The 144179-nt window shown below is 44.1% G+C and overlaps 1 protein-coding gene across 1 annotated transcript; it reads left to right on the top strand.

Annotated features, from left to right (window-relative positions):
• Positions 1–1936: 1936 nt before the first annotated feature.
• DCLK3 (doublecortin like kinase 3) lies at positions 1937–61161 on the top strand. The gene is made up of 5 exons (XM_014602484.3): positions 1937–2034; positions 32399–34284; positions 49096–49228; positions 49691–49858; positions 51314–61161. The coding sequence occupies exons 1-5, from the start codon at positions 1947–1949 to the stop codon at positions 51508–51510; spliced, it is 2472 nt and encodes an 823-aa protein (XP_014457970.2). The 5' UTR covers positions 1937–1946; the 3' UTR covers positions 51511–61161.
• Positions 61162–144179: the final 83018 nt, after the last annotated feature.

Raw genomic sequence — 144179 nt, forward strand, 5'->3', positions numbered from 1 at the left:
TTACATATAAGCTGGTATAAGTGATCAGAAACTCCATCTGCGGACCATAGTTTTTACCAGGACATTGTACTGGAGCTCATGCTAAATTCCTTGTCCACCATGATCCCTAAATCTTTTTCAGTCACAGGCAAAGACTACTGAACAATAGTTCCACATGATTGCATTATCCTCTTTTTTTTTCATTCCACTATTTTTTATCACCCGCAGATTTTATCAGCTGCAATGGTATTTGTTTACTTCTAGATCATGATGAAACTGTAACATCAGACCTGGTGCCAACCTCAATGGCACCCCACTAGAAATGCCTCCATTCAGTGCTGATACTTCACTGACAATGGCTCTATAACGTCTGTCAACCAATTCTAACATGGGCTTCAGTGCTGGTGAATATTGCACTATTTTAATTAGAATCTTATGATATCTTAAGTGACTTACAAAGTTTCTTGCTGTATAGTTTGGTAGTGTAAGAATGATGTTGTGGCTGATAGTCCAGAAAATACGTGAAAGGCAAGGAATTCTTAGGGTGTTATTTTTTATCAGATCAATTATGGAGTTGGGATAAAGTTAAACACGCTTTCAAATGATAGACATCTTGCTTTGGGTCTCTGTGCCTGGCTTCCTGTGATCAGAGACCTAACAAAGAATATCTTATATTTGAAAGCTTGTCTAACTTTATCCCAACTTCATAGTGGGTCTGATAAAAGATACCACCCTAAGAAATCCTAGCCTTTATAGCCTGGTAATGTAAGAGTGATGTTGTAGCTGTTACGGTCCAGCAAATGTGTAAAAGGTGAGGAATTCTTAAGGTGATATCTTTTATTGGACCCACTAAGGAGTTGGGATAAAGTTAGACAAGATTTCAAATGAATACAAGACTTTCTTCTTCAGGTCTCTGTGCCTGGCTTCATGAGATCAGACTTACCTGACAAAGAATGCCTTGCATTTGGAAGCTTGTCTGATTTTATCCCAACTGCATACTGGGTCTGATAAAAGACATATCACCCTAAGAAATCCTCATCTTTATAGTTTTGCACATAAGGCAAAACTTAATGGACTTATACGGAAGAGGTTTGAACTAACTCATCGGTGGACTAGGGTCTTTCATTTTGCTCTAAGGTCCTATGTTTGAGGAATAAAACATTTGCCCAGTAAACAGTAGCGTTAGCACAATACGGTAATGATGGTCCAGAATTATAAAAGAGGCACAGATTTCTCTCGGAGATATCTTTTTTGGGACCCACCGTACAGTTGGGATAGAGTTAGAGAAGCTTTCAAGTGCAAGAACTTCTTCCTCAGGTCTCAGTCAGCCACACAGAGCTATCTATATAGGTACAGTAGATACAGAAGCTCTAGATGAACTGATGTGGAACAGATATAGATATAGAAACTGGAGAAATAAACTCCTGTGGTGTTCAAGGGAACGTTATATATGTAGATCTATATAATACATAACGTATATATGAGATATATACGTCATATTATATAGGGGGGGGGTGTAGAGCAAGAGAGATATGTTTCCTTGAACACCATGAGTTTCTTTTCCCAGTTTTTATTCTCTTTATTGCTTTTTCCAGTTTCTCTATCATCTCTCTTTCTATCATGTCTCTCTCTCCCATCTCTAATTTTTTTATCCTCTTTCTCTCTCTCTCTCCTCCCTCGCTCATCTCTCTCTCCTTTCTACTTTTCTGTTCTCTCTCATCTCTCTATCCTCTCCCTGTCTCCCCATCACCTATCATCTCTCCGTCTCTCCCCACCGGAGTTTCTTTTTCCCAGTGCCCCGCTCTCTCGCTCTTCGGTCCTACGCCAGTCTCCTCCGAGCTCCGCGCCGTACCTTTCCCGCCCCTGTTGCTGTGTCCGGCGGGGCGGTGCCCGGGGGTGGAGCCAGGCCCGGGGGCGGGGCGGGGCGGGGCGGCGCTGCGCAGATCCCGGGCAGCGGCCACCGGACCATGCCCGCTGCCGCCGCCGCCGCGCCCCCTGCCCTGCCTCCCGGCGCGGGGCCGGCGCCCCCGTGCTGCCCCTACCTGCACCACCCGGGTGAGTGAGCGGGGCCAGCCTCCCGCGGGGCTGCCACCGCCCCTTCGGCGCGCGCGCTTTCGCCCTGAGGCACCCTCTGCCCCTGGCCCGGGCCCGGGCGCTCCCGGGGGAGGCGGGATGCTCCTGCGTCGCCAGGCGGGGAGACCCGGGCACCGGGAGCCAGCTCGGGGCTGGGGCTGAGCAGGGCAGGGCTCCCGGCTCTGGAGCAGGTGGCGGGATGTCGGGCTGGAGGGCGGCGGGAGTCCGCGCCGTCCTGGCCGGGGGCAGCGCAGCGCCTGGGTGCGGGGCAGAGGGGGCAGGGCCTGGGCACCCCCCTGTCAGCGCTCCCAACAGCCCGCTCCCGCGGCGGTGGGCTTTCTCCTCCCCGCCCGCCGAAGTGGCTTTGTCCGCACGGTCTTTTTCCTCTGGGGAGACGGGGGTAAAAAGTCTTTCCCGGACGGATTCCGGATTTGGCCCCCCGGAGCCGGGGTAAGTTGCCCGGCCCGCAGTGCAAGCGGAGGCGGAGGGTGCTGCAGGGTGAGCAGGTCGGTAGCGGTGCGGTGCCAGCACGGCGGAGAGCCGCGTTTCCCCTGGGCAAGCGGAGCGGGAGCCCAATCTCCCCTGCTGCTGCCTGGAAAGAGAAAGAAGGGGACTTTTGCCACGTTTCCCACTTGACGTGGGTAAGGGCACACGATAGGGAGCACGGGAAAACTCAGCTGGCAGAGGGAGGATCAGGACCTTTTAAAAGTGATTTATGAATTTGAAATGGCTGGGCAGGTGATTTGCAGCGGGTTGCTTGAGTCATCTCGGACAGTGCTTCTCAGCCCTTTTGTAGCAGGACCCATTTGTCACCACTGGCCATCAGTGTTTATGTGTAGGGGGTGCATGCATGTGCACCCCCTGAGAGCACTGGTGCACCCCCTGACAGCAGCGCTCCCAGCCTGGGCAATGGGCAGGGGCAGCTGGCAAGAGCGCTGGTGCCCCTTCTGAGAGCGCTGGCGGGGCAGTGGGGGCACCAGGAGAAGCGATCTCTGCAGTCCTACCCTCCTGGTCACTAGCTGGCCGTGGGGGCCCCCCCTGCTTGCTTGCTGGCTGGCTGCTGACTCGGGAGGCACCAGTCACCCATGCCAATGACCAGTGCCAACCCAGTGAATAGTTTAAGTAGAAAACAGCCCCTTGGCCCTGCAGGTGCCCCTCACCCTTGACCCACTCCTCCCAGGCCCCAGCCCCCCAGTGTGTGGGGCAGAGGGTGGGTGTGTGGAATGGGGCATGGGGGGGTCCCAAGCTGCCCCTTGCAGGCTGGAACTCTGTCAGCCTGCTAGGGAAAAGCCTTAGTTTCCCTTTTTTTTTTTTTCCTTTAAAAGAAAATCCTTTTTTAAAGTTTGTTTGCACCCCTTTCATATATTCTTGTAACCCAGTCTTGAGTTGCAGCCCACGGGTTGATACACGCCAATCTAGGAATTGATCCTACATGCACCACTGAAATGTATTGTAGCATGGCATTTTGATTCCATTTGTGGGGAGAAGTGCCCTCATTTTATGCAATAAACCATAAAAGCTAATGAGATGAAATAGTTATGAGACCTCTGGGAAGCGCTGAAAAATGCTACTGAACTGTGAATAATTAGCTGCGGTTCCTTGCAGAAGTGTCAGAGATATGAGAAACTTGCCCTTTCTTAGGCTGCAAGACCACTTCAAGTGACCGTATATGACAGGTTGGCAGATTTTGGATTCAAGAGGTTTGCTGCTTAGAAGGACTTGGGGAGGGTCCTTCTGTGATGCAGCAAATGTCAAAGATGAGAAGCTATTTGGGGTGCTGGAAAGGTATGCAAATAACTGGATGGAACTTGTGGATTTCCTGCACACCCACAGTTTGAAGGGTGGGGAAAATTGCCACATGCCTTGCCGGTTAAAAGCAGATTCCTGAGCATTAAGGAGTGGAATGACACAAATGAACATGTGGTCAGAGTTCGAGATTCGTTTGCGTTCCTGACTTCCCCATGCCCTCTGTTTTCCCTGATGATTTCAAAACCAGGAGCAGAGTTAAGGCTGTATCTTATTAAAAAAAGGAGTAAACATTTATTTCATTTCATTTATTAGATGGGCAAAATGATTCCATGACTTATTAAATTATAAATTTTAAAATTCACAAAATCATTCCAAAATTATTTCATAATTTCATTCCATTATGGTGTTTCTTGCACCTTTCTCTGGGAAACATGGCATTAGAGAGAGTATACTGCAACCATTAAAGTCCCCTGGTTCCTCCTTCTCTTCAGCCATTTTTTACTACTGTTTCTTATTGTAGGGATTTCCATGTGTGATTGCTAGGCTAAGGGGCAAATCATTTTGCCAGTTCTGCCTTCATACTGTTTGGCCAGACATATTAGCCCATTGGGCTGACCTGGTAGGACAAATTTATGTTTCTGTGGTTAGATCTGGAAAAACTTTGATACCGTGGTAGTAGCATGTTTGTCACACAACTTACTGAAAATCTTAAAAAAAAAAAAAAAAATCTTAGGAAAATAAGTATTTTTAATCAAATCATTGAAGCCTGTGAGCTATAAACTGTTTTGTGGGTGTGGGGATAATCTGAAATTTGAATCCAAGCTAACTGTTTATTCTACATATTTTTGCCACTAAGATAATGTAAAATGCTACAAAAATATTTGAATGCTTTCCTAAATCATGACTGCTTTGCTGTACTCCTGCTTTTGCTCTGATGTGTTTTCCTAACAGCTGGATTTATTTCTTGCTGGAGTGACTTGATCCCAGCTGACTTCCCGCCTATGGCGGGGGTGGGGCTGGACCCGATAATCTCTTGAGGTCCCTTCCAGCCCCTAATGTTTATGAAGTCTATGTTTGGAGTTATACATTTCATGCATTCTTATTCTATGGAGCCTGGTCTGCAAAAAATATTGGAGGAATTAAATTATTCACAAAATAAGGAAAAACAAAAGAGCTGAGAAACAGGTAAGTCAAAGAAAAAAGTGTGTGTGTCATGAAGAAGCGTTTACAACTAAAAGGGGAAAAAAAAAATCCTTTGCTATGCTGGTTTCCAAGGAAATACTTCCTGGCAGCTAGGAAAGGGGGCAGGAGGGGAAAAAAATAAGAGAAGGTCCAGCTGGAAAAAAATTGAACATGAACACCCAGCATTTCCTAGAATCAAAATATTAGGATAATTTTTCTCTCCTGATGTTAATTAAACGGATTTCAAAGTAGAATCTCTCTCCCCATATCTTGCCTAAACTTCCTTTCTCATCTCCTTGGTTTGTTATTTTATTTATACTTCCTTTCTCTCCCACTCCAAATGCAGTTTAACTCTTTGGGGGCAATAAACTATATTTTGGTTTTTTATGTTTTCATAAGTGTATCTATCTGATGTAAAAATATACAGAACATCTTCTTAGCCTAATTAGTTCCCTGCAGTTGTTACATGTTCAACAGCTGCTTCATCATTACTCTCAAAAGAGATGGCCGCATTTCATAGCAGCTGAAGCTATCTTTTCCTTTTCTTGTCAGGGTTAAGCAGGATATGGACACATTCCTGGCACATCACCTTTGAAGTGCAGTGCATGGGGTGGGCTGCGGTCACGTGTGCATCTGCAAAGGGCATGAGAAAAAAAAACAACTTGTGGAGGTTTCAGACATGCTGGCAGAGGGGAAGCCTGTAGGATGTCTCTTAATTGAAAAAAAACCAAAACAGTTCATTTCTAACTTTGGCTTGTCAACTTAAGCTACTAATCTCTGTTTCAAATAGGAGTGAAGACATGGTAACTTGGGGTTTAACTCGGGTTAGCTGTTTGAGTTCAAGTCTATAGAGGACATTGAGATTCAATTTGTGCTGCTAACCAGAATTAAAACCCAAGTTGCCATGTCTTCACTGCTCTCTCACCTTGAGTTGGCTAACTTGCAGTGTTGACGTACTGGGTCCTAGTTAGTGTTGGAGCCGAGGGGCTGTGGCCAGCAGCCCGGGCACGTGGGCCGGGGAAGTCGGCACGGCGGACTAGAATTAGGCACTGACGCGTGGAGGTTGATTAAAGATTATTTTACTTACACCGTAGATGGTTGCGGTGCAGGCAGGAAAACTTGCTTGGTTACAGTTGTAGATAGAGGAAAAGAAGAAAAAAAGAAAACTCGAACGACGAGAGCTCTCTGAACCGATACGAGAGTCCGAGCTGTGACTCTCCACGAGCGCGCAGGGCATGGATATGTCAGGGATCGTTTGGTGACGGGGAGAGACTCTTGATGGCTGATCAAACCACCATTCGGTCCGAGATTTACGTAGAAATCCACGAGGTAATTGTGGACTCCTTGCTGGAATTCTCTAGGATTTCTCCCGGAATTCTCAGAATCGGGGTTCTCAGGATCCTCCTGAGATTCTCGGAGATCTCCGACTTGGGCGGAAACTGCTCAAGCCTCTTATACGGCTAGCAAGCCAATCGCTAGCCACCACGTGGGAATAATTTAGAATCAGCCAATAATGGGGTACAAATTTGCATGCGAGTGGCGAGAACTCCTTTGCACCGGGGTTTTCTCTCTGCAGCTGAGAATTACACCGTGCAAAGAAGGCTCCATGTGGCGGGAAATAATTCTGCAGTGCCGAAGCGCGCACACAATCATTGGGTCATGACAGTTAGGTTGCCCCTTCAGTATGTAATTCTTGAGCCATGTTTTACCACTGCTTCTCCATTCCGGAGTCCATGAAAATTTGCACATGAGTGCCAGGGGAGACTGAGGCAAATCTTTTTCACCTGTTTGACCGTCACAACATATTAAACCCAAGCCGCAAAGCAGTCTATAGGGACAGCCACAGATTCAGGAGAAGGTGGAAAATGTTACTTCGTTGGCTGGCTTTTCATGGAATCATAGAATCGAAGGACCAGAAGGGACCTGTTAGATCATCAAGTCCGGTCTCCTGCCATGGGCAAGAAGTTATTGGGCTCAGACGAGCTCAACAAAGTGCTTGTTCAGCCTTTTATTCCCTTCCAGCAGTTTTGGAGCCAGTGGTGTGGGATTCTGCTGTTCTTGCTGCCCTTAGGCTTGCCTTTGATGGTAACTAACGTGTACTGAAGTTGTTTTTTTCACCATTTAAAGCGCTTTATCGCCATGACTTAAAAGAAGTGCGCTTTACAGCACTTTAAAAGTGGGTATAGCGCTTTATATAAATCGCTGTTAAATGAAGTATTAAGTTTGAAGCACTGTGTTTTACAGCAGTTTAGCAGCCTACCGTGCTTTAACTACTTTCTGTATGCTGATCAAATTTCTGACCGGTGGAGAAGCCTCAGAAGGCTGTAGAGTGTCTCCTTCTTCCTATCCTGGAAAGTGCAGGGAGATTTAGAGCCCTCCCCCCATCAAACACTGTACTTCTATCATGTTTAAAAGCACTATAACTTTATAGTGCTCTAAAAAGTGCTCTAAATTGCAGCGCTGTAAAATGTGCATGGAGTGCTTAAGTCTTTTATATATTCTTATAAATGTAATTAGCATCAGCGTGTTTGTGTGACTTCTGCAGTTTTGTTTAGGCTTTGATCCAGCTCCCAATGAAGGCAGTTGTGGATCATTTAATTGACTTTTATGTGAATTGGATCTGGCCTGAAAGTGGAGCTATGAAAAGATACTGGGCTGCTACTGGTGCCCTTATTGTGCTACTTCATATTGGCGATGCATAGGGGGTGCACGCAGGTGCACGTGCACCCCTTGAGATTGGCTGTGCACCCCCTGGAAGCGCCAGCCATGAAACTGGAAGTGCACTTCTGGTTTGGCAATAGGCTGCTGGGAGACCCCTGCCTCGGTTGGCGATCTGGTGCCCCCCTAGACTTGGGAGGCACCAGTCGCCCATGCTCCTTCAGAAAACAGGGTAGCTGGACTAGCCTAAAGAAGCATGTCCTGTGGTAAAAAAGGGGAAAATGACTGACTGAATTGATTCTAATATGAATTTGAGGGTTTTGTAACATTTGGAAGTTGTTTATCTTACCTAATAGTGATTTCCCTTCATTGCAGAAAAAATCAGGCACATTTCCCAGCTTCTCTCTGTTTCTAATGTAATTTACTCAGTCTAATTATTATAAGAATGCAAAACAATTACCTGTGTTAAGTACTCTTAGATGAAGCTTTCAGTAATCATTTTCAAAACATGATCTCCCACTCAATCAGTGTTTGCCAGGGTGAAAAAAATACATGAAATTTATAATTTTCATGCCATATCTAAACAAAGTAGTTAATAGAACTGTTTAGAAATTTGTGGCTTAGCTGTGTTGATCTTTAGGCTGTCATTATGTTTCTAGGCATAATTAGTACTGGCTGACGGTTCACCCTGCAGAAAACATATATTTCTGCAACTGTTAACAAAGCAACTTCCTTTGTTCTTTGTAATGTTATTGATGTTCTTAACATATGGATGTATTATTAAAAAAACTGACTCAAGAATTATGGCCTCATGTTTGTGCCTGTGTTACTGGATAGCAGTGGGCTTTATTTACAAGTAATATGGTCATTTATGTATTTGCCAGTTCTGCAAACTAAACTTGGGGTCTAAGACCTCTCTTTCCTTATGTTGTATCTTCATTAGTAATGCAAGTTCTTAAGATCTAATTGTGCCCTCAGTGGTCCCTGCACAAATCCCTTTGCCTTCGCAGGCTTTGCTCAGATGCCATATAGTTGGAAGCAGTCCAAGGTGGATCTGACACCAAAAGCAATGATTTCCATCTCCCATATGTGATGGCTAGGAGGAGTCAAGAGTAGTGAAAACTTAACTTTTGTACTGGAGAATGAATATCCAGTGAATATGAATGACCACGTTTTTCATAGATTTCTAGGGTCAGAAGGGACCTTGTAGATCATCGAGTCCGACCCCCTGCTCTAGGCAAGAAGAGCTCTGGGGTTAAGTAACTCCTTGTCCAGTCTCTTCTTGAACACCTCCAAGGTAGGGGAAAGCACCATCTCCCTTGGAAGTCCATTCCATACTTTGGCAACCCTCACCGTAAAGAATTTCTTCCTGATGTCCAATCTAAATTTACTCTCCTTCAGTTTGTGACCATTATTTCTAGTAATCCTGAGGGGTGCCTGGTAAACAGAGTATCCCCTATTCCCTGCTGACCCCCCCATGATGAGTTCATAGACGGCCACAAGATCTCTTCTCATCCTTCTCTTGTGGATGCTAAAGAGATTCAGGTCCCTCAGTCTGTCTTCATAAGCGCTTACCTGTAGGCCCTCAACCATACGAGTAGCCCTCCTCTGAACCCTCTCAAGGTTATCCGCATCCCTCTTGAAGTTCAGAGCCCAAAACTGGACGCAGTACTCCAGCTGCGGTCTCACCAATGCTGCATAGAGGGGAAGTATCACCTCCCTAGACCTGCTCATGATGCACCTGCTAATGCAAGAAAGAGTGCGGTTAGCCTTACTTGTTACCTCATCACATTGGCAACTCATGTTCATTTTTGCATCAACTATGACTCCAAGATCCCTTTCCACTGCTGTGGCACTTGGAATGGTAATTCCTAGTCTATAGGTGTATTGGAGATTCTCTCCCCAGGTGCAGCACCTTGCACTTATCCTTGTTAAATTGCATCCTATTCTGATCCGCCCACTTCCCCAGTCTATCCAGATCTGCCTGAATTCACTCCCTGCTCTCCAGTGTGTTTACTGATCCCTGTAGTTCGGTGTCATCTGTGAATTTGAACAGAGTGCTTTCAACACCCTCATCCAAATCACTGATGAAGATATTGAACAGTGCTGGTCCAAGGACAGAGCATTGGGGAACACGACTGCCCACATCTCTCTAGGGAGAAACTGACCCATCCACCACCAGTCTCTGGGTGTGTTCCATAAGCCAGTTTTTCACCCACCTTACTGTGAAAAAATCCACATCATAGCTACTCAGTTTGCTTGTGAGAATTGGGTGCAACACTGTCAAAAGCCTTTTTAAAGTCCAAGTAAATAACTTCTATCTCCACCCCTGCATCTAAGCACTTTGTGACCTGGTCATAAGAAGAGACCAGGTTAGGCAGGATCTGCCTGCTATAAACCCGTGCTGGTTTCCCACAGTTTTAACATTGTATTACCTGCTGGCCTCCCACTAAATGTGATCCTTTATGATTTTTTCTAAGGTCTTGCCAAGAATAGAGGTGAGGCTAATTGGCCTGTAATTACCCTTGTCCTCCTTCCTCCCCTTTTTAAAAATAGGGACCACATTGGCCCTTTTCCAGTCTTCTGGGACCTGCCCTAAGCACCATGAGTGCTCAAACAGTTGCACCAGTGGTTTCGCTATGACACTGGCCAGTTCCTTTAGTACCCTTGGGTGAAGATCATTGGGGGCCTGCTGACTTAAGTCTGTCTAACCCCTCCAAGTGCTCCTTCACTAGGTCAGCGCTAACTGTAGATGGATTGGTATTTCTCTCACGCCAGACTAAAGTCTTATTGGGAAGTGTGTTTGTATCTGTTTCCAGGAACACAAATGCAAAGAAATAATTTAAAAGCTCCGCTTTATCCATCCTATCTGTTATGAGTTGCCCTAGTCCATTCTGTAGAGGTCCTATGTCACCCTGTGCCGCCTTCTTGCTCCCTATGTACTTAAAAAAGGACTTTTTGTTAGTCTTAATCTTTGTTGCCAACTTGAGTTCTGTATCTGCTTTAGTCTTCCTCACTGCTTCCCTGCAAGCGCGAGCCAAGCAGGTATACTCTTCCTTGGTGGTCACCCCCTGCTTCCACAGCCTGTGGAACATGTAAGAGAACAGACTCTTACCTTTTGGAGAGAGATGTAGACTGTCATGTCCCAGCAAGGTCCTATCCTAGAAGTATGGATCATGGTTTAGAAAGCTGAACCCTGTATGGTGGCATCAACTTTGAAGCTGTGAGTTGACTTCCTCAATGCAGTTGCTGTGATGCTGGCCGCAACTGCAACTGCATTGAGGAGGTCAACTTCGCAATGCAATTTAGATTTTTAAATCTATTGTAGTCCAGGAGTCAATGAAACAAAACTGAATATCAACATGGAACTGAATCTGACCATACACAAAGCCTTGAGAAGCCTTGTTGTGGTGTCTCAAAGCAGTTTGAGATGCCACAGGAGGCATGCTAGGAATGAAAAAATGTTCCATGCATTGCATATGTGCAGCACAGATTCTAAGTTTGATACCAGGAAATCCCAGTATCAGTAGGCTGGAAAAAAGTGGTGCAGGGCATGATTCTGGAGCATGCCCCGAAACAGCTGGAGGCTGAGATTTCCACAGAGACAGTCTACCACCCAGCCCAAGTGTCTCTGTCTGCCGTGTGTCCCTGCTACTGTAGAATGCTGCCTCGGCATGCTGGAGCAAATAGAAGTGGGGCAATGCTGGCAGCAGTGTCTCGGAGCTGCCTGAGACCCAGGGTCTGTTCCTGGCAAGCAGGGACGTGGAGGGCGGTGGGGCAGGTATAGGTGTGGGAGGTGTGGGTCCCCTGCCCACTCCTATGGCACAGAGCCCTCACTGCCCCTGGTGGCAGCAGCCAGCAGTGAGTCCTCAGGGTGCTTGTGGCCTGCTGTGGGCAGAGCCACTAGCGATGTGCAGTGCTGCCTGAGACCTGGGGGCTACACATGGTGCATGGACCCGGTCCAGCCTGCTGGACTGTTGCTACCACCTGGGGCTCCTGGCACTGCATTCAGGAGCTGTACAACATCAGAGCAAGCCAGCTCCTACCTCCATCTGCCCACCATGTGGAAGCAGAAGCTGGCCCAGCCCAATGGTGCACAGCCCCAGGTGGTGGCAGGAGGCAGCCTGATCCTGCTTGAAGCTGCACGCCAGTGGGCTGGGCTGGCTTCGTGCACCGTGTGTAGCCCCTGGGTGTCAGGTGGTATGGCTTGCTGCTGGGGGACTGTGCCTGAAGTGGGCCATGGGAGCCCCGAGGGTCTGCTTCTGGCTGCTGCTGCATGCTGTGGGGGGGCAGGTGGATGGGCATGTGGTGACCCCCCCCCCCCAAAACCTCCCCTGCAAATCCCACACACATGAACCCCCTCATGAACCACTCGGGAACCCCATATTCATGAATCCTACACCCATCCACAAACCCCACGCCCCTTCCTTCCCCCCCCCTGAAATTTCACAACCTGCATGCCCAGTTGCCATGTGGGATGAAACCTGCTGGCAGGAGCCGTGGCTGCAGGGGCAACTGCCACACTGTGGCCCTGTCCCATGACCACACCTGTGCTGGGACATGCAGGCAGGAACCACTTGGGGGGGTTTGATGGGCTGGGGGGAAGGTTGGAGGTGGCAGGAGGGGTGTGTGTGGGACAGAGACGGAGATGGAGACATGAGGGTCAGGGAAGGGGGAGTGCTCTGGGTAGGAAAGGCTGCCAGAGCTAGGCTTAGAGCTGCCCTGCTCCCCCGTGCAGGGGGAGGCCAGCCTGGAAGGGAAGGGGCTTGCTCAGCCCAGGCCCTGAGCCCTAGTCAAGGGTTTCCCAAGAATGACAAGGTAATTGCTGGGGCCTGGGCACAGGTGCAGGGAGCAGAACAGTAAGGACTGGCACTGCTCAGAGCTGCAAGGCAGCAGGTGGAACAGCTGCAGCTGGACTCATGTCCTGGTGCTGGGATGGAGCTGCTGCTAGGAGGGACCTAGTGGGGTCAGGCAAGGGCTGCAGATCAGAAGTGAGCGGCACTGGCAAGGCTATGGGTTGGGAATATGGGTTAAGGGCATGGGCGGGGCAGGGCACTGGCATATCAGTGCTGCTCAGAGCCACAAAGCAGCTGTGGGTCCAGTTACAGCTCTCTCCACATCCTAGTGAGCAAAAGGGGCAGGGGCAGCTCTGATTTTTCTGTGATTAAAAAATACCAAAAGCAAACACCAAAGTGTACAGCTATTTAGAATTCATTTTATTATGATGTTAGAGGCACTGGTAGGCTTCAAAATTGCTTTAACATTGTAAATATAGCAATAAAACATTGCCCAACTGATCTCTTTATATAGAGTGGTGTTTCATTTTAATCACAGAAGAACATGGATTTTGGGCATTTTAATGAGAGAATTTGTTTGTTTGTTATTTTTATTGGAGTATTTGCAGTTTTTAAATAGGGAACATCAGGATCCCTGTTGGTGAGGCAAGTGGTGGGACCCAGGAAAAGGAGCCTACCCAAGGCCAGCACTGGGAATCCAGCTGGAGGGCAGACAATGTGGCTGACCTCCTGGCCATTTGGAGCCAGAAGGACACGCTTCAACAGTTCAAAGTGGGCCACCATAACGAGTACATCTTCTGGGTGATAGCTGCTCAGATACTAGAGCAGAGACACCAGAAGACATGACAGCAATGCCATACGAAGGCTAACTGTGCAGCCATGGTTCACTGACAGCTGGCCCAGACATTCAGGAGACTCTGCTGCAGTTCCCCTGCCACCCCAGTCTAAGTCTGGCAGGGATGCAGCCATGGGGCCACAGGTCCAAGGGGGTTGATGCTGTCACAGGTGGCAGCAGGTCACAGTCCAGCAGCAGCCCTCACTGCCAGACTGCTACAGTGGGTAGAGGATGCAGGGACCACTCTAGGTTAGGGCTGCTGCAGCAGTCCAGCTGGCACAAGGGGCTAGTATCTCTAGATACCAACTGGCTGGGCCTCAGAAGCTCCTGACTATTTGTATTACTCAATTATTGTGGGCCCAGAGGCCCACGTGGCTAACTAATAGCACCTAATGTATGGGACTAACAGATGGATGAGACAACAAAATACTTGGGACAACTAATGAAAAAAACCAGGATAGGAGTGTTGTGTAGGTCAAAGGGTCAAAATGTGAAAATAAGTGCACCTGAGGGGGACACTGAGCAGAGTCCCCTGGGCCACACCCACTGGTCCTCAAAGGCATCCAAGAGACCGGTGGATGCTGCCCACTGGTGCTCCTCCTGGAGATGTGCACGGACAAGTGAGAGGAACGCAGCCCCTCAGTCTCCAGGCACCTTCCTGGCCAGAACCTTCCTGGTCAAATACAGGTCCCGCTTGGCCAGGAGGTCCCAGCACTTGGTGGGGCCACGGATGGAGTGACCAAAAACAAAAAGGTGGGGGGTGAAATTCAGCTAGAACCTCAAGAGGAGGCTCTGGAGGTGGAGGTAGAGGGGCTGCAGCCTGGCGCAGTTGAGGATCATGTGTGCCAAGGTCTCCCTCTGCCCGCAGAAGGAGCAGGAGACCGGGGTGTCTGTGAAGCTTGCCACATACATGCCAGTGGCGACAGCTCCGTGGAGGAGCCACCAGCTGAGGTCCCCAGTGGCTTGTGGGATGAGGGTGGAGTACAGACTCAGCCACTGGGGTGCCCCAGCCACGCCCTCCCTGAGCAAGTCCCGCCACTTGATGTCTGGGTGGGATGTGAGGATGGCATGATGGACAGTGCAGCGCATGAGCATGTAAAGGTGGCAGCAATGGATGGTGGAAAAGCGGTCTGGTCTGGTGTTCTCCAGCCAGCTCAGGTGGTGGAGCGGGTAGTGCCATGAAGCTGGGTGAGGCGCCGGCTGCATGACAAATTCTGGTGGGCTGGAGGACTGGGGCGGGGCTGGGACTGCTGCTGCGCAGGACCTGGTCAACAAAGGCAAGGGTGGTGAGACCTCAGGAGCTCCTGAGGGCAAGTAGCCCTGAGCTGCTCACTAAGGCAGCTTTTTATACTGCTGGGTCCAGAACAGGTGCTGGCCCCAGCCTCTAGCTCCCCGAGGCTGAACATCTGGGAGGACCTGTGCAGGGTCAGTTTGCCCCAAGTGGCACAATTTGCCCCACACCAAAGTGCATGTTCAGGCATGTGTGCTGAGGGACAAATCTCTGGCACAAATTTGGGCCACTGTTGTTTGAGCTGCTGCAAGCGCACATGCCTGTATGTGTGGACATGCCCCAGCTGTTTAAAATTTGCTCTCCTTCCCTCCCCCCTGGAAGATGCACATGCTTCAGCAAGTGCTTCAGAAATGTTCCTCTTTTTTTGAGTGTCATTTTTGAAGCACTTTGGCTGTTTCTGAAGTATTTCTTTGGATATGAATATCTATACTCTCACTGTTTGGAGTGCTTTAAAGGCTCTTGGAATGCTTCAAAGAGCCTGTCTTAATGAACAGACTGAAAAAGAGTGAGGATTTCTTTTAATCTCTTTTATTTTTTGTTATATTAGGTACTACTCAAATGGTAGCAGGATGGTCTCTTATTTCTTAAAAGACTAGAAATAATTGGAGAACATTGATATATTTTGGTTTGCTGTTTCATGCAGTCATAACTTATAAGATCTGAATTACACTTACTTCCAAATAACTGTTTTGTTTATTCTGTGTGCAGTGAACCATATTGCATAAGTTGTACAAAATTGCATAAGTGTACAGATTTTTAACAAGACTTCCTAGTACATGGTGCTTGAGCTGCTACATCTCACAATATAAAAAAAATAATGAAAATAAGCTTTAAAAAAATGCAACAATAATGGCACCTCTGACTCATCAGAATACTATCAGACCCTACCCTCATGAACTGCTGGGATATATGTAGCCAGTTCTGTTCGTTGCGACTTTTTTTTTTTTTTTAAACAAGTATTTAGCCTGTAAAGTGGACCTTCAAGAGAAGCAATCTGTAAATTTGGCAAATAATTACAGCCAAAAAAGAGATAAAGAAAAAGATTAGAAAAGAGGTTAGAGGTGCACTGATATATTGGTTCATATTGGATTGGCACCAATTAAAAGGAAAATTGACATTACAGGAGACCCTTTCCATTCGTGGGGGATCTGTTCTGGAGATCCCTGCGAATGCTGAAATCCATGAATACTGACGAGGCTCCCTGTCAGATCTCACAGCTGCCCCCTGCTCCCCGCCCTCCCGCAAAAGGCTGGAAGAGTGGGGTTCCCCCACAGTGCCTGGGGACTGACCATGGCTTCCTCCAGGGGAGAAGATGCCACTACCACTGCCTCCCTCCCCATTCCTGGCGCTTTCTTTCTGTCCACCTGGCTCTGCTCTCCGCTTCGCTTTCCCTGGCTCTGCCCTCCCCTGCCCCACACAGCGCTCCGTGCCTGGCTTAACTGGTACAGCACCAGAGGGAGCCGCGGTGGCACTTGCCCCGACTCACTCAGCTGTTGCGGTGCACTGTGAATATTTGAATCCACAAATAGCAAGGGTTTCCTGTATTGGCAATCAGCTTTTTTTTTGGCCAGTGTAGCTGATAAAGTCACTGATAAATGACATGCATGTGTGCAGCCAGGAATGCAGCCCTGCAGCTTGGAGACCACTGCCCTGCTGGTAATCTGCTGTGGGGGAGGGAAGGGGTTTAAGGGGGATGGATCAAGGCCCCCACGATGAGGGAGGGAGTGAGGCGGGGATAGGGCCAAGTGCTGCCCTGCTGGGGCGAAGCGGGGCATGGGAAACAGCTGTGGGCAGCTTGTCCAGTGGGCACGGCAGGTTGGGCATGGCAGGTGGGAAAAGGGGGACGGCTCTCTACCACTACATGCACCCCCTGGGGGAGGCATGGGGGGCATGTACCCTGCTGGATTTGTGCATGGGGTGAGGATGGGTTGCCTGCTGTGGGCTTGGGGCCAGGAGCTGTGCTGGCCTCTACCCACTGGGGGGGCTGGGCTGAGGCTGCACTCGGGGCAGGTGGTGGTAGTGCTGGGTGGGGGGATTATGGGGTGGGGTACAGCCACCCCAGAATTCCCCATAACCCCTCCTCTGAGCACCACCACCTCCTGCCCTGCCCCCACCTGCCTTGAGCAGAGCCCAAGCCTAGTCCCACCACTGGGAAGATGCCAGCACAGCCACTGGCCCCAAGTGGGCAGCCTGCCTTCACCTACGCACAAATCTGGGGGCACATGCCTCCCATTCCTTCCCTGGGGATGTACACAGTGGCAGGGAGCTGCTCCCCTCCTCATCCCCCCCTCATACTCCCCCAGACAAGCTGTCCGTGGCTCTGTCCTGGACTCTGCCCCACCCCGACTGGACAACACCTGCCCCAGCCCCACTCCCTCCCTCACTGTGGGAGCCTCGATCTTCCCCCCCCATGCCCCTTCCCCTGCACAGACTTACTAGCTGGATGCTGCTCTCCAAGATGCTGGGCTGCATATCGGCTATCAGGTCGGTATTGGCCGATATGGCTGGTTAATAATTGGCCATTGGTACTGGCCAAAAAAATCTTTATTGGTGCACACCTAAAAGAGGTTAAATAACTCAAAAACAAAACAGAATATTTCACCTTGGTCTCAACAAAATGTTTCCGTTTGTCCCAAAACAATTTGTTTTTTGGTTTCAGTGTTTAATGGAAAACACAGAAAAATATGTTGAGCCCAAACCAAATATTTTTCATGATATTTTTGGTTTGGCCACCAATAAAAAAATAGCCAATATTCATCCAGCTCTAGTGAGGGGTCCACTACTGTGAGCTCCCTCACTCTAACCTATAGGAAGCTGCACTAGATTCCTTCCAGCAAACCACCAGTTTAGGGGACCCTTTGTTAAAGTGCCAGGAAAAGCGCACACCAACTGCTGAAACTTCCTTAGCCTGACGAAGGGTTTTTGAACCCAAAAGCTTGCTTAATAACTATTCTCCAACTATTTGGGTTGGTCTAATAAAAGATATCAAATTCACCCAAGGAACCTTGTCTGCCTATGTCCTTAGACCAACACGGTTACAACCTAAACCCCTGCAGCTTACTTTTCAGCACCCCCAGAAAACCCTGCCTTCTAGGAGTGTCCATAAGGCTAGAAACTACCACACCAGAGGATCTAGCCCTCATACCAGCAGCAACATGTCAAGCTATATTATTGGGCACTTAATTACAGCTGCCATATTTTTTTTTGCTGCTCCATGTTTTACCTTACCACTTTATAGACCAGGACTTATTGAGCATAAGCACATGCATAAATCTGTAAAGTTGATCATGAAATAATTTTCTTCAACATAATATTTAGACTGGCAAAAAAATCAGTAACTAAAAAGAGAAATGAAAGGGGAAGATGAAGGGATTAAAGCATGATGCATAAATGAGAGCGGGCTTTTGGGGGAACTGGTAAACTTTGAGGTATATAGTGTTAGCCTGCTCTGAGTTGGGCAGCGAGGCACATGGCACTGCGCCACTTTCAAAGGCAGCAGCAAGGTATGGAACAGGCAGAGAGCAGAGAGCAGCTGTAGCCCACCTGTGCCCCATGCAAAGATCGGGGGGGGCCACGGGCCCCCCTTGGCTACCTGGTGCTGCACCCCTGGAGGAGCTGCTAGGCTCTTCCTGGGGATGATGCGGGGCAGGCATGGGGGGTCCCGTGGGCTCTGTCCCCTCTGGCTTGGCAGTGCAGCTGAAGCTGGCCCTGTACCGGGACCCGCCCCGAGCAATGCGGGGCCGGGGCTGGTGCGGGGCAGTGAATTTACTGGGGCCGCCGGTGCCAGGCAACAACTTTGGGTACAGGGGAAGAGATGGGCACAGTGGGCCCCGGCCCTGATCCTGGCCCTATCTCTGCTCCGATCCCTGCCCTGTCCCAGCCCCCTCCCCCTCCCATGGCCTTCCTCCCTCCCCCCGCAGACTTTCAACTCCCCCTCCAATTTTCTTTTCCTCTCTCTGCCTATGCCATCGACCCAACCTGTCTCTGAGTTCACAGCCATGCTTGGTTTGCTTTGTGTAATTCTGGGAGTTTCTGCTAATGCATTTTTTTCATAAGTCACATACATGTGACTTTCTGGACTTCAGCAAGGCCTTTGACACTGTTGACCACCCCATCCTCATTAAAAAATTAGGCGACTGTGGCATCGATGCCTACACGGTCAGATGGATTGCAAATTGGCTGAAGGGTCGTACTCAGAGGGTGGTGGTGGATGGGTCATAGTCGACCTGGGGAGAAGTGGGCAGCGGAGTCCCCCAGGGCTCAGTCCTTGGACCCGCACTGTTCAATTTCTTTATCAGCGATTTGGACGACAGGGTGAAAAGCAACCTGTTCAAATTTGCTGATGATACCAAAATTTGGGGAGAGGTGGGCATGTTAGCAGGGAGGGAGAGACTGCAGAAAGACCTGGATAGGTTGCAGGGGTGGGCTAACAAAAACAGGATGTGTTTCAATACGGACAAGTGCAGGGTGCTGTACTTGGGCAGTAATAACCAGCAGCACACTTACAAGATGGGAAACTCCCTTCTTGAGAGCATGGAGGCAGAAAGGGATCTTGGAGTCATTGACTCCAAGATGAACATGGGCCGACAATGCGAGGTCACGGTCGGCAGGGCTAACTGGACCTTATCGTGCATCCACAAGTGCATCTCAAGTAGGTCCAAGCAGGTGATCCTCCCCCTCTATGCGACATTGGTCGGGCCACAGCTGGAGTACTGTGTCCAGTTCTGGCACTCCACTTCAAGAGGGATGTGGACAACATTGAGAGGGTCCAGAGGAGGGCCACCTGCATGATCCGGGGACAGCAGGGCAGACCCTACAATGAGAGGTTACAGGACTTGAACCTGTTCAGCCTTCACAAGAGAAGGCTGAGGGGGGACCTGGTGACCGTCTATAAACTCACTAGGGGGGACCAGAAGGGTTTGGAGGAGACCTTGTTTCCCCTAGCGCCCCCCCGGGATAACAAGGAATAACAGCCACAAGTTGTTGGAGAGTAGGTTTAGATTAGACATCCGTAAGAACTACTTCACAGTTAGGGCGGCTAGGATCTGCAACCAACTTCCAAGGGAAGTGGTGCTGGCTCCTACCCTGGGGGTCTTTAAGAAGTGGCTTGATACCTACCTGGCTGGGGTCACTTGAGCCCAGTTTTCTTCCTGCCCAGGCAGGGGGTCGGACCTGAAGATCTGAAAGGTCCCTTCCGACCCTACTTCTATGATTCTATGATACATTTCCTCTTTCTTCTTAAAGCAAAAGATGCAAAGATGTTGGGAATATCTTTCTGCATCCTAGGACCTCTGCAGGGGAGGCAGTGCCTAGGAAGTGTTTCTCCTTTCCCTTCTCCTTGCAGGACAGAAGACATTATCCTTTTTATGCCTAAAATCTGAATAGGTATTCCACAGGACCAGAAATAATTTGCCTGGAGAATCTTTAGTACTTATAATGATGTTTGAAAAGGAAAGAATCTGACCTGACAGATTGCTGAGCTGGTAGGGCTGGCAGGGGAAATAATTGCATATTGCATGTTGCACATAAATTGAATCCATTTGATATGACATCACAGAGAAATAATATACCAGGAATCCCACCTTACTAATATTACTGTACCTTTTATGGGTAAACCTGAATGTTAATAACAGAAGGGTGTTTTGATGCATGTTCTTTAGTTATGCATTTTTTCTTTCTGTTTCATTGTATTTCTGTTTTTCTCTTGGCAGGTGATTTCAATATAACTTCTTCAATATAAGGTAAACTAGTTGCCTTATTTGAGCCACTAAATAACAAGGGTTCTGCACAGAACTTGGTTGGCTTTTGATCTCCATTGCAACGGTGTAAATTCACTGAACTCTGTATACTGTGAAAATGTGTAAATGTGATAAGGAACAGAGCTATTAGGCTAAGTACAGATGGTCAAAAAGCCTGAGGCTGAACCAATTCACTCTTCGCAGGTAGGTCTAAACTGCATAGATTGAACTGATAAGCAAGTGAACAGACGTTCACTTTTGATTCAAGAAATGTAGCCACATGCCTGCAGTGGTTCAGGCCAGAAGGGGGTCACTAGAGTATGCCTCCCTGCTGGACTGGAGCAGACAGCTTGGGCCAAGGCTAGCTTGCCCACTCTGCAAGGGGGTGGGGGGGGAGGGATTAGGTTTGTGGGAGTGATGCAAAGCAACCTGGGATGCTGGAGGACTGTGAGTTAGCTTGAATCTGGAGGGGATCTGGGACAGAAATTCAATAAACTGTTTTAACCTAAATTAGTTAAGTCTGATACTACATCCATCTAGGTTTATCTTAAATTGGTCTCTGCCATTTTGAAAGCAGTTTATTTGCATTGAACTTCTGGGCTAGGGACAGACATTACGCAAGTGATCTTAAGTGATCAGAACTGGTTTAAACCTGTAAAGAGCAGATGTTCAGTGCACATAAACCAGTTTGAAAATGGCTGAAACCGGTTTCAGATAAACCTGATTGAATGTAGTATCAGACTTAACTGATCTGGGTCAAATCGGTTTATGCAATATCTGTCCCAGACCCCTTTCTGGTTTAAGTGAAATTAGACTCACCCAGCATCCCGGCACACTGTCTGGGCTGGGAGGGGCTCTCTGTTTGTTCCACAGCAGGGCCAGCCCTTCCCCTCTGCTCCCTGGCTTCAGCTCCAGCAGAGACTGCAGGCATCTGCCTGGCTTCTGCTCCCCGCTCCCATCTAAGCAGGGATTCCACTGTCCCCTTTGCCTTACACAGACGCATTAGCTAGCACACCGCATGCTGGCTATGGTCTGTGCTGTGGCAGATGGGACAAAAGCAGAATCAACAGGTAGCTGATAATGTCTGTCTGTTTTCTTAATGGGGCAATAAACACTGAAGGGTGATAAACACTGTTATCAATTCCCTGCTGGGCTGTTCAGGAAGGGGGGAAACCCCTCCCTAATCATAGTGTCCTGCTGGGGCCTGGCCAGCCCCCTCCTTAGCTCTGCACTCTGGAAGGGAAGGGAGGGATGCTCTAGTGCCCCTGTCTTCCAGCCTGAGCCACTGCAAGTATGTACCTGCATTTTTTTCAGTCCAGAGGGAATATCTTCATGCTTACAAACTGATTTAGCCTAGGCAGGTTTTAGCCTAACCTGCAAAGATTGAATCAATTCAAGCTTAGGCTTTTTGGTTGTCTGTCCCTAGCCCTGTTGCATTCCAGATTTGAACCAGTTTCCGATCTTCCAATTTTGTACCGGTTTGTGTGTAATTTCTGCCCCTAGCCTTAAAATCCATATTGTTAAAACAGTTTTTCAGTGATTCCAGCTGCTTAGAAGTGTCTTTGATTTGTGTTATTCTAGAATGAAAATAAAAGTAGTAGTAGGTAATGCTGCTAAGATTTTCTACAAATACTGTAACTAAACCCTAATCTGTTACAGCCAAAACATATTTGGTTTTTCTAACAATACATAGATTGGGGATAGTTTATTCAGTTTGGCAAACAAATCTTATGAGTACCATATGGTTTCTTTATAGTTTACTGTACTGTTTTATTGCAGAGCAGAGTTTATGTTTGCATGGCCATCTCTATGCTTCACACATGTCATTGGGCCTAAATATTATGTCACATTCAAAACCAATATTAAGAGACAGTTATTAAGGTTGTAGAGTTAGGCTTGTGCAACCCTCATTTGGCCCCATTGTACATCTGCATTATGATATATTCTTTAATGACATAATTTGTATTATTTTTCCATAAGACCCCTTTTTAATTTAGGCCATAGGATGAACAATGCTCACTTTGTGAGGATCTGTTCAGTATTTGTTTTATCCAGTGTGGGGCCCCAGGCCTTATTTATGGCATACTGCTCAAATCTGGTTCTGCATACGGAATTATTAATGTTTATTCATTATTAATGTTTGCAAGTAGTGGGATCAGTTATTGCTACCTCAGATCCTTTAAATATGATACAGTCCTTAAACACAGTTCATAAAGGGGTGATTCACAGCCTGGGGCCTCTTTCTAGGCCCTGAGAAGGTGACTTCTCCCTGCTGCTCTCTCACCACTGCTGTCTTCCCGCTCTCCCTCTCACGTGAGTTTCGTCTCCTGGTCTTAGGGCTGCTGCCTCCAGCCTTGCAGCCCTGGGTCTTTTGCCAGACCTTGGGAGGATCCTTGGCCTGGTGTTTCAGTTGGCAGCTGCCAGCCAAGCACCTGCATCTCCCTGTCTGATCCCAAGTTCCCTTTCCGAGGGCCCTTAACTTCCCGTGGCCAGCTACTAATCTGTAAACTGGTTGGTCCTCCAAGGCAGCCTGCAGTAAGGCTTTGCTGCCTACAGCTGGGCTGTAGTCCCTGCCAACTTGCAGGCTCCTACAGCAAGGAGTATGCAGGCTGCTGCAAGCTTCTGCCTGCCAGCCTGCTGCAGAGCATTTCACTATAATAACAGAATCTCAGCTGCATCAATTAATTTTTGCAATATCTCTATGATGTGAAGGTGTGGTATTAATCCCATTTCATGGATGGCAAACTGAGGCACAGAGACTAAAGTAAAATATTCCTTAATTTTAGGTTCTTTGTTTGGAATACCTAGGACCTGAATTTTTAGAGTACTTTGCATTACATGGTACTTTGGATATCCAGAGCACAGCAGAATAAGCCCCCTCTGCCAGATGCCGGAGGGAGTGGGGTGGGGGTGGGGGCTTATTCCACTGCCAGCCCCAGGCACAGGGAGTGGTGGGGCTGGGGTGCACAGACCCTGCTGCAGTGCCTCGGGGACAGAGGGAGGGAATGATCCCACTTCCTGCCCTCTGTCTAAGGGGCCTGCTGGCCGGCATCTGACCCAGCCCCTGTCTTGTTGCTGGAGCGGCGAGGGGGAAATGACCATGACAGGGTGGCAGCCCCTGCCATGGTTTCCCCGAGCGTGAACCCCTTCCTGTTGGAGAGGCCACGCTGTGGGGTGAAGAAAGCTGCTGCGACCAGAACGGTGGTGGTGGCAGCAGTGCTGCAGGGGGCTCTGGCCCGCTCTGAGCCCCAGTGCTGCCATGCACAGTCTGCCACAGCTCTGCCTGCCCTGCAGCAGGGCCCCTCTCCTGGGAATGGGCTCACACTCCCCGACACCATGACTGCTGCTGCTGCTGCCCCATCAAGGGCCCTGGTCTCCTGCTGCTGCAGCAGCTGGGCAGGGCCATGGCTACATGCTGGCCAGCATGGTCCCCTTAGGCTGGGAGTAGGGATGGGGGTTATTCCCCCTCCCTCCTGTGTCTGGTGGAGGGAGCTTATTCTGCCACTTGCCCCAAGCAGGGAGCCAGTGATGGGCAGACCCAGCTGTGGTTCCCCTGGGGGCAGTGGGAATAGAGGGGGGAATAACCCCCCTCCCTGCCCCCTCTGCCTCAGGGGCCATGTCGGCCCACTGCTGCAGCAGCTCAGGTCCTTGCCCGTAGGACAGTGAGGGGGAATTAAGCCCCTTTCTGGCTAGTTCAGCCAAGGCTACTGCCCAGGCTGGTCACCCCACTCCCCCCTCCCCCCCCCCCCAACGCCAGCACAGCTTCTCTTCAGCCGAGGGTGCTTCAGACCCCCCCGGCTGTTGGCCTGAGCAACTGCTGGCATGTGCCCGTATTTCCTCAGTGCACAAGGAACGTCTGTAAAGTACAAACTGGTTCTACCTAGGCAGCTTAGACTAACCCTGCAAAGATTGAATCAGTTCAGGCTCTGGCTTTGTGAATGTCAGTCCCTAGCCTTAGACAGCTGATACAAAATCCAAACCAGACCCCTGCTTAAGTCGCATCCCAAACATGGAGAGCTGTTTAAAGGAAAACTCACCAGATTTTAGTTGTTGTAGGCAAAACTATTTACAATTCTATGGGTTCAGTCTTGGAAATAGCTGAATCATTTTAGATGAAATGTTCACAGAAGTTGAAATTGAAGTAGATAGCCTGTATGAAGAATTTTATCCCAACTGGTTAAAGTTTGGTAAAGCTATAAATAACTGGAAAATGATTATGTTCATGGGAAGAGCTGGTCAAACATGACATTAACCAAACCCATATATATGTGGCATTTAAGAATATTCCTTATACCTGACATTCTGTATATTTGAACAGAACTTTTCCAAGCTAGACTGATAATCTAGAGTTTCCAGTTATAGTGATGGTAAAACAATGCCTATGTAAAATTTACTTACTGTAAAAGGATGCCTGTGATCACATTTTGTTTCCACTGGGCTCATTTAATACATTCAGGGGACTTGTTATATTGCTGCTCCTTCTTTCTCTGTCTCATATACACACACAGGGTACACTGGTCTGGCAGGTTACAAGAGTTAATAATTTACAGTAAGGAATGGGAGATCTAGACATTGTAGTTCTTCAAGATTCATATTACGTCCTGCAAATAATTGGCAATACGTACTATGGCCTACGTGAGTTACACGAAGAAACACCGGCATCTAGAGGACCCTTCTGAACTGAATGCAGTTTTCAAGTGTGCATACTTAGAAGACAAATCTCCATTATCAGTTCTTTTAGGCACTTGTGTATACAGTGATTTGTGACATCACTGGAACAGTGAAATCCTTCACAAGCTGTGCTCATTACTGTGGTACTGATCGTACTGTTGGAGCCATTGCTCTTCTGTCTTCAGAAAGGAAATAATTGAAGCTGTTTTTTATAGTCATTCTGAGATGCCCAAGCTGACCACTGATTTCTGGAATAGTAATTTAGCAGATGGCAGAGCTGTTTCTAATTTATCTTTTAGATACAAATTTCATATTTTTTTAAAAAAAAGAAAAGCATTGAATCACAGCAAAGTGTATGAGCATATTTCCCCTTGTTGAGTTTCAGCCTGTCAGAGAAATAGATACTTGCTTTCTTCCCATTGATCCTGGCTGGGAAAGTTTATGCTCTGATGCCTTAGTGGCAGTCATCAGAACTTGAATGGAAAAAAGAATAAGAACTAGTGGGTTTCTCTGTGTTTAAAACTTATAAAAATGAAATTCAATTTTGAATTCAGATTAAGATTTGTTGTATTACACTGGGTTCATTTGTTTCTCTTGCCTTGAAATAGAAATTACAAGTCCTTTGGTGAATGGATAGAAAGATTGTTTAGGTTTAGCTTGCTTCTGTAAGTCCCTCTTATTGCTGTGGTAAAGTGCTATATTTTTATTTCTGAAAGGAACGCTCGTTGTAAGAGAAGCTCTTTCACCCCGTACAGTACAGCTATTGTGTTTGTGCTGTGGGTGAAGGCAAATGGATGTCTCAGAATGCCCCAGTTCTGCAAACACTTAAGCATGTATGCAACTTTTACTTGTGAAAGTAGTCTCATTCACTTTTTACTGGAGCTTTTCACATACACAGATCTTTGGAAGACTGGGGTCTTAAACTGCACTACATCATAACTCTTCTCTCTGTTGGTACTAGGAGGCTCTCTCCTGAAAGTGAAGGTCTAATAAAAATGATATTTACAGATAATACTGCCATAGCTAGGTCTTATGTTTGCGTGTTTCTTGTTGTTTTAAGTCGCTTGGTATTATTGCTTTTAAAATATTCATTCAAATTAAACCTGTGACATGATACTGTTGCTGGCTGCTGGGTAAAGCATTGCAAAGTCAAATACTGAAACTGTGATCTCACAAGGGATTGCCAAGAAGGAACACAAGACAGCGACTGGAAACATATTTAATTAAGGCACAAATGTTTATGGAACAGTCAAGGAGAAGGAAAAGTTTTGAAGGGCAAATGCCAGCAGGAAGGTTTTAAATCTGATAACAACAGTTATAATTAGGTAGCACTTCTAGGGCAGGGAGCTGGGGGGTCAAGAATCTAGGTTTATTCTTAACTCTACCACTGATTTATGACTGCAGGAAGATAGCTTAATTGCTCTATAATTGTAGGGTTTGTCTACCCAGGAGTACTTAGATAAAATAATCCCAGTTAACTAATGGTGTGAATATGAAATGAATTTGTTAAATTTAATTAAGTCACCATATTCAGAATTAGAGAGCTCTGAATTCAGTTTAATTCATTTGCAAAATGGTAGGACTCTTTATGTTCCCTGCCCTGCACCTTGAAGGAAGAAAAGGATAAAAGCCACAGTTAAAGAGGAGAGTGGATTTATTTTTAAGAGATTTTAAATGAGTGATTTTGATCATGATCAGGGATCTGGGTTTTCCATTTGCTGTGGAAAAATGCAGATTTTCTCTGCAGTGGGAGTGGGGGTGGGGGGGCTTGGGGAGAAAGGGGGCCTCCATACTCCAGCTGCAGCAGCTGCCAGATCCTGTAGCCCTGGCAGGATGGGCAGGGGGCTGAGGTTTGGGAGTGAGCGGCTCTGGCAGGGCCAAGGGGGCTGTGGCTTTTGAGTGAGGGCAATGGCATGGGCAGGGGCAGGGCATCAGCATACCAGGGCTGCTCAGAACCACAAAGCAGCAAGGGGGATGGCCACAACTGGACCAGTGTCCTGGTGAGTGAAGGGGACAGGGGGAGCTCTGATTTTTTCCATCATAAAAAGAACAAATCAAATGCCAAAATATATAGGTATTTAGATTTTATTTTATTATGTTTGAGGCAGTGGTAGGCTTTACAATGGCTTTAAAATTGTAAATATATCAATAAAATGTGTTCAACTGATACTAATATATATATAGGCATTTATTTTAATTGTGGAAAAACAGATTTTGACTTTTAATTGGATAACTTTTTTTTTTTTTTTTTAATCATAGAAATTTGGATTTTTAAACAGAGAAAGCCAGGATCCCTGATCATGATTTAAGCCACAGAGCAGGAAACCCTCATCGAGATAATCAGTTTGAATTTTCTTCACCATTTCTCTCTCTCGTGACTTTCCAAGAGAAAGCTTAATTCTTAATGTTTTGTAACCATTGAAACATGTTTATTTGCAACTAAATATAGCCTTTCCACTAAATTTGAGTCCTTTTTTTTCTAAGCACTTTATTGGTATACATATATTTGTTTTTATGCCAGCATCTTGTACATACTCTGAAAGGATATTGCTTCACTGTAGCACTTTGCTCTGCATTGTTTTTGTATGCCAAAGTAGCACTGACAATATTGAGTGCCTCTGTAGACAGGAATCTGGAAAAATAGATGTGCATGAAATTCAGAGATTTATCACTTCCTAGAAACCAGCATGTTCCAGACTTCATTTATAGAAAAGCTTTTTTCTGTTTCTGTTATTATCTCAGAAAACTGAGATGTTATCTGGCTTATTTTCCTTCAGAGTAGGTTTTTATTTTGGGTAAAATATAAATATTTGCATCTGCTGGATCACTAGAGCACATGTACCAATCTTTCAATAACCAGATCTTACGGGTGATAAATAAAATAAAGACAAAAATTACTCTTTCCAGTATCACTGAGCATTGGTAATATATTACTGTTACAATAAGGCTTTACAAATTCAAAAAACATACAGACAGAAGTACTTCTTTACAATACTCCTTTGGAACAGAAGTACCTATCTGATTTTACAGGTAAAGAAAAGAAAACAGAAAGTTATTTGTTGAAGGATACCCAGCAGTCAGGTGGTGAGCCAGGAGGACAGGTCAGGAGCATCCATCTGTCATGGAAGTGTCTGAACACTTTTATATAAAAGTGATAACAAAACTGAAGTTCTTAATGATGGCTCCCAGTCCCATGCTTGTTTCACTTGATCATCACGCTGGCTCTTGGTGGGAGGATGCTAAAATATCAACTTGAGTGGCTCCCCTTTTTATTTGAAGTTTGAGGAAAGGAGTCATGTTTTTCTTAACTACTTTATGGACAAGTTAAGATATGCTGTTTAAAATTATGCTTTTTGAAGGTGTAAAGCAAAACACAAAAGGCTTGAGGTGCAAGGTGCTGTAGAGTTCTGTGGCCATAGTTTATTGAACACATGAGAACTACTGATGTAGTTATATACATGTTTAAATGCCTTGGTGCTTAAGAATGCTCTGCAACTTGAAGGGAGAGAAAAAAAGGAGCTCTTTAGGAGAGGGGTAGGAAAGGATCATAGATTGTTAGGGGCTGGAAGAGACCTCGCAGATCATTGGGTCCAGCCCCCGCTGTTCTAGGCAGGAAGAAACTGGAGTCAAGTGACCCCAGAGAAGAGACTGCCCAGTCTCCTCTTGAAAACATCATAAAATTATAGAAATTAAAGGCTGGAAAGGACCTTGGAATATCAGAGTCCAACCTCCCTGCTCTGGGCAGGAATCCTGCTGAGATTAAATGATCACATCAAGTTGCGTCTATCCAGTCTCCTCTTGAAGATTTCCAAGGTTGGGGACTGTACTGCCTCCTTGGGAACTGTGTTCCAGATTCTGGTGACCCTTACCTTAAAGAAGTTCTTCTTTACATCCAACCTGAAACCATCCTCTAACAGTTTATGGTCATTGCTTCTTGTCTTCCCCTGGGGCACCCTAGTGAACAGTTTAATATTAGGAGCTGAGAGAGAAAGTCTTACATACTTATAGATGCCCACCAAGTCCCACCTCAGTCTTCTCTTCCCCAGGCTGAACAGTCCTAGATCTCTTAGCCTTTCCTCATTGGCTAGGGACAGGCATTACACATAAACTGGTTTAAGTGATTAGAAACTGGTTTAAAACTGTAACAGAACAAATGTTCAGTGCACATGAACCAGTTTGAAAATGGCTGAAACTGGTTTGAGATAAACCTGGTTGAATGTAGTATCAGACTTAACTGATTTGGGTCAAACTGGTTTATGTAATGTCTGTCCTAGACCCCTTGCTGGTTTAAGTGAAATCAGACTCCCACAGCAATCCCAGCATGCTCTCTGAGCTGGGCTGGGCAGGGCTCTCTGCTCCACGGCAGGGCTGGCTCCTCCCCCCTGCTCCCTGGCTGCAGGTCCAGCAGAGACTGCAGGCATCTGCCTGGCTTCTGCTCCCCTCCTGCCTCCCCTCTAAACAGGGATTCCACCATTTCCTCTGCCTTGCACAGACGCACAGCATTAGCTAAAAGACCATGTGCTGGCAGAATCAACAGGTAGTTGCTGGTAATGTCCCTCTATTTTCTTAATGCAGTGATAAACACTGAGTTAGAGGTGATAAACACTGTTACCGATTCCTTGCTGGGCTGCTCAGGAGGGGGAGCGCCTCCCTAATCGTAGCATCTTGCTGAGGCCTGGCCACGCCCCCCCCAACTCAGCATTGTGGAAGTGAAGGGAGGGCTGCTCTAGCATCCCCTGGCTTCTAGCCTGAGCCACTGCAGGCATGTGTCTCCATTTTCTGAGTCCAGAGGCAATGTCTGTGCAGTTACAAACTCGGTTAACCTAGCCAGGTTAGACTTACCTGCAAAAATTGAATCAATTTAGACTCATGCTTTTTGAATGTCTGTCCCTAGCCATAAGGTTTGTCCTCCAGGCCCTTAATCATTCTTGTGGCCTTTCTCTGGTCCCTTTCAAGATTATCTACATCTTTTTTAAAGTCTGTTGCCCAGAACTGGACATAGTACTCCAGCTGGGGTTTCACCAGCACTGAGTAGAGAGGAAGTATCACTTCCTTAGCCCTGCTCATGATGCGTTGGATAATGCATCTCAGTATGCTATTAGCTCTGTTGACTGCAGTGTTACACTGGTGGCTCATGTTCATTCTGTGATCAACCATAACCCCAAGGTTCCTTTCAGCTATCGTGCTGGCGAGGACATCTCCTCCTTACATATTCATGTCACTGGTTACTTCTCTCCAGATGAAGTACTCTGCATTTATCCTTATTGAGCTGTATCCGGTTCCTCTCCGTCCACCTTTCCAGTTTGTCCAGGTCCACTTGGATCCACATCCTATCCCCTAGCATGACCATTTTTCCTCATAACTTAGTACTGTCTGCAGACTTGGCCAGCGTGCTTTTCACATCCTCATCTAAATCCTTGATAAAGATGTTGAACAGCATGGGGCCAAGAAGCAAACTGTATGGAACACCACTGGCCACATCTCTCCAAGACAGTACAGACCCATCCACTAACACTTTCTGGGTTTGACCCCTTAGCCAGTTCCCAACCCACGTAACCATGGACTCTGCCAGTCCACGATCCCCCAGTTACTTTATAAGAGAGTCATGGAAGGCTGTGTCAAAGGCTGTTTTAAAATCCAAGTACAGTCAAATCTCTGTTATCTGGCATCCCCTGAGTAAAGGGATTGCTGGTTATGTATAAAATCTGGTTATCTGAAACCCTCCAGTAGGGGTTTTCAGATAATGGCGGGGGAGGTGGGGGAGGAGGTGGCGGCTGCATGTGGAGTGTGGAGCGGGGTGAGGTGGGTGGTGGTGGCTGCACATAAAACAGCAGCAACACAGGGTGGTGGGTAGTGGGTAGCAGAAAAGAATGGATCTTTTCTGCACTTTGAGGACTGCTCCTTTGAGGAACAACCACCCTTCCACTATTTTCCTAAGCTCGTTGAAGTCAGCCTTCCTGAAGTCAAGTATCTCTGCCCTACTGTCTGACTTCCCTGCCCCATGACGGATAGTGAATTCTATCATCTTATGTTCACTATCTTTCAGATTACCCTCAATCCTCAGATCTCCCAGGATGTTCAGTTATAATGTTGTGTACAAAGGGATGGAATGCTTTGGAACAATGATACATTTGTGTACTGGAATTTCTGTCTGAACTGTCCAGTAATCACTAGAGCTTCCATTTTATGTCTGACTGTTTTTGCTACAAGCAGCTTTAGAAGGTGTTATCTCCAAATGCAACTGTAAAAACTAACCATATTGATATAGGGATAATAATATGACATAACCATTCTTTCTAGACTGTGTAGACAGGATGTTTTAAAAGCATCAAACTAAGGAAGCTCTCACCTATTAAAAGCGTATGCCTCACTGAATGAGTCAGTCTCTAAGGTGTTACCCTGACCCACCTTCTGCTTGGGTTGAAACTAACATGGCTAACTACCTCTCTACATGTTTTAACAGAGAGGCCAAAACATGGTTCTTAATGATGATGATAGTGGTGTTCTTGTGCTGCCATTGTACGTTATAATATGGTTTAGCCATAACCTCTTTTTGTATTTCTGTCTTCAGAAAATCATATATAAAGATGGCAAGTGGTGGTAGAATGTTTCCTATGTTGCTTTGCAGATATGATATGATTATGAAAGTCTTTAGCAGATAAGGAAAGATGTATTCCACGTTAAAATCCTATGTGAAAAATTTTAGGTGTCTCTGAGTTTTTTTCAGTGCTTATGATCTTGTCTGAATTTTAGAGTGAAAAGCTGAAATACCAGAACCTCCAGAAGCACAGAATTAAGGCTGCATTTCTTAAAAAAATACTAAATGAACACTAATGCTTTTATTTTCTATGGAATTTCATGCATCTAATTCCATATTGGGCAGAGAAAGTGAAACATTTCAGAAGATGGTGAGGTTTTAAAGTTATATTTTTAGGAATCCTAGGAATATATTTCATTAATATTTCTCAGAATTATATTATGATAGGGTATACTATTAAAGTATGGTCTAGTGCATTAAAAGTTACAAATTATAATGACTTTAAATAGCATCTGAGTATAAGTTTTTTATTTGGTTTAACTTATATTACTATGTTGTTATAGATGGTTAGTTGTAAAAAATCTGTTTATTAAAGAGAAGAAGGGAAATTCCAAATTGTTTCACTATATAGCAGTGTGAAATATCTAGTTTGGCATGCCAGTTAGACTAAAGTGTGTAAAGACAGTGAAGCCCTCCCTATAAAAATGTGAATATGTCAGCAGTTGGATTTATACAAGGTTTTCCATCAGTGGATCTCAAAGCACCTTAATAATATTTAATAAATGTAAATTTATTTCTAGATATCATATAATTGATATGTAGATAATTATTAATTGGAAGTCCCCTACCAGGGTAAACGAGTAATTTGTTTCTCTTTATTTGCTGCAGGGCACCGAGGCCTGTTTGACCACACTTTACATGGTATAAGTTCCAGAGTAACCGAGAGGAAACTACAAGGAACTTGTCCACCCATCGCTCATGGAAATTTTGGCAAACCATTCTTGGGTGCCAACAGTTATAGTTCTCCATTTTTTAATCCCCGTAATGATTTTCACACAATCCATTCAGAGAACAGCCCGGTGAAGCCCAGGATTGTGACAGTCGTGAAACCATGTGGACACACACTCAGGAAGATCACATTGCTTCTAAACAGGCGATCGGTCCAAACTTTTGAGCAGCTGGTGGCTGACATATCGGAAGCTCTGGGATTTCCACGTTGGAAGAATGATCGTGTGAGAAAACTTTATAATCTGAAAGGAAGAGAAGTAAGAAGTGTCTCTGATTTCTTCAGAGACGGGGATGCATTTATAGCTATGGGAAGGGAACAGCTAACTTTGAAGAACCTGGGAGTGGTAATACAAGAACTTTATCCTGATAGCCCATATGCTGTCAGCATCATTCAGCAAAACTGGGAACAATCCCAAAAGCTTAAGAACAGGCTACTTGACAAGTCTTTTAAAGTGGAAAAAGGCTTTGAGACAGAGATTGCCAAGAACTGCTGTGATGCCATACCTCCCCAAGCAGTTGCCAGACACGAAGGAAAAGCTCAAACTAAGACCAAGCAAGAGGAAAAGGTTAAGGCCAAAAAAAAGTGGTGCAGAAAAAGTTGGGGTGGAGACAAAGATGTGAAGGCTTCTAAAAAAGCCAAAGAAGGAGAAAGGTACTTTAACCAAGAGAAAAGTCCTGAGAACAAAATGGAAAAGATTTCAGATGAAATAGTCAAATGTGAGAAGTGTGAAAGAGAGAGACAGCTCAGGCAAAAACTACAAATGGAAAGGCAGGCTGATGTCTCTTTTGAGAGCAGAGACCTTAACATGGGAACATGTCAGAGATATAATTTAGAAAGGAATGTAAAAATTAGGAATTTCAGGAAGTCTTCAGAAAACTCTATGGAAGATGATGAAGCTGGATGGACAGATAATGGCTGTAGAAGAAGCTGGAAGCCTGTGAATCATAGGAACATTAATGATGAGCTGGAAAAACAAAAGAGGGGTATAGAGAAAGAAAGAGATCTAGAAAGGCATGAAAATCAGGACAAAGAATTAGTAAAAATAAAGAAAATCCCTGTAGAAGCTATTCCGGTGACTCAAGAAGCAAAGAAGGAGAATGGAAGTAGTTCTGCAATTAGTCAAAGTGGTAAGGTAATAAAGGACTGTCAGGGAGACTCAGAGAAACCAATAAAAATGCCTGGGAAGAACAAAGATGTTTGGAAGCCAAAAGAGGAAGGTGCTGGCGTGGAAAACATTATAACACGTGAAGAGGGGGAACTGAAAAGAGCAGAAAAGGTGGGAGAACATAGAGCCAACAAAGAAGAAAAAAAGCCACAAGAATTTGAAAGCAGAGGTCTGAGACATATTGTCAAAGGGAGAGGTGATGTGGAGAGCTACTATGAAATCCGCAGAACTATTGGGGATGGGAACTTTGCTGTTGTGAAGGAGTGTCGACAGTGCAACACAAACCAGATTTATGCCATGAAAATTGTTGACAAGTGCAAGCTGAAGGGGAAGGAGGATATGATGGAAAGTGAAATTTTGATCATTAAGAGCCTTTCTCATCCCAATATCGTGAGCTTGATTGAGGTGTATGAAACCGAGGCTGAGATCTATCTAATCCTGGAGTATGTTCCAGGAGGGGACCTATTTGATGCAATCATAGAGAGCGTAAAGTTCACTGAGCATGATGCGGCCCTCATGATAACAGATCTGTGCGAGGCGCTAGTTTACATTCATGCCAAGAACATTGTTCACAGAGACCTCAAACCTGAAAATCTTCTGGTAAGTGCTGGAACATATGTCACTTCTGTCCAGGTATTAGATCTTTCTTTCTGTTTTTTCATTTTGTTTTGCTGGATATGTAAATATCACACTGTTGTGTTAGCATTTTGGAAGAAAAAAAGTACAAAGGTTGAGAGAGATCAGTCTCGTGGTGCGCCTGGCATAACATAGGAAACCTTTTAAATACAAGTGCTTGAATTTATGTGGCCTCTGACTTACAGGCATGGTAAGCATTTGCATATTATCCCCAAACACCTCTTATTTAGGTATTACTTTTAGGTATTCAAGCTTGATAATTTTTCATGAAGTGTATGCCGAATCATAAAGTATGTCACAAATGGACCAAAATTTATTTACAAGGTCCATTCAGCATTTAAGTGAGGTCTGTTTCTCTGTCTTTTATTTTTCTCTGTCCTGTGTATCAGTCCTACATGCTTAGGTTCTTAAATCTCCGGTGAAGATGAGGGTTTGCAAAGTATCTTGGAATATATATATGGTTCAAACAACTGGAGTACTTCAGTGGTCCTGTGCAGCTCTATGCTGCATCTGCATACTTTGCAAACTCCTAACTTCACAAGAGAGAGCCAGGGGTGCCACTTCCCTGATCAGTTTCATGGGATACTGATGAGATTTAGCTGACTAGAGAAGTAATACCCTTTGAAGAAAAACAGCTGAGTGGCTTTTTCGTAATTCAGCAACCTGTTGTGAATTAAGCAGGTTGCAAACCACTTGGATATAAATGATCATGATTCTACTGTACTGAAGTTTGCTAAAACACTTAACCTCCTCCTGAAGAACAACATTCTGAATTGGACCCTGAGGCCAGAAAATGGACTTTCTTACCTTTACACCGTTGGCACTAGATTTATAACCCAGATGCCTTGTTTCAGGTGGACCTAAACCCTCAGACTAACCACAACCTTTCCATTTGATAATAGGCAAATTTTATTGGTACACAGTGGTAACAGAAAAGAATAATACAAGCAATTCTATAGCTACCAATCCTTTGGCTGTTGTCAGAGTCAAGGTACATCTGGCCAGGACATGAGCTTCACTCTGAGGTTCTCTGTTGAATGTCATGTCAGCAGCCTGGAAGTTGGAGGCTGATGCGCTGCCCGCCCCCCCCCCCCGCAGTGGGGTGGATGAAACAGGCTGGTGGTATGCCCTCTGTCCACATGCCTAGGGTTCTCCTCTCAGGGACGGGGACAGGGGACCCTTTGTTGCTCTAAAGTCTCTGCATTTGTATTCTTTTTTTCCCCTCCTGATGACTCTTCATCCATGGTTATCATTGATTGGTCTCTCTGTGGTAGTCATACTGTCTACATTCTGTCCTGTCAGCATATTCCTTTATTTCACAAACCCGTCACATGCACACATCCTAATTTGGGCTTTCCAGGCCTTTTAATTTGGTCTCTTCCCTCAAAACTGGAACCTCAGGCCCCCACACTCTTGGGCTTTGTGAGCTGGTGCCAGTTTATCTCATGTTTTGGAACAGTGTGGTCCATGTCCACAATTTCCCAGGCTATATGTATATCCATTGGCCTTGTTGGCTGCCTGGGTTAGATACCGTGTCTGCCTCAAAGGCTGTGAGAACTGTGTGTATGACAACCAGACCTTTAGAAATCAATTAACCCTCGCTGCTGTCCTGAACCATTATTCTAATACATACATATTCACCTACAAGCCAGTTTCCAAAAGCAAACCTCTAAATACCATTTTCTTGCCATCATACACATGTGAGCAGTCTCACTGAAGTCAGTGGGAATATTCACAAGATTAACTGTAAGCACGTACATTATGTAAGTATTTATAGGACTGGCTCCATGGGTTATGCTGTGTACAAGGTGATAAAATTGAGTAATTCCTTTGGGTGCCTATACATTTGCTTGGAGGTGGTGGGGGTGGTGTTTTGATTAGAGTGATTCCTGGAGTTCTGCCCCAATTAAAATGGCTTGCTGTCACGTGTATAATCCCCCGCACATTTCAAAATGGCCATGGGGGCATTTTATCTAAAGCTCATGCCTCTGCAGCCATTTTGAAATGTGTGGGGGCTTATACATGTGATGGTGAGGCTTACTGGAGCATTTTAATTGGAATGTTTCAGCAGACTTATTTAATCAAGTCTGCCAAAGTGTGTAATTAATTGAGTCTGCTCTGATGCGTTCTCATTAGAATACATTGCAGCACATCTATAGGCGCCCTTTGTGTTGACATTGTGTCTTGTACCAAACTCTGATCAGATGGCAAACCACAGATGGCCATATTTGCATGCTTTAAACCAGGGGTTTTCAACCGGGGGTATGTGTACCCCTGGGGGTACTTGGGGTGACTTTAGGGGGTATTCGGCATTGGGTGCTGCTGCCGTGCCACTGACACTTCCGCCGTGCCACTTCTTCTGTGAGAGCCCCCACACACACTTGTCTGTTGGCTGCCAGGGGCCTCCTTCCTTCTCATCTGGCCGCTGGGGGTACACCCTGCTCTGTTAGCAAAAGGACATAGTTAGAAAGAAAGGTTATAGCCAAGCCTATGGTACCTGCAAGCCAAATTACTAAAGGAATGTACAATATGCATCCTCCTCGTGAACCGCTAGGAAAATGTCCAGTGTGAATTACTGGGCAAACGAGACAGCAGCTTGTAGAGCAGATTGAACAAGGATGGATATGGAGGAGTTGCAAAAACCCAGAAGGATGTGTCCACCTACTGAGCATTGTGGGGATTGTGCCTTGTGCATCTTGTTCCATCTTAGGAGCATGGGTGACTGGTGCCTCTTGAGTCGGGGGTGAGGGGGCACGTGCCCCCCTGACACCAGTTAATGACTGAGGAGGGGGAATCCCCCGCAGCCAATCTCACCAAAAGCGGCTGCGTTGTTTCCGGGAGTTCACTGGGGGGCAGGCAGCACTGGTGCTCCTGCCTGCCCCCCTGTCCATTGCTTAAACAGGGAGCACAGCCTGACAGGGGGTGCACCAGTGCTCTCAGGGGGTGCACATGCACCCTTGTGCACCCCCTACACATCACTACTGCTTTAGGAGGATCACCTGGGATTTAGCCTGGATATGAACAGATGAAGAATTCAGTGTGGATCAGTTGGTTTATGGAAAATATTTTAGCTTCTATCTCGAGGAGGACCTGTACACACTACCATTTGGGTAACAATCTCACAATTTGAGTGTTTTGTTTTATTTTCCTGAAGCAACTTAGGAGCCAGGTTGAAAGCTAATTGTGAGCCAGATTTGACCCTTCCCTCTTATCTTTACTTAAAACGATGCTAGTAAAACATCTTGAACATCTAGAACATCTGGGATCAGTGTCTCCATTTCCCTATGCTGTATGTAGTCACTTGTACCAGTGTAAGAGAGGCCTAATGTGTTTGTACTCTGATTTGTGGGCACTTTGTGTGTAATTTGTTTAGCTGCAAATTATCATAAAAGATGTAGACCAATGGAAAAACTGGTTCATGGCAAAGATTTATACCATTAGTATGGTTATAAGTTGTACCAGGAAGGTACAACATATAACCATACTAATGGTAACCAATTGTACCTCTTCCAATTGTACCATACTAATGGTAACCAACTGTACCTCTTCCAATTGTACCATACTAAGAGGTAACCAATTGTACCTCTTCCAATTGTACCATACTAAGAGGTAACCAATTGTACCTCTTCTGTATAGCTATAGCTACAGAAGAGGTACAATTGGGATGCAGAAGATTTTATGAAAGCAAACTTCCATAGAAGCCAGCAGAGAGTTTTTCCTCTTGGAACATAGATATTTAAAGCTATTGAGAAATAGTAGTTTGTTTACATTTTTGAACTTTAATGGGTTTCTTGCTGTTTATTGGATGGATACACATAATATAAGGTGTTTATAGAAAAGCATGCTAGCTGTTAGCTGGGTATCCTGATCATATAGAAAGGTCAAGATATGTAGGATAATAATGTGAATGAGTTTAGAAACCCCTGATATGGTTCGGTGTATTTGCAGATATTGCCACAGAAAGGAAAAATGAAAGGCCATTTGAAATTCTCATATTTATAAAAACCCAGAGAGAGAAAAATAAAACATACATTTGAACAAATAAACAAAAATCCATCATGGCAACAATATTATTTGAAAGCTCTATTTCAAAAGGAGTATTAGAACTTGAGAGTAATTTTAACCCTCTTTGTTATATAATTATTTATCTTTTATACTGACAGTGATGGCTCTTTTTTGACTAAATGAAATAAATTTGTAGTCTACATCTCAAACATTACTATCACAACTAGTACTTGCTTGTCAGTAGGGCTGGGGACAGAAGTTACACATAAAGCGGGTTAAGTGATCAGAAACTGGTTTAAACCTGTAACAGAACAGAAGCTCAGTCCACATAAAGCAGTTTCAAAATGGCTAAAACTGTTTTAAGATGAACTTGGTTGAATGCAGTATCAGACTTAACTGATCTGGGTCAAACTGGTTTATGAAACTTCTGTCCCAGACGCCTTCCTGGTTCAAGTTAAATCAGAGTCCCCCAGCATGCTTTCCAGCCCTGGGCTGGGCTGTGCTGTCAGTTCCAGCAGAGAAAGGGGCGGGGGGAGGGGAGGGAGGCAGGGACTGCCTCTCCCAGGCAAACCCCAGCTGGGGTTCGGTGGGGGGTGGGTTAAATTCCCCTTCCCCCAAGTACAGAGCTGGACTGCCCTGCTAAACTTACTGCTGGCTTAGACTGTGGACTATAAATCCCAGAGGAACCTGGAAGCAGGAAGAGGAAGTGATGAGCAACCTTCAGGTGTCCTGCTGTTGTGATTCTGGACTGCAAATCCCAGAGACCTTGGGGGCAGCAGGAAGAGGAATGGAAAACACAGCCCATGCTGGCTGTGTGCCAGAGAGAGCCGTGGTCTAGTGCCCCTTGGCTTCTGGCCCGAGTCCCTGAAGGTATGTGACTGAAAAAAGTAAATTTCTGTTTACTTGTTAGTCAGTTTAATCTCTGCAGTTTAAACTGATCTGCAAAGACTGAATCAGTTCAGCCTCAGGCTTTTTGACTGTCTGTATTTAGCCCAGATGTGGTAGAAGCCAAAGTCTGAACGAGAATGGGCATTTTCCTGTCGTTTTACCCATAAACATCTCAAGTTATGTTGTTGCTGAATTTATTTGGGGAGTTTAAACTTTGTAAATCATCTTAACAGGTTCTGGAGAATCTAAGCTTTTATGTTATTATTTTTCCTTTAATTTCTTTTCAGTTGTTACTCCATTTTCCTTCCCCATGTTTCATGTTAGCTGGGAACCATGGGTGGATGTCTTCTCTTTGTTATCTCACATTTATCTTTGTGATAAATTCTTTGTGTTTGACTGATGGTCTCGTATCATTCAATACGCATCTCTGTAAAAACAGTCCATTCAAGAAATAGATTAAAGGGTATAGACTGACATAATGAAGTGTAGCAAATTGAGCAAAATCACTCACTGAAGTTACGGCTACTTAGCTAACTGTTATCACTACAGGATTGTGCAGATGTAAACCCTTCCCTCATCCTTTAAAACAACTAAAAATATGTTTGTCCATACCATAACTTTCTGCTCTTTTAAGGTGAATCACTGTAGTGCTGTATCGTTGAGTCTTCAGAGAGACTGAAATAATAGAATCAGACAAGGAGGAGCCACTCTCAATAATCTTAAAGGTCTGTAAACTAAAGGATAACTATGGTGAATGTCAGACAGCAAACCAACATACTTACCTACCGTTGGATGCATTTGGCAGACAGTGTGATGGAGCAGATATTCAGGAGGATAGTCCCATCTCGTGAAACCAAGGCTCTGCTTGTAACTGATCTTTAAACACCTTTCTTACATTGTCTCGTATTGCCTATTCTGGCTCCTTATACCAAGAAATGAAGTGTGGGATAAAAAAACTAGTTTCTTTCCCTTGTAACATCACCTTTTGGTTATAATCTCTTACAAAAGTCTCTAGGTACCCCTTTCTGTTCTTCTTCCCTTTTATTGCACTGTCAGCTTCACTGGTAAATGCAGCAGAACTGGAATTGCAGAAGAGCCATGACTGCACTATTGAAACAAATGGGTTTGACAGCTGGTGTGAAAACAGCTGCTTTGGCTCCCTCCCATCAGGAATGAGTCAGCCAGGCTAGATCTTGATATACCCCAAGGAAATTTTGCTATCCTGCATAGGGAACATGGCTGAATACTGCTTTTACTTGAGCAGCAGAACTTGATACCATGTCTTCTGATGAGGGGGCTAATTAGTGACCATTATAGTGGTAGTTCTTGAGGCAATTCACATTGCATAGACCAACAAACAACCAGCACTGTAATTTTAAAAGATCAATAATTATAAAAAAGTAGCTTTGACCTAGAAGTCAGCTCCTTCTTCTATTCTAGAATAGACCTTCATGGTACTTTTAAAATTGTTCTTTCAAATATTATGGCCTTTACAGTAGTGTTGAAATGATGTTGTTGCTGTGATGGTCCAGGAAACATGCAAAAAATCTGTGGCTCATATAATGACTTTTTGTGTTTGCTCAAATGGGATTTTTCCTTTATGAGACTTTTATTCTTCCATGTCATGTAACTACAAATACACAAAAACAATATCAGAGGTTTCTAAACTCATTTATATTAATGTTTTGTTCACCTGCTACACATCTAGATCCTTCAAACTGACCAGGATACCTAGCTAAAGGCTGGCGTGCTTTTCTGTGAACAGTATGTATCCAGTCAACGAACACCAAAGGGTCTATTAAAACTCATAAATATGAACAGCTATATCTTGTTAGCTTTAAATATCCAGGTTCTAACCTGCTGCTGGCTACAGCCTATTGGCTTTTTTTATCCCAATTTTCATCTCTAATAGCCAGGGTGGCCAAGTTGACTATAGCAGTCCTATAGATCTTCCTGTTAAACATGCCTCAGCGTCATAGTGTAGATATGGACACGAAGGAGGAAGCAGGAAAGGGAAAAGAGGATCTGCATTTACTCAAATCCAAGACAGCCCTGAATTTAAGACAGCCCTCCACCCCCAATAATTAGATTCTATATATGGAAAATGTATAAAATTGTTATAATTTTATGTGTGTAGAATCTAATTATTGGAAGGTCATTTTAAATTTCCCCTCAGGCTGCTGCAGCTGGGAAAGCAGTGGCAGGGGATGGTGGGGGGAGGGGGCAGGCAGTGGGGGAGGCAGTTGGAGTGGAGGCGGATGGAGGAATCAAGCAGCTTAACCTCTGCCTTTCCACACCTTTCTCCCTGTGCATCCACCCCATGCCTGCTTCCCTGCAGCCTTGAGTTCCCCCTTCCCCTGTTTTCCTTTCTCCCACCACTTTTGTTTCCCATCTCCCCTCACTTCCTAACCCTGGGTAGGGGCTGGAGCCAGAGCCACACCTCATTCTTGAATCCAAAATGAGGGGCCTTCCCCCCCATGTTAAATGGGGAAAAAAATCCTTGTTTTGGATTTGAATAAAAATGGTACTCTTGAAACTGCCTTTTCTTTAAGATGGACGGTGGCTTGATAACAGCAATAGGTGTAGTAGAAATGTTATGGGTGCATTAGAAAGCCTTAGTTGTTATCTTCTGAGTACTATCCAACTTATTTTGTTGGCAATGCAGTATTCTGTTCTGTGGCATATATCCTGTAGGGTTGGGAAAGATGACCAGTTTTCTGCTCAGCAGCCTGTGGATCTCTGTCGCATCATTAAGATTAAATACTTGGGTTGCAGAAAGAAAAATAGATTGACAAGCAATTTATTCTAGTGACATGAGCATTCATGCAAGGGAAAGCATGCTTGTTTTTTTCCTGGCAGCTGAAAGGCTCTGTGGTAGAGACAGAGAATGACAAGTCTAGGGGATAAAGGGGATACATGGAGCACTGATAGTAACTGCTCTTAATCTGGTTTGTATGGTATAAGCTGGTGAATCATTGTGTGGTGAGGCCCCTAGAGACACAATTTACAGCACTTTCTTTCATAGACTTGTTTGTTACACATCCATGACAAGGCATTTGCTTTTCCCATCTGCTTGACAGGGACAAACTGGCAAATTTTAGCTGGAGGGAAAACAAATACATTAGTAGGGCTGTGCAAAATAGCACTGTTTCATTTTGACTTCTGTTTTGCCATTTCAGAGGGATAGTGTTTCGTTTAGTCATTTTGTTTCACTGCTTCAAAGCACTGTTCCATTTAATTTAGTTGAAACCGTTTCGCTGGTTCGATGCATTTCAACGTTTCACCCATGGGCTATAATGGGAAATCATGAAAATGCCTATAACCTTGTCATTTCTTGCCTGATTCGGATGAAAACTGCCGAGATGGTAGCACCTACAGAGGGCATGAAGTCTGCCAGGTTTCAAGGAGATAGGTGCAGGGGTTTTTGGGAAACTGCACCTCAAATTGCAAAAAACAAAACTTATGTCACTTGTCGGCAGTGGTAGCCTTCTGTCTTCCCACACACAGTTCTGGGGGTCTGCACCCCTGGGAGGACTGTGGGGTTGTGCAGGACTCCTCCCACGGTTGCGGGCCCCCGGATCTGCTCTCGGGGTGACAGGAGGCTGCCGCTGCCGCCTGGGACTGGTGCTGGGACCGGCCCCTTCCAGAGCCGGGAAGACTGATGCTGCCACTGGCCCCAGGCAGCAGCACTAGCCTCCTGTCATCCCGCATGCAGGTCTGGGGGCCTGTGCCCCTGGGAAGAGCCTGGCAGCACTGGGAGGGCAGGTTGAGCTCTGTGGGGCTGGCAAAGCTGCTTGAAGTGCAGCCCTGGCTCTTCCCACTTCCTGCCACTGGGTTGCACTCTGAGCAGCTCTGCCAGCCCCATGGAGCTCAGCCTGGCGGCAGGTGATGGGGGAGGGCCAGGGCTGCGCTCTGAGCAGCACTGCCAGCCCCGTGGAGCTCAGCCCAGCAGCGGGAGGTGGAGTGCAGCCCTCGCTCCTCCATCTCCCGCAACCAGGCTGCACTCTGAGTGGCTCTGCCGGCCCCATGGAGCTGAGCCTGGCGGTGGGAGGCAGGGGAGAGCTATTGGCCAGGGCTGAGCTCTGAGCTGCTCTGCCACTGGCTCTCCCTCCACTTCCCACTGCTGGGCTGAGTTCCATGGGGCTGGTGGAGCCGGTCAGAGCACAGCCCTAGCTAGTACAGCCTGGTGGCTGGAGGCTCCGCAGCACCACGGAGCTGAGCCTGGTGGCGGGAGGCAGTAGGAGGCAGCGGACAGCCAGTGTTGGAGTCACTTGGAGCACAGCCCTGGCTCTGAGTGCAGCCTTGGCCAGTGGCTCTCCTCCATCTCCCACTACCAGGCTCAGCTCTGTGGGGATGTGGAACCTCCAGCCTCCGGGCTGCACTCGCCAAGACTGCACTCCAAGCAGCTCCACCAGCCCCATGGAGCTCAGCCCAGTGGCGGTAGGCGGCGGGAAAGCCAGTGGTGGTGCCGCTCGGAGCACAGCCCTGGTGAGCATAGCCCAGCGGCAGGAGGCTCCATAGCCCCATGGAGCTGAGCTTGGCAGTGGGAGGCAGGGGAGAGCCACTGGCCAGGGCTGCACTTGAAGCGGCTCCGCCACTGGCTCTCCTGCCTCCTCCTGCTACCAGGCTTAGCTCCATGGGGCTGGCGGAGCCACTTGGAGCACAGCCCTGGCTCTTCCTCACCTCCTGCCACCAGGCTGCTTGGAAACTTGAAACATTTTAAAACTTTCGAAATGTTTCGAGTGCCCTCATTTCATTCAAAGCTGTTTTGAAGCCTTTTGTTTCATTTTGGTTTCACTGTTTTTAACTTAAAATGTGTCAAAACAGGTTCAAAACGAAACACTCGTTGAAATTTTCATAGTTTCATAGTTGGTAGGGTTGGAAGGGACCTGAGCAGATCATCAAGTCCGACCCCCTGCCATGGCAGGAAAAAGTACTGAGGTCAAACGACCCCAGCAAGGTGTTCATCTAACCTCCTCTTAAAGAACTCCAGGGAACCCCCTGTGTCCAAGGATTTTGTGACCTGGTCATAGAAGGCCATCAGGTTGGTCTGACAGGACCTGCCTCTAATGAACCCGTGTTGGTTGCCCCTAAGCATACTCTCCCCTGCTGGCCCCTCGTGGACATGTGCCAGGATAATTCTCTCAAAAAGCTTACCCAGGATTGAGGTAAGACTAACTGGCCTATAGTTTCCTGGGTCCTCCTACCTCCCTTTTTTGAAAATGGGAACCACATTGGCCCTTTTCCAGTCTTCTGGCACTACACCAGAGCACTATGAATTCTTGTAAAGCTATGCCAGGGGTCCCACAATGACCTCTGCCAATTCCCTCGGCACTCTGGGGTGGAGGTCATCAGGACCAGCTGATTTAAATACGTCCAGTCCCTCCAGAAGTTCCCTGACTAGATTCTCACTGACCCTAGGCCTGGGTGCGCCTCCCCTGGGGGCTGAGAGGGACCCGGCGGATGGGCTGATCCGGTCAATGCTCAGGAAATTGGAGGCAAAAAAATTGTTAAATAGGTTAGCTTTCTCATCTTGTGTGAAGACCAGATTACCTAGTATGTCTTGCAGAGGCCCCACATTACCCGGTACCTTCTTTTTGTCCCCTATGTATTTAAAAAAGGACTTCTTGTTGTCCTTGATCTGGGTAGCTAGTTCCAGTTCCATCTCCACCTTGGCCTTCCTGACTGCCCCCCTGCAGCCCCAAGCAACCAAGGTATAGTCCTCCCTGGTGATGGCCCCTCCCTTCCATTGGGTGTACGTCTCCCTTTTAGATAGGAGACGTTCCTGTATGCTTTTGGTGAGCCATGGGGGCTTTTGTGCCCTCTTGCCCCCTTTTGATCCTTTTTGGGATTACCTCCCTTTGGGCTTGGAGGATCATCTCCTTAAGGAATGACCACTCTTCTTGGACACCTGATTCCCCTCCCCTCCGGGACCTCAGTACCTCCCCAACTATTCTCCTTACCTCATTGAAGTCCACCCTCCTGAAGTCCAGGGCTGCTGCCTTGCTGCAGGCTTTTGCCACCTTGCGCTGGATGATGAATTCCAGCAGGTGATGATCGCTGTCACCCAGGTGGTCGAGCACCCGCAGCCCCCTCATGAGGTTGTTACCTGTGGCCAGCACCAGGTCCAACAAGGTGTCTCCCCTGGTGGGGCTATGCACCTCCTGGGTTAGATGGAGGTCCTGTATTTCGGCTAGGAACCTATGTGAGCAGTCAGACCTGGCTGGCTGCTCTTCCCAGCAGATATCTGTAAAGTTCAGGTCACCCATGATGACCACATCTTTTGACCTAACTACCTCTATGAGCTGACTAAAGAATTCCCGGTCTAGCTCTTCCCCTTGGTTGGGTGGTCCGTAGTAGACCCCCACCGTTAAGTCCCTTTCCCCTCGACTTCCTTGTATTCTAACCCAGAGCACGTCAGCGTGCCCCTCATCTGACCTTGTGCTACTTGATGAGGATGTGTATTCCTCCTTGATGCAGAGCGCCATGCCCCCACCTTTCCTCCCTGTCCTGTCCCTCCTGTACAGCCTATAGCCCTTGATATTCACCGCCCAGTTGTGCATTGGGTCCCACCACGTTTCTGTGAGCTCCGCTTTCTGGGTTGGTGTCAGCTAGCAGGAGGGTAAGTTCCTTCTGCTTGTTCCCCATACTATGAGCGTTTGTGCAGAGGCATTTGAGGCCTCCTGAAGATGTGTGCACTGGCCCCCTAATCTCAGTACTGCCTGGGCCCCTGTTGCTTGCCTGGGTATTTGTTCTGCTCATTGTTGGTCTAGGCTGGGCTGTTCTTGTGGGTGTAGCTTGGTTTAGTGGTCCAAGGTTTCCTCCACCCTCATCTTCCCCTTCCCCCGACGAGCCTAGTTTAAAGCTCGCTGGAGAAGATCTGCCAACCTAGAAGAGAACACACGCCTACCTTTGGGGGAAAGGTGAAGCCCATCCCACCTGAGCTTGTCTCTCGTCGTGATGTGCGGGTCGTTGTCTAGGAAGCCAAAGCCTGCCTAGGCTTCCCAATACATTAGGGCCTCATCAACCTGTGGTGGAAGGATGTCTCATAGACTTATTCTCAACACTGACAAGTGCAAGGTGCTGCACCTGGGGAGGAAGAACCAGCAGCATACCTACAGGCTGGGGAGCTCCCTTCTCGTCAGTGCAGAGACAGAAAAGGACCTTGGAATCATTATTGATGCCAAAATGAACATGGGCCGACAGTGTGGGGACACAGTCAGGAAGACCAACGACACCTTGTCATGCATCCACAGATGCATCTCGAGCAGGTCCAAGGAGGTGATCCTCCCCCTCTATGCGGCACTGGTCAGGCCCCAGTTGGAGTACTGCATCCAGTTCTGGGCGCCGCACTTCAGGAGGGATGTGGACAGCATTGAGAGGGTCCAGATGAGGGCCACTCGCATGATCAGGGGGCAGCAGGACAGGCCCTATGAGGGGAGACTAAGGGACCCAAATCTGTTCAGCCTCCACAAGAGATGGCTGAGGGGGGATCTAGTGGCCTGTTACAAACTAGTCAGAGGGGACCAGCAGGCATTGGGGGAGTCCCTGTTCCCCTGAGCACTACAAGGAGGAGTGACTAGAAATAACGGTCACAAGCTGGCAGAGGGTAGATTCAGACTAGACATCAGGAGGCACTACTTCACTGTCAGGAGGGCTAGGACCTGCAACCAACTTCCAAGCGAAGTGGTGCTGGCTTCTACCCTAAGGGTCTTTAAGAGGAGGTTAGATGATCACCTTGCTGGGGTTGTTTGACCCCAGTACTTTTTCCTGCCATGGCAGGGGGTCGGACTTGATGATCTGCTCAGGTCCCTTCTGACCCTACCAACTGTGACACTATGAAACTATATGCATGGGACCAGCCTTGAGGAAAATTTCCTTGTTTCTCTGGCCCCCTTTCCGTCCTCACTTCCCCCACCAAAATGTGCACCCATATACTATTTGAGTTGGTGTAATAAAAGATTATCGGATTTACTCAACCTTGTCTTCACTCATACACATAAATGCAGGCCCTGTCTTCCACTACTTTTGGGGTGGCTATGTGAAAGGGGAAAAAATTAGTTTTGCTTTGGAAAAAAAACCATGGTCTGGTATTGCCCATGGAGATAGATGCCACACACCCTGTTGACTTTGGCAGGAACAAGAGCAGCAGTGTGGTTGCATAGAGCTCAATGCAAGTTTGGTGCCCAGATCCCCGGGTTTGTTGGTGATTATGTGATTACTTCAGTATTATCTCTTAACATTATGTACAGAATATTAGGCGCAGTTGGATATATTTCATATGCACTGAAAGAATCTTATAAGTTGATGATACAAAAATGCACGCCCCTTCAAAGTATATAACATTTGTTTCTGTTTTCAGTTGTACTCTATTTGGCAAGGATCCAGTGTTGCCTGTATTCTTAGAGTGTGAGGGAAGGACTTTTTCCCTCTTTGGACAGACATTACTGCAAAAAATGCTCATGGCTACCTTACTATAAAAGAATAATGCCCTTCTCATTTTTTGTCAGCTGTACTGCTAATAATACAATATGTCATCATGAAAGCTGATGAGCTCTCAAAAGAAAAAGCAGGAATATGAGGCGTATGGGTTTATTTCTGTGAAAATGGAGGAGTTGGTGTTTCTACAGTATTATTACTACTGTGCATTTTTTTTTCACATTAAATAATTCTGCTGGTAGAAAAATTTGGCTGGAGGAACATGGGATAGCATTATTTATTCAATCTGTTCCCTCGGTTGCTTTATCACAGCGACCATTGTGAATTTTTCTCCCTCAAACTCCATTTGATGGCAGCGTTGGAGGTGTTCGAGTCGGGTGTCTACTGCCATCCTACAGTCTAGCTTGTCCTTTTAACACCTCTGAAGTCCAGATTTTGCTTAATTGCAGAATTCTCACATTGTTTCCTATGGGGGTAGAGGGTAAGATTTCCTCATTTAAAGCAAATTTATAATTGCCAGTGGTTTTATTTTTAATATAACTACCAGGTACTAATTTTAAGAATATGCACATTTCAGCATTTCTGTTTTTTTGCATTGCTTGGTTTCTGAGCACTTGGTTTCTCAAATTTTATTTTTCAGTAGTTTTTTAAAAAATTGATACTAAAGAGCTATACAAGTCAAAATAGAAAGCTTTGGCTATTTTTCCAGAGGGATATCGGGAGTGTAATCTGCAAGAGGTTAGTGAGGCTGACGTTCCAGTGCCCCTTCCTTTGTTCTTTATGAATTCCAAATGTTTAATCCCCACAATATCCATTTCCATGGTGGCTGTAGGATGGGGGATGTACAGAGTATTCCGTGCACACAGGGTTTTTTTGTTTGTTTGTTTTTTTAAACTCATCACCTTAGTAGAGAGGAGGCTGGGATAGAAGGGGGACATGTAACACTTAGCATTGATACTACAATGTTGGTATCCAACCTGGACTATGTGAAATATATGTACTGATGTGACAAGAAATATTACTAGTTTGGAAGAAGCCCACAGCTTTTCTCTCTGTAAATAATTTGGTTTCCAAAGGAAAAACAGCATTTATATCTCTGATGCAAGGCCAATTTGCTCCTCGTTCTTTCCCCTCGAAGCATTTGTTTTTTGCTCAGAAGTTGTTGAATACCACAATCTGTAGAACAGTTTTCTTATTCCTTAGAACTTGTACCTTTAAAAACGTAAGTCGCCTACTTTATTTTTCCTTACAGTACAAAGTGCATTCTGAATATTGTGTATTGGGATCTTGTTCTACTTCATTTTGGCCAACCTCAGTTTGTTGCTGGTAGGGTTAAAGATGTGATTGTCTCTGTCTATCCCTATCTTGTAATAAATTTATTCTTTTGATTCTGTCTGTAAAACGCAATTGGTTTAAAGAATTTTTCATTTTGTTTTGACACAGGTTCAACATAATGCAGATAAATCCACTAGACTAAAACTAGCAGATTTTGGCCTTGCAAAGCTGGTTACGAAACCCATATTTACTGTTTGTGGAACTCCAACATATGTTGCACCTGAAATACTTGCTGAAAAGGGTGAATATAGATTTTTAAAAAATAATGACTGTATTTTTAATTATGAAAATATTTCTGTGTACTTCGTCACTGATACCTAATTAATCTTCATATTATTAATATTTTTAATACTTAACAGTGTGTATTACATTCAGCTAGATGAGAAACAAAATAGCTCAGTAATTCTTGTTGAAATTGTGCCAGTGAAGAATTGTCTTTGTGTTTTGCCCTGAATGTTCTTGCTTTCCTCCTCTCTACATCATGGTTATAATCCAAAAACCCTTATAGCCCCATCACTGCAAAAGGTCACGGACCTTGGAGACCACTTATGCAACAATTTCAAAATATCACAGGGGACAAAACTACAGATTTTCTTGGAGAATGTAGTATGGAATAAAATATTTCTTACAAAGTACATATTTCTTCTCTAAAGGTTAGTTATGGAAAAAAAGATATTTAATCTGTGATATGTATTTTCCCTAGGTTATGGCCTGGAAGTAGACCTGTGGGCTACTGGAGTGATACTCTACATACTGCTATGTGGCTTCCCCCCTTTCCGCAGCCAAGAGCGAGACCAAGAAGAGCTATTTCAAATCATACAGCTGGGTCACTATGAATTCCTTTCACCGTACTGGGATAATATTTCTGGTGGTAAGATTCATCATGTGTGCCACCTCCAAGGAGGTAACAGCCTCTATCACAGCTCAGATAAACAGTTGTGTCTATAAAGATCAGACCTCATTAAGAGCAAGTATTTTCCTGCATCTGATTGCAAATATCTTTACAAATAAGGCACTAAAATGATTTTTTTTTTTTTTTTGGTGATACTAAGAACCAGGGACTGGACTCATCATCGGGCTGCTTGCATTTCTCATTTGCATTGTTGTCTAAAGCATAGATTTCATAGGCTTCTAGGGTCAAAGGGACCTATTAGATCATCGAGTCCAACCCCCTGCTCTGGGCAGAAAAGTGCGCTGGGGCCAAGTAACTCTAGCCAGGTGCTTGTCTAATCTCCTTTTGAACACCTCCAAGGTAGGGGAAAGCACCACGTCCCTTGGAAGTCCATTCCATACTTTGGCATTCCTCACCGTAAAGAATTTCTTCTGATGTCCAAATCTACTCTCCTTCAGTTTATAGCCATTGTTTCTAATAACCCTGAGGGGCGCCCTCGTAAACAGAGTATCCCCTATTCCCTGCTGATCCTTTCTGATGAGTTCGTAGACAGCCACAAGATTACCTCTCAGCCTTCTCTTGCGGAGGCTGAAGAGATTCAGGTCCCTCAATGTGTCTTCAAGGGGTTGGCAATATCATTATCATTCATATTTTTACTATTATTATTTAGATTTATACATGGACCATGGGCAAGATCTGGCCTTTAGAATCCAGACCATGATGCCAGGGCTGGGCAGCAGCAGGGAGCTACACCTGCACTGCAGCTGGGGAGTGGGGGAAGCAGGGCAGTAAAAGCTGTGGTGGTGGCTGGGTCAGAGCATCGAGTCATCTTGTACCTAACCTGGATTGTTCCAGTCCTCAGCTCTGAAACGTTGCTGGCCACTGGTCTAAAGTACCCCTTTTCATTTTAGCTGTTATTCACTCCTGTTTTCCAGGCGGCAGACACCAGCCACCTGGTTCCCACTAGCCAGAGCGCCTACTAAGAAAATGTAATTTTTAGAATCCCATACAATCAATCTGTCTTTTCCGCTTGTTTGGAAAAACTGCCCTTTGTTTTTGCCTCATGGCATCTCACAGAGGAGATGTCACCAAAGGACTAACGGTTTAATTTTAGTCACTGGAATTACTCTGTGATAGCTATAGTGATTACAGGGTTCAGTATATACAGGCATAAAAGAATGAGAAGAACTAAACAACAAACTTTAATTGTGGAACTGTAAGCAACGTCTGCAGAGTCTTGGTCTATCTATCACTAACCAGCTAGCTAAGGAACCATCTCCCAGTTCTCTCTGTCTGCTGTTAGGACGCCTCTTTTAGTCATAACTGCTGTCACTATAATAACCATGCAGATTGTTGTTGTTAGCTCTGATGGGACATGAAGACCTCATTGTGATATACTTTTCCCTTCTCTCCTTTTCTTTTTGCATAAAATAGCAGCCAAAGATCTGATAAGCAGGCTGCTGGTAGTGGATCCCCAGAAACGCTACACAGCTCAGCAAGTTCTTCAGCATCCCTGGATCAGAACAGCTGGAAAAACCAACAGTAGGAACCTGCAGAGGGAAGTGACAATTAATATTGAGCGCCATTTTCGGAGCCAGCGCAGGAAGGAAGTTGCAAATGAGGACACATGAAGTTCCTTCATGTCAAGCTAGTCATCTCTTCTGTCTCTCTCCCTTTTTTTTTCTTTTCTAAATGAGTTGGGCCCAGGGTTTGTTGTTGGGCATTGTTGCTTTCCCTGTTTCTAAGATTTTGAGAATCTGGAAAAGTGCAGGATGGTGAGGCCAATCTCCACTAATGTTACTGCGAGTTAACTTCAAGTGAGCATTGGCTTGGTCACCCAGTGTGTCCTTTTTAATGCTGAATTGGGTCTATATTTAAGCATATGGTTCTTTTTTGTAGATTAAGATGTGTTTCTGCAGCTAATATTAGTGATCATTTGGGGGCATTTTCTATCCTTATTTTGTATGGCAGCTACCAGAAGCTTTGTGTTCCTGGAGCCTTGTTTAATGAACAAGTGTACACCCCCTGCACTAACCCTCTGCACCATACCTTTATACAAAGTACTGTTAGCAATGGGAAGTATGAAAAAACAACAACTAAACAAAAGTATCGTTTAGCTAAAGGACACGTTAGACATGATACCGAATACTTTGATTCAATATAAATAGTGGTGAGCTAATCCAGGTACGGAAAAACTTGAAGCCATCTTTTTTCAGTTGTGTGTTGTATTAACATAAGGGTTGATGCAAACCTATGTGAAAACTTAAGTATGGAGGAGGGAATGAAGTCTTGCAGCCTTATGTACAGATTTAAATATTTTGCAGTACCTTTTGGGAAACATCCTCTGTTAGTCATTCTTGGAGACTGGGCAAAAGACCAGACCATCAATCTATTATGGCTACAATAACTTATTTGTTTCTATGCTGATTCATTTTTAGGGCAAAGTACAAGGCAAGGTACAAGGCCTTGCTGTGTGTTGCTGAGGAGGAACAAACTCTGGGAACAAATCTGGCAATTTCTGAGGGAATTTTGGCTTCTTTTTATTGAGGAGTATATCAGTCTTTTCAAGATTAAATTTCACAAATTCGCATTTATGGATCTTGATTCTCACGTGCTGAAGGAGGCAGAGTCATGGAACTCCCTTTGTGACCTGCTTGTTAGCACCCATGCTTCAGTTTTTCTTCCCTTAACTTGGTGGCTGCTTAATTGCCTTTCTGCTTTGCTGGTGTCCTGTGCTAACCTTTTCTTTCTGGTGCCTTCCCTGGTGTCTTTTCCTCTATTTCTCTCTCCTTAGGGTTTCACTTGGAAGGGCTAGAAGTATGACTAATGAAATGAAATTAGACAAAACGCTTAACTCAGGAAATATATTTTGATTATTCTAAGGGAAAGTCTGTCAAGGGAAGTCGTAGAAGTTTCATTGCTCAATTTATTTAATGCTGGACTGGGTAAAATAAAAAAATAAATATTAGGAAAATAGTGTGGTCCTTGTAAGCGATATGGCTTAATACATCTTTTGTATTTCAGACTTGTTTGTTATCAACCCCAAAACTGAAAAGGATGTTAATTGGTGGTTTACACTAAACTGTCCAGCAACTCAATAGCTGGACAACAGCTGACATTTTAAACATTATAAGCATTGAGTTAAAAACTCATGGAAACGAATTGGTAAGTTCACATTCCCAAACCTGTCATTGCAGTCTCTCCCTCTCTGTAGATACAGAAAGAGAATGCCATACCACTTCATAATCAGAAACACACTTTTGTAATCATAAAGGTTAGAATAATTTTAAAGCTGAAAGCTAAAATTGTGCAAATGAGTAAAATATGACAGTTGAAAGCTGCCTCATATCACTGAGTGGGAAATTGCACCCTCAGTGAAAAAGTTGAATTAGATTATGTTTAATGCATACTGAATTGAATTCCATAGCAGATGTTAAGTACTAATCAAACAAAACTCATCAACTTTTAAATTATTCCAAGAATTATATTTACATGATATACTATGCTTTTGTCTTCAGGCTCTGGTTAAGTAAAGCCTTCCTCTTCAGGAGAGAAGTAAAGCATATGCTCTTGTGCTTTTCTGGACAGAGATGGATTTCACCACATGCTTAAGTGCATTCCTGAGTCAGGGCCTTAAAGAGAACCAGTATTAAAAACCTGCTTCTGGTAATTGTGTCACAGTCATATATTCCCCATGGCAAACTTTTATTAATTCTATCACTGACATGAAACCATGGAAAAACATCTTCTGACAGATGAGATCAAATATTACACTTCTTTTTAAATTCAAAATAAAATTTGAAGTGACAAAAGCATGTTACAGGGACAGTGAATATTTCGGCATTTCCAGGTCACCTTTAAGAGCACGGTGTGTTGCTCCTTTCATGGTAAATAGGAGACAGGGCACATCTGTAAAGAGTATAAAAGGGATTTTTTATTTCGGGGTCTTGTTCTCTCCGGCTTTCTAGATACCTCACTGACTAGACACAGCCTTGTGCTACCACACAAAATCTCTCAAGTCTCAGCCTTAGACTAAGGAGGGGAATTATAAGTATGCTTGGAGGCAGCACAGAGTTGTTGATCTTGCATAAAGCTGAGGCACTCCAATCTTCAGCCTCAGGTAAGAGGTACAAAGAGCTTCTCAGTATTCCTCCTCTGGGATTTTATATTTGTTTCACTCCCCTTTCAGAGTTGTTGCCTTCTTTTTATTTTCCTTCTGCACTGCTCTGCTCTTCCCTTGCCTCCCTGACCAAGGGGTGGGATCTAGGGCCATCCAGTCCACGGTACTTGAAGCTAGCACTTATCAATGACTGCTGGCGGGTGCACCTGGCTCAGCCATGAGAACTCAGGCAAAGCAATCTGGTAAAGGGAGGTGGCTCAGAAAGCCCCATCCTGCCTCAAGGAATCGTAGAAAATGAAGGTGGGAAGGGACCTGAGGAGGTGTAGTCCAACCCTCTGCTTAAAGCAGGACCATCCCCAAATATTATCATCCCAGACAAGGCTTTGTCTACCCAGGTCTTAAAAACCTCCATACCTCCAGGTAGTTGAAGAATGCTATTAAATCCCCTCTTAGTTTTCTCTTCTCCAGACTAAATAAGCCCAGTTCTCTCAGCCTTTCCTCAGAAGTCATGTGCCCCAGCATCCTAACCATTTTCATTGCCGTGTACTGGACTGTCTCCCATTTGTCCACAGCCTTTCTGGACACAGTACTTCAGATATGGCATTAGCAGTGCTGAATAGAGGGGAATAATCACTTCCCTCAATCTGCTGGTAACACTCCTACCAGTGCAGCCTGGTATGCTGTTAGTCTTCTTGGCAACAAGGGCACACTGCTGGCTCATATTCAGCCTATTGTCCACTGTAACCCCCAGGTCCTTTTCTGTAGAGCTGCTGCCCAGCCAGTCAGCACCCAGCCTGTACTGGTGCATGGGATTGTTCCATCCTAAGTGCAGGACTTTGCACTTGTTCTTACTGAACTTCATGAGATTTCTTTTGGTCCACTCCTTCAATGTGTTGAGGTCTCCCCCTAGCTTGGTGCCATCTGCAAACTTGTTGAGGGTGCACTCCATTCCATCTTCCAGGTCGCTGATGAAGATATTAAACAAAACCAGCTCCAGGACTGACCCCCTGTGGCACTTCACTTAATACCATCTGACAACTGGGCATCATTGGCTAATACCCTTTGACCCTGATGATCCAGCCAGTTTTCTATCCACCTTGCTGTCCTTTCATCTAACCCATACTTCCTTAGCTTGTTGGCAAGAATATTGTAGGAGACCATATGAAAAGCAAAGTATATAATGTTCACTGCTTTCCTTTCATCCACAGAGCCAGTCATCTTGTCACAGAAGGCAATCAGGTTGGTCAGGAATAAATTGCCCTTGGTGAATCCATGCTGGCTGTTCCTAATCACCTTCTCCTTTGCCAAATGCTTAGAAAAAGGACCTGTTCCATGATAGAAATAGATTCCTTGAGGACCTGCTCCATCTAACACTGGCTTTCCCCAAGCTTTCTCCTCTGTATACCACTACTTTTCAACCCAGGTCCACTATTTATGTTCTTCTAGATGGATATACTTATCCGAGGGGCAGTGTTCACACTTGCATCTGTCTTTTTGTCTTTCATTAGTCTTCCCTGATGTCACCTTCTCCATGGATTTGGACCTTCTTTTGCTAGTTTCTTTGCAAAAGCATAAATGTAGAAGGAAAGTTGACTCCGCCGCTCAGGAAAGTAGCCAAAAAAAAAGCCAGAGAAGACTAAAACCCACAATAAGATCATGCTCTCACCTTTTTCACTTCCTTTTACTGAGGATGGTGACCTTTCTTTCCCCCTCTCAATTGTTATTTTTCTGATTTGGACTGTTCTGCTGCTAGACTATTCCATTAAAATAACAATAAAAAATAATTACCAATGTCCTTATGACTTTGCATATTAAAACCAGAATAGATCAGGCTGTGTTGATAGGTTTACCAATTCCAGAGACCCAAGAAAGCAATGGCATCTCCTTTAAGGGATAAAATGTAGTAACTGTGTTTCATAAATACTTTATAAAATACAAAAGACAACGGCGTGTTTCTTTCTTTTAAGCTGCCTCCATAGTTAAATTGATTAAGAAGACTGTCATTTCTTTAGGGGGAACCACAGCTCCTAAAGATCCAGCTAACAGATGTTTTGGTTATCACTTGGAAAACACTATGAGACATCTTTAACATCCTTGATGTGATCAGTATTGATAGCTTTGCCCTTTTCTCCTCTCCATTAGCTATCACTGTACACTACTCAGAATTTAATCCAAATGTCTTCTGTGGGTGTCTTCTTTTACCATGACTCTCAGCCTAACTGCTGGCAGCTCTCTCTTGGGACACTTTACTTCACTGGTTAAATTTTTTCTTGATAAAGTTGTCCTCAGCCTTCCTTGTTTCTTTGTCCAGGTCAGCTTCACTTTTCACCTTAAGAAGCACATGGCATTGCTTGTCTTGTGACCCCGTTCTATTGTCTGTTTATCTTGGGTTTCTATATGGCTTTTGTTACCGTAATATGAGATACTCTGAGTCTTTGCTGAAATTCTTAGAATACGCATGTGAGGAAGGAAAATTCAGTTACAGATACAGAGCTTAAGCACAGAGAGGCTCATAGCTGGATTTTGAAAGAAGTTTCACTTATGTAGACATGGGCTGCTTGCAGATGTTAAAACAAAACATTTGGAAGAAGCACTGTGTTAGTTTGACTTGGCTCTGCAATGCCTATATAGATCGTGGGCTTCAGCGGGGCTTTTTGGCACTTTTATCTAACAGCTGATTCAGTCAGCTGTTAAAGTGCCAAAAAAGCCCCACTAAAGTGCCCAGTCTATACAGATATTGAGTGAGCCGGGTCCCAATAACGTGTTGTGTCTTTTGGGCCTGAGCTGAGCTCAGCGTGGGAACACGCTGAGTTTAAAGTAAAGCGCCATTTTGTTTTGTTTTGTTTTTTTAACATCTGCAAGCAGCTATGGATATTAGTGCAATGCCTAGCTCCATTAAAATCAATGGGACTTAAGTACCTAAATACCTTTAAGAAATCTGGGCTTCCATGGCATGTGTCATGTCACACAGGAAGTCTGTGGCAGAGCAGAAACTTGTGCTGTCACACAGGAAGCAGAACAGAAACTTTAGCCCAGTTCTCTTACACTGATGGTTTAATCAATGGATCATCCTCATTCAGTTGGGCTCTTTGTGATCTCTTACCATTCTGGTTAGCTTAGAAGAAAGCCATAATCTGGAATCATCAAAGCCATTACCTGACTTTTAGTATACATGTTCTAGGGGTGTGCAAAGTGGGCTCTGTTCGACTTGGATTCGGCCGAAATTGGGGACAGTGATTCAATTCGTTAATTTGGATCGCCGTCCCTGATTTGATTCGGCCAAATCCAAATCTGAAAATTCAGTGCTGATTTGGAGAATCGACGACTTGGTCATAGACACAGACACAGCTCTAAATGTTTTTTTCTACATATAGTAAAAGCCGTGTTAGCTGGCATGCTCTATTAACCGGCATGCTGGGTTGTAAGGTAAAAGTGAAACCGGAAGTGCCCACTGTGGCACTTCCAGTTTCACTGAGCCCCCATGGCTCGGGGCAAAGCAGCCTGCGCTGCCGAGCCCCAACAACAACAGTTCTTTTTCCCTTTTCTCTTCCCGCCACCCTGTCCCTCGCAGTGGGCGGGGCAGCGGTGCACCAGACATGGCAGGAGAAGCGGCCTCTCAGGTTACCGGCATATTTTTGTTATCCAGCACCCCTGATTCCCCATGGGTGCTGGATAACAAAGCTTTTGCTGTACCTTGAGGTACCAGCGTGGCTCGTGAACGCTGCGATGCTGAGGTGGATGAAGCGACCCACAGGAGTGTGGGGGGGCCCCCCCACACGCTCGGCGGTGAACTTGGCAGTCGATCGGAAGTACTTCTGGTCCACTTCTGGGTCTGCGGGGGGCACGCAGGGGCCCCACCCCCAGCTCAGTGATCGGTTGTGGGGGAACCCTGGGTGCCCCTCCCCCCAGACCCAGGAGGCACCAGTCACCAAGCCGGGGAAGGCGGGGAGGCCCCCTGTGTGCTCTCTCGTGGACCCGGAAGTGGACCAGAAGTGCTTCTGGTCCATTTCTGGGTCTGCTGCCGAGCATGCTGGCGACCCCCCCATGCTCCTCTGGGACACTTAATCCGCCCCAGCATCACAGCATTCACGAGCTGCCTGCCACCTAGAGGTATGTTGAAAAAAAATGTAAAGCTGTATCTGTGTCCAAATTGCCAAATCTTTCCGAATCTCTCTGAATCGATTCGGAAAGATTAAAGGGTCCTCTGATTTGATTCAGATTTGGCCACCGAATTGGGCTGAATCTCTGCCGAATCAAATCGGGGACCAAAGCTTCACACATCCCTAACGTGTACATCAGGCATTATGAGGTAGATCTCTTTAGCTCCCTTGTGCTAATGCAGCCTTTGGTTGCAGGTAAATAGGGATATGTAGAACTTCCCACTCCACACTTTGGTCTTTGACTCTGGTTAGCAATTCCACTGTGAAAATGATTTTCTCTAGAATTGGTTGGTTCCCCCCCCCCGTAACGTCCACAATTTAGATTAATTCAGTCTACCTGAGAATGTGACAAATTTGTTCAGTCTGTGAACAGACATTTGCAAATGCATGTATCCACCAATTTGCATTCCTTCTTATTTGATGTCCTTTGTCTTGCATAAGTGTCCGGGAAACTGCTTTTGGTGCCATGTTTCTAGACGTGCCCTTTTCTGTCCTTTGCAAGTTCAACAGCAGAATTTTTATGGAGCAGTTTTCTTGGCTTCTCAGTGTGGACCCTCATAGTAATTTGGAATGTATATTGATACTCTTGGTCCTACAGTGAGTCCAATTTACAAGTAGAATGATATGGTATCATTAATCCAACTGAACTCATGAACTTCAGTGTGAATTTTATTTTCTGATGGAGGAAAACTACATAGTGTATAATATGTTCTCTAATCTCTACTGTATTATGACTGTGTCTCTGGGAATATATGTCTGTGTATGTATGTAGGGTTTTTAAAAATAATTTTTTGCTTTTTATTGTTTAAATTGGCTGATATTTCATGGTCTGGGTATAAAATTTGCCTTCATTTTCAGTTGAAAAGTCCTTTTATGAAGACACCTTCCTGCAAACACTTATGCATGTGCTTAATTGCATGACAGCGATTAGTCGCATTGAAATCAATGGTACTACCCGCAGTAGTAAAATCAAGCACATCAAAAGTGTTGGTCAGGACCAAGATCTAAATTAATTCCAATCATATCCTTGCTTCACTGCCAGTCATCGGGTCCACTAAACGTTTTGTTCTTGAAATCAATCCTGTCAAAGAAAGTTATTTCCTTATTCACATTATTCACATAGCACTGAATTATGATATCAGCAATTCATTTGTTAAAACAATAATTTATTCAAAAACAAATTAACTTATTTTACAAGTGAAACAAGCAGTGATGGGTACAAGTGATGTTTGGTACAGAAACTACCTATTTAAAATGATATATTTAGCAATTTGTGTATTTTTCAATCCTGACACTGAGAACGCTTTATTCCTATAGGTCAACAATATTAACAATCTTGTACGTGAAAGAGCATGAATAGAAATGCATATGATAAGTGTATAGCGTATTAGAAGAAGTTGTAGGAGACACAGGTTTTCTCTTTTGACATTGAGTATTTATGATAAAGTAGCTACCATTAAAAGTGCTTACTTTTATTACATTCTGGTATGTAAGATACCACAGCGATAACTATGGCTCTATTTGTTAGGAAGTTGACCTTTTTATGGCAATCACTCTAATTGATAGCACTGTATTTTAATGGTATGTGTAGAGGGTTAATTAAAACTGATTTAATGCTTTATTTTAATGAGTGGGGTATAGCTATTTTTCCTGTGTTACTAATAGTTGAAGTCACAGTCCAGCAATATTTTACTGAAATGGGCTATTAAAGTTGTCACCAACGCATGCTGTTTTTTGACAAAGTAAGAGATAACTTCTTGCATCATCTAGTTTGCTGTTTCACAATACAGCCTTACACTGCAAAACAAGGATTTATGTACATACAGATAAAGCCTGTGTTAGCATTTCAAACACTGCTCTGATAGTTCAGAAAGTTAGGTTTAACCATTAAGAAGAAAAGTAGTTCCAAACGGGGAAAAAAAAGAAAATGAATATGTATAAACTGTCATGGAAACTTTACCTTTGTGCTCTGAGTTTAACATGATACTTACTAAATGTGGTAAACAGTGAGATAAGCAAAAGATTAAGATCTTAATAACTAAAATCTTCAAGGGACCTGGGTAAATATAACATTACAGCAGTTCATCTAAAGCTAGCAATAAGCGTTTCAGATGTAAAGAAGTAGGATAATCTACATAATGGCAAAATGGACATATATTGATTAGGATAATGATTTAGGATCTACTACCAAAAACTTCCTCTTGCATTTGTGTCTAGCTGTAGCAAATAAAATACACTGGCTACTAGACTTGGTTTCTGGAAGAGTGTTATATCATAAATGAGACAGTGATGCCTCCTAGAACACAGTGATCATCTCTGTACTGTAAGGTGGCATTCATCCTGAAGGATTTCGGCATAAGCCTTTCCAATCAATATTTGATTTCAAAGATGGATACAAGTTTTCTAGATGGACAGTAATTTCAGAGTTTATTGTTAGTCTCTAAAATCCATTAGAATAGCAGGGAATCAAGCAAACACTGCTGGATTTTCAAAAAAAGTGTCTATTTTTGTAATCCTAAACACTTGTAGCTGCACAGTTTGACATGTTTGACAGTTGTAATTAAATATTAATGCATTGGGGCATAAGCTTATCATATGACAAGCTCAGAAAGAGTGTGTTTTATACCCATCTTAGGCATGGCATGAGCTAGCCAGATTATTTGATATTGCTACTAGAAGCACAATATTTAAAGACCTTAAATGAATTTGCTAATGTCTGTTTGTTGAGAAGCGTACATCATAGACCAACATTTCAAACACTGATGCAGTGAAGCATCCGTAAAAAGTATGTATATATACTACATAGATAAAAACGTGCCAGATGTGCAGTAGCCTAGTTTTTGTGCATATTTCAAACAAAACAAAACAATTAAACGACAAAGGAACACTTTACTTCTACTACTTTTTCCAATATCTCTTTATTTTCCTGATGTAAATTAATGCTGTAGACAAGTCTAATCAACCTTTAATGAGTGAAATAAAAAAATAAGTGTTTTCCCTTGGTATGTGTAACATTCCAGTGATTGTTCCCTATGCATGTCTGGGAAAAATTGGTTCTGAGCTGGTACTATAGCAACCCTAACATCTTCCCACCTGGGTCATAATTTCCAAACAACAGGGCAGGAAGAAAAATCCCTTAAAAAGAAATAGATTTGAAACTGTTCCACCACATTAATAAGTCTGAATAATGATTCCATGATGCATGGATTTCATTGAAATTTATTTTTAAATGCCTTCATAATTCTTGCATTTAATGTGCAAGAGATTAATACCCAGTGCTGGGCACTAGAGTATAATAAATCCCTCAAGACAGACAAAAATCCATACATTTATGCAAAAGGAGTGCGAGCTATAAAAGGAACATGCTGGACCTCACATCCAGCTGAGCTGTGAAAACAATACAGGAAATGAAAGGAAATTTGAATGATATACAAACAGAAATGAATCTGAGATTTGTATCAACAGTTATACCATTATTTAGAAGACCTTGATTTTATACAATGACTTTACACTGATGGCAGGATCCTAAGCCACCCAAAGAGTTTGGACAACCAATTCCCATTAAAATTTATGAAATTTGGGTATCTGAATTCAGTAGGTGGCTACGAAAATCCAATGCTAGATTTAAAATGTTTTATTTTTCTCCTGATTGCTAAGTCAGTACTAAAACAAAATGGAATTGATTTGAATTATAAAGCGGGATTCTTAAAGGTGATTTTTCTCTAAGCCTCCATCAAAATACCCTTGGAAATGTCATTTTTTAAAAAATTAGAAGCTTTGGGGAAGATTTGCTGCTGGTGCGTGGGGCACAGTGCCCACAGGCTCTGTTGAGGTTGAGTTCATTTATACCTGCAGAAGATTTGACTCTAGTTTCACATGCTGAGCACATGCTAATTTGTACAAGAGGCAAGTTGCACTTATCAGCTGTTTGAACAGCTGGGAATTGCTAAGGCAGAGGGAAACCTTAACAGTATCCCCTTTTCCTGGTCAAGCCTCTTACATATATAGGAGTTTAGAGAGCAGACTGCATAGTGACTCACCATCATCCTCCCACAGGAAGTCTCAGGAGGCTGGAATTGCTGTTTTTCCAGCTTCATTTTGTCACCAAGCCAGGTGGAGTAAGGGCCAGGACAGCAATATAACTAGGGATGGGAAAGAGGGGACCTGGGTGACATTTTAGAAGTGATACACAAATGGCTGCAGATGCTGATATGGCTGTCACCACTGCCCATGGCACAAAAACTCATGCCTCTGGCCTGAAGAAGGCCCTTTATTTTATTCTTTAAACTAAATTTTCTTTAGTAATAGGGGACAGAGGTTTAGATTACAGTGAAAAATATTTGTGCACGTTAACCAGTTCTATGAACCTCAAGAATTGTTTGCAAGAGTTGGGGAACCTTGCTCTAACTAGTATTACACTCATTAATATGTGCTTCCATGTTGAACAATCTCTCACTTATGCCTGATGAAGGGTGAGTGCACCTGAAAGCTTGCAAATAAATAACATAATTTGTTTGCATATAGCGAGTTGGTCTAATAAAAGATATCACCTCTTCCACGAGTTTTGATTCCATGTTGAGCAAGGCATTTCAAGATGTCATTTTGCAAGTAAGAGCTAAAGAAGATAGAGCTGAAGAGGAGCTTATCATCATCTGATCGTGCTCTGAGAAAAGCAAACAGCTTTTTGAGCCCTGGTAAGTTTTAATGAAGGTTTTGAAAAGCCCCTGTACATGTGCGTGTGCACATCATACATATGACATGGATAGACTTAAAAAGAGAAAACTATGTTCTGTACTATCAGGGCATAATGGAGAGTGAGAATGTGGGCAGTTAATGTTTGTAGTCCTTTTGGACAATGCTGATAATGCTTCTGTCTAACCGCAACAAGAGCAATACAGTGAAGTTCTTCTATGGGGAGTCAGGGTTCCACTGTGATTTGCCTGTAGAGATGACCACAGCTAGGTGCGGGGCCTGGGACAAATCAGCCTGTGTGGGGCCTGGACACAGTGGCGGCTGGCGGGAGGGGGGTGGCGAGTGGCCGGACACAGCTGGCCTGGCTCCGTGGGGCCCCCCAAAGCATGTGGCCTGGGGAAGTTGCCCTGATTCACCTCCCCCCCACCTCCCAGGGACATCTGTTGGCCCCACAAATACATGCATGACAGTATTCCTTCCCAAAGAGTTTGCAGTCTACACAACAGCAGAGCCAAATTCTGTGACAACTGATTGCTGTTTTTCTCCAAGCCCCCATTAGTAGCATCACATGAATGGGAGAATCTCAGCTTTAATTTTTAAACAGGTACATTTCTGGCTCTCCCAGATGCAGGGAAAACATGAAAATATGAACCACAGTGCATTGAAAGCCAGAAGGCAAATAAATAAATTGTTTTTAAGGAACACTGTTTTAAGATGCATTGTTTTTAAGAAAACTTGTGAATCCTGGAGGTTAGGAGTATGAAATGTAGGCAAGCAGAACCATAGTAGAACCACTGGCATGGCTGTTTGAGCATCCGTGGTGCTTGGGTCAGGTCCTGGAGGACTGGGAAAGAGCCAATGTGTTCCCAATTTTCAAGAAGGGGAGGAAGGAGGATCTGAGTAATTAATGGCTAGTCACTCTCGCTTCCATCCTGGGAAAGGTCTTTGAAAAGATTATGAAAGATCATATTTGTGGGAGTCCAGTGGGGAAAAATAATGCAGCAGGGAAACCAGCATGGATTTGTAGCAGGTAGATCATGCCTGATCAATCTGGTTTAGTTTTCTGACAGGATCACAAAATGCTTAGATGCAGGAGTAGAGGTGGATGTCACTTTCTTGGATTTTAGCAAGGCCTTTGATATGGTATCTCATCCCATTCTCATAAATAAAGAGGCTGTAACATAGATGTTTACATTGTCCAGTGGGTGGCAAATTGGCTTAGCAGTCGCACCCAGAGAGTGGTAGTAGACGGGTCGGTATTGACCTGGAAGGATGTGGGTAGTGGAGTCCTGCACGGTTCGGTCCTTGGACCTGTACTCTTCAATATCTTCATCAGTGACTTGGATGCGGGAGTGAAGTGTACTCTGTCCAAGTTTGCAGATGATACTAAATTGTGGGGTGAAGTGCACACTGGAGGATAGGGAATGACTGCTGGCAGACCTGGAAAGGTTAGAAAAGTGTGCAGTACACAATAGGATGTAGTACAACAAGGACAAGTGCAGAGTGCTGCACCTACAGTGCAAAAATATCCAGCACACCTACTGGCTAGGAAATAACCCTCTCAGCAGCACAGAAGTGGAAAGGGATCTTGGAGTCAAAGTGGACTCCAAGATGATAGCAAGTTGTCAGTGTCACGAAATCATCAGCAAAGTTAACCTCACTTTATCGTGCATCAGTAGAAGTATGACAAATAGCACCAAGGAGGTGATGCTTCTCCTCTATGCGGCAATGGTCAGACCGCAGTTGGAGTACTGCGGCCGGTTTTGGGGACTGGCCTTCAAGAAGGATGTTGATAGACTCGAGGGTCCAGAGGAGAGCCACTCATATGGTCAGGGGCTTACAGGCCAAGCCCTATGAGGAGAGACTGAGGGACCTGGACCTCTTCAGCCTCCACAAGAGGAGGCTGAGAGGTGATCTTGTGGCTGCCTACAAATTCATTAGTGGGATGCAGCAAGGGATTGGAGATGCTCTGTTCACCAGGACACCTCTTAGGGTAACAAGGAGCAATGGTCACAAACTGAGAGACAGCAGATTTAGGCTAAATATCAGGAAAAACTTCTTCACAGTAAGGGTGGCCAAAATTTGGAATGGGCTTCCAAGGGAGGTGGTGCTCTCCCCTAACTTGCGGGTCCTTAAGAGAAGGCTGGATAGTCATCTGACCCCAGCACTCTTTTCTGCCTAGGCCGGGGGTCGGAGCCGATGATCTGTTGAGGTCCCTTCTGACCCTAGCATCTATGAATCTATGAAGCTAGAAAGAGCAAGTGTCTGGCTGGTGGCCACACCTGAGGCCTGCATTCAGTTCTCTCACACTCTAGCTAGCATGCTGTGAGCTGGAGCATGAGTTTTCCTGTGCCTAAGTTGATTTAGCATTATGCTCTGGTCATGATATTGTGCTATGCCAGCCTAGGTCTCACGACTGAAACTTGCCAAGAGATGTTTGGATAAAGCCTTGTCTGATCAGAGTCTGTTCTTTTCAGGTCCATGACTACAGTCTTCTGTGGATCTACAACAGGATGACTTTCTGTCCTTGAAATTATCTCCCCTTTTCTTTCAAGTGGGCTTGACTGTGAAGCTTATGATTAGGGATGGTGATAATAGTACTTAACGCTTACACAGCAATTTACAAAGCTCTTTACAAACATTAACTAATTAATCCTCACCAAACCCTTCTGAGGTGGGTATTTGTTCCAGCCAAGTGTTTGCATTCATAATTAAGAATATGCTCAACATTATCCCGCTGTCAGTCAGCCTAATTGACTTAAATGCCTAATTGGGTTGCCAGAATGGTGGAGTCCCCCAAGTCAGCTCGGTTTAAAAGAGGTAAGAATTGAGAAAGGGAAGAGGGAATCCTCAGCATGGTGAAAGATAAAAGTCAATACTGGTAGTTTTTAAAAGCAGTTTGGGAGAAAGTAGCTATTGTTTCTTTGCTACAGACAGGACTGAATAAACATGGGATTGAAAAAGTGGATTTTCTAAATTGGAAGTTTATTTGATCAGGAAAAAAAAAATCAGTTGTAGCAAGGAATGGAAATTTCCCAAGGCAGTGATTAAACTGAGGATCAGTGAGAGAAGTTTATGAAACTGAGACTTGTTTTAGGCAATCCTCCAGAAAAGCAAAAGGACTGACATTCATAAACGTTCATGACACACATTGCCTCGAGATTCAATGTTACAGTTTTCCTGTCCTCATTGAACTTTTGCTGCTGAACTTTATGTGGAATTTCCTGCTTCTCTACAGTGGACTGGGAACAGTCTGTGGTAAGGTGGGGTTGGGAGAGCTGTCCCAAAGGGAAGGGGGCTGAGAGGGCAGGCTGAGTAAAAGCAAAGGACCAAAAGTTTTGTTCTTGACATTTGGGCCTCTGGTGGATATTTGCTTTTGCATCTTGCAGGACGCCATCATTCAAGCATGCTGTCAGCTAGCTTGAGGCTGGTGTACACTAGAAAAGCTCTAAAGTAAAAAAATGCTAGTTAATGGATATGGTTCTAGTGGCAGTGATCAAAAAACCAAAGCATTATTTGTTACCTCGCTGCTGGTCACCTGGGGAAATGATGAAATCCGGCATCAGTGAAAATTCCTGATAATGCATTAAAAATGGTAATCTTGTGTATTTTAAATGCATAAGGAAGCACCTCTAGATTTTTGGTCACTTCCTCAGAGGTTTAGAGATGTTTCCCAGGGGACTTGTCAGCCATCTGACTAGGGTGATATCTATATGAAAATGTATGTTTCCTATTTCATCGTGAGGTTAAACTATATGTTGATTTTAGGTTGGAGCGTAAGGCTGGTTTTCTCTCTGAACTACTCGTATGCAATCTACTAGGGAGTATTAAAGCACAGTCTACAAAGCTGTGTGTATCTTGCTGCATTTCTTTTGGGGAGTAATAGACTACATGCTATTACTTGGTTGTATTTCAATGGTTTATTTAGGTGAGTAATTAGTATTATCTCCATTCTACAGATACGAGAAAGGCCTAGAGAGAATAAGTAACTTGGCCAAGGGGATACAGGTCGGTGGCAGAGCCAGGACATTTTCCTGACTCCTACAACAGTGGTACTGAAGAGAGTAAAAAAAATGAGTAGACAGCTCTAACCCCTCTGCATCTTTTTTAGAATAAAAATATATAATTTAAATCATATCATAGTAGCACCTTGAGGGCAATAGGACTGCCCCCCTCCCGCCTCCCTTGTCTTAGGGTCTGCATAAGCATGGAGTGAATGACTGTTTATAAGCCAAAAGCACCTGCTTTCTTTTAATGAGACAGAAGTGCTGGAAACCACAAGCCACGTTTATGAAAATTCATAGTGAAGGTGACTAGTCTGTACTATTTATTCTGTTGCTTCAATTGAACTGTTTTTCCCCCCATCATCATTCTGTAAAAAAATAGGCATGGCTGCAGATTTGGTTTGACAAGTGTCACATCACCTTGTAGATTTTAAAGAGAAAATCCAACATAATGAAAAACTATGTTCAGTGATGACAGCTATTGGGAAAGCTGTGTTAGCACCAAAGAAAGATATTGCTTCCCTTATGTTGACATCAATATAATTTATGACAACCAAAAAACCCCAATAATATCAAGTTGTAAGAACAGATTTTGCTTTAAAAGTCACCAATTTTTTAATGTTTGAAAAATGACTCAAATGGGCTTTTGAAACCAAGGCCAAATTATATTAATGCCTGAAATAGCTTTAGGGTCTCCCTCAATTTACATAGCTCTGGGAAAATCTGCAAGATGATAATGTTTGTTCAATGGCAGCCAGCAGCTGAGAGAACGTATGTTAGAATGATATTGATGTAATATTGATGTAATTATTGAAATGGAACATGGTTTATCTTTTTAATTGCGCTGTGTAAAACGTGTCTTTTATAATTTTAGGAAATTAAAACACAGTGTTGCCTTAATTCATACACACGTGCACACACTGAGGAAGCTGCCAAATATATATAGACATATATACATGTGTGTCTGTGTATGCATATACATACAAATACAAGGCTGACATTAATGTGGAAATGATGTCTGTCTGTATGTCTAATTTTGCACATATGTCTGGTCCCACCAACTTTGCAGTCTTTTAGCCAAAGGATGATTTGATATCCAACAATCTGGTATTTATTTGGAGGCAATATCCATGTGATAAACATCACTGCATGATAAATGTATCGATCATACATCTCCATAGTCTATCACACCTATGACTGCACCACCTGTTAGCTAATCTATACAAAGAGGATAGAAGCCCTAAAGAAAGGAAAGTGAAAAAGTAGATGAAGAGGAAGAGAGATGAAAGGGAAAAATGAGAGAGGAGTGGTGAATAGTTGGAGAAGTACACTGAGTTTGGATGTCTCATGTTTACTACCCTGTAAGCCTAGTTTGGCATGCAAAGCTGAATCATATGCCCCTGAACCTATCATGTAAATCATTCTATGTTTTCAGTCTGCAGGTGCCATTGCCCCTGATCTCTGAGGAAATTTAATGTAGGGAACTTACTCCCAAACTTGTTCTGTGTGGTCTTTTTCTTTTTAGTGGTTATAGTGCTGGTTGGATTTTTTTTCTACTGCAGGTAATAAATAAGCTAAATTTGCCATTTACATTTTCATTTTATCTTCTTTCCTCCAGCCCTGGTGACACCCCTCCATGGAGAAGCCTTCAGAGCAGTGATTTAGATTTCCTCACAGACCCAATGAGCTTCTCTAATGTCACCCTGCAGTCATGCCCTATACTCCACGCATCTCTGTTTTCTCTCTCTTTGATCATCAGGAGTTTCCTGTAAAAAGGGCAGGCACATTTTTCTCTTAAGATTTCTATTAAGCAGTCATAACACTTGTATAAATTATTTCTCCTGGGGATATCTCTTCTAGCAGTTTGAATTATTTAATGTATTTCTGCAGCAGGCAACTCAAAAACACACAGATATATCCAACAATGCTCAGGACTGGGTTCTCTATTTATTATGCTCAAGGGAGACATGAGTAGAAAACACTAGCTTAGGCGAAGAGTGTATATGAATGTGTGTAACCTTCCTGGAGAGGGCCATCTGTGGCCACAGTAATTGGGAACTTCAACAACTTGGATACATAGCATGGGCTAGAGTGCAACATTAGACTGAAACTCAGAAGAACTGAGTAAAACATTATTTTAGATGAATGGTCACCAAAAAGGATAGTTCCAGGTCAACTGTAATGAACTGAACTTGGATCAAATTTGGCCAATAGTTTTAGCCTAAAGCAAAAAAAACCCCAAACAAATATTTTGGAAAAGTCACAGGCCATGGCCAGGCGAGCAGGGGAGTGCACTTGCACTGCCACTAGTTGTGGCTTATGGCACCACATGCCCCTGCTTGTCTGAATGTGGCCACAATGTCTTCATGTTGAAATTGAGCAAGATTTCCCCTTAAGAAAAGGGGAAATACTCCTGAAAAATTACACAAAATACTTTGTGATGAGAGATTTTTGTTCAACCCCATATATATATGTTTGCTAAAGAGAAACACATTTTTTTCTGATATTTTTTCCAATGTGGCCACAAAGCCCCAAATTAATAATTCACACAGCCCTAATCAGCACTTCATTCTGCTCCTGGCTGTCCTGTCCTACTGATCTACTGCATGACCTTTGTTTAGTTTCCTTACCTTTTCATGCTTCTGTTTTTCTTCTGTTTTAGGGAGAGGCAAAGATATTTTAAGCTGAGATCTTTTATTGAACCAACAGCATAGTTGGAATAGAGTTAGAGAAGCTTTTAAATTCAAGACCTTCTTCAGGTCTGAGCAGTAAAAAGCTAAGGTTTAGGGTAAAAAAAAGCATGAACATTCCCTTACAAAACTCAGGGTGTGGGGTTGGGTCAGTCAGACGGACCAGTATCCATCAGTGGCTTTATTGTTTCTTTACTGTTTTAGCTCTTCTTCTGCCTTTCCTCTTTGTGGGGTCTTTTTTGTTTCTTTGATATTTGTGTCTTTTAGGCTTAATCCTGCAATTTGGTCCATGTGAGCGGACGATGGCATTTTCAGTGGGGCTCTGGAGTGGCATGAGGATGCATGATCAAATCCATGCAAAGGCCTTTATATTTTAAGGTCCTTAGAGATAGGCATTGTCTCTTATCTGTTTTATTTGTACAGCACCTAGAGCAATCTGGATTCTGATTGCTATACACTTCAATAAAACAATATAACTGAGACTCAATGAGCGAGTAAAGGATGCCCGGAAGAAAACTGTGTCTCTTTGAGCTTCCAAGACTTATAAATGAGCCTGCTACTGTCTTAAATTAAACAAGAAAAGAGCTGCAGTGTTTGCTCCATAATGAGATGGTGAGTGCTGCTATGCGATATGCTGTTTTGTGACAAGATTCCTTTTAAAAAAATTGGATGAAGGTAGAAAACTAATATTTTCCCCTTTGTGATCAATTGCCAAAGAGCAGGCAGGATGTTTGTCAGCACTGTTCATGGATGACACTCTTTCCAAAAGCATCTGCAATAAGCATCTACAAAAATGCTTTTCTAAGCATTTATTTAATGGATCTAAACACTCCTTTTACATGGGCACTGAACTATTGTTGTATAACAGTGGCTGTCATCCTCTTCTGATGCATTACCTAAGCTTAGCCAATAGCTAATCAGTAAATAAATGCATATGTCTCCCTCCCCTGCTGTATAGACAGCTCTAACTTTCTAACTTTTCCTCCCTTTGTAAATATTTTCCATCTTTGTCTGTTGTACTGGAAAAAATCATGTTCATGTAAGAACCACCAGGTGGTACTCTTTCCCTATAAATGCCAGTAAAAGCTTGCTTATTGATGACCTTTCCCTGGTTTGGATTAGCTTTTGCTTAAAGATTTTGCCTTGGTTGGACCATTAATTTGAAAATGAACTTTAGCGCTAACAGATTTTTATTTTTATGTGGATTGTATAAAAGGTCCATTTGAGCTGAAATTCATCTGGAAGAATGTTAAACATAGAGATCCTGTTAAAGTGTTTCTACAGAAAAGACAGCAGTTTTAAACGCAGCTATTGCTGATGTCCTGTCAACAGGGAACTGGGGCTGTAAGAGCTTTGTGTTGATTTAGATACTTCTCCATAAGAAAGGAGATTAGTATTGAAAGGTAATATCTCCTTTCTTCAGGTTGTAATAAAAGAACTTCTGCTATTTTTATTTTCCTTGCAATGACTAATGAAATAATTAAACCCCACCTGCTCCTGCCTTCTGCAGTTATCTACAATATGCTAGGTACTTTGCTGGATCCAAGCTCGTAGAACTGATGTCTTAGGTTCTGGGCTCATGCTATCCTGCTGCCTCTGTTAAAAACGGTCATTTCTCCCTGTGGTTGTTCTGGTTCACTGAATGTTATTAGGCCCCCATCATGACATTGATTACATGTTTTTGACCTATATTATGACTGTAATGAGGGCACGAGAGGTAGCGTCATCCCTCCTCTCCCATCCATGCCTCTGTATAGATGCCCTCTTGATTTGAATTGTTTGGAGCACTCCCAGGTAAGGAATGGCCTGCTATCCTGACAAGGTGAGATGATGATCTTAATAGGTTCATGGCCTTTTCTGCCTAATGATGAATATGCAGTGTTAATCCCTATTTCTGGTGGCAGAAGCCTTCTAAGGATTTCAGCCAGGACCTAGATCATAGGATCATAAGAAACTAGGACTGGTAAGGACCTCATAAGGTCTTCTAGTTCAGCCCCCTGCTCAAGGCAGGATTATCCCTGGCTAAACCATCCCAATCAAGGGTCTGCCAAACCTTCTCTTGAAAAGATATACCAGCATGGGCCTCTCTCTCCTTTGCCTTGCATCTTGTGTTACTTGTACAAAGCTGGTGTAAGCAGCAAATTCTGACTGAGGATGACAGTTTGCCCAGGGATAAACCTGAAAGTAACCACACCATCTTGAATTTTCTGCGGCAGTTCCAAATTTGGGGGCTGTGTCTTCGTGTCTCTTAGGAGACCCTTTTGTCTCCTATTTGAAAAACTGGTCCCAGATCAGCTTCAGGCAGCATTGTGCTGCATCTTCTGTGGGAACACAGAATGATGCTGCTTGGCTGGGCACAGGCAATGTGGCTCTGCCTTTCAGCAGAGCTAATTAGCTCACCTACAGAGCTCCGTTTAGATGCCTGTTCTGCCCAGAACCTGGCGCAGAGTTCACTACATCTAGTTCCAGAGATCTGTACAGAGTATGGGACTGTGCCCCAGATTTTCCTTCCTTAAAGTCGTAACTTTTATAAATGCTGCATGGTAGATGAGAACCACTCCCAAGCTTTAGGCGGGGTGAAGTTTTCATTGATATAAGAAGGTGCAAAAACATTGAGTACAGTTAAACCCACTTGCAAGGTTTCTGTAACTGGCCCTATGTTGTACAAAAATGTTTCTTCATGAAGAAAGACAATGACTTTATATGATTATACTGAGGCCTGGGTGAGAGTGTAGAGGCAGGCTGGCTAATGTTGTTTAGGCCAGCAGGGTACAACCTTTTCGTCCAGTGGGTTGAATGGCCAGTGCCTGGTCTGTCTGCAGGTTGGATCTGGTCAGTGATCCTGATCTGGAGCCCAGCGCGGGTGCAGCAGGCCCTATATGGCCACATGGAAGGAGGGGGCAGCGGTGGAAGGGGACCTTGATCCAGTCCCATCTAGCCATGTTGTGGGGAGGGTAGAAGGAGGAGAGGGTTGGCCATGACCGGACTCCATTCCAGCTGTGGGTGAAGGGGGCGTGGTTTGATACAATTTGGGACAGGAGTGGTTGCCTGGCCTTGCGAAGGGAAGTGGGAGCAGTTGCTATTCAGGGCTTGGGGTTTGGAAATGTGGCAGGGGGAAAGGTGGCCATATTAATGGCCATTGCTCCATTGCTGCCAAATTTCTTGACCTGTGGAGAGCTCTATGGGCCAGATGCAGCCTACGGAGCCATTGCATTTGGCCCACAGACAAGAGATAGAGCATCACTGAGAGGTTTAGGCAGTTTGCTTAATTCTATAACTCTCCGTTATACCAAAATCGTTTGTGTCGCTCCCTCTCTGAGAGGAGTTATATTTCTTAGGGCTAGTCAAAAGGTATACTGTATATGAAACCAATCAAGTTTATTGTCAAAATATTCTGGTGTATATATTCTCCAATACTTTAATGTGTAATGAAAGGCATGTGCATCCCTTTCCTTGCATGAGCAGCTCCATAATCAGTGGAGTAGCCTCCAGTGTACTCTTAACTAGGGTGCCATGACACCCTGGGGTGCCTTTAGATCCTTTCAAAGGTACTGAGCAGTGCCACACAATATTAGCACTCTTAGACGTGCAAACATGATTCAGATGATAAACCCATAGGCTGTGTCCAGATGAGCAAGGGTGTGTGTTTACAGCAGCACAAATGGTAGCAGCACACATGGGGTTTGCAGTGGGACACATTGTCCCACTGCTCTGTATACTGCAGGGTGGGGATTGCTGGGGTACAAGGTGCCTAAGTGTAGGGTTAGCTGGCAGGCAGCCCCCACACTGAGGCACCCTGTGCCCCAGCCAGCTGGGGAGTGGTATGTGGAGGCAGACCCATGTCTGGATGCTGCAAAGCCCCCATTCTGAGGTACCTTGCACCCCAGCCAGCCATTCACTGGCTTGGATCAATGCCCCCTCCCTGGCTGGTTGGGGCACAGGACACTTTGAAACAGGGGAGCAGGCAGCCCAGGGAACTGCCTGCTCGAGCACCCTGTCTTGGGGCGCAGTGTGCCTCAAGATGGGCACTGCATGCTTTGGCATGGGGGCTCTGCAGCAGAGCTCCCATACTGAGGCATGTGGAGACAGGGGAGCAGCCATCTCAGGGCTGCCTGCTTCCCTGCCTCAAGGCATACTGCGCCCTAGGCAGCTGGGGAGTGGCTGGCTCGGGTCCAGGGTTCTTTGAGACTGGGGTGCTGCAGCAGCTGGGGATGGGGGAGCAGGCAGTCCTGGGCTGCCCTCTCCCCCCCATCTCCATGTTTGTTTCAGCACACAGTCCTTTTGTGTGCTTTGCTGCTTTTTTTCAAAGTTTTTTTTTTTTTTTTACTGCCAGGTACTGCCGGGCACAGTTTAACATGCAACATGTGTGGTTTGTAGTGCCAGAAAAAGGTCTGCAACACCACAAACTGCACTTGCCTGCAAGTCTAGATCCAACCATAGATTTCAAATAGAGGTTCATGGTGTTAAAAGCATTCCGACTTCTTGGGGTCTTTCTAAGTTCTTTGCAACAGAAGAAATCCTTTATGATTTTCTATAGTCAAAAAAACAAGTAAAAACTAAGAGCTGGCATTTTCTGTGGGGTGTCTCAAGTCTGAGAAAGGGTGTCTGGGGTCTAACAAGATTAAAAACCACCAGACAGTTTACAAGAAGGAAGTTAAACCTATACTGATTTCTTATGTCTTCCAGTGTTTGTTTCTCAATAAGTCTATTTTAACTTTCTCCTTCCACATCTTCTACTTTCTTTTATTCCTTTACTGTAGGATGCAAGTTAGTGCAATGGATTAGAAATATTTGTAAGGCACTTGAAAATAAAAGTACTATATGAGGCTAATCCAAGCTCTCTGAAGTCAGTGGGAGTCTTTCAGTTGACCATGATGGGCATTGGATAAGATTTCATGTGTTCATTATTCTTACTAGTTCAGTTAATTTCCTCAATGAAAAATGCTACAAGATGGGAATAAGCGAAAAGAAGGAAAACCCTAAGATTCCTTTTATAGTGTTGCCTTCAGATTTGTAACTGGAGTAAATGTGCGTGGAACTTCTGAAGATGTAAGACCATCTGTATGGAAGAGCTGTGCTTTTCTCTTAGCTCTAGGGCACCTGGAACCTCTCTGTGTCAGCTCAAGTCTGTAATATGCTCTGGGCGTGGGGAGGGTCAGCGCTTTAATTGGAGCGGCTCCAAGAGCTGCTTTAATTAAAGCACCACTGCATCTCCTGTATCAGCGTACTCACTTAAAAATGGCAGTGGGGGTGCTTGAACTTAAAGCATGGCAAATGCCATATGCCAGCAGACTATATGAATCAAATCTGCTCTGATGCTCTGGAAATCCAGAGCATCAGAGCAGCCTTGGTGCTCACATATAGGTGCCCAATATCTCTTGTGGTGATTCTGTGATTCAATGAGATTCAGCAATTCAGTGTTTCAGTTGGCTCCTTTGCTGAGGAGAGCATGGGGGGCATGTGACCTTCAGATTTATGTGCAGGAAGGGAGGTGAGGGCTGCCCACTGTGAGCTCAGACTTCTGGCCTGCTGCCCTCCCCCTGGGGCCTCCATGGCCCAGTGGGTGGGAGCTGGCACAGCAGGGTAGAGCAGGGTAGGAAAGCTTGGTACCACTACCACGAGCCCTATGCTGCCATGGTGAGGTGCCCCCTGCCCACCCAGCAACAGTGGGGTTGGCAGCACAAAGTTGTGCCCCTTGTTGCTGCCAGGCAGGCAGGGGGCACTTTGCTATGGAGGCGCGGAGCTCCCAGCAGTGGCAATAAGCTTCTTCACCTGGCCCTGTTCTGCCCTGTTGAGCTGGGTCCCACCCACTGGGCTGTGGAGGTCCTGAGGGGAGGACAAGAAGGCCAGGAGCCCTGAGCCTGCAGCCTGTCTCCCCCTCCCCCCCCCGCCACCCCGGGTCTATGCTCCAGCCATATCGCCCATGGAGGAGGGGGAGCTGGGCTCTGTGCTCCACACTGCTCCATCTCCTATGGGTGGCAGCCAGAGTTGAGTATTGCTGTGGGGGACAAGGGGCTGTAGACCCGGGACCCTGGCTCTGTAGTTCTGGCAGCTGGGGGCCCCCTCTGGCAAGCCTAGGGGGTGCGAGGGATTGTGGGTGGGGGGTGAGGGGCACCAGAAGGGCCCAGGGGGCTGTAGGTGAGGAGTGAGGGTCAATGGCATGGGCAGAGCACCAGCATATCAAGGCTGCTCAGTACCACAAAGCAGTGCGGGTCAGGGGAAAGCTGCACCTGGACCCGCATCCTGGTGAGCAAAGGGGGCAGGGGGTACTCTGATTTTCCAGATAAAAAACCCAAAATCAAATGCCAAAATGTATAGGTATTTAGAATTGATTGCATTATAGTGACTGAGGCACTGGTAGGCTTCCAAATGAGTTTAAAATTGTAAATATATCAATAAAACATTGTGTTCAACTGACACACACACACACACACACACACACACACACACACACACACACACACACATACATATACAGAGTGGCATTTCATTTAAGCATGATTTGGGGGTTTTAAATCTGAGAACTTGTAATTTTTTATCAGAGAATTTGCAATTTTTAAACAGAGAAAACCAGGATCCCTGGTGGTGACAAATATAGAAATTATAGAGATGCTTCTTAACAGGAGGCTGAGGGAGTTGTGAATTGGGAGGTAGTCTCTCAGGTAGAGAGCACCTAGTTAGTCAGAGAGAGACTAACAGCAAACAGTGGCTCATCTACTGCTCCACAATAAAACTTCTTAGTTCTTTTGACCCTTTATATGTCTAGTGTTCACTACAACAGATACTGCACTGGTTGCTGTGGAGTGGATTGTGATATGCTAGGTCAGGGGTTGACAACTGGGGTATGTGTACCCCCGGGGGTACTTGGAAAGGTGCTAGGGGGTATGCGCAACCAGGCGGGGACGGAGTGCTGCCACCCTCCACCCCACGCCGCTGCGTCCCCGGAGCAGGGCCAAGGGGGCAAGGGCAGCAGCCCCTCCTCTCTGCAGGCCGCACAGGTGCGGCTTGGATGGCTGGACACGGGCAGAGGGGCAGAGCTTGCACACAGTGGCTGCCACCGTCATCCACCACCCTGCGCTGTGGCTACGTGCAAGCCCCGCCCTGCTCCGTGTCTGGCCACTGCCACCAGAAGGGGTACACTCCTTAAAAAAGGTTGAAAACCCCTGTGCTAGGTGGAGGATTATGTCATCAAATGGACAGAAAGATGCTGTAACTGAAGAACTTTTTACAGACTACATTTCTGTTTTTGTGTAAGTGCTTTTAGCAAAGAGACATGAGCAAGGAGAGAAAAAAATCCCATGAATTTGGTAAGTAGAGTGAATACTCCTTTTTTTTAAACTTCCCATTAAGGTTTGTTAGCTTTTAAACCAGTGGTTCTTTACCTTTTTAGACTCAAGGCATCCCTCAAGGCATCCCTCTCCACCTTTTTAGACTCAGGGCACCCTTTTTTATACTCAAGGCACCACTCAGAAAATGCCAGCTCTTCGTTTTCACTCATTTGTTATCTACAGGAAGATAATGGAATGATTCTGTTTTAAAGACTTTAACGGGTCAGAATGTTTTTGACATTATCAATTCCTATCTGAAATCTTTGGTTTTATTTTGCAAATCATGTGTAGTACCTAACAGTGCTAATATTGTGCAGTACCCTTAAAAGGATCTCATGGCATCGCAGGGTGCTGGGACACCCTGGTTGAGAATCGCCTTTTAAAACCACCATTTTAAATCAGGCATTGACTGTTCTCTAGGGACGATAGTATACAATCCTCTGAAAGTAGTTGGCATGTCTACACCACCTCTATAGTGTATCGCCTACCTACTATTAGGAACCCTATTTCCTTCACAGAGTATTACACAGATTTAGCCTCTCCTTTTCCTTTCCTTTTTTCTCTCTCATTCAGTAAGAAGTTGATCAGATGTCTGAACCCAAAGAGCTCAAAACATTAAGGAAAGATCACTAGTATGAAGTGTTTAAATCACTGTGGCGGGTCTGGCGCTGGGGCAGAAAAGTCACCCCCTACTCCTTGGTGTCCACTTGGGCTTCATCTTGCTTTTGCCTTCTGGTTTCTCAGGGTCCCACTTCTGTTGTCTCACCTGCCACCCCTTGCTGTTATGGTTGGGCAGGGAGGCTGCCCTTAGAGATAAGGGGGGTTTTGGGGTGTTAGACCATTGCCTGGGCTGAGGCGCCCGGGCTTTGGCCCACTTTACACTGGCTGGGCCCTCTGCCTGAGGTCTGCTATCTCAGGATTGTAGGCTCCCAGCTCCAACTATGTCCTCATGGGCTCTGGGCCCTCAACCTTCTGGTCTCACATTTGTAGGCTCTGGGCCCCTCCACCTCAGTCTCTGCTGTCCAATACCATGGTCCTGCTAACAGAGGCACTAGACCCCGTGTAGGGTCTAGGACCTGGGATATCCGTGGCACCCTTCTCAGTGGCCCCCTCCCCTACAGCCACAACCCAGTCCTCTGGTATTTAAAAACAAATGAAAAGATAGGAGCATCTGCTCTAAAATAAAAGGTTCCCCATTGTGGGCTAACCTCACACTGGGGCAAAACTACCATGCAAGGTCCCAAAATACTTATCTTTGGCAGCCTGGTGGTACAGAGGCTTCCAGCAGCCTGGAGTCCTTCCTTGTAGGGTCAGGCCCTGCTACTCCCTGGAGCTCTGCTTCCTGCAGGGCCAGTCTGCCCCCATTGCTTCTCATCCTGGGCTCATATGTCTCTCTGTGGGTCACTTGACCCACTAGTTCTGCCCCAGGCCTGTCAGTCACTGGCCGCACCTGGGACAGGAGGCCATTTTATTCAAGGGCCCTCTGCCATTATTGGTTTGCCCAGAAGGCTGGAGCCAGTGATTCTTGGCGCTCTTTCTCTTTCAGTAATGGGGTAGGGGCCCTATTATAATCACTCAGACTCTTGGAAGAGTTACCAAGTATCTCAGTCATGTCTACTGAAAAGGGAAGAATAGCACAGTAGTCAATGTGCTAACTTTAGGCTTGAGAGATCCATGCTTCACCATGTGCTTTCTGTGTGACCTCTAAGAAAGTAACTTAGGACTATATCTTGTGCCTTTAATGTCAATGAATTCAGGGTCAAGCTCGCAGGCTCTTCTTGTCCCACTTACCCATGTACAAAATGGGAATAATTCAACTTCCTGCCTCATGACAATGGCGTAAAGATTATGAGGTGTTTGGAAAGTGTAATTCTGAAGGCTAGAGCAGTATTGTAGTAAATGCTGCACAGTGGTTGACTACTTACACTATAGCAGGTGTCTGTACTTCTAGTCTAAATTTCTCCTTTGGCTGAATAATTTTGCCCTCGGCTGAACTAACATATGCTGATGTAAACCGAGTGTAACAAAATTATGCAGTGCTTTGATGTCAATGGGAGTGTTGCCAGTGAAACAACTGTCCACTGCTTAGTAACAGTCATGGGCTTTGGACCTAAATGTTGAATAAGCTGGGGACTAGCCAGCTCCTGAGGAATTATGTAGTGGGACAGACACTGTGGGGAAAAAGGGAGGGGGCTATTATGGCAAAATACAACTGGGATTAATGAAAGGAGATTTGAGATTATAAAAACTTGGCCTATATGCAAATTCAGCTTTTTAAGTGTCTTCTAGATATTTAATAAAATAATATGGAAAATCAGATAGTTAATAAAATATTTGTTTTTTTGAGGAGAAAAATAGCTGAGAGGAAGAAAAAACTTGAAGTCTCTAGTTTTTCTTAACAAAATGTTCTGTAGCTAAAAACTGCATTATGTTAAAAAGGGGTTTCATTAATACATTTACAGTGTAGCCTACTATTTGGGTAGCTTGAAAATTAAAAAGCCGAGTTTGGTTGTGGGTTGTTGACTGCAAAAAGAATGGTCTATTGCAATTAAACTTTTGATGAGTGACGTTATCTCTACAATTGCATTTGAAAGCTTACCAGAAACTGGTTTGAATACATATATTAGTAGGCACATACCCACATTGAGGAAGCAGATGGAAGATTTCATGGGCTGATTGTGGCGCCAGCCAATACTTTCATGAGTTTATTGTGGCGGGTCCCCTCTGCCATGCCTCTGGTTGAGGGGTCCCAGCAGTCCCGTCCCTCACCACAGATTGGCAGGTGGTTTGAAACCATGGCATAATTACCCTGATTAAGCCCACAGAAGCCATTAGTCAACTTGTTATCATCCTGCTCAATCCTTCTCAGGCTGCAGCATGCTGCTGCAGCATACATTTAGCTTAAAAGATGGTGCCAGAACCCTGTCACTTCCCTGACTGGCCCTGAACTGGTGCTCAATATTAAGAAAAGTTGAGTAGTCTTGCAAGGTCAGTGACTCTATCTTTTGTGAAGATATGCGTACTGCTTCTTTATAACAGTAACAGGAAGCTTCAGACAATGGAGGGCAGAGGTACGTTTAGGATAGAAGCTTTGCACAAAGCAGAGAGCGAGAAAGATGGAGTGAGGGGAGAGGAACTTTAAGGATAAGCCTTTTTAATTTTAATAAAGTATTTTGGAAGAAATCATAGCCTTCTGTAATTCTCTACCAGAAAAAATTACTACATGAGATAAAATTTTGAATACATAAAGGAGTCTCAGCAAGCATAATAATGAATCCCCTGCTCCTCTAACTTTGTACAATGGACACAGAAAAAGCCAATCTGAGTACTGCTTTGAATATAATTTCTCCTGTATGCAGAGGAGCTTTCCTGACTCATTGACTCCTCTCCCATATTTCAGGTCATGACTAAAAAACGTATCTTTCATCCCTGGCCTACATGTATTATTTTTATTCTTCCACTGCTATTTTTACCTTTGGAAACTGGTTGGATTTGTCTTAACCCTCTCCCCCCACCCCCACCAAAAATACCCCCTCATACAGATTACAAGCTATTCTGAAAACCTCTCCTCCTTTAAGTAGTTTAACTGGAGCCAATGCTTTTAACTCACAGGACTAGCAGATCAGGCATTTAATTTTATATATAAAGCTGTCCTGGAAAAAGGTTTGCAGAGTGTTTCATTATTACTAGGAAATCAACCCATTACACAGGTTTGGAAAGTCCTTGGTTAAAGCAGACTTTATTACCCAGGCAAATTTTGATTCAGGCCTGCATCTGTCTTGCCATGCTTGGAAAACTAATTGACAATTTGGTTCTGTTAGAAATTGTCCCTGAGATTTATGTAGGTTTTAAGTGTTAAGCCCTAAGTTTCTTTCTTCCTGCTTCGAAAAGCACCTGAAGTGAAATATTTAATCTGATTTCTTTTAACTGTTTTTTTTCTCTCTCTCTCTCCCTCTCCTTTTCTTAATAAAGCAATCTGAAAAAGGAATCAAATATAACATTTTAAAAATCTTTTGAATGTTATCTGTTTTTCCTCTATCTGGCTTGCTGGATAATTGCTTAAGCTCTTTGGTGGCTGATTCAGTGAGATAAAGTTGTAATGTGTTATCCAATGTATATCATCGATTATCCTGTGCTAGATAGATGGAATGTCACACCTACCCAAATGGTAAATGGGAAATATTTTCACATGGCCTCTTTCATCTCAACACACTGCAAACAAGAAACCCATGCCCTACATTTTGAAGCCACTTGGTGAGTAAGGATCACCACACAGATTAGGGATTCAGGACTCATGATGAAATTTTCCTTGTGCAAAAAGAGCAGAAATAGGGGTAAAATCTATGGGTAACATTCTCAGAAGCACCCAGGAGAATTAGGCACATTAATACTTGAAAACAGAGTCAATTTGGAAAAATGGGACTAAGACTTCTGTCATTTAAGTGCTTTTGAAAGTTCTCCCCAAACCCAGATGTAACACCATGGTTAATGTTAAAAGTCCAGTTGAGTTTAGTGGCCCATTGGGCTAATGGGGTGAAGGTATGCCAACTTCTGTAGCCAGATGCACACAAGAGACTGATACTGGTAGTATCATGTCTGGTTGTCTTTGATTCCCCAGTTTGAATGACCAAGTATCCATTAACAACAGGGACTGGAAATGGCTTTTGGCACAAGACCAGATCAGGGTTCAAATTCCTACCTCTAGAGCTATTGCAAGATGATGCAACTCTTTTGCTCCCATGCTGCACCAAACACCGTCTATATGAGAAAATCAGTTTAATTCAGAAAGATAAGACTGAATTGGTCTAGCTAGAATACAAACATCTGTCCAGTTATTTCAAGTGATGTTTGTTCCTAACCCATTCCATCTGGTTGCCAGCCCCTTCCTTCTGCTGGATGAGTTAATGGAGTGGGTCACTGTATCTTGTTCAATATTGGTTACTGTTCTTGAAGCCAAAGGTCAAGCATTCTATTCCCAGAGTAACATATTTGTGGTTAGCAGACAACTGTGGTATTTGTATGTATCTGGGATGTAGAAAGAGGGTATTTTACTACAAGTGACAGCTAATGGAAATTCTTTTCTCATTTTAAGTGGCAGAGAGGCTGGTTCTGGATATGGGGGTCATTGGTTCAAGTCCCAGCAGGGACAAATTCTTCATACTGGTGCCCAATTAGTGAGTTAACTTTCCCTGCATTGATACTGTTGCAGCTGAAGATGTACTAATTGGATAGTTTTCTCAGAAAACCACATGGCTGGGTTGCATGAGCTTTAGTGAACCATGGAGACTGATCTAGCCCTTAGGTAACAAAGATAGGTAGCTTTGTATGCAGTTCATTGTGTTAGCTCCATTTCCTTCTTCTGCCTTGTTTGTCAAGCTGTCAAAGCAGACTTCCTGGTCCTTTTTTTTCTTGCTTTAAAGATGTCTTGTAGCTGTTTGTGTTTAGCATCATTGTGGGGATGCCTCTCCTCCAGTTTCTTTTCTGGGATTGGGTAGGTTTCATCAAATAGCCATGGATCTTGCTATGTAATGTATACATTCTAGGATGATGATAATGGCAACTTTTCAGATAGTTGTGATTATGGCTGGGCAGGATGAGTCTACATAACATCAGCAATGTTCTTAGTGCATGAACTTGTTTAGCATTTATTGGCAAGCACTGCATTCTCATGGACATGTGTGTCATATACCACAGAAGTACATTTCTGTGTTCAAATTGAGAGGTAATTGTAGTTTTGCAACCAGGATATGGTACCATTATTGGCTTATGCTTGGGCTCCTCTATAAATATGGTAATAATATACTATGTTACATTTCTGGACCAATTTGTGGTGCATTTTTTCTGCATTTGACCAGTGATAGCCAGGTGACCTAATGACCTAATGTCTCAATGTCTGAACCAGCTGCTAGTGATGCTGATGTTATATGATGCACAAAAGCACAGAAATCTCATTCAGTGGTTTTTATTTTGGAGCCATATATACTGAGAACAGTTTTGAAGCTGTTTCTGAGTCAGTCTGGTGTGACATTCATGTATCCAAGTATGATGAGTTTATCATATGGTCTGATAGATTGGAAGTAACCAGTGACAGAATAAATCCGTGCTGGTGCCTGTGGTTTTGCTGTATGGATAGACACATGTCTATACCATGATGATGGACATGTCTCTGTGAAGGTGCAACAACCTGACATATAAAAATTCACCAGGGATAGGATGCCCCTTTGTGAGTAGTGTTTTTAAAAACTGGATTAAGGACAGCTGTACCTACTTGACGGCCCAGTTTTTTCTGGAATTTGTGCCCCCAGGTGTTTTTCTGCTTTTCTCAGGCAATAATTGAGCATAATAGATCTTAGCCTTATAAAAGTGGGTACAGTTCCAAGGAAAGCTTTTGAGTAGCATTTTTCAAAAGCATATACACACTGTCCAAAGAAAAACACTCACAATATGGACTGTACCAGCTATAGGCCAATACTCTCCTTTTCAGTTCAAAGAGTCTTCTCACATGCCCTACTTGCTTAGCTTCAGAAACTCCTAATAAAAAGGCATTGTCCTGAGCAATAAGGCATCCTTGCTGGACAGTCTGCAGTGTCTGCTCTTTATTTTGTATGTGAGATTCACCACTGATAGCCACTGGTAGCTGCATATGCAGACCACAAGGGAGCCTTTGAAACTCATTGATAGAAATGAGCTATGAAAGCTAAATTAGCCTCAGGAAGAAGTGATGTAATGTCTCCATAATGGTTCAGAAGCATGGGTATGACTGGAAAATCGTATGTCTGAGCAGGAATGTATCCTAGCTCCTGCCTTGTTCTTCTGTGCAAAAGCATCTCGGCAAATATTACCATAGCTGTTGCCCAGAACTCTTTCTTCAATGTGGAATGTGTGGATGCTGATCTTTCTCAGCCATGACACAAATGATCTCAAAGACATGTTGGAGAGCTTTCAGAAATAAATAATTACCCTTGGCCTACAGGTTTCTTCTCTGACAAAGACCAGAATTCAGAGTGTCAGGACAAATGCTACAACATGGGACATTCAATTCATGGACAAATGGTGGAGGCAGTGAAAAACTTCATCTCCTCTTAGACAATAAAACTGTTATCAATCCAGATATACTGTCAGTGCCAGAACATGGGTGGCCAGGCCTGGGGGCTAATTGGAGATCAGGACTACCAGATGGGGGTACAAAGAAGAGTTGGAGTGGGCAAGTAGAATCCAGGGACAAGCTGTGCCAGGAAATCAGGAAACTGTGAGCTGACTTAAGTCTATGAGTGTGCCAAATCAAGAAATGAGGAGGTCATGAAGCAGACAGACTTACTAGAGGCGCAGTTTGAGGTTAGAAAAAAAACCTGTTGCCCAGACACTTCCAGTTCCTATCCGTGGCCTTACACAGGGGAAATGTAGGGTCATGTGACATGGAATGGGTGGAGACCTGGCCACTGATGGAGGCTTTAGATAGGCCTTATCCAGCCTTTGGGAACAGCCCTGGGGTGGTAGATTGGGGTAGATGCTGCATGGTTGAGGTCAAGGCCATGAGTTAAGGCTTCAGGCCTGACATCCTGAAGAGAACTGGCCAAGTGGTTTCAGCAATTAAGTACTTTCACCCAGTTTGGAGTTGAAAGAAATATGGATCTCCCAGACCGGTGTCTTTCCAATATGTTTCTATAGATCTAAAGAGTAGTGATGCTCTAGCAAGGCATCAAGAGATTGAGAGTATTCACAGGTACTGCCAGAGATACCTTCTGGGAAAATACAGATGTAGCAATGGCAACTGGACTTGAGAGAACTGAAGTTCCTCATAACCAGTGCCACAAAGAACTCTGTTCCTTCCAAATGCAAATTGCAGGGGGTAGACATACCCCTGATTGTCATCAGCCTGCAGCACAAAATGGTTTCCTGTATCTACCTCCACCTGGAATCTCAAATTTCTAATTTAGTAAGTTCATAAAGGAGTTCACTTATTAAATATATACGTTGTTAATAAAGCCCTCTTTAGACACAAGTGCTCATTCAAGACATCAACAGTAGCCTGGTCTTGCAGAAGTATATATTACACAAATATATATGCATCCAGCTATTTTTTTTGTTTATTTGTTTGACCGAATCCTTCATTTAAATTTGGTGCTTGAGATAATGATGATTTTCCATGTTTTCTCCAAAAGAGTGAAACAAAACAACCTTTCTGTGCATCTCTGCAGCAAAGATGCATTTATTCCAGAGAGAATGCTAGTCAATGGTTATGATAGGTTAGTGGTTCTCAACTTTTCTTCACCCAGGGCACCTCTTAATTAGATTTAAGGCACCTCTCAGAAAAGTCCAGCTCTTGGCTTTCACTTGTTTTTGCTAAAGTAAAAAATGGAGCAATTTTTCTGTTGCAACAAACTCAGAAAGATCATAACAGGTCAGAGCATTTTAAAAACTATAGAGTCCTATTTGAAATATCTGGGTTTATCATGCAAATCACCTAAGTAATTGCAAACCTAACATTGTGCAGCACCCTACGTTCCCCTGAAAGGATCTCAAGGCACCCCATAGTGCTGTGGCACCCTGATTGAGAATGATTGTAAGAATCTCTGTCTTAAACTTCCTGACAAGCTATTATAAAATAAACTGCAGTGAATGGAAGAACCTCTAAACTCACTTTCTGTGATATTTGCTATGGTTGATGCTGTTTTGCTTCTTTCCTCCTCGTTTCCTGTTGCAGAAGTTACGGAACTGCTTTACTTCCCAGCTCTTCTCAAGAGAAGCTCTGGGTCTCTTATGGGCACAGGCAGATGTATACCATGGTGTATTACCTCTCTGTTTTCCATAATAACATGCTTCCAAGGTCATGGGTAGATACGTTACATTCACTGTTTGTGTGCAATTGACACACAGCTAAGTTTCATAATAAAATTGCATCCAGTATATTATTTATCAGCTAGACAAAATATAGAGGTTTGCATGGGGAGCATTTAGTTAACCTTGTGCAATGATCTATTTAACTTGAATGACAATTATTAGACTGATAATATCCTATGTAGACTTTTTCAGCTGTGGGTCCTAAAGCTCTGTCCAATAGCAGAGGGGCATCACAATTCTTCTTTTTCAGTCTGGAAACAGGCAAAGAGTTAAGTAACATGTCCAAGTTCACACACTGAATAAGCCAGGAATAGCACCCAGAAGAGAAGGATGAAGCCTGACCTATGTTTTCCCAATTGCTTATTTCATCCCTTAGTGCAGGGGTTTTCAACCTTTTTTGGTTGGTGTATGCCTGGCGGTTGCTCAAGAAGCAGTGACTCCCCTGGCGGCCAATTGACAAGTTGGGGGGCAGCCGATCACTAAGCGGCATAAAGTGTTGGCAGCCCGGTCCCTGCTTCTCCATGCCACTACCATGTAACCCCTGGGGCCTTCCCAAGTACCTGCTAAGGGTATGGGTACCCCTGGTTGACAACCACTGCCTTAGTGGATTAAAGTAACTGAGACAGGAAAGAAAAATAAGGGTCTGTATTTGAATTTCCTTGACTAAATGATCCTCTCTGTAGGGTATATATCTGTTTCTACCTGAGATCAGGACGGAACAGTTGCAGTTTGGATAATACTACACTAATAATGCTACCCCTCCCCACTGCCAAATTACCACGCCCTGTATGGCTGGATTGCATCTTGGCAGGGCTGTTGCTGCATGGTGAGTCAGGGCCAGAACGCACCTCCCCACACCACTGGATTGGGCCCCCTCTATGCTGGTTTGGGCCCAGCAGCTGCATCTGGCCCGTGGATGGACCAGGCACTGTCCATGCAGCTTGCAAGGCAAAAAGTTGGACACCACTGGTATAAGGCATTTGTACTGTTCCCCTAGCATTACAACTAATCTACCTACAGGATTGTTTTCCAAACAGCAAACATGACAGCAAATCAGCTAACTTGACTGGCTCATTTAAAATAATAAACATTTCTAAAGAGATTTTAGAAGCTCACTTTTGGCCTATGTTAAGTGGAGAATTTGTAGATTCACTAGTAAGACATTTCTGCACATCATTCTTTAGATACAGTTATGTTCCCCCTCCTTATAGTATCTAATTATTTCACAGGCTTTCTTGTATTTATCCCTAAAACACTCCTGTGAATAGACAGAGGGACCCATGTTAATCTGAACATAGGCAGAAGGTAGGAACTTCTTACCTACATTTTACACATGGAGAATGGGGGCACAGAGAGACCAAACCCCAGATCAAGATTTAGGAATTGAGGGAATTGATATTAGCCAAGTCTCACTCTTGCATTCTAACCACTGCTTCCCTCTTCCTCTTCCAGCTAATCATTCTATGGCTGGGAAGGCTGGATATTTAGTTATCTTGACGCTACTTCAGGCTCTTGCAAATGAAGTAGGCCTTTGGTTTGAGGTCATCTACAGACATTCAGTTTTTCCTGGGAGAGTAGCTGCTCTCCCAAGAGAAACCAGAAGTATACAGATGTTCATGATTTTTCTCCCAGAACAAAAATAGCTGCTCAAGGAGAAAAATGACCTGGGAACAACCAGGGTTAAATCACTTTTGGGACAGTTTCTCCTTCCTGAGAGAAGCCACAACACAGTCCTCCAGCAGCATCCCAGAGTGCTTTGCTCCTGCCCTCCCCATTTTCCCCAGAGATAGAGTGTTGTTTGGGCTGGACTCTGCTGCTCCATCCAAGCAGGGAGTAGAATGTGCCCCTTTCACAATCCCACATTGTGCTGTAAGGAGACACAGGCTGACCCTAAGAAGTCTGGGTCAATCAATTAGGACTGCCCTGTGCACTGCTGCCATCTCTTGCCAGGAAGACTGAAGAAGCCTACAGAGTGTGATTAAATGTGTCCACAGGGCCCCTTTGGCTGCGTAGTTTCAGCACTGCAAACTCTTTGCTCTTCAAGGGCTGTCTGTTCAGGCATCTCCAGGTAAGTTTTTCTACCAGGCGAACAAATCCAGGAGAATTCTCCTAGGTCATTTGAACATGTCTCCCATTCAGGATGTATATAGAACTTGGGTATGAGTAGGGACCTACTTAACTCATGGTGAGTCAAAGCCATTGTTGTGGCTCTGTTCTGGCATGAAGAGTCCAGTTTGTGAGCATTTTGTGGCAGCCCCATCCCTTGGTGCTAATTCGTGGACAGGCCCTGCCCATGAGTACTGATTGGTGGAGAGGCCCTAGTCAGGAGGAGGGGCAGCCACCATTTTGACTGCTGGCTGTCCTTAGTCCAGTCATACACACCCTTTAGCACTGATTGGTAAAGAGGCAGAAAGGAGGTGGAGCAGCTGCCATCTTGTCTGCTGACCAGTTTGTGCTGCCCCACCAGCTGGCAAATTCCCCTACCAGGCAGGCTGCAAGGCTTTCACCTGGGGGGAAGACCTAATAAAAGCTCCCTCCCCTGAGATTTCACACTATTTTCCAAAATCTGACAATCCCCATTTAGGTAGGTCCCTAGATACAAATGATTTCATATGCACCCATCTTTCTTCTGAGTTGAACCCTGTATTAACAATCCCTCATTTTCTTGCCTAAATCATTTTTCTGAGCTGCTATGTGTTAGATGAGGGATACTTACACTAAAGTGGTGGGTGAAACATGGTATTTGTACACTCTGCTTGTAAAGTGCTTTGGGACTCATTTAGATAAAAAATGTTTTGCTGCCACATGCAAGATCACTATCAAAACTGTTAATTATATTCTTTGGAAATGTGGGTAGCTCACATAGTGCCTTGCTTTTTCTGCTCTCTTGCTATCTAATTCACCAAATGGAGTATGCAAACAAGGCAAAACAATGTCCCCAGCTGATATTTTTGGATAATGAGTAATGATGAGCAAATTGGTTTGTTTAGAATAAAATGAGATTGAACATGAGTTTCCAGCTCAACCTTGAGTTGAACCCCATAAGAACATTTTTTTCATGTCTAATTAACTTGAAGAAAGAAAAACTTATGAAGAGACTGAATGGCTTGGGTAGTAGTTAAGGAGGAATATAGCATCTTTCCATCTCAAGGTCTCTTTCAGAAACTAGCCCAGCTTTGTGGTGATAAAGTCCCGTGTCTTAGACCTGCTGAAGTCAGTGAACATCTTTTGAGGACTTTAGTGGACTTGGAACAGGCCATTAAAAAGAACAACTACAATTTATTTACTTATTTTGTTCCATGTATGAAGTGAAGTGTGTGTGCTTTGTGTTGGAGCTTGCATGGCCACATATAACTGGAGTCTCTGCAGCTGTCAACCCATCACCCTCCACAAGTAGCAAAACTGTCTCTTTCATACCTGCATTTACAAACACAAAGGGAAATCATTTGTTCACAGTTTCTTTTTCTGCTTGTGGTCCCAAATAATGCTTTGGGGAGAGACCTGGATTCTAATATCTATTTCCAGGGTTATTTCTATTTTTAGCCAATAACCAAATAATATAAAATGCATAAAGTGTCCAGGGATCAGAACACAGGCCTCCCCTTCCCAGGGGAATACTATAACTATTAGGTCATATACAGGCTCATGTTGGTGTATCTAGGATTTTGAAAAGGAGGGTGCAGATGGCATGGCATATCACCAGATATAACACAATACATTTTTCTCCAGCTAAATAGAAACTATATGCTTTACTAATATGTTGGGGGCTGGCACTATATTATTCAGTTTAAGACCAAAGCAAAACCACATATAACTATTGAAATGTGCACTAATTTGCTACATCATATACAAAGTTTTAAAAATGGAACAAACTAAGCAAAAAAGTCAAAATAGTCAAAATATATTGTGTTATTAGTCCTTACAGTTAAATGCATGTCCCTTTTTCCCAGCAATACCCTCCTAGCCACCATGGATGTCACTAGCTTATACACCAACATCCCACACCAGGATGGCATCCAAGCCTGCTTCACATACCTACAAAAGTGAGATTACAACTCAGAATACATATCTCAGGATATCACTGCATTTATATACTTCATCCTCAACAACACAACAACTTCAGTTTTAACAACCAACACTTCCTCCAGACCATAGGCACAACTATGGGCACCAAAATGCCCCTTCAATATGCCAACCTTTTTATGGACCACCTGGAAGAAGAATTCCGCAAGAACGGAACCATAAAACCCATGCAATACCTGAGGAACATAGATGACATCTTCATCATTTGAACTGAAACCCTGCAGTATCTGATTGATTGTTGAATTTTTGGTGGAAATCATCACCCCTTCATCAAACTATCTCTTGAATACTCCAGCACCAGAATTTCTTTCTGGGATACCATGATCAATATCCAAAATGGGAAAATACAAACCACCATATACAAGAAACCCATGGACCAACATACATATCTACATAGAACTAGCAATCACCATAAACACACCAAGAAAGCTGTAATTTACAGCCAAGCTCGCTGATACCATCGGATTTGCACCGAGGAGAATACCCATGAGAACCACCTCACAAATCTCAAAAGGGCCAATCTCACTGAATGAGGTTTAGATAAGGAGAAGAAGTCCTACCAGCCAGGAGCTTAGGGGAGTTCATAGATTCATAGATGTTAGGGTCGGAAGGGACTTCAGTAGGTCATCAAGTCTGACCCCCTGCCCTGGGCAGGAAAGACAGCTGGGGTCATCTGACAGCAGCTAGGTGCTTCTCCAGTCTCCTCTTGAAGACCCCCAGGGTAGAGGACAGCACCACCTCCCTTGGAAGCCCTTCCAGATTCTGGCAACCCTTACTGTGAAGAAGTTCTTTCTAATGTCCAACGTAAATCTGCTCTCTGTCAATTTGTGGCCACTGTTCCTAGTTACTCCAGGGGGTGCCCTAGTAAATAGAGCATCTCCTATTCCCTGCTGCCATCCCCGATGAATTTATAGGCAGTCACAAGATCACCTCTCAGCCTTCTCTTGTGAACGCTGAAGAGATCTAGGTCCCTCAGTTTCTCCTCATAGGGCCTTGCCTGCAGGCCTCTGACCATATGAATGTCCCTCCTCTGAACCCTCTCAAGATTCTCCACACCCCTCTTGAAGTGTAGCACCCAAAACTGGATGCAGTACTCCAACTGTGGCCTGACCAGTGCCACATAGAGGGGAAGCATCACCTTCCTGGACCTGTTTGTCATGTATCTGCTAATGCATGATAAATTGCAGTTAGCCATGTTGATCAATTCATCACACTGATGACTCATGTTCATCTTGGAGTCAACTATAACTCTGAGATCCCATTCCGCTGCTGTGCTGCTGAGAAGGTCATCCCCCAGCCTGTAAGTGTGTTGGTGGTCCTTTTTGCCCAGGTGCAGCACTTTGCACTTGTCCTTGCTGAACTGCATCCGATTTGGTTCTGCCCATTTTTCCAACTTGTCCAGATCCACCTGGATCCATTCCCTACCCTCTGGTATGTTAACTTTGCCCCATAATTTGGTATCATCTGTAAGCTTGGACAGGGTGATCTCCACTCCCTTGTCCAAGTCACTGATGAAGACATTGAATAGCACCAGTTCAAGGACCAAGCCTTGCGGCACTCCAGTGCCCACATTTTTCCAGCTCAATATCAACCTGTCCATGAGTGGCTGGTGCCTCTTGAATCTGGGGGGGCACCTGCAGAAGCCGCCAATGGCAGCAGCCCTGTTGGGGGAGGCATCAGCCCTGCTGACAGCATCAGTGTCAGCTGTCGGGGGCAGGGGGCACTGGCCCCATCAGGAGGGCACGTGCACCCCTGTACACCCCCTACCAGTTGCCAATGGACCCATCCACCACCACTCTCTTGGTGTGACCCCTAAGTCAATTTGCCACCCACCTGATTGTGTAATTATCTACATCATAGCCTGTTAGTTTATTTATGAGAACAGAATGAGAAGGTCTTCTTAAAGTCTAGGTAGATGACATCTACCTAGACTCCTGCATCTAAGCATTTTGTGACCTGGTCACAAAAAGAAACAAGGTTAGTCAGGCAGGATCTATCTGCAATGAATCCATGCTGATTTCCTTTCAGCATTATTTCCCATGCTGGGCTCCCACAAATGTGATCCTTAATGATTTTTTCCAGAGTTTTCCCAAGGATAGAGGTGAGACTAAATGGCCCATAGTTTCCCAGTTCCTCCCTCCTCCCCTTCTTAAAAACAGGGACCACACTGGCCTTTTTCCGGTCCTCTGGGACCTGACTGGAGCACCATGAGTGCTCGAAGAGCCATGCCAGTGGCTCTGCTATGACACTGGCCAATTCCTTCAGCATCCTTGGATGCGGTTGATCCAGGCCCACTGATTTGAACACATCCAGACCCTCCAAGTGCCCCATCACTAAGTCTGAGTTAACAGTTGGTGGGCTGGTGTCCCTCCTGTGTCTATCTATGATCCAATTGGGTGATTCTTTCCCTCTCAAACCCCTCCAAGTCTCAGGTAGTTTTAGGGAGTGGAGGGAAATTTTCCTGCTCCTCTGCACCTGGTTTTGCCTCCACTGCTGTGAGTATGAGGCACGACTAGTGTAGGGGAGTGGTAGAATTTCCCTTCACTCCCTGAGACTGCCCTGGGCTATCCTTGAGACTTGCAGGGGCTAAGGCAAGCAGCTCTGGGGTTCAGCAGGGGAAGAATTAGCAGAGGTCATTGTGGAACCCCTGGCACAGCTTTACAAGCACTTGTAGTGCTCTGGCAAGGTGCCAGAGGACTGGAAAAGGGCCAACGTGGTCTCCATTTTCAAAAAGGGAGGAAGCAGGACCCAGGAAATTATAGGCCTGTTAGTCTTACCTCGGTCCTGGGGAAGCTCTTTGAGAAAATTATCCAGGTGCACATCTGTGAAGGTCAAGCAGGGGAGTGTATGCTTAGGGGCAACCAACATGGGTTCATTAGAGGCAGGTCCTGTCAGACCAACCTGGTGGCCTTCTATGACCAGGTCACAAAATCCTTGGATGCAGGTGTTGCAGTGGTCATAGTCTTTCTGGACTTTAGGAAGGCCTTTGACATGGTCTCTCACCCCATTCTCATTAAAAAAATTAGGAGATTGTGGTGTCGATGCCTACACAGTCAGATGGGTCACCAATTCACTGGAGGGCTGCACCCAGAGAGTGGTGGTGGACAGGTCATTTTCAGCCTGGATGGATGTGGGCAGTGGGGTTCCCCAGGGCTCGGTCCTTGGGCCTGCACTATTCAACATCTTCATCAGTGACTTGGACAAGGGGGTGAAAAGCACCCTGTTCAAATTCACGGATGACACTAAGATGTGGGGAGAAGTGGGCATGCTAGAAGGGAGGGACAGGCTGCAATTGGATCTGGACAGGTTACAGGGGTGGGTGGATGGGAATAAGATGGGATTCAATAGTGGCAAGTGCAGGGTACTGCACCTAGGGAGAAAGAACCAGCAGTATACCTACAGGCTGGGGAACTCCCCTCTCATCAGCACAGAGGCAGAAAAGGATCTTGGAGTCATTATAGATTCCAAGATGAACATGGGCCGCCAATGTAGTAAGGAAGGCTTATCGCACCTTGTCATGCATCCACAGATACATCACGAGCAGGTCCAAGGAGGTGATCCCTCGCCTTGGTCAGGCCGCAGTTGGAGTACTGCATCCAGTTCTGGGTGCAACACTTCAGGAGGGATGTGGACAACATCGAGAGGGTCCAGAGGAGGGCCACTCTCATGATCATGGGGCAGCAGGGCAGGCCCTATGAGGAGAGGGTACGAGACCTAAACCTGTTCAGCCTCCACAAGAGAAGGCTGAGAGGGGATCTGGTGGCCATCTATAAACCGGCCAAGGGAGACCAGTGGGCAATGGGAGAGTTCCTGTTCCCCCAAGCACTACTGGGAGTAATAAGGAATAACAGCCAAAAGTTGACTGAGAGTAGATTCAGGCTAGATATCAGGAGGCACTACTTCACTGTCAGGGTGGCTAGGATCTGGAACCAACTTCCAAGGGAAGTGGTGCTTGTTTCTACCCTGGGGGTCTTCAAAAGGAGGCTAGATGGACACTTTCTTGGGGTCGTTTGACTCCAGCATCCTTTCCTGCCCATGGCAGGGGGTTGGACTTGATGATCTGCTCAGGTCCCTTCTGACTCTACCAACTATGAAACTATGAATTTGCTTCAGTTCCCTGGGGCTGCCCAGGGCTGAGAGACCCTGCCTTGGGGTGGGGGAAAGCCTCCCAAGTCAGGGGCTCCCTGGTACCCTCATGATGGGCTGCATAGGAAGACACCTGTCTTCATCCCTCCTGTGGCAATGGTTGAAGCAATCAGCTGCTGGGAAGGGGGAGGGCAATTCCCCTCAGCTCCCCAGATTTGGCTGGGCTGGGGAACCCAGGCTGGGTGAAATCTCCTGAGGGGGAGGCTCCCCCAAAGGTGGGCCAGCACCTGGACAGGGAGCTACTCAACCCCCTCGGGGGGTGGGGAGCAGTAAGGGTTTGGGGAAACTTGGCTGAGCTGACAATAGCCAGCAGGCTGGGAGGTATGCTTTAGCACCACCCGCCTACTGGCCTAGATCAGTGCAGACATCCCCCTGCCTTTCCCGATTAAAAACTGAATGTTAGTTCAGTTAGTTATCATTTAAACCTACACAGCTTAGAGGAAGCTGCCTAGATTGAATCAATTCTGCCTCAGGGTTTTTGACTGTCTGTACTTAGTCCATGTGTCCCTGAGTAGCTTGTCAAAGGTCTTCAATAAAGTCATGGGCAAAACCTGAGCTAACATCTGGGAATTCTTGGTCTCCAATCCTGAAGTTGGGCTCTAAGATCACGTAAGCATCCACAACATGGGAAGCTTTACTAAATTTGATTGAATCTCTTCTTATTTCATTAATTCATCACTAACAAATAGTGCACAAATCTTCCTGTGGAGAGCACAGCTTGCTACCAGTGGGCAGTAGTAGCATGTCAGAGGAACTTTACAATCAGAAAAATCTGTATTTTATGGGTAGTCTATTTAATCTGCTAAAACGAATATTCCCATCTAATGATTGACTTATTTTTGCTATAAATCAAAATTTATTGCATCCTACTCGTTATACAGTCATTTGAGAGTGCTCTGAAGTCTACTCTCAAGAAATCCTCCCTGAGGACCTGTGGGATCTTCAGCACATTATTCTTATTGAAGTCGATATTCTATTAAGGTGATGACAAACCTTAGTGACTGTAATTTAGCCCTGTCTCAGAAGTGAGACAACCAATTTGCTTACCTAATAATGCAATCAATAAGCACAAACAATAATGAAAGGGCCAGTCACTGGCTGACTTTTTGTATCCTGATATGGATCCAATGCTATGTCTTGTGAGTTATATGAACTACTTGCTCTGTAGTTGGAGACTTATTGAAAAAAAAATCAAAAGTCTTTTTGGCAAGTTGCTGCAGGAATCTGAAGAACTGCACAATGCCTCTGATCAATTGTCATCATCAAAACAGCAACTCGTATCTCTTTCTATGTCTTGTTGAGAGAATTGCGTTTTCTCTCACTGACACTTTTTGAGAGATTTCTGCAGTGAAGATGTAATACTCTTTAACTGGATTTTCTAATACTAAAAATTTTCTCTGTAGTGGCTAAACCATTGTTCAAGGCCCCTTGTTGCACTTCATGGAAACAGCTATGAATTTATGGATATTAGTAGCGTTGTTCACAAGGAACTAGGTGAAAGATGTGAAAGCTTTTCAGTCCTTTCCTCTAATAAACTATTTGGATCAAATCGCAGTGTGGCATTGTAGCACTTGTCCCTTGCAAATCTATGGTTTTCCTTAATTTAAAATGAAAGGGATAGCAGAGTAGAATTGTGTTGTTGGTAGTCTCTAATTTTATTGTTATGCAGACTCTAAAGTAGTTATTTCAACCAATGGGATTCCTACAGTGTCAATCACGACAGTATCTACGCTCATATAAGGGTCTTATCTTGCAAAGTGCAGCATGTTTTCATCTCTCATTGGCATTGATACAAATTGAGGCCACCTGAACTTGAAGGGTCTTTCATGTGGAGTCTGACCACAAACATATTAGAAACCTCAGTGATGCCAGTGAGCCCTTGAAGCCAAGTCCTCTCAGATTCTGAGCATGGTTGGTTCCCGTGAATGTTAGTAGGAGTTGAGAGCACTAAGCTCCTGCAGATCTGGCCACTTCCTGCCTTAATTTACATGGTTGAATGAGGTATGACATTGCCTGGGAGGAGAAAGGCTGCTGTGAAATAAATATATTCAGTAGCTATCCTTGATGGAGAAACCAGTAAATTAAATGTGAATCAAAGTCAATTTATTTTAGGCTCATAATGTTTAACTTCTGTTGTCATGTGTCTCCATAACTTTGTCCATTTATTTTTTTTTTCATTCTGCAGTAAAAATCAGCACCCCTATTCTCAAAAACCTTGGAGCTGCTAGGCCTCTTAGGTTATTTTCAGGTGCCTGGTGAGTGAGGGCTTGCTGAAGATATATTGTAGTAATTAACAGAATAGAATAGAATAATTCTCTTTGTGAATGCACTGGGTAAAATCTCTGAGAGGTATATAACTTGAGGATGCAGAACTGAGTACATATTGGGGTTTACTCCCATGTTAGTATCTGAATATAAAAAATACCCAGCAAATGTTTCAGAGAGATCCTTTCTCAGAAGACACTGTTGCAGCAGGGGCATCTCTAACTAACAAGGTTCAAAAGGAAAGGCAACAGAAATGGAAATAATTGATCGAAGGAATAGACATGACCACACTAGCAGGAAAGCATGGATAACCATTTGCAAGCTGAGTAACAACCCAAAGAAAGTACAGGCAGTACTTGACTTACAATGTTTCGAGTTACAAAATTTTGCACTTACAACGTTCATAAATTGACACCCTGTTTCAACTTTCTGATGTTAGTTTCGACTTTACAATGCTTGATCCGATGCGATGCCAGTGATCAAGTTTGCTGCACTGCTCGTCTCCCTTGGGAACGTCTGTCCAGATTTCCTTGGACACTTTCTTTAAGAAAGCAGACAAGACCCCAGAAAAATCTGCAGCGAAGACTCCTGAGAAGACTCCAGCCAGGAACCCTTCAAAAAATCCAGCAAAGTCACCTCAAAGAAGTCCTTCCAAATCAATATGATTGCTATTTACAATATAAATACATTCATGTAGCTATATTACTCATCTATAATTGATCGAGTACAAAATTCTGGGCTTTTTTGGGTGAAAATAGCGTATTGGGCATTGGTTCAGGAACCAATCCCCCTTTTATAACATTGTTTCTTATGAGAAAATTGGTTCCGAGTTATGACATTTCGACTTAAGATGCAGTTTTCAGGAACCAATTGTGTCGTAAGTCTGAGGACTGCCTGGGTAGCAATATCACAACATCACAGTCAACCAGGTGGCTCACCAACTTCTGCTCAATGCTAAAGCTTTGAACAAACAGCCTAAAATATGGATTAGACAGCAAACTGATCTGGAGGAAAATCATTTTAACATGCCACACACAATGTGTGAATTTGACGCTGGAATAAGTCACTTGAAGAATGGCAAAACAGATGAACTCAATGACATGCATGGAGCAGATCAAACCCTTTGGTACCTCAATGAAGTAGAATTTAGGCTACTGTCACTTCTGTGCCATCTTTATAAATGTGAGTGGAAAAGAGCAGGGCAAGAAAAAAGCCCTGGGAAAGCCCAACGAGGGACACTCACCTCAGGTGCAGTGGGAAGCCTGACCGGAGTGGGGAGCATGCTGCCATATTTCCGCAGTGTGTGCTCCCTGTGGATAGGTGTGAAGAGTGTCCAGAAGGGGATTTCTGGTCCCAGAAGGGGCAGTGAAGAGAGGACCATGGCCAGCAGACTGGAGAGACATTGGGACCCTCCCCTGCTGATAGTCGCTAGTTGCCAGCAGCAGGAGAGGAAAACAGATCTTTGAGGTAGAGTGGTCAGAGGATCACTAACAAGCTTGTAAACACACCATGCCAGGAATCACTCAAATATGTCCAGGTGAGGCTTAAAGCAGCAGTCTCTGAGCATTGCACCACGAGTTTTCAGGGGCATGGCCCTTCTGTTTCTTTTATGTTTTTTTTCTTCTTCTGCTGTGGTTTGTGGGGATCATCCTTCCCTCCTGCAGTGTTGGGTAAAGTGGTTGGAGGGAGAGCTCCCCTCATGGAAAGTGCCTGGAGGTCCTGACGCTGAAGAGTGAAGCCAGGGAAAAATCTAGTGAAATGTTTTTTCATTTTTGTTCAATGGGCAGTCATCCTTAAAGGGGACTGAGCTGAACTGATTGACCCAGGAACCTAGGAGGCATTTGACTTCATTTGTTTTGGATTACCTATTTAAGTATCTAATCAGGAACTTTAAAGGACTAAGCTGAGCTGATTAACTCAGGAAATGGGAGATGCTTTAAGTTATTTTTTTTTCACTCACCTGATTATTTGATTGGGGCCTTAAAGGACTGACCAAGATTAGTTGGCCCCAGAATACAGGAGGAATTTATTAGGGGTCATTTGGCTTGGTGGACTTTAGATGAACTGGTCTTAATTGATGGATCTATGAATTCAGGACTGATTGATTAAATAAAGAAAATGGCCTCAGGGAGACTTGAGTGAATGCATCTAACTCCTAGGGATTTATTGGGTCCACCAGCATTGAACTGCCAGTGGTATTGGGCGATATAAGATTCGGGCCCCAATGTTCATCATCCGGGAATTGGTAAGGGTGGGGCATGAGGGGAGGTGGAGCCCCGTGAAGAAACCCTCCAAGAGGACCTGTGAGGATCCATGCTAACCTACATATCCAGCTCCTGAGAGTTAAAGAAAATCCAGATGTGGCAGGAGAGAAAAGAACAGTGAAGATTGGTGGTGGTAGTACTATCCAGTACCCTGATGGAACACACTGGTAAGATGTCAGGTAGGCATTGGCCCTGGTCATACAGCACCTATTTCTGACTAAGCTTTATGAAGGCTTTATTCTCAATCGCCTTTCACCTCATGTTGAACAACGTGTAATACGAGAACAAACTGGATTTAGACCAGGAAAGTCCTGCACTGGTCAAACGCTAAATATCACCTGGATTTGAGAAAGATATGATACAGGTCTTGTGTTTGTAGACCTATCACCAGCATACAACACAGTCAACCACTGAAAACTGCTAGCCAAATCTATGTTATGAGTCATGACTACCATCTATGCAGCTTATCTGATATCTTTTGGAGAATAAATGTTTTTACATGCCTGAAATGGAACTGCTGGAGATGACAATGAAACAGCCTCCCACAGGGTAGCAAGCTAGCACTGATACTTTTTAACATATATACCAATGACCAACCCATACAGAGTAATATGAGGAACTTCATATATGCTGATGATCTATGCATCCTGTCATAAGAGAAGGACTTTTCCACTGCTGAGAACAGATTGACATGTGCACTGAGCAACCTATTATTCTTACAATAAGAAAAGAACCAGCTTTGCGCCAACCCCAACCAAGATGCAGGTCAAAGCTTTTCACTGTGATGGTATAGAAAAGCCAAGTATAAATTAATGGAATCCCATTGACTAATCACCTGAACCCTGTGAACTTTGGGGTTACACTGGACCAAACACTTACCTTCAAAGCACATGTAGAGAAGACAAAAGGGAAAGTCAGTGCTCACAACATACTTCAAAAGCTAGTTACCACAAAAGTGGGGAGCGTACCCAGCTACATTACGAACCACTGCTATTGCCTTGTCTTACTCAACTGCAGAGTATGCATGTCCAGTATGAGAATGATCAGTTCATGTCAAGAAACTAGACCCAGTTCTAAATGACTGATGTTGTGAAATAACAGGTTGTCTAAAGCTAAAACCAAAGGATAGCCTGTACTTACTGGCTGGTAGTGCAACACTTGATATTAGAAGAAACGTAGCAGGCCAAAAAGAAAGATCATGGCAGGTGGAAGATCCCAGGCATCCACTTTTTGATCACACAGAAGTAACTAAACAGCTTAAAATACGAGAAAGTTTTGTGGCCAGCTTTGTGCCATTGGACACGATGGCTGACAGGGTGAGACTGAGGTTATAGAAAAAAAGATTGTGCACAATCTGCTGCTCTGAAACGGACCTGGAACTACAGGAAGACCTTCCCAGAGGGAATGATTTAGACTGGACAACATGGCGATGCCTGAATCACCTGCACACACAAACTGGAAGATCAAAAACAAATATGATGAAATGGGGCTACTCTAATAACATAAATATATATGAGTGCGGTAGAGTGCAGATTATGGAGAACCTGCTCATTTGCTTACTCCTCGGTGAGACCTGTACAAAGGAGGACCTCACTGCAGCAGTGGGAAGAGCCATTACTTGCGCACAATTCTGGAAAAACACCTAGTTTATGATAAGGGCACGAGAAGAAGACGACAGAATAGTGAATTGGTGAAAAGGCTAAATCCTAATTAAGGCATTAATGCCACTTGCTGAGGATGGCAACTAGTCATTCACAACCTCTCCCTGGTTTGATGTCTGAGGAGAGTTCACTAGGTTATTGAGAGAACTGCTACTGTTTCATGGAAGGACTCTGCCATTTAAGACAGCTGAGAAGTCCTTTAAACCCTCGTTGTTTTACTTACATAGAAGCAGCAGAACATACTGCTCCTGCTTATGATATTTTTAAGCCTGTCTCCAGACAAGTACACAGCCTGAGGTGAAATCATTGGGACTTAAATACATGGTTAGCTTGAAGCGCATGCTTATGATGCTGTGGTCAGTAGGAGCACTCTACCAAATTGGACCATTTCCTGTTATTTTGTATTGATGGGCTATGATAATTCAAGGGGTAAAAAACATCTGTAATGCACAACAGGTATTATTTTTAGTTAATTGAAAAATTAACATAGTTGGTTAGGGGAATGACAGGTGCAATCTTTCACTCCCACACACAATTTTTTTGCTTTCCTATATGGTATATTTATAGACACTCCATTGCTCTAAATTTCTCTGGATCCAATTAGAAATGAACTGTTAAAACTTATGATATTTACAGAATCATCAGATCAGATTCTCAATAAATAAGGTCAGCCCATGGGCAAAATGGTGAAAGGAAGAAATAACAAAATGCTTTAACTCAGCAATTGAAATTGTTCCAGACTTCAGATAATTAGGTTGAATGCAAAATATATTACAGTATACATCTGTAAGAACCTACATTTTTAATCACAGGTTTTCATGAGTTATTCATCTACAATATAGAAGGAAACTATCAGTACTGAGAGACAACAGGAGTTCATGATACATAGGGTTTGGGTCAGTGATGGGATCTTTGTGGCAGTGTGCCCCTTCCTAATCAGGGTAGAATTTGCTGTGCTTGTTCAGTAATAATAATTTTGTGTTACTTCTGACTTATTTTGAACCAGATCCTTAAGTGCCTTGAGCAAACGAGTAGTATCATTGCTTGGTGCATAGTCTTGTTGACTTAAAAGAGAGAATATGCATGGATAAAAGTATCTGGAACCAGAAGTGTTTGTAGGATTTTGTTCAAAATAAATCATGGGCTCACAGGAACTTCTAGAGGTATTCTGAAAAGTGTGTATTTTTTTTTTTGGCTTTTATTGTGATAATATGGAGTTTCTTATAATTTGAGTTTTGTACAATTGTATGAAACTTGCATATGTATTTTTTTTCCTTTGGAGAAATCATAATGTTTATGTAAGTATTAATACAAGACCTTGAAGATGTTGCATGAAATAAACCAAATAATTGCCTGTTATTAATCCATATAGCTTTATAGAGCCATGTCAAACTACTTCTGCTGATCTTGATGCATGCTATAGGAACTAAAAGAAAGAAAATGTATTCAAGAGGGACTTTCATACTAAGAAAAAAAGTATATGGGGATAGAACTTTTAGATATAAAAAAGCAATCTGGGGGGGGTTTCTTTATATATTGAAAATGTGGCTAACCAGAATAAGGATTTGTTTTCTTGCTTCATTCTGGTGTATCTTGGACACTAGTATATTATTATTAATAATGAATAATCTTTCTTCTTAATCCTTCATAGAAGTCATCAGCTGTGTATGCTGTCAGACTGTGGGCTAGGAAAGGATTTGGATGTTATTAACTCTTCATTATCAATTAAATACCAGTTGAAGCAGGAAGAAATGGACTGTGAAGACAAAAAGCCTCCTTGTTTTAAACAGCATATGGTATCTTCTAATTAGCAAAAGCATTAGGGATAAATCATAAAATGACTTGACAGGTAAGATTGGCTGATTTGGCAATTGATGCTGGTCCATGGTCTTTCACCTGTTGTGAGTTCTAATCCAGCCAATTCTGTAGCAACCAAAATGTTGTTATCACTGGAGGGGTGTTCACCAGTGTATTAAAGTGAACCATTGGTCTTGGGTAGATTTCTGGGTCTTGACTTCCCTTACTAATGTATCTTGCATAGCTTTTTTACATGCAGTCCAAGTGGCTGTAAAACACCACTCTTCTGATGTGGTAGAGTTTCACATTACTTTAAAAAGCCATAATCCACTGCAGAAGGGGAACCAGGTGTGAGGCACAAATTAAAACCTACTACTAGAAGGAGAGGTTGTGGAAACTGATGGCTAGTCTTTTATGATTAGGAGTCAGAGTGTTCTAAATTGATTTTAATTCAGTCTAGTATACTGGTGCAAATCCCAATCCAGACTGCTTCTCAGACATCTACATGGTGTGCTTACATTTAAATTAGCAGCTAATTAAGTTAACCAAAGTTTAACTGGATTTAAACGAGTGTAAATATTCATACTGGAGCTTGCATGAGTGGAATTAGCCCCATTTTAAATTAATTTAGTCTTGTTAGTACAACTTCTGTTCCATAGACTAGGTCTGAGTTATGCTCACCGTCTTTCAGGTGGTCCAGTCAGTTACAAGTACAGGCAATAACTGAAATGTTGATTCTACTGGGATTGTCTTTTTCAGAGATCCCACAGCAACTAAATTCACTTCTTGGAAAATGGGAAGACAAATCCTTATATTTGATGGGAAGGAAAGGTTTGTTGTAAGATGTTTGTTGTAAGGAATGGACCTGCTTTGAGCAGGGGGTTTGATTAGGTGACCTCCTGAGATCCCTTCCAACCCTAATTTTCTATTATTTCTAGTAAAGTAACACTACAAAAAAATATTTTCTCAATTAGTCGGCATTCAAGCACTTATCTTTCCTCAGGACAAGAAATGAGGGAGTCTCACTGGATGAAGGCTACACAAAGGGAAGGATTAATATAAAACTGCCCCATCAGTAGCAGAAAAAAGCAGCAGTGATATCTCAGGAAAGATTTACTTGGAAAGATCCTCTCTGTTACTTTCAATTGGCCATGCTAACTTGGGGTCTCACTACAATGTGAGCAGAAATACTCTGTGCCCCATTCCTCTAGGTCAGTTGTTTGCAACCTGTGGTCTGCAGACTATGTCTAAGGGGTCTGCAGAAGATGACAATGATCAACCAAAAGTATACGAATACCCACACTTACAATTCAAAGGTGTCCACACCTCCATTTGGTATTTTTTAGGTGTCCACAGATGAAAAAAGGCTGAAAACCACTGCTCTAGGTGACCAGCATTTGTCTGTATTCCTTTGACTATTTGAGGTGTTTCTGGTCTCTTGCCGTATTTATGGCCTCTTATTTGTTGTTGGCACAGTGCTTGCAACTGTTTGACCAGTAGGGCTTGAGACTGGAGTTATTTTTATAATACATCTTCATGGTGCTCATATGGAAGATGCCCATTTTGGGTGAACAGAAGTCAAGCTGAGTTATGTGCATGTTGGGGAGAGGTGGTTTCCTTTTAGGTACAATACAATCTGGTCTTTCCTAAAGTCTGGCTTGCCTATTTATTCAATAACTTTCCTAGTGTAAAAAAATCCTCAAACAGATGAAATGGCAGTGTCATCTCTCTGTTTATGCAGCTGAAGTTGATAAAATGTATGTTTTACTCAAATGGATGAGATTGTCCAAGTGGACAGGGACAGCCTTCAGGAAAAACACTTCAGAGGCAGGGCAACAGAAAACCTTTCTGGTCTGCTTGGAGTATCATGTTTGGCCAGGACTTCTATTCTTGTTTGTAGTCTTTTAAGACTCATTTATTTCCTTGAAGATTAAGCTGTACTACAGAGTCCTGCTTTTGGAATGTGTACCATGGACAATTAGTCCTACAGGCCCTTTGAAAACAGTAACTGATGGGTCTATATGTGCCCATCTCCTTGATGGACCTGACTTTTTATGGCTGTGAGCCTCTTGCTATTCACCCTATAGGAAATTACAGGTAAAATGTTCAAAAGTGTCAGGGAGATTTAGGCTCTGAAGTCTTGCTGAAGGTTGATAAAACTTCAGTGCTTGAGAAAGTTTTGAAAATTGGATTTAAGCTTTTTTTTTAAAGTTTCCCCTACAACCCTTGGCCTTTGGAGCTTTCAGCCAGATTTATCTATTGTTGTTTTCATGCTTTTGTGTGTGTGAAGATGAGGCAGCTGTCAGCTGCTAAATTATTGGAATAAAGACTATTTTTTCTAAAGCTCTTTATATAACATGCCTTTTCTCTCTCATTTAGGGAATGATTCATTAATGTCTCTGTTTGAGCTAATTATTATAAGGACTATAACCTTTTTCATTATCTGAACAAACATACAAAAATACAAAGCAAAACTATAAAAGGACCCAATTCATGCCCAACAAAATATATGCTGTACTTAGCAAGCTGTTTGTCGTGTATTAAACACCAAGCTGTATTTAACTTCTCTACTGTAGGCAACAAAGTCACTTTAAAATCTTTGTTTAAAAACCCAGTGAATTATTTTGATTAATAAGAAAATTCTTTACTCATTGTTTCCAAGCTAGTATTCAGTGGGCGTGTCTACACGTACCCCTGACCACACAGTAGCCGTTGCTACTGCACAGTGGCATTATTGGCATCACAGTTCATGCCTACTGATGCTATGTTGCTGTAGCGGGTCACTGCGGTGATGTACCATCTTGTGTAGGTGCACCCAGTGTGTTGTTGTTTTTCTATATCCAATAAGTCTTCTACTGGCTCTATGAGGTAGAGACCCTGATTGACTAGGGGAAGAGCCATGGTGTAAATGTCTCTGGTTGTTCTTGTTTTGTCCCTTATCTACCAGGAGTTCCTCTAAGACTGTGGTACCCCAAATTTGCTAGCCCATGGGCAAAATATTGAATAAGTAATGATCTATAGGCAACATCATACTTTGCTTTCTTCCTCAAGCTGAAGAACCACATAATTGCACAAAGCAAAATTTCCTGTGACCCATAAGATCTTGTGCGCAACAAGAGCTGGGGATTACTGTGCTAAAATGTGTGCCTGTTGGCTGCCTGTGCTGTTCAGGTACATTCTAGTGATGATGCTCAGTAGAGGTGTACGAAGCAGGCCATATTCGATTCGGATTTGGATTTGGCCCAATTTGGGGGACAGTGATTCAATTTGTTGATTTGGATCACTGTCCTGATTTGATTCGGCTGAATCTGAATCAGAAGATTTGATGCTGATTCAGAGAATTGGCGATTTAGTCACAGACACAGCTTTAAATGTTTTTTTTACATACCTTGAGGTACCAGGTCTGGATCATGAATGCTGAGATGGTGGGGCAGATGGAGCAGCCCACAAGAGCATGTGGGGAGGCCCCCACATGCTTGGCGGCAGACATGGAAAGGGACCAGAAGTACTTCTGGTCCACTTCTGGGTCCACTGCTGGGTGAGTGGGGGACCCCCCTGTGTCCTTCCAGCTTGGTGATCAGCCTGGGGGGATCCTGGGTGCCCTCCCAGTCCTAGGAGGCACCAGTCACCGAGCCAGGGTGCTCTGTTGTGGACCTGGAACATTTCTGGGCCAGCCAACGAGTGCAGTGGGGACCCCCCTGCACTCCCGTGGGACATGCCATCCACCCCACCATCTCAGCATTCATGAGCCTCCTGGTTCTTTGAGGCATGTAGAAAAAACATTTAAAGTTGTGTCTATGTCCGAATCATTGAATCTCTCCAAATTGATTCAGAGGGTTATGATTTGATTTGGAGAGATTAAGGGTCTCCTGATTTGATTCAGCTTCAGAGATTCGGCTGCTGAATCAGGCTGAATCTCTGCTGAATCAGATCAGTGACCAAAGCTCCTCACAGCACCAGTGCTCAGTGTGAGCTGCAAGCCAGTATGACTACAGCAGGACTATTCTTCCTCCTCAAAGATAAATGAGAGGTAAAAAGATCAAAGAGCTGTTCCTTAAACTGGACTGACAGAACATGTATGAACTGCTATAGCTCCTCCTCACCTACTTCCCAGACTTAGGATAGGAGGATAGAAGTATTCATGGACAGATTCAGGACTTTGAAAAGTGGGGAGCAGATGGCATCATCACATATAACACAACACATATTTTTCTCCAGTTAGACGGAAACTGGAATCTTTACTAATAAAGTAGGGGGCTAGTACTGTATTTTTCAGTTTAAAATCAAAGCAAAAAACAAATCAGTGAAGATACTGATATCTCTGACTGAGCTGAAAGAAGTAGGAAGGGGGAGAGAATGGGATGAGAGGGAAGGAGAAAATTGAGTGCACGAGATGGAAGAGTGCCATGGAACAGAAGAGAGGGGGAGGAAAGGACAGAAAGTCTGTGTGAAGAACTACCATAGGAATTATAGCTTCAACCACCAGCAATGTTGGTTCAGCCCTTAATTCTTCTGAGTCAGATGACATGAATAACCAATTTCGGTGTAGGTAACAGTCTCCAGTGCTGTAGTGCTTGTTACAAGCTTGAGGGGCTTGCCTAATTTCCTTTTCCTGCTCTAGCTGCAGTGTTTGGACTAGCTGCCACTTGCCAATGGCCGTATCCTAGGGGCCCTATTCAAAGCGGGCCCTATTCGATTTGGATTTGGATTTCGCCTGAATCAGGGACAATGATTCAATTCATTGATTCAGATCACTGTCCCCGATTCGATTTGGCCAAATGCAAATCTGAAGATTCAAAGCTGATTCAGAGAATCAGCGATTTGGCCATAGACACCACTTTAAATGTTTTCTATACATACCTCGAGGTACCAGCATGGCTTGTGAATGCTGCAATGCTGGGGTGGATGGAGAGTCCCACAGGAGTGCAGGGGGGCCCTCCACGTGCTTGGCGGTGAACCCGGAAGTGTACCGCGCCCCCCTGCATCCTCCCCCCAGCTTGATGATCGGCCATGGGGAGTCCCTGGGTGCCCCCCCCCCCAGATCCAGAAGGCACCAGTCACTGAGCCAGGGGGCATGGAGGGCCCCCCTGCGCACTTCCTGGGGGACCCGGAAGTGGCCTGGTAGTGCTTTTGGTCCGCTTCCGGGTCTGCTGCCGAGTGTGCTGGGGAGCCCTCATGCTTCTGTGGGATGCTCCATGTGCCCAGCATCGCAACATTCACCAGCTGCCTCATACCTAGAGGTATGTAGAAAAAACGTTTAAAGCTGTGTCTATGTCTGAATTGCCGAATCTTTCTGAATCTCTCTGAATCGATTTGGAAGGTTCTTATTCGATTTGAAGAGATTAAAGGGTCCTCTGATTTGATTCGGATTTGGAGATTTGGCCACCAAATCAGGCCAAATCTCCACTGAATCGAATCAGGGACCGAAGCTTTGCGCAGTCCTACTGTATCCAGTGGTGCAATGTGTAGGGTTCCAAATGTTTTAAAGAGGAAGGCATTACATAATGTAATACAATATTTCCACTATTCTTCTTTTTAACAGAAGAGAGCATGTTACTTTAAAGATTGATTGTATACCTTTAATAGAAGGTCCATGAACAACAAGAAAATAATTTCCTTTGGTGTTTTAAATTTAAATTAGATCTGTTATTTTTCATTCTTGTTTTGTCCGAGAGCTTTGCTTCCCTGCAGGAATCCAAATTTAAATAGAAAGTTCCTTCCAGTTTCCTATATATTTTCTGACAATTTATTTTCAATTGTACTCCAGTACATTAACAATCTGAATGCTTTGAAACACTGATATTGTAGTGAGCTAGAAAAATATGAGATGACAACATTACTGCTCAAAATCTAATTGGGAATACTGTTTCCTAACCTGCTGTACAATTGCATTTATTTGTATTGTTTCCTTTAGCATTCCCAAGAGTTTCTTGCTTAGCGTCAGTTCAGGTTCACAGATTTTAAGGCTAGCAAGGACCATTAGCTTATCACACACAAGCTCAGTTTGAAAAAAAATATCCCATGAAAATGGCATCAAAGGAAACATAGCAGACCTTTATGAAAACTTCTCAGCTGTTATTCTTTATTTTGACCAGTATTGCATCTTGAATTCTAATTTCCTTGCAAAGTATGTGCCTTCCTACTATAGTCCATTAGCCACACTTTTTATAAAGAGTTGGTTGATCATTAATGGATATTTAAAAAAAATGTATTGTCAATAATATAGAGTCCTATAGTTCAAATGTTTCCTTATAAACTATGGAATATAACACATATTTTTTTCTTTAACCTGATTGTACCATCCACTATGTTAACTCTTTATATATGGAAACTTAATACAGTGTGACCCTGATTCTCATACATACCAGTAGCTTTATAGCTAAAATTAGTCTTTCCTGGGATTAACTGCTGGAGCGCCAGATCAGTTCTCACTCAAGTGCCCTGCTGTAGGAAGCACAAGTGTAATATTAGAATTACACAACATTGCAGTATTAGCCATAGAAGAAAATGTTTGTATCCTTGGTCAAGTGGAACATTCAGATGTTGTTTTTCTGAATGTTGATAGAGCACCCATCTGGTTCAAGTCCAGAATATGACTGATTGATTGTTGTCAAATTTACCATAGCTAGCAGCATGCATCTTATATCTGGCACTATGAGAAGCACCATATATCATACATTAGATATTGTGGATGTGCATATGGGAGGAAGAAGCAAGCCTCCCACCTCCCTTCTAGTACTTTGGCAACTATGAAGGGAACAAGGTAGGCACTGTCTTAGCCCTTTATGGTGCAGGGGACTGAGTACATTGAAATCTACCTTTTTGCAACAGTTTTAGATTCCCTATACCAGTTTTTTTCAACCTGTTTAGACTTGAGGCACCTCTTGATAGACTTGAGGCACCTATCAGAAAATTTCAGCTCTTAGTTTTCACTCATTTTTTTGACTAGATGCCCATTTGAGATCAGCTATTTATAGCATGCCACTGCAGTGCCACATGGGAGTTATCATTCTGGAGTCTTATGCTTCAGTTTTCTTCTATACACCAGTCTCCCCAGTTGGATTTGTTTGCAGGGATATGCAGTAGCCATGTAACTGCCAACTCTTCACCAAAAAGGATGACTTAAGTGCACCATAGGAAATATAGTTTGACCATGGTGCCCAGATGATAATTTGCAGTTAGAGCAGGCATAAGGCACCCAACATAAAACTCCTAGGAGCACTACAGCATTTCAGAATCCAAGAGTTTCAGGGCTTTTTCTTCTTCTTCTTCTTTGGCCCCAAACCTAGGCATTTTCTATAGGAAAACATAGATGAAAAATATTCTTGACTTTTTAAAAATTTTCCTTTAGAAAAGGCATTTTCTGAACAGTGGCAGCTGCTGGCAAGTAGCTTAACAACACCCATAATTCATTCCTTATAGCTAAGAAGGAGGATTTCAGACATTCCCAGAGAAGCATGAATGGTTATATAGGCACTGCAATTTACTTTGGTATGGATGAGCAGGGGCTCATTTCACTCATAGTGTGAGTATTGATTATTAATATAAGATAAATTACTCAAAGTCCTTAGTTTACTTGAGGGTATCCACTGCAAGATGGACTTCCCTTGTCTCACTTGAGGAGTTTGCCTTTCATTAAATCTTTTTATTTCCTTTAATATACCTTAGATCAGCTGGATTCTCCATTTTTGTTCCAGAGCAGCTGTCCAAGGTAGCTTATGTTCACCACATCTGCACTCCTCATTGAGCCTGTTACGTTTAATCTTCTTCCTGGTCAAATTCAACCATACTTTCTTTTTTGCAGGGCTCAGGTCCGGGACTAATGAGCAGCGTCTAAGAGCAGAAAAATGCCATTTGCATGGTTTAGTTTAGTTGCTCCCTATTTTTAACTGTTCCTTTCCCTTTTGGTGGCTTCTTTGGAAGAATATCAAAAGAAGAGAGAAAAATCTCAAATGGTGAAAGAAGGAAGGAAACTTATTTAATACAGGAATGTGTAAGAGACTCTTTTGCAAAGGAAATAATTTATTGCTTGTTTATTAAAAAAACAACAACCATTCAAGGTATTTAAACTGAATTTAAGACCAACAAGAATTCACAAAGTGAAGAATAAGGCATTATTTAGGGAAACTGAACTGGTATAACATCAACTTCCCCTATCCTATCTCCCCAGAGGGCTTAATAGCTGACCAATGAAACCAACTTCAGGGCTAAGAATATAGTTCAGGCTCCATGTCCATTAGAAAGGGATTTTAAAAAGTACAGGATAGGTAGATATCCACTTACTTCCACTGAAAGTCAATAGAAGTTGGCCACCTCACTCCCTTATGCACTTCTATAAATCCCATCTTAGCGCTTTGGCTTCTCTATGGGGAAAGCCTGCAAGAGTGTCGGCTTGCATTTTTGTGGCATCTTTTGTGATGTGGTTATCACAGGGAAGCCTCAGATTAAGTTTTCCTCTTGCTCTATCAACTATATGCTGCATCTATCTTTATAATCAGAGGAGCATGAGCTATATTACTAGGATGATCTGCTTCTTTAAATTAGAATTGTTACTGCCAACATTATTTTAGTTTAGTTTAGTTTACTGGGGAAAATCCCATAGGCTCTCTCCACAGTAATGTCTGCTTAGGCCATGAACACAGTGTCCTGGCATAATTAGCCTTTATACCTGTATGTCTGGTTCCTTGAAGGGAATGGGACCAGCTCAGCTGTGATGGGGTAGGTAGGTGTGATGAGGAGCACCTGGTGCCCATAGAAACAGGAAGGGTAATTAAATTAGAGCATCCAGCTTACTGCATATAACTACTGCTCATGTAATCTGCCATGTTCACTGAATGAAAATTTCAACATTTTTTAAAGCACAGGTAATCTGACCCCTGCCTAATGTACCCTGAAGGTGAGTGAGTTTTATATTCATATTTTAACATCACAATAAACAGATTGGCTATAACTAAACGGAAACTTTAAATTGCTTAACAACTCATTGAAAGAAAAGAATAATGGTGACCTATCATCCAGAGTGTGAATGGGTTTGATTGTAGACAGGAAGGATGGATTGATTGTTTTTTGAAGAGAACAGTTCTTGGCACCTACTGACATCTGTCCCATCTGATTTTGGACTGCAAATGGTGGCAAGTTGAGGGCTTAAAGACCCTATTACCTATGCACATGGACATTAGGGCCAGAACTTCATGTTACGTTTCACAACACAATGGAACCAAACTCTTTGCCAGGAATTGCTGAATTCCCTGACTAAATTAATTTATTCCATTGTCTTGAAAAGACCCTTCATTGTCCTGTCCTGATACAAAACATTACAGTGTGTCATCAAAAACTCACGGGAGTAAAACTGTTCATCATTTTTAAGGGTGATTTTCTCATTGTATTCCCAGCCAGAGTGATCCTCTTGCCTAGACTTTGACTCCTGTAAGGGTGTCCAAGTGAACCCAAACTCAGACAGAACTTCTGGTATCCAAAAACAAGGTAGAGGAACAAGCTTGTAGCAGCCCACCTTCCTAGCATGCCAGACTTCCGTTGGTCCCATATTTTCCAGGTGCTCCAGCTTCTTAGCCTACTCTTCTGTCTTGTTTCTGGCTCCAGGACTTCTTCCCCAACCTCTTTCTTGTTGCTGGCTTCTTTTCTAACTTCTTGCTGCCATATTCCCCAGGCTCCTGTGGACCAGCGTGGGGAACAAGCACTATAATCCAGTAAACTCCCACCTGTGAGAAATTCTGCAGACTAAAAAGCACCTGCAGGCAAATCCCAGCAGGGCATGGAGAGAAACTGAAATACCAAGGCACCTGGGGGAGACCTGGGATGGAAATACTAGATTCCATGCCATCTTGCAAAAGTGCCAAATGAAACTGTTGCAGAGCCCACTGTACACTAAGATAAATGAAGCAAATTGTACCTTTTAAAGCTTATTTTATTGGACTCCCTGGAGTGAATGTACATAAGGCTGCAGCTGTCACACTCCTGTGTGTTTAAGGTTTTCTTTGTAGCACGAATAGCTAGGCACATTCATTTAAAAAAACCCCAACAACCTGAGATTCAAGAGCACCGTTCAGTGACATTGCAGCAATTTTTTTCTGCTGCAAGTTCTGTGGCCACTGACTTCACGAGAACTCGATTGGGCATAAAAAAAGACATGCAGAACTTTGTATGTGCCACAAGCACAGGCTGCTGAAATAACAAGTTGGGCTAAACATCTCTCCTAGACTGACATACCTTCTCTCCCTGCCTGGTGAAAAGTACAGCTGTTCTTCAGCTATTTGCAAACACAGAACCATTGGCTTCTTTGTGCTCTTGACATGATGCATTTTGTTTGTAGCACTGAATCCAAGAGAAGTATGTGGTATGTGTCAGTGTTTACTCTGTGTAGGTTGGTACAAGGCAGCATGCTTTTCTAGTGAGCTACATGCTGAAGCAGTATTTTTCTACTGTGCTGTTCCCAAGCAAATGAAACTAGGGCATAGACAGATGTTATCATTGAATCACGATTAAAGGATATGGATACAAGTCGGTACAAGGCAGCTGTTACGTCTGCAAGATTCTGTAGTAATACAAATCATGCAAAACCACTCCAACTTCAACTTTGTTCACAGTCACAGTTGGGGCTATTTAACTTACTTTACGCACATGGATTGGTTAGATCACAGCAGCTGTTGTGCACTCTGAAATAGCAGGAGCTTTTCATCCCATTTTAAAATGGCTAAGATGTATGTTTATCTGTACCCCAGAACATGGATTCTATATGGAAGAACAGGGAAAATTCAGTGTCACCAAGTTAATGACAGCATATGGACCTGATTTTGAATGCAAGTACCATACTGTGTCAGATCACAGGTCCAAAGAGCCCAGCAGAGGTGGCATAGAGTGGGTGTTTTACAGGTGGCATAGAGTGGATGCTAAGGAGAAGTGAGGGCATATCCAGGCTGAGCTATTCCCTGCCCCTTTTCCCTTACAGCTTCTCAAATTTAGAAGTCTTGCAAGTCCTAATATGGAGTTGCAGCCCTTCTATCATGCTTCATGCTTAATACCCACTGGCAACCTATCCTGCATGAATTTGACTAATCCCCTTTTGGACCTGGTTAAAATTGCCAACCTCTACAATATGCTATGGCAAAGGGATCCACGAACTGATTACATGCTTTACAAGAAAGAACTCCCCTTTAATGTTTTTTTTAAACCTGCTTCTTAGTAATTACATTGTATGTCCCCTTGTTCTGGTATTATGAGAGATGGTAACAGTACAACCCTATTTACTTTGTCCACATCATTCGTTATTTTATAGACTTTTGTCATATCTCTTTTCAGTCCTTGCATGGAAACCTCTTTGCGCTTCTGATCTTTCTTGTTGCCATCCTCTATACTTTTTCTAGTTTTATGATAGCCCTTTGCATGGAGGGACCAGAACCATATGCAGGATTCAGTGTGGATGTACCATTGATTTATATGGTGGCCTAATGGCATTTGCTGATTTGTTTTCAATTCCATTCTAATTTGTCTGATGATAATGTTAAAATTGCTTTGGACCAGCACCCTAGTACTTGAACCAACAAAAAACCTTTAGCACAGGCCTGCAAGTTTATTTATATATATTTATAATCTTTTAATTCCTTTGCCATGAATTAACGTATAACTCGTCTATTACTATTTTCATCTCTGCCTCCTACAGCGAGTGGAAAACTGTGTAGCTCAGCTGCTAACTGGTGCATGTATTAAAATTAGGAATGGATGAATAACTTTCCATAAAGTAAAAGCCAACTTAAATTGTAAACCTACATCTGATCTTACTTTATTTTTAAAGCTAAAAAATGTTCCTTATTTGTGTTCTTTATTTTTTATTATTGCCTCTTTTCCATTTTTTAATTGAAAGGAAGGTAGTAAAATATACTGAGTTGCAAATGTTATTACTGTTAACCCTGTTGAGCATGGTACAGTCTGAGGAATTCAATACCCTCCAAACACAAGAAAATGCAATTGTATCTTGTTCTGACTTAATTGTGTAAGACATGGGGTAAGAATCTTTTTGTCCCAGTTCCATATACCCAAGTAAAGACTAGTCATAATTCCAGCCTGATTGGTTAACCAATTTATTAAACTTTAAATAAGAAATATTGCCTAATGGCAAAAGGACAGGGCTAAGAATTAGAAGATCTCCGGTTTTATGCTTGGGTTTTCCTGCGTTATAAGTTTGGAAAACTCATTTAACCTGCTTGGTCCTCATTTGTGCAATGGGGAAAAATAACATTTACCTCAGAGGCAGACAGAAGCAGGATAAATTATGAATGTTTGTTGAGCAGTAAGAGAACCCTAGAGGTAAAGTATTATGGGAGTGCAAAGAATAATTATTTTCAGGCTAACATGGCCAAGATCAGATGGCTATTATTCCAACTCAGGCAACACTTGATATTTTTCAAAGTAACTTAGTTTGCACTGAAATGCCATTTAAAAGCATACAGCCTAGCAGCTTTTCACCTAATGCCGAATCCTTATCTGGTCTAAATCTGTTTCAACTAATATTATTTTTTAAATAATTTTAAGTCTGGCATAAACACAAGCTGCTGAAACAACAAATAAAGTGAAATAAATCAGGCTCAGCATCATTCCTATCTTGAAGCATAATGCACACACACTCCTGTAGGAAGAACAGCTGTTCTGCAGCTGTTTGCCAGTTCATTAGAGTCACTGGCACTCTTTATGTTTTTGGCATGATGTGTCTACCTGCAGCACAGAACCCTACAGAAACATGCATCTGCATTTAGCATGATTGGGCTGGTAGCAGGTGCTAAACTGAAAAGACACCATAGAAATAGAAAACTTTTCTAGTGAGCTACATGTTGAACTGCTATCTGCTGTTGTGCTCTTCAATACTGGTTGAGATCCAGCTTACCAGGACATGACATTAGCTGAAAGAACAGGGAAATGGTAGTGTTACTGAGTTAGATAGCACAAGGATCTGCTCTGCCTGGTGTTAATGCCCAAATTTCTTTGGATCAGAACCCTCGTGTAGTAGCTTCTCAGGCTTTTGTGGGCTAGGATTGAGCTAAGTATGCTAGTGAAATGAGGGTAAAACCTGACCAGGGTAAGGTTTTCAAGCTCGCCTCAAAGTGGGATGCAAGCAATCACTTTATGCCTGGCAAGAACTTTGTGTTGCGCAGACTGGTGCTTCATCCACTGCACCTGACTCAACTGCTGGTCACTTAAGGTGCTTTCCAGTATGGGAACCATGACAAGAGGTGCTGAAGATGTGGCTATGAATCAGAGATGCTCCCCCACGTGCTATGCATCTGCAAGCTTGATGCCAGAGTATGGCAGCTCTGCCACAACGCTATCCAGGACTGACTGGTGAAGGCCATGCCAGCCTCAGCTGGGATCGTATCTGTCAACTGCACTATTCTAGGCTGTGAGCGCCAGCTGCGCCCAGACATCATTGTGGCTGACAAGAAGAACAGGTGATGGTTGACTTCACCATCCCATTTGAGAACTGGTGGTCAGCCTTTGTCAAAGCCCACAAGCAGACGCTGGCAAAGTACCAGCTGCTGGAAGATGCCCTGAGGAGCTGGGGACATGAAGTGATGGTCGAGGCGCCGATCACTGGGACACTGGGAGCATGGGACCCCAGCAACGAGAGCATCCTGCATGCCTGCTGAGTATCCCACTGCTATGCTCTGCTGGTAAGTCATGAGGGATATCATGTTGAGCACATCATGGGTTGACCACTGGCCAGAAGAAACCTAGAGGACACCTCCCACTAACAGATCATGACTCAGAACTCTTACACTTGGTCTCTTCCTTAACCCTGCAATTGTATCCTGCATGCTGTTACTTGCATCTGTTTGTATCCTTCACAATTCACAACACTATAACAAGGCAACCTCATTGTGTGAGATTCTGTATCTTCCTTACTCTGTAAGCATCATGCCCCCAGCTCCCCTATCCCCCCACCCCCGCCCCAAGCCTTCCCCCACACTAGGTTAAGCAGGCTACATTCTTACATTGAACTTAGCTGCATCCTCCCCTCAACCACCCTGTACTACTTAGCCACCTTTGCCCCAGTCTGTGTTTCCTTCCCTTAAAAGTTGTAACTTCCTTTTTAAGATTCACTAATAACGTTAACTCTATTTTTTAGAATAGAGACAGTAAGTCATGGAAGGCAGAACAATGTGCAGTGCTGTTTTATGCTGGCTCTGTCAGTCTGGGAAAGAAGAATGAAAAGTTTACAAGGAATAGTTGAAAAGTTTATCAGCTTATTATCTCTCAGCTGGAAAAAACAAAAAGTGACAGTTTAGTGACAGGGCTAACTTTAAGCAGCCCAGCACACTGTCAGCCAAAAGCACTTCGGCTTCCCCAGCATTAGCTCTTGTCAGTTTTCATATACCTTGCTAAGTACACATTTTACTGGAGGTTTTTTGGGAAGAGAAGTGCAACAATAAGTGTTCCGCTTTCCCCATTTTTCAGAGTTAATATTTGATACAGGCTTTGTGCCCTGCACAGTGATGATGGATCTTGCCTTAAATAATGGCCCATCTAATTCTACATTGACAAGTGACGTGGGTGTTGATACCCTATGCCAACAGCTCAGTAAATCATCCAGATCAGCATCACAAGGGGGTCTCTGAACTGGGATTCACCCCTCTCTTAGGAAGTGAACTAAAATAGCGTGGTGACACTGTGATGTTGATAAAACATTTCTGTCTTCACCTACAATCTTATAATCCCCCCAGACCAAGATCTTTGCATGATGGATTGAAGCTTTTTCATGGTGTTTATCAGGAATGCTGTCCTGTCTTAAGAGCTCTTCAATACCCATTCTTTTTTTATTGTAAATCAGCCTGGAGAAAGGCCATTTAAACACTTAATTTGGGAGCAGTGTTTTGAAGGAGTGTGCAGTTTCTACTCCTGCCTACAGAAATGGGTAATATTCATTCTTAAAATACCCTAAAGCTTACTCACTTCAACAGAATCTTTAAATGAGAGTTATATAGTGCATGGGGTCTTTTCCAGGCTTCTTCACACTGGGTACATTTTGTCCCCAGTGAATTAAATGCATGGAAAAGCTGCACATGAGTAACATCTGGAATGGGTTTGACAATCAGGTGCTACAGTGCACATCTGCAGACGTTAAGGAATAATTACAATTAATCTGTCTAAACATAATCCTTGGACGCGATTTACTGAAGCAGAGAGAGGGTCCAGAGTGTGTACGGTCTTATTGTACAAATTGTAAAATATCTGCCCCTCTAGCCCACAAACAGTTTTGCGCTGAATAATCTGTAAATATCTTGATGCCTTGTTCTATTAATGGAAGAAGGAATAAATGAATGGAGGAGCCTTCCCTGGTTAGAGAACTGTGCTATTTGAATGTCATTGGCCTAAAGCATGTGCAAGACAAGATAATAAGTTTATGGTGACCTCTAATGTAGGTTTGAGATACCAGAAGCAATGCAAGAGAAGAGAGAGGACATGGACTCCCAGGAGGGTGGAAGTTGAAGCTTGTGACCTCTGGCAGCAAGCAGAAATCTTTACATCCACCTGCAGAAGTTCATCCGGAGAACAGATATGCAGCCCTAGCAACAGAGAGGGAGGAGCATGTGCCATTAGTGAAGGAGGCCAGGCCAGGCCAGGCCTCACCAAGGTTGGAAGGATCGAGACAACTGCCACCAGGAAGAAGCAAAGGGTAGTAGTAGACTTCTTTCTGCAGGGGGTTGGAAGGAAACATCTGCTGACCTGACCTGTAGTCTTGGGAAGTCTGCAGTTTGCCCAGAGCCCGGATCTGAGATGTCACAGAGGGATTACTGAGACTCATCTGGCCCTGACTGCGCATCCAAGTTGGCACCAATGATACTGCCAAGGGAGACCCTGAGTGGATCAAAAGTGATTACAGGGCTCTGGGGCAAGGATGAAGGGATCTTGGGGCTCAGGTTGTGCTCTATTTGGTACCTTGGTCAAGGGAAAGGGCCCGGGCAGGAACAGATGCATCCTGCAGATCAATACCTGGCTGTGCAGGTGGTGTTACCAGCAGGGATTTGGCTTCTTTGACCATGGGATGTTCTTTTATGAAGAAGGATTGTTGGGAAGAGATAGGATCTGCCTGACGAAGAGCAGGAAGAGCGTCTTCACAGACTAACCTAGTGAGGAGGGTTTTAAACTAGATTTGTCGAGGGATGGAGATCAAAGCCCTGAGGTAATTGGGGAAGTGGGAGACCTGGAGGAAGAGCAAGCAGGAGTGGGTAACAGAGGTGGTGTTCTCATACTTCCTGAGAAATCTGGGCAATCAACTAGTTACCTCAGGTGCCTGTACATGAATGCACGGAGCCTGGACAACAAGCAGGAAGAGCTGGAAGTCTTTTCACAGTCACAGAGCTATGACATGATTGGAATAACAGAGACTTGGTGGGATAGCTCGCATGTAAATTTTCTCACTGGAACAGGTTACCCAGAGAGGTGATGGTATCTCCACCCTTTGAGGTTTTTAAGACCTGGCTAGACAAACCCTTGGCTGAGATGATCTAGTTGGGGATGGTCCTGCCTTGAGCAGGGGGTTGGACTAGATGACCTCCTGAGGCCCTTCCAACCCTCGTTTTCTTTGATTCTATAATTCTATGATCTACAGAAAGCTTTTGTTTGAGGTTAAGTACTGTTCCTAAGAGACTGAAATACATACAAGAAAATCTGTGTAGGTTCACCAGAATGTATTATGCCCTGTAATGAATGTCAGCGACAGATCAATGCTTGTTTGTTTATTACACTTTAGGAAATTGCTTGGGTTAATTTATGTATGTAACTTTGTTAGCTGGATAAACATGGCAATCCCATTGCTCACAAAGGTGGAAAAAGTATTAATGGACAGCTTCATCAGCTTTGACAAAACATCTCTCCGACATCTAGGCAGTTAAAGCAAATGACGGGTTTACTGTGATGTCCATCTCTTGGATGAACATTGCCAATTTGCTGCTTAAAATCCAAGTCACAGAACAGCACTTAGCTAACAACTAAGAGCTAGGCATCAGCAGCCAATATTGATAATATATGGCATGTATTACATCTGAGAGATGCAAAGCATTGCTAAGCTACAAGCTGGACATAGTTCCAGCAGTAAAATATACTGAGTTGCAATATACTGCCTCTTTCTCTGTTTGGATACCTAATAAAGACAGAGGGTCCCCACTTCTGATTTTGTTTTTCTTTTCTTTATTCCTGACAAACTGGCTTTATGAATTGGAACACTTGTTTCATTATAGAAGGGATCTATCTGCTCCATGCCCTGACACAATGATTTGCTTCTAAGCTTCTCTGTCTGCTGTTATGAATTTCCTAGCCACATTTGTACACTGACTTGTCAGTTCCATAAATCATTACAGATAAGTAAATCCTTCTCTTAACCTTTTGGAGTGATAGCATTGCTAATATTTTCTGAACTTATTACTCCTAGGCTTGCCTAAGGAGAGAGACATGGCAGGCCCAGATACTGCTTAGCAATATAGGAGATTAAAGTATAAGAGCAGAGGAGTGCTCATTTTATTGGTTTCTGCTGGAGGAATTTTAACTGTCTTCTTAGAGTATGCAGAACTTCTTTCTGTGGAAAAAGATCCTTCCAAACTCTAGCCCTATTTTTGCTTGGCAATTTCACAAATGGTAAGAGAATATTTTAGTGTAGATCCTCTGCTGAGATATCCCCTTGTACCAAAGAGGCTGTTTGAGACCAGGTTGCTGTTTACACCATAAGTATGTCTTCTTTACATATTCAAGAGGAGCTACAACCACCCGATCAGAGAAGATTTAGAAGCGTGGCTAGAATGGGTTGGGTATTTTATAGTGAAACTTTGAAACCAGAAACTGTTTGCAAGGATGGATGAGTTTCCCTTTTTGGCATGAGAGGAGAGGAGATAAATTTTAAAGAACAGATTTCAAATGTCTACCATCTTGTTTTTGACCCTTCTTGAAAGATAAAAACCCTTAATTTTGGTTTGAAATGACTTTTTAAAAGAACCATATAAAGTTAAAAAATGAAAATAATAAGTCCAAATTTGGTATCTATTTTCCCTTCTGATTTTTGGGGAGAGGAAGGAAACTTTTAAACCTTAAATTATGACTGAATAGAAGAAAAAAGTCATGGCCAGTTCTTCTAATGGTTTCCTTCCTTCAGATCTCCCTCCCAATCTCCTTCCTTTGTGATTTCTACTAGGGGTGTGCCAAGCAGGCCCTATTTGATTTGGATTCGGCCTGAATCCGGGACAGTGATTTGATTTGTTGATTCAGATAACTGTCCCTGATTCAATTTGGCCAAATCCAGATCTGAAGATTCGATGCTGATTCGGAGAATCAGCGATTCAGCCATAGCCACAGCTTTAAATGCTTTTTATACATACCTCAAGGTACCAGTGTGGCTTGTGAATGCTGCAACACTGGGGTGGATGGAGAGTCCCACAGGAGTGCAGGGGGGCCCTCCATGTACTTTTGGTCCACTTCTGGGTTTGCCAGGGAGCTCATAGGGCCCCCCCCTCTCCGCGTCCCCTTCTCTCTGTCTCGGTTATTGGCCATGGGGACACCCTGGGTGCAACCCCAGACCCAGGAGGCACTAGTCACTGAGCCGGGGGGGGGGGGCGCAGAGGTCCTCTCCCCCCCACATTCTCCAGCGGACCCGGAATTGGACTGGAAGTGCTTTTGGTTCACTTCTGAGTCTGCTGCTGAGCATGCTGGGAAGCCTCCTGCGATTCTGTGGGACTCTCCATGCACCCCAGCATTGCAGCATTCACAAGCCGCCTGCTACCTAGAGGTATGTAGAAAAAACATTTAAAGCTGTGTCTGTCTGAATTGTCGAATCTTTCCAAATCTTTCTGAGTCAATTCAGAGGGTTCTGATTTGATTCAGAGACATTGAAGGGTCCTCTGATTCAATTCAGATTTGGAGATTTAGCCACCAAATCAGGCCAATTCTCTACCGAATTGAATCGAGGACCAAAGCTTTGCACAGCCTTAATCTCTACTGGTAGCCAATTGATCAGTCTAAAGCTGATGTCCTTTTTTCATTAATAAAAAAATTGTTGTGGATATTGATGTGCTCTTAATAATTAATAATAAAAAAAACCTATCTGTATAATATGGGTGTAACATAAGTTTAAGGAACACAAACAAACTATACGTATTTTGCGTGTCCCTTCCTCATATATTCTGTGGCTGGTTGTCCTTTGTAGATTTCTATCCAGCATTAGTAGTCCAATCACAGAGTCACCCTGAAATTGTACAGCTCAGAATGCTCTCCATAGCAGGATTGGTGCCTTTGATTGTAAACTGTTTAGCGGGGAGGGCCCATATCTTAATTGTGTATATAACCTTAAAGGGCCAGATTGTGTTACTTTGACCAAGAGTGTTGCCTGATGGCATCAGTAGTTTAATTCATAACAGTGGGACTGCTCAAGGAATAAGAACATTCCCTGTGAATAAAGGTGGCTCTTCACTATCACGGTGACTTACTGCACCCATTATAATTAGCTGTCATTATTCTGAAATGGCAGGAATTAAAAAGAGGAAGTGTGAGGATTTTTTCTCCCCCTCCTGGGTTCTGCATACTGAATAGGTCTTGTATGAAATTTGTCAAAGGATTGTCAAGCTGTGTTTTTAGTAGTTGTTAAAGTAAGATTTCAATTGTCCAGGACTATGTCCTCTTTTGTAACAGTGAGTCATTTAACTTAGTGCTTTTTTATACTATGACTCATTCCGTTCTCTTCTTACTTTCATCAGACCACATCCTTGTTTATAGTCCCCCATAGTTTCAAGCAGAGCTGGTCTTAGGGAAAATGGCACCTAGGGTGAACTTGTATTTTGGTGTCCCCTCCATGCCCCCAAAGTCAGCAGCTCTGTTGCAGGCAGAGGCAGGTGGCACAGGCAGCAGAAGGCTGGGACTAGTGGGGCTTAGCCCCCGCAAACTAATTTTGTGGCAGCAGGAAACAGCAGCAGCACCACAGTTCTGCCATCCCACAGTGTTCGGTGCTGCTCAGCATGCAGCCAGGCTAGCACCTCAGCACACACCGGCCCTGCAATGGCCCTGTGGGAGGGAGAGGTTGGGGTCAGCCCCCCAAATAATAATATTTGTCCCCTGCTGCCTATGGCAGGTGGGCAAGGGTGGAGGGGGGCACAATCTGGTGGGGAGGTGGAGTTGCATAGTGTGCTAGGCAGGCAGGCAGCCAGGTACTATTGCTGCTGTGTGCAATAGTGGTGGGCAGATGAGCAGGTACCACCCCACTTGCATGTGCCCAGCCTAGCTCCTCCTGAGTAGCAGTGGGGTGTGGGCTGGGTTGGGCACCACTCCTGCCTGAAGCGGGGGTCAGCTGGGGTGGGGTAGGGGGGAAGAGTGCCCCTGTTTGTGCAGGCTGCTCACGCGTGTGTGCATGTATGCATGTGTGTGTGGTGCCCTCCAAAAATGCCCATCCCTAAGGTTGGCTCTGTTTTAAAGTGAATACAATTTCTCTACTTCTTGACCCAAGCAGTTATTTTTAGGTGCTTTGCAATATTATGCAGCAGTCTCACTTCACTAAGACTACTTCAAGCGCAGGTAAAACAATTCCGGTACAGAGGGACAACTCTGGCCTTAGTTAGCACTATCCAGAGGAAATAGAGTATTGGCTAATGCAAGGGGGCTCAACCCCTAGCCCATGGGCCAGATCCAACCTGCAAAGTCATGTAATTTGGCCCTCAGGTCTCCTCACAGGACTGGAAATTTGGGTGTTGGGGTGTGGTGTCAGTCTTAATTTCCACCAGTCCCCTTTTACCAAATTCCCAAGCCACACATGGTTGGATCAGCCCCAGATGAGCTGGCCCTAGTGTTGAGGGACCTGATTCAACCATACAGAAATGGCCTGATCAGTTGTATAGGAATTGGCTCTAGGTGGGCTGTTCCTATGTGACTGATTCAGGCCCTGGGTAGGCCGTTCTCAGAGGACTGCATTGTCTTGGCCCTCCACAGCTGCATCGGGCGCTGGCTGGGCCCCCTGAGGCTGCATCAGGTCCTGGCCAGGCTGTTACTACGTAGCTGCTTCAGTCCCCAGCCAAGCCATTCCTGAGCAACTGAATTGGGCCCTGGTCCCACACAACTACATCAGCCCCAGCTGGGCCATTTCCAGGTGGCTGGATTGGGATCCATCTGGGCCAGCACTGTGTACCAGGCCAGGCCCACAGACTGGACCTGGCCCATGGATGGACCTGGTACCACTCATCTGGCTTGTGGGCCAAAAAGGTCAGGTATCCCTGGGTTAATGCATACTCTGTCAGATTTTGGGGATCTTGCTGGGTTTTGGGGATGAAGGGTAACCTATGAGGTGGGTGTTCTTTGCAGATACTTTGAAAAGAAGGATGATACACCCTTGTCACCATGAATGATGTGCCATAGCATCTGGGCCAGCCAGCTGTGGAGCTACTGAACTCCCTAACAGGAAGTATTATGTGGTTCCTCTCTCTTCCTCCCTCCCTTGTTTGTGCAACATCTGTTGAGGGTAACTCTGCCCTGGTCTATATGGGGGAGCATTCCCTGTGTGGGTTCTCCTATGGATTTCCCTGATACTAGGCATATCTACACTTGCAAATTATCTGGGAGCAGTTTACTCTCAAGTAAACTACTCAAGAGTAAATTCTCTTGGGCACGTGTCTACACATGCAGGGAAGCGGGAGCAGATTTGCTGCTCCTAGCAGAAGACTGCTCCTGCTCCCTGTAGCCCTGCAATGGGCCCCTGCAGGCGCCAGGGGGAGCTCTAGGATCCCCCTGGGTGCTGTCCCAGGGGCTGTCTCCTGGTGAGGGCTGAGACATTGCTCCTTGCCCCCAGGAGCTGCCTGTTGCCAGGGCTGCTTCTGCCACCGGAGCCCAGGCTGGGACAATGTCCCCCTGCCCCAGCAGCAGGGAAATGCCAACCCCCACTCTGTGATCGTGGAATCTGGACTGGGAGATTTTTATCTGCCAGAGCCAGCTCTGTGGTTGTGGGGCCAGCACTGGGAGATCCATGGGGCTGGCGCTAAGGATCTCCCAGTCCCAGATCCCATGACTGCGGGGCTTGGGCTGGGAGAGAAGGAAGTCCCAGCTCTAGTCCTGTGATCATGGAGTGGTGGTGCTCTCTGCTGCTGGGGAAGGGGTGTTTTGTCCTCTGGTACCGGAGCCCAGCCTGGCACTAGGCAGCTCCTGGGGGCAGGGAGCAATCTCTCACCTCCTGCTGCCTGGCTGACCAGGAGCAAATTTCCAGTCAGGCATCTACATGTGCACCTCTGCGCAGTAAGTAATCTCTAGTAAATTTTCTACTTGTATTTGCAGGTAGCAAAATTACTCATGATTAGAGCCTGCAGTAGCTGTCTGCATGTGTAGACACGGACACTTACTGAAAAGTAATTAGCTTTACTGTGCAGCAAAGTGTCTCATATAGATATGCTCACTGAGTGCTGGCTAGGCAGCTTTGGCTGTAAGGTTTGATGTTATAGATCCTTGTCTGTCAGAAAAGGAGCAGTTGAAGCAATGGAGATATTTGGCTTTATGAAATGTGCATTGTGCAATAATTGTAGTTCTCACTTCATGTTAATTAATGAAACTCAGCCCCACTTAAAAATATAGATAGCTCATTTCATGGCTTTTGACTCAACAGTACTCAAACAAATACTCATAAATGTATATATTAGTAAATAAGTTGCACGAGAGGTTGTATGTAACTCAAGATGACCTATTTAAATAATAATCATGCTAAATCTTTTGGTGAGTAATGAGGTCCCTGAGAGGTCTAAACCATATCTGCCACCAGTGGTACTCTCCAGATATGAGGAAGCTCTATTCCTGGCTGAGACGAGTTTATTATCTTTAGTCAGCTGTTCACTGTGTTGGTGTTTGGAAACCTTTCTCAAATCAAAGGTATTTGGTTTGCCTGATTTACTGCTCTCATTGATGCATTGTTCTTTTAGCCCATGGCCTGCAGCACTGCTCTGGAGACATTGCATTGTAGAATTACCTAAGTAACACAGAAGAATGGGCCCCATCTTGCATATCCATGGGCAACATGATATTGCCAGGGGAAATATGATATTGTCAAGGAAATGCCATGGTCAGCAGGTGGACATCACTGATATTTTAGTGCCAGTCTAGATTATCATCTAATTTACAGCTTTATTACAAACTGTTGCATCAGGACTCTGTTAGAACAACTCATGTATTAGTGTTCACAGGATATGATCCAATGGTGATTAAATTGTGATTTTTTTATTTAAAAATGGAAAAAGACTAACAAAATTTTTCTCAGACTATAGTGAATAAAGAATGGAGAAAAGCCTATTGTAGAATTAGCATTCTATGTTTAGTAGGTAATTGCTAATATTGCACCCCTAGTTGAACAGTACTTCATACACACAGCAAAACTCTAGGCACAATATCTTTTTATCTGCTGAGCTTTGCAAATGATGCTAAAGAATATGCAGGTCAGTACCATTAGACATTTGTCTTGGTAACAGGGAAATTTCTAATGTGCTGTTACTTGATGGGGTCTGAAAGCTTCAAATAAATACAATATGACATTCATACCTTCTGACATGGGTTTTAAAACTCTTCACTTCTCATACTACATATCACATTTCATCATATATAGCATTTGTACTGAACAGTGCTCTAGGAGCAAAGTTTGCATTTTATTGTTTCTCCAAAAAGCAAGAAGTATTGGAAGACTCACTTATTTCATTTTTCTTCAATTTTTGATTGTGTGAATATAATGGCCTATGAAAGTTGTCTGAGCATCAGTGTCCAAGGTTGCTAATTGCAGGTCAGAAGATGTGCAATTTAAGCTACCCCAGTTCTCTGCTTTAATGCTGTATTGGATTCACTACCAGGCATAGTTGGTACTTCAAGGTCCATTGTGACTCCCTACTGAGATTGCTCATTAAAGCCAATTATCATAGTGACTTTTTAAAAAGTCTCTGCCAATATCAGCAAGTTTTGCAGAGTTCCATTTTGGACTCCTTATTTTGTACATTTTACATGGCATACACAACAGGATTTTATCTGTGACACCAATAATGTTTGAGACCATGTTCCATCTTTCCAGTCAGGCATTATAGGCTTGTATAGTGATTTATAGTCAGTTCCCACCTCAGACTCAAGTCAGCTATATTTCTCTCACAAAGATCTGTGTGTGCCTGGTCCTAAACTCTTGCCGTTATGGCTGGATAGCAGGATGCTAGCTTAAGATAGATGGTGTGGCTTGTATAAACATCAGAGGAACTTTTTCTTGTGATAAATGATGGATATTCCCTTACTGAAACAGTGAAGATGCCCACTATAACCTTTCTGCCTTTCTCTAGTCCTATAAGGCCTATATGAAGTGGCCACCCTATCCTACTGGCTGACTACAAGACATACCCCTATAGTCCGTATCCACATGAGCATGGATATTTGGTTCCCCAGGGAGAACTAGCAGGAGGACCCCTTGTGCTGCTGCTAGAGGTCCCTGGGGAACACTGGTGCCATGAGCCCTCTGGCAAGCGGCAAGTTACCCCGGGTGGGGTACAGGAGGCTGGGGACAGCACTGAGCTGTCCCCAGTAGCCTTACCTGGGGCACTGGGGGTCTTCTGGGGCTGCAGTAGTAGCAATCCTGTTTCTTGGTGCATGGCTAGCAGCTGGAGCATGGCTCCAGCTGTTCAGGCTCTGGTTTTTAATGGCACACGCTATTCCCATGTGCACCCTGCCACTTTTTTTTTGCAGGTTTTTTTTGACCCCTGGATATCCAGTGGTCAACTCCCCCAACCCCACAGTGCAGCACGGAGAACAGCTGAATGTGCGGTATGTGGCACCGCAGACATGTCTGGCCATGCACTATGTGGCGCTGCACACTCGTCTGGATGCGGCCATACTGACCTTGTATATATTGTACCTGTATTGACAAAAGAGGCACTCAGTCCATAGACCTGCCTTGGAAGCTGAGTTCCAAATCCATTACTTACAAGTGAGGGATCAAAAACCTGAGTTCAAGTCTTCAGCTCAGGTGACTTGCCTGGTAATGCATTTCTGGACTGTTTTGAAAGTGCTTTGGTGCTGCTAGCACATAAGAATAATGAGTGAGAAATGGATATCTCTGCAATAGTGATTTATTTTAAAGAAACTGTCCAATTTCAGGTTTTCATTTCAGTTGGGGGGAAAAAGGGAACAACAAGTCAAAGGCTTACCTGAGTCAATTGCACCACAAAGTCTGCAAGGTAATTGCATACATTGGATTATGTTTCTTGTCTTAGAGACCCATGGGGGATGGAGAGGAAGGGACAGAGCATGGGAGGACATGGTGGGGATATTGAGAGCTGGGGAAAATGGGTTGCTATCTTAAATAATTAAAAAAGCACAAAATTGTGCTGTTTTAAAAATGTTGTGTGCTTATTTTTAAAATGCCTTTCCTGGAAAGTTAAAGTATTCATGAAATGTGAAGAGGAGAGAAATAAAGTTCAAGAAAAAAACAAAACCCTAGTGGACAAAGGGAGACTGGAGAAGATGGTGAAGGAATAAATGCTTTTTTCTATCAGGGCCTGATCGAAAGCCAGTGAAATCAATGGATGTCTTTCTACTGGCATTCCCAGATTTTGGGTTAAGAACTACCACCCCACTATGGGTAGAGAACAGACCTGTGCTTCCTTCTATAACCAATTTATAGTGCATCCTCTCAGGCCTGTCTGAGGGCTGGGGTCTGGCTCCAAGCTACAGAGCCATGATATTTTACACTCTTTCCTCTTGTCATCTGCTGTGGTCTGGCCCTGTCAGACCCAGCAGAGCAGTGGCTGGGTACAGCTGCCGCTCAGACTGATGACATTAGTGGTTTATTTAGTAAACCAAATTCAGAATGGCAGTGGGCATTAGTCTGTCATTAGCATATCCCTTAGCTGAATGCTGCCTGGGGCATTGCACTGACAGTTACTAAATTTAGGGGTTTTTTGTACAGCTTCATTTGTTACAGTGGCTCATAGAAAACATTCTTTCTCTCACTGCATGAAGTCTCCCAGCCTCCTGATATCGACTTATAAGGTAATATTTTGTCATTGCTTAGTTCAGTGATAGATCTGACAATCAGGCCACGGAGGCATTTCATATAATTTTCAGAAGTGCTGGACCCACCCTTGCTCCTGGCAATTTTAGTTACAGGCATGTAGGGCCAGATCCTACTAGTTACTCAAGTGCCACTTAAATACCTAAAGTGTGAGCCTATTCCACCCTTCTTGAACCCCTGAAAAAATCTTCAATGCATCTACTGCCATCCCAACATCCTCACCACAACAGTAAATAGGAGAAGGAACTACTACCTGATTTTTTACGATAGTGTTTTTTCAGGGATTCAAGTAGGATAGATACAAGCACTGTTAAGAACCACTGCTGTCTAATAAGTGGAACAGTGTTTTGTAAGATGGTGAATGAATTGCACACTGGGAAAATCTGCGGCCCTAGAAGCTGGCATCTGACTTGGACATGGGATATTTTAGGGGCTATTCAAACCGAGAAGCAGATAACCGGATGTAGGCTGCTTGTATGTGCCACGGGGGTTTAATTTGGTTTAGTTCTCCCTAAATTGAAACAGTGGGTTTTTAAAACCACCACTTCAGTTTTGGGAGAATTAAACCAAACTAAACCCCCATGGCATGTACACAAGGTTGGGGGACCGATCCTTATCTGCCTCTTCAGTGGCAGGGGGGAGGGGGCAAGCTGCTGACCCATTTGATTAAAAAAGGCCATGGGCCTACCCTACTAACAGCATGTGGGCTGCCACTGCTGGGCAGTCAAGAGCACCAACAGAGTCTGAGCAGTCCCTGAGCTGCATGGGGGCCCCCCAGGTGGCACCCACCCACTGCTCTCTGGCCCAGGTGGTCCTGGGGGGCACCACAGCTGTGGAGGGAAGCACTGGCCCCCCCACAGCCACAGAGGGAAGCACCAGGCCCCTGCACAGCTCAGGCAGGCAGGCTCCAGGGAGAAAAAAAAGGATCAGGCTCTCTGCTTTTTTTTTTCTCTTCAGTGGAGCCTGCCTGCATGGGCTGCCGCCAGGTCCCACAGGCCCTGAGCTGTGCAGGGCCCGCCAAGCTCCGAGCACGTCAGCTTCCAGAGCTCCATGCACTGTTGCACTTTGTCAAGTAGCAAACTAAAACACCTCGGAGGTGTTTTATCTTTCTATGTACCAAAGTCATTTAAAGTGGAATACGCCACCGAACATGCAAACAGCAATGCCATTCAAGTGGACTACACTGGCAAAAGTGCAAACAGCAGTGCTGTTAAAGTGGTGCAAAAGGGCATTTAAGCTGCTTTAAAGGCCAATTGTGTGGCGTGTGCAAAAAGGCCTGTAAAGATGTGAAACAGACTGGTGAGCTACACTGAACCCCTACCCGCCCTGAAGATCTCTAAAAGATGAATGCTTAGTGAAGCAGAGAAATATAAGGAAAGACCTTGGTGGTAATACTGTACTGGTCTACTCTGTTGACATATGCTAATACCCTACTGAAAGTTGCTAAAATTCAGCTACCCTCATGTCCGAGCCGGACAACTAATTGCACCTGGGACAACGGAGCGGATCACCAGATAAAGGGCAATAGGAAGTGAGGATAGAGGAGGAGACCCTATAGAGCGGTTAGGTTTGAGGTGGAAGACTGTATTGTGCTTTTCATTGCTTTGTTGTGCTGGAGTTACCAGCAAAACCAAACTCCAGGCATGGGACTGAGAATTTGGACATGAACTCAGGATCTGTATGTGCTGGTGTGAATCGCTTTCCTATCCCCAATTCTGTAAACACTCGACTGGTGAGATTTAATCAATTGGGGGGAAAACAGGAATAGAAGAAAACTTCCTTTTGTTTCTTTCTTTTAAGATTAAAAAAAAAAAAGTTTCATTCTGTTAAGACTAAAAACCTCAATTAGTTGCAGTTTTCCACTTGTTCAGAGTAGCAGCATGTTATACCCAGGATGCCTGGGGGGTAACTTGCTACGCACGGCAGCAGAGACTTAGACTTCAGAAGCCTTTCTATTGACTTGAATGAGAGCTGGACTGAGCAATCAATCATGGAAGCAAGGTGCACAAGTTAACAAATGAGACTTTTACTGTAAAAACAAACAGCACATTCTCCCTAGCGATGCAGCTCTTGCCATGTTAAAATAGGTTCTTTTTGCTCTTTTGCTTTACACAGCCATAGATTGATGGGATATACTTCACATTCATTTGTCTTGTCTTTATACTGGTGCTTATCCCCTTGACAGCAACAGCCTTGCAAACATTTTTTATGTATTACAACTGGACCTCAGTTTTCTTTTCTATCCCTTTTTGCAGAGTAGGTAGAACTGGCAGCTTCTAACCTGTTCCTCTGACCCAGTGTCTCATTCATCAAATTGGTTCTCTCTGTTTTTTTTAGCAGCCACACAGCGGTGCAGTGCCTGTGACACTGTTGCCACCAATCGTTTGGCAGACATTAGCTTTCCAGTTTGTTAGCAGCAGTTCTGCAAAGGTCACTCACAAAGCAAGACAGCAAGAGAGAGAGAGAAATGTCGCTGCACCTCAGCTGGTCATTCAGAGATGCTGGGGAGAGTCATATGGATCATATAAGGGAAGGAAGCTTAATGTGCTGGTAAATACTGACCTGCAATGTTCGTGTTAGCTAGATTTGAGCTATGTGGCAGAAATCTCATTCAGCATGGACCTCTGGGAGTAATGTGATCTATAAGAGTGCTCCTGCATTTTCTTGTGGGTATTGATGCATAGAATTGGATCATTGCTTATTTTATTTTACCATCCATTTTTTAAATTCCCTTGTCACATTTTTTTTATCCTCTGACTGATAAACCTTCCTCATTTTTGCTGACCAAATCAATAGCTGGATATGACAGCAACTATGTATGGGCAGAAGCCTCTCCCATTTGGAGAATACCTTTGTGTGTGTGTGTATCTACTTGCCTGTAGGCTGCAGATGGAGTTCCTTGATCACGTCTACTTTGTTATGTGTTTATTTATAATACTGATTTGTTAACACTTGTTCTTTTGATTTGTTTTCCCCAAATCTTTCAAATCTTTAGTTCAAAAGATTAAAACACATTTTTTCTGTTCCTCTCAGAAATAAAAACTAAAATCAGACAAACTAACCTAAGCACTTAACAAATTAAAATGACTCCTGCTCTTGGGCTTGATAAAAGGAATTAGATTTAACATAGCACACATGTTGTGTTTGTAAATTGTGAATACAGGGAGGGCCCAACTTTGTAAAGGGGGATATTTACATCTAAATCAGTAGTTTTCAACGTTTTTAGGCTCAAGTCACCACTTGGTCAATTCAAGGCACTGCTCAGAAAATGCCAGCTCTTAGTTTGCACTCATTTTTTGACTTCAGAAAAGGAATAGAGCAATGCTTCTGTTGCAAAGCACTCAGAAAGACCACAGTAGGTCAGAATGGTTTTGACACTTTGAATTACCAGCTGAAATATCTGGGTTTATCTTGTGAATTTTGTTTTCACATCTAATAATGCTAACATTGCATGGCACCCTGAAACACCCTTGAATGGAGCTCTAGGCACCCCAGTCCCCTGAAGTATGTGTCAACATCAAAAAATATTTGCTTAACTTCAAATTTGAATATTTTGTGGTTTCTTTATCACATTTTGGGTAGTCATTCATTTGTGTATATGCACGAGCCTCCTTCTTGGGAGTTATGCTTCTGTGGCCTTCATTCTCCCATGCTCCTCTCTCTGCTGTGGCTGAGCTTCTTTAATGTCTCATGAGATAAAGGCTACAATTTCACCAGGCATGCAATGATTGAATTATGGGGAAAAGTATAGTGCATCAGGAAAGGGGTAGTTTGTGAATGAACCGGGGCCCAGGGAGGTATTTAGTGGTTGAGGGAAGTACATCTTCCTACAGATGGTACAGCAGGTAGAGAATAACCTTGACCTATGTAGAAATGCAAAGCCCCATTTTAATTTTCTTAGAGGAAAATCCAGGTGAAATTAGTCCTCTTCCACATGCAACTGATTTCAGTGAAACCCTTTCTCAACAGGGGAGTATTTTGTTTCGAATATTTTCAACATGGTTATGTTTTAGACAGCCAATCAAAACTTGTTTCCCACGGTGTGGTGCATCTTGATGGTGTGTGTTGCAGTATAATGTCCCTAGCTCTTTAATGTAGGTAAGTATATTACATTGTAATTTACCATTTTTATCAGTTTATTTATCTGACATGACCTGTATCCATACTAGTTAATGCCTATTGACTACAAAACCACCTAAAAGCATTGTCAAATGGTAGTATGGTAGAAACCAGATGCTTGCACTTCCTGGGCCTTCTGGCATAGGCATATGATCACCTAAGCCTAAATATATTGACAATACTGTAAACTGTTAGCCCCTGAATGGCCTGAGGAAGTAGAAAAGAGCAAGGAGCTAAGGAAACTACAGCTAATAGCTAATTTATCCAATTGATAACCTGTCATGATCTATAATAAAGTTTCATATCCCATACAGGGAAATAATTTATTTTTCAAGGAAATATATTTTATGTCAGTAATTTAATTTTCATGCATTTAATTTGGCTCTGACAATATGAAATTGAGATTTATAGAGAAACCTATGGTCCAGAGCTGAAAGAGTGAGAAACAATGCATGCTTTTTCTTCAGCTATCTGTCTATGTCTACTTAGGTAGACTTCATTACTTCCAGCCTCTAACAACTATGAAACTATAGTATCCAAGCACTGCAATTTATTATGGGCATTATGGGCATTGCCCAGGCATTTCCACTAGGTGGAGTAGTCCAATGTACTAGGCATTGTACAATATAGTCCCTGACAAAGAATTTCCTATATAAAAAGACAAGATGAAACAGGTGGCAGAGACAAACAAGTGGGTAAGGGGGATGAGTGACAACCACCTCCCTAGACTAGTTATGTCCACAATTGGTAAAACAATCAGCAGAAATCAACAGTGTCATAAGTCCTCACCAGTTTAGCCATTACTCTGTTGCTAGAGCCAAAATTCAGATGTGCCCACCTGTTACTTTAAAAAAGGAATCAAAATTTGGTTCCTTCTTTCTGCCTTCCGGTTTTCCAGCTTTTAGGTTTCAGTTGGGTCATGCTTTTTTTTTTAAAGGTTTTTCCATAACTGGAGCTAAGATTTGGTTTTTTTAAATTATTATTACAGAAAGCTAAGCCTGAGATTGTCACATGTGAGTTAGGGTTTTAGGAAAAACAGTAAATAGTATGAGATGCAGAGTAACATTGTGTGAGATCTGGCAATGCTAGCATTGTCACTGGATGGCCAATTTCTGGTAATTGCAAAAGATAAGAAATTTTGAGAGCCAGGGATATAATATCTGAAGTCACTTATTCCCCCTCTGTGTGATCTTGCAATGGGCTGCTTCAGCATGGTTGTTTCCAGAATACTATTGCAGTGTGATAACATTGTAAAGTTGTTATGCTCCAAACCTGATGAATCCTAATTTAGACAACTTGAAGCTCAATTTGGACAAGGTGGCGGCCAGCCCTAACACTGATGGGAGATTCTGTCAACTGCTGCCTCCTTGATGTACAAATACATTACGGTTCCCAGTCCTTTTGATATCCTTAACATCCATGTTGGTGGCTCCATCAAAGAGCTCAAGGGTCTGTGAAATTCCATAAGTAACCAGGATTTTGGAGACACCATTCCTGATATGCACCAAACTTGCATAACTTTCATGGGAAGAGATTGAATTTAAGAAAACCTAATGCTCAACAAACACAGCCTTGTGGCACTCATGTTAAGTGAAAGCTTTCAGTAGTGTCTGGATTTGTCTCACTTGTGGCCCACCCACTGTATGAAGACCAGAGCCAACCCTTTTGGCAAACTATATGTCATTCTAGTCTGAGATCAATGTGCTTGGGGATTGAACAACTTTGTAGTACAGGGGAAGCCGCGGGTGGGCAATTATTTTGGCTGATGAGACTCTTAATTAGTTTTCTCAAGGGCCATACACATAAAATCTTTCAGAAGATATCGTTTTAACAAATTATAGATAAAAATAAATTGTATACTAAAAATCAAACTTCTACTATGACATATTTTAATTTGATTTAAAAAAAAATTGTCCTGATGTATGTTGTTTTGAGTAGTATATATAGACGGGATTGCATAATAGCTCAAAATAAAGTCTTACTCTTGTACATTGTGTGGAGAATTATGCGGGTCTCGGGGTGTGTGTAGGGCTGTGGGGTGTGTGTGTGTGGGAGGGCTGGGGTGTGTGTATGTGTGTGCGTGGGGGGAGTTTGCACATGCGTGTGGGAGGCTGCCCATGCACTAGGTCCCAGGAGCCGGCCAGTGGCAGGGGGAAGGAGGGGAGGGCAGGGGTTGTATGCAGCAGAGCTTGCCCAGGAAGTGCAGGTGCAGTTTGCCCTCCCAATCTGCCCCACAGGTGCACTGCAGATGGGAAGGGTTACCATATGTCTCGGTTTTCCCGAACATGTCCTCTTTTTCGGTCCTCCCATCTCTGTCTGGGTGGTTTTTTAAAATATCAACAGATGTCTGGGATTTTGCTCTGCTCAGCATCAAAGTTTTTCCTGGTACTTCCTGGCTTGCCCTATCAAGGGGTTGCTTGGGCCTGGGGGGAGTGGGGTGAGGGTGATTGGACGCAGGTGGCATCACGTGTGTCTGTGTGTGCACATGCACATGGCCGGCATGCAGCCAGGCTGGATGGTGGGCCATATTTTGCCCACACCTGGGCAAAACCTTGTTGGAACTTTTTACTGATGCTCTTTATTCTGTACATGTTTGGTGTCCAAAATAAGATGAATAACTGCAATCTGAAGGCTTGTCAGTTTAACACATGAACACTTCATTTTGCTTTGTTTAAAGGAACACAGCCAAAGTATTTTTCAATCATTCTTAAAAACTATTAACTCACTGTTTTGTGTGTGTATGATGTAACTACCCCACTGAATTGCTGAAACATAAATGAAGTTCTTTTCCCAACAATTTGCTTTGCTGCATGCACCCTGCTTTCTGATTTGTAGGGTTGCTCAGAAGGCTTTGAGCTGTCAAGATGCTGATTTTTCTTTGTTAAAATAAGAAATCACTGGGGCATCTGACATGAAATTAAAAACTGTATGTGTTACATGGATTTGCAAACAGATGCTGGGAAATGTTAGCTCTTATCCTGGGCCTCCCAGCCTCACCTGTTCTTGCTCGCCACCACCTCGTCCTGTACAGTTTATCTCTTGCATAGCCTTATCCACAAACACAAATTCAATTACCTTTCTTCTGTGGATAAGTCCCAGATCTACCACTTTAGACCAGGCCTGTCCAAATTAAATCTCAGTCTGTCTCTCTGACATCTCCTTATGGATATGAAGCCATCAGTTCAAACTCAATAAGGCTGAAACTTGCTCTTTAATCTTCCATCTCAATCCTCCCTCTTTCTCCATTATTATGGATAGCCTTGTAATCCTGCCTGTCACTTGGTCATCATCTTTGACTCTGATTTCCCTTTAGGTCTTTTCATTCATGCATAACATCCATAGTGAAATTTCTTGTCCAGCCTTTTTCCATCTCACTTCTCGGATACTGCAGTATCCTTTTTCTTTCCTCGTAGATGTGAGTAATAGTGCTGAGAACATGATTTCCCTCGCTTGTTGCTTCACTAGCTTTCGTTTTCTTAGTGCATCAAGCATAAGCTTGTTGTCTTCACTCTAAGGTACTTTATGGCCTATTCCCTGTCTATCATCTGGTATTTAGTGCTTCAAGTTGATTCCCACCTCAGAATAGCCAATGAGGCTATTGCCCTCGTTGCAATTTCACTCATTTTATACTTCAATGATTTGGGAGGAACTCTGTACAATATCTGCAAAGCCACCTCATCATCTTCTTTCAGACCCCTTTTTAAAACTCTTCATGAAGCATTAAAAAACTTGGCACTGGTTAGTCTGTGGGTATCTTAAGACAGTTGCCTTTATTCCCTTGTGTCTCCCTTCCTGTTTGTATCTGTTTATCATAGAATCACAGTAAATTAGGGTTGGAAGGGACCTCAGGAGGTCATCTAGTTCAACCCCCTGCTCCAACTAGATCATCCCAGCCAAGGCTTTCTCTATCCAGATCTTAAAAACCTTCAGAGATGGAGATTCCTCAACCTCTCTGGATAGCCTGTTTCAATGTTATACTACCCTTCTAGGGAGAATTTTTTTTTTTAAATATCTAACTTAAACTTCCCTTGCTGCAGCTTGAGACCATTGCTTCTTGTTCTGTTGTCTCTTGTTTTATGCTTAGTCTGTAAGCTGTTTGGGCAGAAGCAATCTTTTTGTTCTGTGTTTTAAAAAAATGTCTTGCATGAAGGGATCTTGGTCTCTGATTGCAGTTTCTAGGAATAATTAAAAAAATTAATTGGGACAGCATAGTAAGATGTGAAATCAAGTTGTCAAACAGTGAAGGTACCAAGGTTGGATTTTGTAAAATAGGGATTTAATACACTCCAATGTGAACATATCCAAATTTGAACACAACTCTTCAGTTACTTCAGTCTGCCTTTGAAGCTGTTGAACCCTAAAAAAGCCAGTTGTGGGCTATATCAGGAGAAAGAATCTAATGATAAGAAAAAACATACCTTGTTTGATTCTGCAATGTGAGTAAAGGACAGAAGGGCTAGGTACAGGCAGTCAAAAATCCCATGGCTGAATTGATTCAGTCTTTGCAGGTTAGTCTAAGCTGCACAGTTTAAATTGAAACAGAAGTGACAGACGTTTACCTTTGATTCAGGAAATGCAACTATATGCCTGCAGTGCCTCAGGCCAGAAGCCAGAGGGTGCTAGAGCAGGCTGTATGGCTGTGTTCACTTCCTCTTCCTGCTGTCCCTGAGGTCTCTGGGATTTGCAGTCCAGACTTAAAGCAGCAGGACTCTGCAGGGTTGCTCATCACTTCCTCATTCCATTTCCCCCTGTACACTGGGATACAATACCCCCCTGTAGATTGGGCTGCATCCTCAGCTGGGCTTGCCCTACACACCTCCTTGTCAGCTAGCCCTCACTGCTCCAGCTAGAGAGCAGAGAGGTGGGGCCAACCAACACAGCCTAGTCCAGGGCTGGAAAGCATGCTGGGGGACTCTGATTTAACTTGAACCAGGAAGGGGTCTGCGACAGAAGTTTCATAAATCGGTTTGACCCAAATCAGTTAAATCTGATACTACATTCAACCAGTTTTATCTTAAGCCAGTTTGAAACTGGTTTATGTACACTTAGCTATTGTTCTGTTACAGGTTTAAATCAGTTTCTGATCACTTAAACTGGTTTATGTGTAACTTCTGTCCCTAGCCAAGGTAATCAGCAAGCAGTGAAAAGTTAATCAGGTTTTACAGATTCTGTCATAACATCTACCACATTATTAAGAACATGAGTAAGTACTTACAATAATTATATATTATTTATCTGGGGTGTCCCATTAAACAATGATTTATGAGTAACCTGTTGCTGATTCTTGACTCTTAGATAAAGTGACTCAATTTTATAGAAATTAAAATGTTTCAGATGATGTTCTATTGTTTTGGAAAAGTCCTGGGATACTAAAAGTGTCCTGTTTCTTTCATTTAATAAGCCAAAAATATGTGTGTGTATGTGGGGCTGTAATTTTTTTTTCAAGCTCCATTGTTATAGTGAGTCAAACAAAATCAAGTGGGAATAGAATTAAGTGATATATTGGTTTGATAGGACACCAGGTTAAGTGGAATGTTTCTCAGTTGGGGAAGAGTGCCTAAGCAAGCGCTAACTGGGTCATAAATTCCAGGAAAAAATCCTCTGCTCATGGAAATGTACACATGCTGTTTTGAGTAAGAAGCTGGCATTAGTAAAATGCACTTTGGTACGGGAAACAGTTCAGTGAATAGCACTGAACTAGCACTATCTTTTGGAATAACAATTAATTTCCACTCCCGGTAAAGAAAGGTAGGTAGTTGTGTTAGTCTGAAGTCAGGCAAAAGGCAGCGTCTACCAGAGACTACCTGGTTCAGAGAGCATCTGATGAAGTAGCCTGTCACATATGAAAGCTTATGCCTCTCTAAATGAGTTAGACTTTAGGGGCACCTATACACATGCAGAGAGACTACTCTGATGCATTGTAATTATAACGTGTTGGAGCAGACTCAATTAATCATGTCTGCAGGAGTGTGGTAACTACTGTGCTCCAGCAGACTCCAGCGTTATGTGTATCAGTATCCCTGCACTGAAAAATGGCAGTGGGGGCACTTTTAACTAAAGCTGGTTTGACGAGTTTTAGTTAAAGCACCTCCACCACCATTTTTCAGCACAGGGATGACTGTACACGTGATGCTCTGGGTGCTTTAGTTAGAGCGGCTCTTGGAGCCGCTCTAATTAAAGTGCCCCCCGCCCCTCCCCTACCTCCCAGATAGGTGCTGCCCTTGACTTTCCGCCATTCTGGGCAAGAAAGAGATCTTCTTCATCTCATTGTGCAGCAATTTTCTTGTTACCTGTGATAAGAGTTCAGCAGCAATGAAAGCCACATTTTGGGGTCAGGTATTGAAAATACCATTTTACTATCTGACTGATAACAAAATATGGGCACTTCCAATATTCTCGTGTTGCTATGATGTGGCTTTTTCATCTGGAGAAGACTGAGAGCCAAGTGATTGTGTCCTTTGATGTGTATGTTGTGTATCTCATACTGCAGAGCAGTCCGCTATATGTAACGTTCCACCATTGGTGGCTGCTGTTACAGTCTATGAGGACAATGTTTTCTAATTTTTCAATTTGCTTGTTGCGGTTACCATGGCATATTCTACTTGGCAGGCATGAAGCGCTGTTAGCAAGTGCACTGAAATCAAACTGATCAGCGTCGGGGAGAGCATCTCTGAAAAGAATTTTATTTTTTCCTCACCCATGAAAGAGCCCAGGCAAAAGATTATTTCCTGCTGACATCTCAAGACCTGAAACCACTTCTCCCTGCCTCTGCCAGAGGGAGCGGGATGGAGTTTGGAGTCAGAGGCAGCTGCTGAACACTCAGAGCTGCATTGGTAATCCAAAGTCATTAGTTAAATTGTGACATCGCCTCCAGTGTACAAATGAATTAATAGGGAGGACAGGAAGGGAAGGAGGCAACTTCTCATGCTGTGCTACTGCAGGGATAGGATACCAACTGAGCTATGAATCTGGTCACAAATGTTTAAGGCAATGGGAGCTGACACAGTGGCAGCCTTGTGTTTAAGGCATGCTCCTGAGAAATTAACAATAAACATGCTAAATCATTAACACTGCTAAAAGCAGAGATCCCGTTCTCTCTCCCACACTGCCTTGTTCTTTCTTCCTCAGCCTGAGAAGTACCATAATGCTTCTTTCTATTTATTGTCCATTGCTGTAAACAATGTTTCACCTCATCCTCTCTGTATGAATGAGTTTTCTTTGACTTTAATAGAATCCAGCAAAATGTGAGAGAAAGGAAACAAGGTCCCAATGTATGAGTAAAGTATGTGTCTTCTGTTCAGACTGCCTCGCAACTGAATGTAACCTGACAACTGCTTGCAGCAGACTCTTAGACAAAGAAAAGTTAGGGAGGCAAAAACCAAGAGGATAAGTGTTATACAGACATTTCTTGACATCATGTTATTGTTATCCATTTGGTAGCTTTCAGAGAGGTAAATGTTCATGGGATCAACCAGATGTGGATCCTGCTTATTTCCCTTAAGATTACAAAATGGGAACGTGGAATGTGTGGTATTTATGAACCACACAAATACCTACAAGAGTTTTAGGGGGACTAAACCTTGTACTGGACCTGTATGAATGGAATGCGTTATTCCCAGAAGCTGTTACTTCTCAAGGAATCCCATTCTTGGGTTTCAGTTTAACTAGGGCTATGAAAGAACAAATCTATGTACACTGTGTGCCTGACATGGTTCAATTGATTGTCATTGATGTCTCTAACCCGATAGGACATTTTTATAGGTGCCCTAACACACAGGTGACGCACAGGGGACGAATGGGGGTGCATGTGCACCCCCTGAGAGCACCGGTGCCCCCTGAGAGCAAGCACTCTTGGCTTAGGTGACAGGCAGGTGGAGGACTGGTGCCCCCCTGAGAAGTGCTGCTAGCATGTCTGGCCGCGGGGGCTCTAACATGTTTTGTGCTTGCCTCCATCCAAAGTGCTTTAGTGAATGATCACAAAAAACAGAGTTTTCTGGGGGCCTGACTGTAGCAGAGCACTTGGGGTTCTCACAGGCTGCTAGCAGGCGGGGCAAGGAGCTAATGAGAGGCTCACATGAGAGACCGGAAGAGGGCTCAGGCTGGAGCTATATAAGGCCAGAGCCTGAGCTGATTGGGGAGTCTAGCCCTGCCAACTGCAGGGTTAGGAGTTTCTACCCAGGAGAGCTACCCAGGGATGCTAGACTGATTGCTTTGTTACCTGCAGGAACAGTGAGGCTTGGGGAGCTCACAGGAGCCTAGCCTGGGAGGTGTGCCCTGCACAAAGGGGTGAGGGAAAGTTTTTCCCTCTTAAAGGGGCTTTTTCCCCTTTTGGTGTTTATGTTATAGCCCAGGGTCTTGTCGTTTGAGTTACAGTTTTATACTGGTGGTTTGGGTTGGGACTGTAGGGGTGGTATATGGAGGTTCTATTAGTGCCAAGGTGCTCATGATCACCTTGAGCCCTGCCAGGGGCAGGCTTAAGGCATGAACAGCTGTAGAACCCAGAGTGGGCAGAAGGTAAGGCCACATAGCCAGAGGGGGACCAAGGGCCCAGCACCCGAGAGGGGTGTGGCAAGATGGGGGCCAGGGGCCTGGCACCTGAGAGGGGCATGGCCAGACAGGAGCCTGGGGGTCCAGCAGACAGGGCCCCAGTGCCTAAAAGGGGCCCAGTGCCCAAACATCATTACAGTAACACCTGCAAGTCTTGGGCATGGTGTAGGGGAGGATTGGACCCACACATTTAGCCCCTAAGGCTTTAGGTGCCCTGTAGTGGCACAGTTGTAGAGAAGTCCAGTAAGGGGCCTGGGGCCAGAGAAGCCCAGTGAGGGGTTTGGACCTAGTAGAGACAGGTACAGTGCCAGAGACACTGTGGGTCCAATTGGACTGGGGCCATGTGAAAGTCTGTGGGCAGGCTCCCTATTATTATTATTATTATTATTATTATTATATTTCCATCAATACATGGCGGGTGAGAGGGAAAGGTGTTCCAGGGGAAGAGCGGGGCATGGTTGCAGAGTATTCGGGGGCATCACGGGTGCCCCTGCATTCCCAATATGTTAAATTGACTCTGCTCTCACTCAGACCCATTTTACACTGATATGATGTGGTCAATATCAATAGGATCACTCTTAGCTTAAACCCATCTAATTGAGATTGGAGACCTATGTGCCCAACACTTATTTGTGCTCAGGGGAACAAATAAATATATAGGGAGCAAGGAGTCGCAGGGTAACATAGGGGTTCTACAGAATGGTCTAGGGCAACTTGTAACAGACAGGATGGATAAAGTGGAGCTTTTAAGTGACTTCTTTGCATCTGTGTTCCTGGACATGGATACAAACACGCTTCTGAATAAGAATTCAGTCTGGCGTGAGAGAAATACCAATCCACCTACGGTTAGTGTTGACCTAGCGAAGGGGCACTTGGAGGGTTTGGACATATTTAAGTCGGCGGGCCCTGATGATCTTCACCCAAGGGTACTAAAGGAATTGGCCAGTGTCATAGCAAACCACTGGTGCAAATGTTTGAGTGCTTGTGGTGCTCAGGACAGGTCCCAGAAGACTGGAAATGGGCCAACGTGATCCCTATTTTCAAGAAGGGGAGGAAGGAGGACAAGGGTAATTATAGGCCGGTTAGCCTCCCCTCTATTCTTGGCAAGACCTTAGAAAAGATCAGAAAGGATCACATTTGTGGGGGGCTAGTGGGTAATACAATGTTAAAACTGTGGGAAACCAGCACGGGTTTATAGCAGGCAGATTCTGCCTAACCTGGTCTCTTTTTATGACCAGGTCACAAAGTGCTTAGATGCAGGGGTGGAGATAGATGTTATCTACTTGGACTTTAAAAAGGCTTTCGGTACAGTGTCGCACCCAATTCTCACAAGCAAACTAAGTAGCTGTGATGTGGATTTTTTCACAGTAAGGTGGGTGAAAAACTGACTTATGGGATGCACCCGGAGAGTGGTGGTGGATTGAGCAGTTTCTCCCTGGAGAGATGTGGGCAGTGGTGTTCCCCAGGGCTGTGTCCTTGGACCGGTGCTGTTCAATATCTTCATCAGTGATTTGGACAAAGGGATTGAAAGCACTCTGTTCAAATTCGCAGATGACACCAAACTATGGGGTTCAGTAAACACACTAGAGGGCAGGGAATGAATCCAGGTGTATTTGGATAGACTGGGGAAGTGGGTAGATCAGAATAGGATGCAATTTAACAAGGATAAGTGCAAGGTGTTGCACCTGGGGAGAGAGGATCTCCAATACACCTATAGACTAGGAATTACCATTCTGAGTACCATGGCAGTGGAAAGGGATCTCAGAGTCTTGGTCGACGCAAAAATGAACATGAGTCACCAATGTGATGAGGTAATAAGTAAGGCTAACTGCACTCTTTCTTGCATTAGCAGGTGCATCAAAAGCAGGTCTAGGGAGGTGATACTTCCCCTCTATGCGGCATAGGTGAGGCCACAGCTGGAGTACAGTGTCCAGTTTTGGGCACCAAATTTCAGGAGGGATGTGGATAACCTTGAGAGGGTTCAGGGAAGAGCTACTTGCATGGTTGAGGGCCTGCAGGTAAGATCCTATGAAGACAGACCGAGGGACCTGAATCTCTTTAGCCTCCACAAGAGAAGGCTGAGAGGTGATCTTGTGGCTGTCTACAAACTCAGCATGGGGGGACAGCAGGGAATAGGGGATACTCTGTTTTTCAGGGTGCCCCTCAGGGTTACTAGAAATAATGGCCACAAACTAAAGGAGAGTAGATTTAGATTGGATATCAGGAAGAAATTCTTTATGGTGAGGGTTGCCAAAATATGGTAAGGACTTTCAAGGGAGGTGGTGCTTTTCCCTACCATAAGGATGTTCAAGAAAAGATTGGACAGGCACCTAGCTGGGGTAATTTAACCCCAGCGCTCTTTCCTGCCTAGAGCAGGGGGTCAGACTCAATGATCTACAGGGTCCCTTCCGACCCTAGAAATCTATGAAATCCTAACCCCGGCTGCCTCTTTAAGTAACTGAGCTAAGCAGCAGGTAAATGTGCAAGAGGAAAGGAATCCTCCCACCAGGCCATTAAATAGCTGCTTCATGGAAGCTATCGGAGCTCCGAGTCAAAAGTAGCTATGCTCTTTATAGGAGAGGACCAGAGAATTAGTTTAGTCACTGATCTTGTGCCTAGTCTTGCTTCCTGTGAATGGTAACACAGATGCATCTCCAGAGCAGGGCATTGTACTGTTAAGTGGATGCCCACATCTGGTTCTAGAAAGTGGAATTACATTTGTTCTTCTGTCTAGCCATGCACAGGTTTGCTCTAGGTTACGTCCAGTACCAAGTAGTGTTAATTGGTTTCCTTGAACTGTGTTTTCAGTCCTGCGTTGGACTTGCAGTTCCTGGTTTAGAATAACTTTCTCCATTATTTATATGCCACTTACTTATAGTCCCCAATGTATTACTGTTAGCTTGATCTGCCTAACCAGTCCTAATGATCTGCTTATCTGGCCATAGAATGTGAGCATTTCAGAATTTATCTGGCACAGACCTGCTGGTATCAGACTGGTGACTTCCTCTCTGACAAACTTCAAACATTACCTCTTGTCATGATTGTCTGTAACTGGCTAGGTGTCATCCTATGTGACAGTGTGCACACCCAAGCCAGTGTAAAAAGGTTGAAAACCATTGGGCTAGAGTATGAATTTAGAGTGCAGTAGCATAGGCGCCAAGTACATGGGGGCCTGAGGGCCCTGGCACCCCTTGGAAGAGGGCTCTCGAAACCCAAACCTGAGGAGAATTACATATCTCTATATTATTTTATGTTATAAAAGATGGTTTCAGTTAAGCTGAGTGTGATCACCAGCAGGGGGTGCCACATGCACGCATGCGTGTAGCAGCCAAGCAGTGGTGGAGACCAGCTCCACAGCTTCCCCCAGATAAGTCTATAAGGGTGGGGAGAAGGGGGCACAGGTGAAGCACTGGGGTGATTGGGGGGCACAAGCAATGTATTGGGGGGCTGGAGGAGCATAGGCAATATGGCAGACAGGAGTGGGGGGGGCCAAAGTGCTGTGGGGGGGGGCACATGCAGCACATGCACCCCAAGAT

Source organism: Alligator mississippiensis, chromosome 5 (genome assembly GCF_030867095.1).
Source record: "Alligator mississippiensis isolate rAllMis1 chromosome 5, rAllMis1, whole genome shotgun sequence".
Lineage (NCBI taxonomy): Eukaryota > Metazoa > Chordata > Crocodylia > Alligatoridae > Alligator > Alligator mississippiensis.

Excerpts from the sequence above, each read along its gene's own strand:
- DCLK3 (XM_014602484.3), top strand. The coding sequence starts at position 1,947 with ATGCCCGCTGCCGCCGCCGCCGCGCCCCCTGCCCTGCCTCCCGGCGCG. Across the intron at positions 2,035-32,398 it reads CCCCTACCTGCACCACCCGG|GGCACCGAGGCCTGTTTGAC; the intron begins GTGAGTGAGCGG and ends TATTTGCTGCAG. Across the intron at positions 34,285-49,095 it reads TCAAACCTGAAAATCTTCTG|GTTCAACATAATGCAGATAA; the intron begins GTAAGTGCTGGA and ends GTTTTGACACAG.